Source organism: Photinus pyralis, unplaced genomic scaffold (assembly GCF_008802855.1).
Source record: "Photinus pyralis isolate 1611_PpyrPB1 unplaced genomic scaffold, Ppyr1.3 Ppyr1.4_unclustered_Scaffold1534, whole genome shotgun sequence".
In the NCBI taxonomy this organism is placed as follows: domain Eukaryota; kingdom Metazoa; phylum Arthropoda; class Insecta; order Coleoptera; family Lampyridae; genus Photinus; species Photinus pyralis.
In genome coordinates, this window is record NW_022171035.1 from 134,459 (window position 1) to 248,379 (window position 113,921).

Sequence of the window (113,921 nt, forward strand, 5' to 3'; positions counted from 1 at the left end):
GATACAATTCCAAATAATAATCTTCATGTTCGATTATTCGCTTCGAACAAAGTCTATTTAGTTTTTTTTGTAGAAATTAATGTTACACATCCATTCGTACTATTGATATCCATTTTCCAAATTTTGAAACTACGTAAACAGAATTTAAATATGACGTTATGAGAAAAAAATCGTGTCAGATCGAATGGACTTCAGCGCATTTTTGGGTGGTAGCATTGAGGTTTTTATTCAATGGTGGTAGACCAGTTTCTATTAGCCTGTTATATTGCAATATGAAAGTCGCAAAGTAACTTTTTCAAAAGGTAAGCGCGTGGTGATTTTTTAGTCTTCTTCTGCAGTTGTAGAAAGATGAGGAGTGTACTTGTAGCTACCAGGCCGCATGATTAACAATTCTTTAGGGACGGAACTACATGATGTGAGGTCGGCGACATCCGGGCGCCATCCTCGAGCGTGGTTTACTAACGTGGTGATTTTTTATTTTTTTCATATCTTCTTTTACAGGAAAAACACATCATGTAGCCCCGCCCCTAAAGAATTGTTAATTATGCGGCTCGGTAGGTACAAGTACACTCCTCATCTTTCTACAAGTGATCTTCTACGGGGTCTCATTTGCTGCCAGCTAGCTAGTCCGCCGGCCAAAGTGAGACTAAAAGCCACCGTTTTACAAATAAATTTGCGGCGCTTCAACATTTTTTTTTCAAAAATCCGGCCCATTATTTTTCTGTTCCGTATGACTAGTATATGTTGTCTGTGGTATGTCTAATATACATATCCAAAGTTTGAACAAAATTCGTCGAGCCGTTTTCTCGGAAAATTACTAACATAAGTAGGTACGTACGTACATACAGACGGAAAAAAATTTATTCTATAAAAGTTGCTTAAAATGATAAAACGTCGACATTTGATAAAATTTTGACATGTCCAAAAAACGGCTATCGCAATAGCTACCTAGCTCGCGCAAGGAAGCTAAAAATACACAAATAAAACGGGGGATATTTGCAAAAGGTGTCCGGTATCTATAAATATGTGGACCAGTGCTCTTTGCAATGAAAGAAATATGTGAAAAATTTGTACACATTCTATAATCAGTTCGTAAATATTGCAATATTTTTAATCTTAATCATTAGAAGTAATTAGAATGAAATTAATTCGCTGTTTGATTTCAACGGTAGTGCCGTATGTTATACTATACATGCGGTGTTACATGACCGTATGTAAAAAAAAATTATCAAGGTCCTCGTGTGAGATCGAAGGGACTTCAGCGCATTTTTGTGTGGCAGATCAGTATTCTATTAGCCACTTTTGACTCAACCATCAATAAAAGATCTTGTCGAAGGCTACTACATTCACTTTATCGGTACCCGCTTCCCACTCTCCGCGTGCACCCGCAATTCGCGTTTAAAGTTTTGACTCCACCATCAGTAAAGTCTTGTCGGGGGCTACCACATTCCCTTTGACGGTACCCACTTCCGACGCCCCGTTCCCCCCAAATTCGCGTTTGAAGTTTTCACTCCACCATCAGTTAGATCTTGTCGGAGACTTAGAGGCTACCACATTTCCTTTTTCGGTGCATCCTTATATTACACCCACATTTTGGTGGATGTCGCTAAAAACGTTCCATTTTCGTTGTCCGGCCAAGAATTGTAGTGGAACTTTTTTTTCAATTTTCACAAACTAAAAACCTCAAGATACAAAATTTCGTCGAAATCAGAATTTTTTTCACATCCCCAAACTCGGATAGGACATACTCGAAAACAGGTTCGAAAACATATTCAAAGACGTGCCACCAATCTTTGTAACTCATGGTTGCTGAGAAAAAAGTTAAAGAAGAAATCCAATTTTCACTTCTTTGGGGGTGGCTTCCAAACGAAACACGTTTTGGAAAAATTGCTCGTATTGTTCCCCTCTATCACTTTTTTTACATACAGTCATATGTAACACCCTATATAGTTCATACGCGTCGCGGTTCTAGGTATGTGAAAAGCTCCGGGGTTCTAATGTGAAGCTCAATATATAGCCACAGATATACGTAAAGAACGTATGTCTGTGCTCTGTGATATCTAATTTTTTGGACAGGAAAGATCGAAAAACAACTTTATTTGGTCTCCACGCTTACCAATCAGTTATACCTAGTTGTTTTTGTTTAATAAATACCAGCTGTATTGATGAAAATCCTCCCGTGGAATAAGAAACCACAACAAATACATTTAATATTATATATCTATATTTCACAATTTTAAATATATCTATAATCACATATACATACATTTTATATCTTAATATGTAACAGGAAAACTTTATTGTAAAAACATCATAGAAAATATCCCACAGAATAACCTATATGGCGTCCGTTACAAATGTGGCGATACATCAACTGAAATTTTTTTTTACAATAAGGTTTATTGACCTTACAAAGCGGATAGACGAAAAACCTAAACGTCGATTCGCCTTGTTCAGTTACATTTTTATGGAAAATATAATTACAAACATAGCACATTAAGTAAGATAATAGCTAAATTAAGGTTGTCATTCCTCCAGTTCGCAATCTGTCGAAGATACTGATTCATTATGTGTTAAGTCCCAGAAAACTACACGCAATGAACTGAGCCCCGTGCACCAACGGCAGATTAACGATAGTGTTATGAGAGTCCTCTTTCTGGTTAGGGAAACCAAACACTAACTGCTATTGGTATCCACCTTCTATAAATTGCTTCCACTACAGGGAGGGGTGACTAGATTTTGCGTTATCTAAATTCCACTCTGTGGTTATCGTATCGACCATTCCTGGAATGTTGTCCTGGAATAACTAGCTTCTTGTGCATTCTAGCTGGCATAATCGTTGCATTTGGCGCTTCCACAAATTCAATCTCGTTTAGGTATAACATCATTCATGTACGTCTCATAAAGACCTCAAACCGTAACATCTAGGTACATCTATCCAGAGTGATGGTCGATCTTGTCAAATTTGAGTGTGTGTAATACATAGTGATACACTTTCCCATTTGATGTCTTTCGATTGAAATTAATTAATGTCATTTGCAGTAAAAAGTAATTCAATTCATATTCAGAACAATCTATATTAGTATTTCCACTCTAATTACTTGGTATTGGTCGAATTGTGTGCGAATCGTGTGCGTTAAAAATTGCACTTCAATAACAAAACATTCTGCATTAACGCACAAAGTGAATCATAACAATAAAATGTTTTTGAAGGTAAACTAAACACACATTTAAAACGTCTGTGTTCGTACCTATTTGAACAAATATTTTAAACAAATAAATTATATTCCTAAACTCTGGCAATAACAACCTGTCATAATGTGGTTCCAGCATTGTTTTGGTAAAATACCATACTATAACAGTTTAACATTGGCTTAGACTATTCGTTCGTCACTATACTTAATGAAGATATAGTAAATTATCGTGTTAAAACATCACTAACAAGTTCGTCCTATTCACGAAAAAAATAATTAACAATATATATGCAGTAAGGTAGAGTCCATAACCTTCAGAAAGTGACGTTGTTAGGATCTGTTGGCGAATCTCCTTCATTGGTGGGCAGTGGCGCTAGTTGTGTCCCAGGTGAAACAAGCATAGTGGGTTCAGTGTTGCGTCTTTTCATCTTTCCTTTCATCTTTTTCAGCATGGTAGCCTGGGGAGGGTTGCGCACATACACTCTCATTAGGTAAAAGAAATTGAGACACAAACTTAACTTATTTCTTAAGAAATGCAATTTATATCACTGTTCTATTATAAAAATAAAAAAAAAGAATTACAAAAAGCTAATAGTTTCCTTATGAAAATAAGCTAGCAAAATGCATGCCACAGTTTTCATGTAAGTATATATAAATATATGTTATAAAAAATGTATACTAAATATGCAAATAATGGAACAAGGACTGAATGGTTACAAGGGGTTCGTTTTAATCATCGCTGCTCTTGCCCCCCTCCCCATTGGCAGGTAGTATGCTCGGTTCAGTAGGCCGACGCTTGAATTTATTTTTCTTCAGCATAGTTGCCTGTACCAAGTAATGTATGTAATCGTTATTTCATGTAGCATGTTATAGTGGATATATATAAAAAGTATATATGCACTAAACAGAATTGTTGCTTACCACAAATTATTGACAGTGTATATGCAGGTTGATATCTATGTACAGAGTGTGAAAAAGCGATGTGAAAAATAAAATTAATAGGGTACAACTATATAGAAATAATTAAAAAGAATTGGTTGGTAGTACTGCAAATGCTCATAATGTGTAAGACAACAAAACATAAATTAAAACATTGACCAAACAACAACGATATGCACACTGAACAGTGTGTCCTAATATATATCCTACCCATTATTCTCGTTTCAAAATTAGCGGAAGAAATACTCAAAACCTTTCTGGTTTCTGGTTTAATAATTCAACGCTCAAGATAAAATAATAACAAAAAATCTACCTACACCTAGTATCCAAAAGATACCTAATCTTATCTTTCTCTACATGTGAAATGTCTCTGCAGTCGAGAATTAGGTAGGTACTGAACTACGTACAAGTTTATAATGAGACATACTTGAACACGGTAGTAGGTATTTTAACAGTACGAATAGAGACTATCCTGTTTACTAAATCCTACGAATTTTGCGAAAAAGTAAAATTGGTGGCGCATCACCGTATTATCGATAGAACAAAAAATAAATATGGAAAACATATGATGAAAAATTAAATTAAATTATAGCCTAACAGCATACAAAAATATACCTGGCGCTATGTCAATAAAAGACCCTTTTTAATGTACTTTGACAAAAGTGAAATCAATAAAATGGTTTATCGTCAATTTCTTGAAGTGTTACCCATCTCTGGATTTTGAAGGGTATTTTTAGTGATTTTTGCACGAAAATCTAGGCAAACTAAACCTAGTGCGCTTAAAAAATTTCCAGAACTATAAACAATACATGGTTTGGGCAGCACAACGACAACGCTTTATTTTTAGAATTTAGATGCTGCCCATATAAGCTTTTGTGGATTCGAGCTTATTTGAATTTCACTACCGACTAGTTTTACAAAATAATACAAATTATTATTATGGAATTTGCTAACAGTAAAGTATAAAAATAGTTCTGGATACTTTCTTAGCGTACTGTATTTAGGTAGTTATTGTGGAGTATATTTCTTCCTCATATGTTATCTTATAATGAATGAATAATTAATTTCCATTGTTGATCAAATACACATTATCACTATGGGGAGGACATTTAAAACGGTCATAGGGCGATAGGGTTAACAGACGGCATAGCAGGGGATTGTGGACATAGTTGCGACTATTAGTAATAACATGCAGGTTTGAATTATAGTGGTCATATGAGCGGTTAAATCATCTATTCTAGTGTAACAAGCATAGAAATACATAAATGGCTACTATGACATGCACATTTCAAGCAAAAATCAACCTACCTTCAGTGCGGATTTTAGCACCACTACATCACAAGGACTCTGGACCCACGGTTCTCCATCTACCTGCACGGGAATGTCTGAGTGAAGATGTATTTTAATATGACCACCCTGAAAAAAACACTTACTCTCAGTTTTCAGCTTAACTAAACGATTATATCCTTAATTAAATATTGTCGAAGTATGAAGGTTCAAACTATTCAGATTCGCGCATAAATAGAAAAACAAGTTTAAGCATACGTGCACGAACTGGTAAGAGCGGTTGAATGAAAGGTTGTCAACCAGTACCTAACAAAGCTAATACACCGGTTGGTTGATCTAGCTGTTGAGACTTTCCTCCCCGAAATATGTTTAAATAGGCGAAATTGAATCAGAGAACTACTAGATATTAATAAATATAAGAACCTGAGCTATCCTCATTGCCGATCTTAAACCCGATTGAATTTGTCCCAGATGCACAACACCTGTCACACCAACAACTTCCAGCATACCATCCCAATGGTTAGGCTTCGAAAACTGATCTTCTTTTTCTGGACCCCAAGGGTTAGCACCAGAACCCCAACTAGAAAGTAATACACAGTTAATCAAAATAAATAACCAAATTAACGTAAATACCTTAAAATATTTAAAATGATAATGCCTTCAACTTGTGGTAACTCTACCAACTTCCCGTCCACTTCCAAACGCACCTCCTTATGCAGATCCTTGCACATTTTTGGACCGACCATTTTACGCAAACCCATTTTTACGTACACACTTTTATTATGCAATCGACTGTTGAATTTGTTAGGGTTTTCTTCGCGAGCGTTGTGAAAGTCTAGACATAGGTCCGCATCGATTCCAATCCCAAAGTAGTTGTTCATAACGAATATTTGCGAATTATCTTCACTTGTTGATGCTCCTACAACTGTTAGCATGGAAAGTAACTTTTATTTATTTTTTTGGATCTCTTTACTGCATACTACAAAACTAAATTTTCTATTTATACAAAGTTATTTATAATTGAAGGGTCTAGAATGCAGCACTAAAGAGTAGGTGGGCGTTCCAGAAACTCGGCTACTGCAAGGATCACAATTGGGGATTGTGTTTTAATATATTGTGTTTTAATATATACTTAACTGCATAAGTACTATCTTTTTCAACATTGACAGTTCTTTTGTATATTTTGCTTTGCTGAAACTACTACTAGCTATCATTTGTTGTTTGTGAAAAACGCCAAGTTAAACTTTGAAATCTGAATTTTTTGAAATTCTAAGTCTAAGTACAATTTTCATTGTTTTGCTTTTTGTCCCCCGGTACGCATTTATGTTTTCTTCATGTTCGTAACAACTAGTTAATCCAACGCAGCAGAATTTCAAGTGCGCTCTTTTGTTTGAATACCTACTGTACATAAAAATTTTGCAATCTTTTTCTAAGAATAAGAGAGCTGATAATTCACGATAGAAAAATAATTTAGTTGACGCCTTCAGTTATAAATCCACCTGTCTAAATTTTATTTAGATAAAATGTTATTAAATAATGACAACATTATATATGTTATAGTATTGTGTTATAATAGATTTATATTCTAAAATTGATACTGTTTATTCGGTAAATACCAAAAACGTTAATATCAAAGGTTTTAGACCTTTGGTGGTAACATCGTGACAATTTAATAGTCACTTAATGTACATAACAAATGGTACGTATCTTGTCCAATACAAGGTGGATAATAATATTTATTTGCCACGTCGTTTTTTCGGCTTTCGTTACATACAGTTAAGCTACATATTGGTAGGGTATATAGGCCCACAGCAAAGAGATCTCTCTTTTTTTATTAGCAATCAAGTTGGGTGCGCTATTGCAGCCACTTTTTCTGTCCGTCCGCCCGTCCGTCTCTTCGTTCGTCCGTTTGTCTGTCCGCCCGATGCATTAACTACTCCTACAGTTTTCAATAAATTTAGTTCGTTCTTTTTGAGTTCGGTATAGTTTATCGCTCTGGCAACCGAGCCAAGAAAAATCTTGACGATTAATGTGCGCATGCGCAGGATGCGCAATATCAACTTTCTTATTTATCAAGATATCTTTTTGGAATTTTAATCTCCCGGCTACTTCTGTTAAAGGCAGACATATCCCATAATGTAGACTTAGATATGCGCAAGCACAGTCTATGCGCGCTATGCGCAGTGCTAACTTCCTTATTTATGAAGATATTTCTTTAAAATTCTAACCATAGATGCCGCTAGTAAGGCAAAACATAGCGCAAATAGCTATGGCCTTTTGAGACGTACTGATCAATGCAATGGAAAATGCGCTGAAGTTACTCGCCTTAGGGGGAAAATTTTTTTACTTATTTTGTGGGCTTATACACCGTACCGACATTTAGCTTAATAATATTTATTATTTCAATATAGTAATTATATTGCAATAGGTACGTAATCGTAATCCATACAATAATTTATGTTGTAGATATAGGTACAAAAATTTCGCTCCACAGTTGTATAATGTGTCGGGTTTTTGTTCGGTAAGATAGACACGAATTTGGTCAGTTCCGATAAAACAATACCATGAAATTGAGCACTAAACAACTGAAATCATTGCTACCTACTTTTTAAGAAAGCTGTGTTAATATGTGTAAAATGTTAGACTCTTTCGTTTAGAATTAATTTTATCTTCCTTTTTTTTTCTTATGATAATGTTGTTTTGCCGTAAACTATCAAACATTTGCAAAAAAATATACAACATGCACATGCGGGTTAATACACTCTACAAACACAACACGTTTACGAACTAATAATATATTCATATTTCATTGGTGGTCTATAATAGCTGACTCGAACAGCAATTTTTAATCAAGCAGCAGCCATTCTGTCTAGGAAAGTAAGTACAAATATTACGGATGATAGAGTGTATGTGTATCGTGTGTGTTATAAAAAGGTCGAAACTCAGTGTCTGTTTTCACGGGACATTGTCAGGGTAAACTTATTTTAGCGAATTTTCTGTAATAAGTTTCTCTGCGTCTTTTTTGGACGACTATTGAATATTCTAATTAGTAAAGGAATGTAGATATTTTTGTTTTGGGGGGAGTACATACTGAGGGAAACTTTTTAGCGCATTTTTTTCAAAGTGAAAAATCGATATTTGCTGCACTTTATCGTCGGTCCGTCCGTCACGCGTACTCCTTCTAGACCATTGCATCGATTTGGGCTCATTTGAAAAGGCTTGGTCCAAGGATTCCGTGCATACCGATATTTTTTAATTTTGCGCGCGCGCAGTGTTAAAAATTTGGTGTAACACATCTGTGATGCTAACTTTTTTATTTATGAAGATATTTAAATGATATTTATATGTAAAGACGACCAATATAAGTAAAATTAACAACGTTTTCAAAATGTTGTTTTGCGCATGCGCAATGGATTCATCCCGCCTTCATTTTTTATTTCTGATCCACAAAGTACATTAAAAATAAAAAGACCCGTGTGTCCTCAATTTTTATTTGCGAGTAAAATAAACCCAAAATAAATTATTGAAAAGCTGTGTTTTTAGTCCGAATTTGAAACGCTTCAGACTAAATACGTCACAAACCTACAACCAATCACGTAGAAGTGAGCTGGCAACCTTACGCGAGGGTCTGACGTTTGTCACATTTGATGTTTTGAGAGGGATGTTTAACTGCATCTAGCACGAAAGTGACAAGTGCCTGTGACAGATGACGCAAGTTATAAATGCCATTCTCCTGCAATATTGCCAAGTCGTTATGTCATCTGAATGGTTCTAGGAGCTGATTGGTCGGGCTTATTACGTCACAGAGCCCGCCACAATCATGTCGTTTTGAATAAACCTTTAAAACCGCACATGTTCATTATTTTTTTGCTAATCAGCCTCTATTTTTAAATAAACTTTTACTGTCCAAAAAAATGTTTTATGGTTTCAGGTACACGCTTATTAAATTAGAACTGCGGAATTCAACTATACTGTAAACCCCCATTCCAACTTTCTTATTTATGAAAGGATTTCAATGAAATTTTGTATATAGGCATTTGGAATAAAGACAAATCTAACGTCAGATGCAAAATTTGGTTTTACGCATGCGCAATGCCAACTTTCTTATTTATGAAAGCAGTTACATGAAATATCATATGTAGGCACATTGAAAGAAAGTAAAACTAATGCATTCGACGATATGCGATTGAAAGAGAATGGGGTAAGGACTAGGGTAAGGATCTCGTGCCTACCGGTATTTTTTCCCGGTTATTAGGAGCAAAATACGGCTCTCGTCATTTATGTTTGCATAATGACTTTCTAACTTTCTAACGTTATAATTTTATTGCGTGATTTAGTCGCCGTATTTTGCATGAGAACCGCCATTGCAGCATTAGGTAGAACAACGCGATTGAAGTAATTCTGAATCAACGAAAAATGATCGGGAAATAGAGCGATTTCGTGTGCATTGTGGGTGTAGTTAAAGAACACGATCAGCACTCTGGCACATCTTTAAATATAGACGGCGACTAAAAATTTCCCATTGAAAGATCCGTAAAATATTGTAATTAGTGAAAATAGTGAATTCGGGTGGACTTTGGAGGTAATTAAAGAAAATATGGGAGATTCGCGTTTGATCCACAGTTAGCAAAGCACACTTAACGCCTTAACGGGGGGGTAATTTGGAATAAAACTTGACGTGTTGGATGCGCGTATAACGGAAAAATATCCGGAAGTTCAGAATATTACGGGGCGAAACTTTTGGGAGCGAATATATTCCGAGGGTTACAATTACAAAAAGAATTTTAGGTGAGATGAACCATTTTCCAAAAAAAAGTTCATCTGTGAACGAATATTCGGAAGCGAATTTTCCCAGTAGGCATCTTTAAACTTTAAGCACATGTTTGTAACACATTTTGGCGCACGCTAAATATTCATGACATCCATTTGAAGTCCAAACAGTACTTTTTAAATAGCACAGGCAATTTAGGTTAACAAATAGACAAAATTGGTAACTATAGCTGATTTTTGGTGAGATGTTAGGTATGATAAGATAAGTATTTTCTGAAAGTTCCCCTTACTTTCTCCTGTTTGCTTCACCGCGATATAAAGGGCCTAAAGTGTAATTTACACGGGATAGTAAAACTCTCACAAGTTTGTGTCAGAGAGCACTTCCCAATAACTCTCATAGTGTAAACCTTAGACAAGGAAAGAATCCTAATCTAAGGTGTAAACAGTGATAGAGAGCTCTCTCCCAGCAAGTCGAAAACTTGCCGGCAAGTAATTGCTGCAATAAAATGTTGCACGTCTAAACAAGTTTTGACAGGACGTTGACATTTATTTCAATCTTGTTGAAAGTGCTGTGTTACATGGAGGGAAAACGGGTGTGGTCAGAAGAATACCTACACGTCTTCTTTAATTAACACTTTTGAAGAAGTTGTGGCAAATCAAATCAAAAATCTACTGTGTATACGCACATTCACATTCAAACACTTGCTGAAAACAAGTGTCTGAGCTGAGAGTACTTATGCTGAGAGAAATTGCTTTTTACAACTTGCTTATATGGAAACGCTAGCGCAAGTGACTCTCAGAAGTACTATCGCAATTAACTATCCCGTATAAACTACCCTTAAGACGCGAAAACAATAAAATCGCTATTGTGCTCCTTGTGTTGCATCGATTTTGGTAGTTGTGGTCTTAAATTATTCAGAATTCCAGAATAATTATGTTAAACAATAACCATTGCAATAATTCATAGCATTTTAAGACTAGAGGATTACAAGGAAGCCATACCAAAATCGGTACCATAGATAAAATGGAATAGCGATTTCATAGTTTTCGCGTCACTTAAGCACTTTCAGAAAATGCTTATTTTATCATACAGTCATCACTTTCTCTTAATTTAAATACATGATAAACAATTTTATGATTAACTATGTTATAAACAAGTATAAATATAATATAGGTCAAAGGCAAATAATTAAACGTGATCGCTATTTTTGGGTAATTCCAAGGCATATCTGATTTATTAAAATGAACCTTTTTATTTTGCCGATTTGTACGGTTTTGAAAAACGGAAAATTATAAGTAATAGTAGCTGCAGTATTTTTTTCTGTAAAAAAAACGTATTCTGCTCTAAAATAATTAGGGGAGCTAGTAATTGACTATAAAGAAATTACCATTGAAATCCCTATGCTGCGTTGCGCTAGGCATCACCCTGTATACCTACTAGGTACTATGCGACCAAAAAAGAGTTGCTGTCGAGTCACCTTTGGCATTTTTGTTTACATGGGAAATTTAGCTTGAACTTCCAAAGGCGACTCGATGTCAATCCTTTTTTTATCGCCCGCTATTATACACCTCACCTCAACAAAAACCAGTTAATTTTGTCAGTGGACATTATAGTGAATTTAGGGCATTTTTTTTGTCTAAAGTGCCTGGTTTAAAAATGATGGAAGGTTTTAAGGGAGTAAAGCTAACGGTTTTCGAGATATTTGTTGTTTGCTCCCGACGAGGACGAACATTTCGACGGCGGCGATTTTTATTTGAGTCATGAAACAGAGTATTCGAAGATGACATGACACTATGAGTGCCGAAAAAGATTACTATTGCTTTTTTACTTGCATTGTCCCTTTCTGTATTTAAATGTGCGTGCCATTGTTGGTTTTTCATTGGCTGCTTTATTTTTTCTTCGTTTTGTTGACCTTTATTCGTGGTAGTATTCTTTGGTGGTATGGTATATGTATATATCCGGGCGGCAAATTTACACAATATACCATGTAGAGATGCTTGGGGTGTGTAAGTCCCGCCCAAATTTCTGATGATAAACCCGCTTGTTATTAACGCAGTATAAAATGCATTTCGAACAGGCACCAAATGCGGTATAGTATGTAGTCGGGTTCTTATAGAAGTGAACCCCGGCGGACGTTAAGTATTAATCTCGATAATCTCGTTCATTTACTTCGCGATCAAAGTACGTTAAGATCTGCAACCACAGAAACACAAAAAAACAAGTTTATGAAAGTACAACCAACAGCCTTGTCCAGAGGGGCTCATGGTGCGTGCTCCCAAAAAGGAAGGCAATCAGGAATAAATGTTAATTTTTTTATTATTTTTAATGTTTTTAACTTCATAATTAAACATAAATAATCATTATTTATACATATACTTATGTAGATATATAAATGTTTGTTATTGATCGATACAATATCGTTATTAAATTATCCGACATGCTGGTCTACAACGCATACAGTGTGTTTCAAAATTCGCGCACACGGACTGTGGGATCGTGTTATACAACGAAAACTGAATAAACAGTTCCTCTGCCAGTTTTCAGACCGGCACTTTTTTTTTCAACATGCTGAAGCTTGTTTAGTAGCAGACGGCAGACATTTTGAACAACTGTTGTAATTTGTACTCGTCATAATTATAGTTTATTTTGAACCTTCTTTTGTTTTTAAAAATGTATTATTATTAAGTTTAACCAGTGGCGCAGCGTAGGGGGGGCGGAGATTTTTAAAACCGCGGTAGCTCGAAAAATAGCGGTCTGATGGAAAACTGGTAGAGGAACTTTTTGTTCCTTTGTTTGTTTTGGTCGTATAACACCATCCCATAGTCCGTGTGCGCGAATTTCGAAACACCCTGTATATGTACTACTATATCAAATTATACCCCTTTTGACGCATTGTCTGAGTACATTCTGTACCGCATTACAGAGATTTTCACTGCTGAGTTAGATTTGAGGGTGGCGCTTACCTATAGACCCAAATCTCCTCTACATGGTGTAGGTACTATTTCCTCTATGGTACTATGTAAATTCGCATCCAGGATACCTTCGCCAATGACGTTCATCTGTTGCTAATACTTTAGCCGTTATCGTTTTCTAGTGGGATACTTTTCCCAACTTTTTCTAAAGGTCTCAGGTATATCATTCTGTTAGCACCTACCCAATATCAATTTCTGAACGCTACATCAGGCAGGAGAGATATTAGACTGATGAATCCTGACAATCTATTAAATTATTATAAATGAGTCTTCATTAATGCCAAACCTGGTAGGTACGTACCTCTATTAGGTACTCATTTGTAAATTATAATAGAAAATTTTAAAATACCTTGGGGATTTACAACCAATACATTCAATAAAAATGAACACAAAATGCTAGTAGATAAATAAGATTTGGTTATCTACATAGGTTAAGGTACCTATGTAGAAAAATGAAACTTCATTCATAAATCCTTTCATATAGCTACTTGTGTATTAAAAGGTTTTTTGAGCGATTAAAACTATATCAATCATTTAATATGCTATACCTATTTGGACTTTTAAGTTCATATTGAGTTTATTGAGGGGTTACCTATGAGAATTGGAAACTTCACTCTCTGTTTAATTATGATATAGTCGATTGATGGATACTGTAATTAACAAGACTACCCATATACGTACATAGGTTGTTACACTGTGGAGACTCGTGTCTCCATTAAAAGTTGTTTCCCTTCTGATATTTCCGTTTGCGCGTTACATTTGCAAATATCATCATCATCAGTTCCACGTTTGAATATTTTATATTCAAATGTAGGTAACACTCTCAATGCTACTAATACTCAATACCCCATTTTTCGAGTGGTCGTATGGCTAGCCGTTTTTGGAATACAATAATATCAGTTTGGATGGAGCACCCTGCTTGTGTAACTGTATAAATAGAAAGATGGTTGAATGTTAAACAAAAACATTTATAACATACAAATGAAACCTCAGATCAGATAGGTTATTAATAAGCATGAAGAGTGATTATGAGTTATTATACGGGTAGGTAAATATAAAAAGACTGCTTTCAAAAAAAGTAGGTTAGAATGGCAGTCACAGTTTGGCAAAAAAAATAACTTAGCATACGAATCTCAAACAAGCAATATGTCATTTTTATAGATCTAGATTACAGCAAAACAACATCAAAACACACACTGGATTGACCTTGTTTTTTAATTTGCTCATTGGTCAGTTTCAGTTTGGACAGTTTTTGCCTCTTCTTACCGGAGGAATTGACCTGCTTGTTGCCATCATCGGGCTTATCCTCAGGATGAAATACTACCGTCCATCTATCTAACCGTATCTCTTCTGCGTCAATGACGTCCCTCAGTAGATTTAATGGATCTTCACCGCCCGTATAGCCAGGTCCCCATCGCAGTACCCTAGCCAGATCGTTGCCTATAACAGAGAGGCATTAGTTCAGGATTGAGTTGTTAAAAGATAACAAACCTGTGCCCAGCGGTACTATAGCGCAAGCGGGCGAAGAGCATTGTGAATCTTGCCCTACGTTGTCCAGACATTGCAGTACCCACCCAATAGTACCATCTCCTCCACAAACTAAGATTCTATAATTTTGAATATTTCTAAATACATATAAACCCGGCAGTGGTCCTCCGTTATCCAAATCAAAAACCTGGTAGGGATTGAGTAACTTTCGAAAACTTGAAATTAATTCAAGACCTTGGCAACCACCAGACTTAACGTTAACAAAAATTAATAGCGGTTGAACACCATGAGGGATCATTGAAGGTTCTAAATTGGGTAAAAGCATAACTGAAATGAGAGTAAGTAGCGTCGGTTTATTCCTTCATTTAACTTGTTACCTAGTAAGTGTTTATCTTCATATCGTGATTCCCTGAGAATGTAGAATGCTCTCACTGCCTTTTCAGAATCTTCATAGGTAATTACCATTGATCCGTATTCATAGTATATCGGGCCAATATTTGAAAATTTGTTTTCTAAAGATTACATTCATTACGTTACAGTTTGAGTATATCTACAGCCATAGGTATGTACAGCTTACCTTTCCCGAGTAACTCCGTTAATATATTTTCATAATTCCTTTCGGAAAGGTTGGGTGGTAAATTTCCAACAAAAAGTGCTACGTTAGGCCCGTGAGGGTCTTGTTTTAACTGAAGATAAAAACGCATAAGTTCCATTTGACGTATACTGTCCCTTCCCAACTGCTTCATTATTTCCCAAGGTCTTTCGTTCCAAGATAGAACCCTTTCGGTGACTGTAAGAACAATCGCTGAGTTATTGAAGCACAGACAGCTACAAACCTCCTCTATCCAGTAGAATTTCGCTACATCGAAAATCTTCACATCCATACTCATGAAAGCCAAAAAATTTTAATGATTCTCGAATTAGATCGGCAACGGTTGTGCTGGAATCCACGGGCACGGTGCAGAATGCCTGAGATACCTGCAGCTTACCAGGAAACACACGTACTTCGCCCTTGTCATTATCACGATCTCTGAGATTGTGCAAAAAGTAAATTACCTAATCTATAAAGTTTCAAATGGGGGTATACCTAAACCGAAGAAATACGGCCGGCCTTTTGCCTTCTTTGTGGTGCAAATTAGGCACAGGCGTTGGATCCTGCAACTGCGTTTCATCTGGAGAGTAAAGGTCGGTGAGATAAAAATTATTTGGATCTTTCGTAATATGGTGCGCCCTTAACGCTAATATAAGAACGTGTCTTAGTTGACTTTGCCTTTGCACCACGATTGTTCGAAAAATTCTTCTTCTCAATGAGTTATTTCCATCGTACACTTTTATCACCTCTAAAAGTCTAAATTAAAACGCGCTGGTAAATGGTTCAAGTACCTTCGTCACGATCGTCTCTTTCCTTATTTTGTTTATCTCGATCTCGACCTCCGGCATGCGCTTGAGCGAATTCTTCGTCTTTATAACGGCCTGTATCTCCACTGCTAAATTCCTCCGAAATACTTCTCGCTGCAAAACAATTACCAACGTTACCTTTAATCATAAATAATGCGCACTAACAAAATTTGGAGCCAACCAAATCTCGATAAGCGAAACTGTGTAGGTAATCAGTGAACGGTGTAATGCATAAAAAATTATAAAAATGCGAACACTTACGGCATGAATACTCACGAGACAATGTTTCTTTGCGTCGCACCTGAACCCCAATAATTGCTTCCATTGGCACTTCAGTACGCGGTATACTTATAGCATGTGGTGGTAAGTATATGGGTTCCAAAATCCCAAACGTGCACTCCGGTGGTATGTTCATATGGCAAGATGCATGGCACTAAAGGAAATTTGTCAGTATCTATTCATAGGTTTCCAATGGTATGAATTACCGTCATCCCACACCACTCGCATCGATAACCTGACAAGCATTCAGATGTCCAGCAAGTCTTTTTACAAAGCGCACACTTTGAATTGCTGGGTAGGTTACCCTCTCGCCAATGGTGTTCATGTCGTACGCATGCAAGGTTCTTTCCTGGCAGATACGTTGCGTTCTCTCGGCAGTCTGCCACTGCAAAGTCCTGACATTCTGTGTGCACGAAGTAGTCGCATACTGGAACATACAAAATTTATTGTAACTACACTGCAAGATACTACTACGGACTACTTAATTATCCTCTCAAAGAATTTAATAATCAATATTTTCTAAACGTAATCAAGAACGGTTTTCAAAATTTTTATTTTATTTGCACTATCCAATCAACCTTTATAATCCACTAAGAATTTTCGTGTGTCTGTCTGTCTCTGCCAAATAAAGTTTTGCCCCTGACTTTGACTTCGGATTCGTAGGTTTTGCGTTCTAGTAATGCAGCGCAACCCATCTTCCCAAAGGCAAGTGGTGAAAAATGCGGTCCGAATGCATGAGCAAAGAAATTTTCTAGAAGTATACTAAGCAGAAAACGTTAAATTAATAGTCATATTATGTTTACCATTAATAGTAGGTATGAATACAATGTTAAAAACCCAAGTGAGTTACCAGGACTGTTAAAGTTTTGCCGCCCATCGAATATTGTTTATTGGGGTCCTCTAATCAAATTTCGCATTTTCGCTAATTCGGAAAAACGCTTTTATCTCAGTAACCACTTGTCTGATTTTCATGATCTCGGGCTCATTGGAAAGATATTAAAATAAGACAGAACTTTTATGAGAAGTGCAAATCGCGTTCCGCGAACGGTTTTCGAAAAATTTGCTAAAATTTGAAAAATTCACGAATTATTTTTTTTCTTTGTGACACAGATAAAACGTTATTAAAACTTGTAACTTACGAATAAACATTTATTTCTATTTCCGTGTCACAATGATGATTTTGTACAACTGTTTTCGACCGAAAACAGTTGTACAAAGACAGTGATTATAGTCGTTTTTTTTTGGTAACTCATCTGCATCTCTTAAGTTGGCAGTTACTAGTTAGTACAAGTAGGTACAATACTTCCAATGAATAAAGAATACCTGAATACTTCCATGTTTGACTGATTGAAAACTGATTAAAATACAAATGTCCATCAAAGTTGCGCGGGTACACTTCTTGAGCATTGATATAAAGCGTCTGGACGTTCTTCCAGAGAAATGGATAAATAAAAAGCTAGCAGCAATGTGCTAATGTGCAGATTGCCAACTGCCATTTAAAACAAGAAAGCTGCTATAGTCCATCCGGTATTACTATTCCGATATGTAATTAAACCCCACTAAATACAGCGTTAACTTTTTTTCTATTTCGGTGTCACAATGATGATTTTGTACAACTGTTTTCGGCCGAAAACAGTTGTACAAAGACAGTGATTATAGTCGTTTTTTTGATAACTCATCTTTTAAGTTGGCAGTTACTAGTTAGTACAAGTAGGTACTTCGTTGGGTACTTCCATGTTTGAACTTCAAAATGCAAGTCTTACTACGCTGCCAACCTAAAACTTAACGGCATAAAAAGTGTTCCCAACATAAAACATGTTAGTTCTAATGTTCCCTATAGTTTCTGATAATGATTTTTTTAATTAAATTAAAGCACCGAAATAGAAAAAATAGTATGAAAAACGCGTGTTACAATGCTTGATTGTAATACTCCTATCTTGTGGCACGAGTGGCGACGCGAAGCGACAATAGGTCGCATTGTAACACTTGTCTTTCAATATACTATTACTTCACTTAATATAAATAATTCTCTCAAACAAACTGCACCGCGTAAGGTACCGTAACGATTAAGCGATTCTAGCTCGTATCGCTTACGTTAAAGAATGTTTATTGAAGTGAATTTCGCTTGCATGGCATGGCATCAAGTAGGCGTAAACAACATTGCTGTAAACAAAAACTGGATGCAAGCGAAATTCAGTTCAATTAATATATTATTTGACGTAAGCAATACGACCTAGAATCGATTAACCGTTTCGGAACCGTACTTTGTTCATTCTTATTCTGCACGTCAACAATAGCGCGTTGCAGTTTATTTGAGGGAATTATTTATATTAAGTGAAGTAAAAAAAAGTTAACGCTGCATTTAGTGTGGTTAATTACATATCGGAACAGTAATAACAAATGGACTATAGTTACTTCCGGTATTCCCAAGTGTCATCGTTTAAAAACAATTACATCGACTCAACTTTCAATATAACACCGAAGTTCAAATTTTCATAATGGAATGTATAAAACTTTCGCAAAAATGACTAATTAAATTTTGCCAAAAAAACCGTTATGTAGGTATAGCTATAGGTTACCAGACGGCTTTGAAATAAAGTTAAAATTTCGAAAGCATATGCGCTAATTTAAATCTGGTTACAGTTTCTATCAAGTAGGGAAAAATTTAGCCTCCAGGATTTAAAGTAAGTCTAGAAGCTATTAAAGGATAATTTATCAAGGCGACGCAAAAGTTTTTACTCAATAAGAACAAATTTCCACGTAACTCGAAACAGTTTTTTATTTCTTTTCATTTCAAAATATTTTAAAAAATACATCCACAATATTGCAAAAACTGTAGGGATTTTGACGATATTGGGTGTGTCTATTCCCGTGACTTGTAAACTAGAGGGAGGTGCACCTAAGTGAGTTCGGCCAATAGAAAACGAAAACTGAGGACAGAAAGATAGGTATTTATTTGTTTATTAACGAGCTCCTAGCGAGTTTATAATTTTGCGGTGTCTGTCCGTCTGTCCGTCCGTTAGCACGATATCTCGATAACGAATGGACCGATTACGATAAAATTTAGTAGATGGATTCTTTATCAAATTTGTAAATCTGAGTTCGTGAATTGGCAATGTAGCCCAAAAACTAAGGAAGGCCCTTTTGACAGCTCTGTGAGTTACGAACCGAATTGCATGAAATTCAATATGCGTATAGCTTTAGCTATATAAAACGAAATTCCAAAAATTGAGCCTAATCGATCAACATTCACAGTGCCCTTTTCGCATCTCGACCATTTATAAACCGAACTGCAAACTTTTTTATTTATGAAGGTATTTAAATGAAATTTGATACATAACCACTTGGAATAAAAGCAAATTTAAGGCCAGTTTCAAAATTTGGTTTTGCGCATGCGCAGTGCCAACTTTCTTATTTATGGAAGCAATTAAATGAAATTTCATACATATACACTTTAAATAAAAGCAAAACTAACATCAGGTTTAAAATTTGGTTTTGCCCATGCTATAGCTATACCCAGGAGCTCGTTTTCTATATTTGTTTAGTTTATTTATTTATTTAATATTACGGAAGAGACCCCAAAAAATCACATAATACAATACTGTCGGCTTTTGTGTTAGATTGTGACTTGTATGCAAATAGGGCGCACTTCTAGAAAAGATGGAAGTTCATATCGGAAAAAAAGCTATAAAGCTCATTGTAAGAGGTAAGTGCAGACAACTTTATCGAATGGATATGAACTACTATAACCTAAAAGTTAGCCACTAAAGATTGACTTCGCCCTTTTACAACACAGCACTGTCAGACTGTCACTAAATTATTAAGAATCAATCATCAGATTCTTATACTCGTACTTGTCCGTCCGCCCGTCTGCGTGCGCTATAACTCTTTTGAAAGTGGCCGATCGTATTTGAAATTGGCGTACAGGTACTTTGGACATTAAAGAAGGACGCTACTGATTTTCAGAAAGCAGGCTCAACCATGGGCGCCGCTACTAAAGGGCAAGGAGGGGCCCGGGCCCCTCCCTGGGATTTGAGAAATCACTTAATCCATTTTAGAAAATGTTGAAAGCTCACAATAAAACCAGAACACAGCCACCTTTTTCTGTCCCATCGCTGTTCGGTGACAAAGCAAAAGTAGGTAAACCTTTTGTAACCCTATTGACTATTGAGTTACCTCAATGTCCATAAAGTTGCCATATTGTATAAACTAGAGAGATTAAATTAACCGAAGACCGCAGGGTGGCTGTTTGTTTTGGAAAAACATCAATGACAATACTGTCATGTCACATACATATTTCGGTTCGGCACTTTTTAGCGCATTTTCCAAAAGGAAAATGAACGCTATTGTCCGCACTTGGCCGTCTTTACCATTACTAGTCCTCCACTTTAGGCTTTTTCGTTGTGGTTTCTTTCTTATACGGTGTAGCACAGCCTCGAGACCAGAACGACAAAAGACTTTTTGGAGTAGTCACTTCCTTCCAGAGCTATTACTGATTCTGTGTGGGGAAAATGCGGTTTCGTCGGTCGCGAGTGACCACGTTTTTAACTTGTTATGGAATAGATGCACATAAAGTGATGAATATACGAAGAATCGCATACGATTCAGTAGGGGAATTTTTTGTTACTCAGCTCGTATTTGGAAACCAGACTTTTAATCCGGCTCATATTCAATAGCACTGATCCTTGAACTCGTAGAAATGGATTGGCGAAGGTTTGACATCGCTGTGTCTTTTCGTTTTCGAGTTACACGAGGAACAGACGGGCAGGCAGACGTACAAAACCATCACGTAAGAGGAATTTCGAAATAATTAAATTGCTTTACCCTACTCTACATTCAACATTGTAATCAATAACATTATGGTTGGTAATTTGTTATAGTTTTGAGTAGAAAAATTATGCAAAAACAGTTTAATGTTAATTTGCCCTCGAATTTGCCTTACGCACTGTAATTTTTATCACCCGTACGTTAGTAAGGGAAGTATTGCATTGGGGTAAAAAATGACCCCCCACTTTTTAGGGAAATACACGTTTTGAAACACCAGGATTCCGAATCCAACAAAATTTTGATGATGTCGGTCTATCTGTACTGTTATTGTAACCAAATTTGGTACCTACACATATTCTTAGATATAAAAGGAAGAGCTGAAAAGCTTTCGGGGAGAATCGCGCATGCGCAAAGTGTTAAACTCTCATTAATAGTGCTATTAATTTCATTTTTTTTTTCAGTAGACTACTGTGTTTTGGTCATTGAGATAATGCTCTTGGTCTTTTTCCCAACGATCTTGGTGCATAAATAACGATTTTCACATGTTTTGATCAAAATCCACGTGGTCGCCAAAAATGTATTGGTCATTGAGATAATGCTCTTGGTTTTTTCCTAATGATCTTGGTGCATAAATAACGATTTTGACATGATTTGATCAAAATCCACTTGGTCGCCAAAAATGCATCAGATTCATGTCTTGGGCATTGAGATAATGCCCCTAGTCTTTTTCGCAACAATTTTTGTGCATAAATAACGATTTTGACATATTTTGGTCAAAATCCATGTGGCCTCAGAAAAATAATTTAACATCTTTGAATCACACACATGCGGTTATCAAATGTGGACGTGATGTACTCTTTCCGTAGCAAGATAATGCGTTGGAAAGCTTTTACAACTCCAAATTTATGTGTAAAGAATAATTCTGGGTACATTTTGCTCTAAAACTTTTGAGTTATGTTGAATTATTACACATCTAAGAGTCATAGGGAATAATCTAGCGAAAGTCCGAACTTGATACATGACCTAGGGAATGAAATATGTTGATATCTATTATATTGAGCCCGCAGTTTTTCCTGTTCCTGATTCACTCGAAGCCCTATAACTTTTGTTCCTGTTGAACCAGCTTCCTGAAAATCAATAGCGTCCGTCCTTAATGTCCAAAGTACCGGTACACCAAATTGCAACACAATCTGCCACTTTTAAAAAGAGTTAGAGCGCACACGGACGGACGGACGGACGGACGGACAACAATACAAAACTATAAAGGATCTGAGGATCCTTAATAATTACAATGGGGCCTATAATGTAATTACAAATGTTTTAATCGTAATTACTCACTTTCACAGTGGATGGAAACATTATCATCTAGCCGCTTCCGACATACGTTGCAAAATTTCCTTTTGTGATGAAATGGTTCTGACCAACAATGAGCAACCGGATTCTGCAAAAGAAACAGAAATCAAAATATGGACACCATAGTTCATTATTCTGTATACCAACCTTGATCAGACTGGCGGCGATGCTGGAACACGGGGACACCACGGTTTTAAAGCAGCGATCATGCACTACGAAGTTGCAAACTGTAACAAATAAGTACAGGTAAATGTTGTGGTCCTTCAGTAGCATAATACGTAAAATGAAATTGTCTTTGAGAAAGTGTTAGAATCTTTTCAATATTCATATTTCTTAATCTATTTTTTAGTTCCCAACACTTTTTCAACGAAAATTTAACTTATTCATTCGAAAGTTACACAAAACTTCATGTGACTGAATCCCCTAAAATTATTTTTCTTGCGTAGGCATATGCTGTCAATACATAAACAGCATATTTTAATTAGTTTACCAGGAACGTAGGAAAGTTTAGAAATTTAGTTTGGTCTCGGTAACTGGTGTAGGTATGTGGTCTTTACCTGACATAAAAACTTCCTTCATATTGGTTAAATTGATCTCATTATTCTAAAGTGCAAATTAGTGCAACATCAGTCGACTATAAAGGACATTCAAAGTATCGTTTATAGATTTAATAGGTTGTGTCAGTAGGTACTTTAGCATCGATATCGACAAACCAGAAAGTTTTCGTCCCTACACTGCAGGCCCGTAGCTCGAATGAAGTAGCAGGGGTGGCTGGTATTTTTTTAGGTGGAGCTTAAAAAGTTTTGTTAGAGACTTCCCTTAAAATTTTTGTAAAAGAACCATCAACCGTAATTTCCAGAGGGGGAAAGGCCACGTTCTAGGTGGAGCTCAACTACGGGCCTGCTACACTGCCTAAATTCTATGAAATTCACATAAGTAGAGGACAGAATGGTTGTAGGTCTTTATAAAAACTGGTAAATTTCGATGCGAATGACAAAATTCTCGAACATTTAAAAAGCCATTCCTCGCCATTTATTTTCAGACGTACATAGACTAAAAAAACCCTTAGTTAGTCCATGAGACGTATTATTGCAACGGATTTCTCTACAATTTCAAATGTCCGATTTCAAAATTCAAGCTGCAAATACCGTTTTTCTACAATCGATATCCAAAGTAGGCATTTGCGCTCGTATTTGACAACGCAAACGTCATCTTTTTCGAGGAATGTCACTTTGTCGCTTATAAGCGACAAAATAGAAAAAACGCTCGCTCTCCCAATTATTAACTATAAATCAAATATACATTGCTCAGGGTATCCAATGACAACGAGTAAATGACATCTTTCATTTGGGCATAAGATTAAAATGATTTGTGTGAAAAATTTAAATTTCTGGAAATATGTGAACTGCTCGATTGTAGAAAAAATCTTGTGTGTAATTCGAGCGCAAATTGATTGTCGATTTCAAGAGATTGCCGCGCTCCTTCGTCGCGCGTCAACTTTCTCTTTCAATCGACAATATATCATTTTGCGCTCTTAATACACAAATAGCTATGGCGTCAATATAGACACCACGTTATCGTTTAAAAATACGTTAACCTTTAACGAGAATGCAGTGATTTTGCGACAATAGAACAATTTTTATTCATATGCTGATATGCAACGTTTTAACAATAAGCCAGTCTTGCAATGGTATTGCATTTGCACCTTGTAGGACATGCAGGTTGATTATAAATGCAGCGTCAATGTCATTTTTGCCATCAGCTGTACACTTCTGTTTTGTACAGGGTGTTTTTTTGGGAGCTTTAGTTAAAAGTTTCTGGGAAAGTAAAATAGGTAGGTTTTTGAAAATTTGTACTTAGGAGTTACTCTGAAGGCTGAATCGATGTAAAATATTTTCAAAATGGCCGCACTTCCGGAAACACCGGAAGTAGATAGTAACTTCGTTATTTTAAATGGCAACCCCTATTATTGCTTTTTTGGATTCTACGTGAAATTTCACTTCTTTTGATACCCATATGTCGATATCTACCATTTATGGTTTTTAAGTTATTTTGACTTTAAGAAAAAAAATGGCGGATGCAGATGGTACCTTGATAATTGATTACTTGCAAACGGTTGTAGTCATGGCAACCTATTTTTATCAGTGCATAGAGAATGAATAGGGCTTTCTTTTAGTGCACTTAAAAAAAAGTTAAGTTGCGTACGACCGCCCCTATGGATATCCAAATTTATGAAACTTCAAAGACTAAAAACTCAGTTTTTTTTAATGGAATGACCATGTTCTTACTATTCCATGAGATAGAGAATCGAAATGGGCATATTTTGACAATACATGTTCCTATAGCTATCTTTAACAGTTTCTGACTTATTCCCATTTTATTGAATTGACACTATTTTTTTAGGATTTTCTTTTTTAGTAGTCGGCCATGATTCTATAACAATTGAATTTTAAACAAATCTAGTGACACTAATCCATCACCCACTGTTATAGGTTAACATAAGTTTTTCAAAAATCGAAAAATGACTCGCAGTGGTTTCACCTATTTTGGAATTTAATTGTTATTTATGGTGAAATGGGCAGAATCGCGGCGCGTGCTTTCCGTATATTCATTCGAAAACTAGAACGAAATTGTATGAATTTTTGAAATTTTGTACCCCTAATGCACTACAAACCGTTGAAGCACAAGTTATACAAAGCTCTACAAGAGAATATTTAAGAAAATGAATTGAATTGCAAATGCAAGATTAACAAAATAAATTCAATGCAAAATATAAAAAACTTTGTTGAAACATTTTTGGTATGGAATTTTTGCTAGAACAGATATCGCATTACCTCTCTTAATTTCCAGACTTATACGTTGTTTAAGAAATTCAGTTGAACGACTCTGTTTAGATTTTTCAAAAATTTTCTGTCCTATATCCTTATTAAATGAGTTATTTATTAATGAATTATTTAGACTAGAACTAGAATCAGTGGTATTAAAGAATCCATTCCTTGATTTGTTTAAAATTCGATTGTTATAAAATCATGGCCAACTACTAAAAAGAAAATGCGAAAAAAAAATGGCATCAATTCCGAGATCAATTCAATGAAATGGGAATAAATCAGAAACTGTTAAAGATAGCTATAGGAACATGTAATATCAAAATATGCCAATTTCGATTCTCTATCTCATGCAATATTAAGAACATGGTCATTCCATTTAAAAAAACTGAGTTTATAGACTTTGAAGTTTCTTAAATTTGGATCTCCATAGGTGCGGTTGTACGCAACTTAACTTTGTTTTAAGTACAGTAAAAGAAAGCCCTATTCATTCTCTATGCACTGATAAAAATGGGTTGCCATGACTATAACCTTTTTCAAGTAATCAATTATCAAGGTACCATCTGCATCCGCCATTTTTTTTCTTAAAGTCAAAATAACTTAAAAACCATAAATGGCAGATATGACATATGGGTATCAAAAGAACTGAAATTTCACGTAGAATCCAAAAATGCAATAAAAAATAGGGGTTGCCATTTAAAATAACGAAGTTACTATCTACTTCCGGTGTTTCCGGAAGTGCGGCCATTTTGAAAATATTTTACATCGATTCGGCCTTCAGAGTAACTCCTAAGTACAAATTTTCAAAATCCTACCTATTTTACTTTCCCAGAAACTTTTAACTAAAGCTCCCAAAAAAACACCCTGTATAATTATACAAATTTCGATTGGACAGTGTACTTTGTGCTGTAACAAAAGGTAATGTACTTAATTTTAATTATTCAGTATATTGTTACCAGGATTGTTACTGAGCGGTAGGTAGGTAACCCTTCATGTTTCACTGTAAATTTTCTGACCATTGATTTGTTTTGTAAATTGCCATTTGTTAATTTCCATTTAGATCGATTAGCGACTTCAATTCTTTGGTGTATGAATCTGCCTTTTTTGAATGTAACTAACTTTTCTACCATACAGTGCAGACGTAGGTAAATGTCAAAGTTATAAAAAGTTACTTAACAGGATTCATTTCGAACCACAACATTAGTTTAAGAGCGGCCGTATCCAGGGCCTTAGATACCTTCTGGATTGGAGGAGGTCCGACTAATTAACGATGTATTTTTATGTAACAAACTGCGAGATGTTTCACAACTTACAAGTGGGAAAGGATGTTGAGTTGCTTTTAGATCTATTTGCGCCACTTTCAAACTTATCAAATTTTGTATTATAGATCAACGTCTGGTAAAAGTTACTCCTCAGATTGGTGATTTTTGCATATTGTAGATATGATATTGAATGTGTATTTAACGTTGTCCTACAGTTACGTACCTCTCTTTCCCCCCATTTTTATTATCTGTGAACAAACGATTCGGAGTTTTCTGCAGCTCGATTTATCCTCCGAAGTGTTCTAGGTTGGTATTACTAATTTACTACATTGGTGTTCGTAGTTTCCCGCTCATTGCTGGAGCGAAAGCTTTTGACTTAGTTCTGTCACACCAGTGACACCCTGTATATCGCTACGGCGGAAGGGGTATCTAGGCATTTTGAGTTCCAACTTTGCTACAGGCCCGTGGCTTTAATTCAGAGGCTCCATTACAACAAGACAAAGACACATGTAACACGTCAACCCCTCCATTGAAGCAACGCTGATTTCAAGTAGAAGTAAAATTAACTTGTCACCACGCAGTTCAGACTAGAGCCCTTTGTACTATTCCTTATGGGGACACAATAAATAAAAGGTTATGCAATAAACCAAGAAGATTGATGGAATGATAGGAGAAATATTACAGCACACATATCATCGGTAACTCAAGCTTTATATCATGAGGCACTAGAAAATCTTCACTCAAGCTCAGCTACCAGGGAAGCAATAGAAGACGATGAAAAATAATTGTTGCGTAAGAGAGTATTAAATGCACTTATCCTTTCCGAACATCGTGTATGACCACGAGATAAGTCATTGCACAAATCACATGCTACAGATCACAATGAAAAAGTTACCGGTTGTGTGAATATAAGGTGTAGCGGGAGAGCGCGCTGCTGGACGTTTATTTGATTCGCATTCAAATGTTAAGCAAGTCAGCCACGACCCTAGCGCTACAGTTTTAGAAGGCGAACGGTGTTTGTGGATTGATATGATTTTGATTTCTATTTTTTTCAATTATGACATTTCTTAATTGTGATTTTTGGGGATATTAGTCTTACCATGGATTAAATTAAATTTAAATATATGGTCTTACACATGGCGAACTCGAGAACTACTTTCCAGCTTTGAAACCGTGCTATAAGGGGACTAGGGCACTGGCGATGTTTAAAAGGGATTTTGAGTAGTAAGGTTGGCTGTGTATTTGCGTGTGAAAGCTTGAGGCGCCAGGAAATAGTGGGAGAAAACGAACTAGCTAGAAATACAGAACGGTTTTGCGAACGTCAGATCCGTGATTATTGAGCCTGATAAGCAGCGTACTTTGTGCGTGTTTGTGGAAATTCCACTCCACGCGAAGCAGAATTATGCGTGCCAAAGGATCTAGCTGGTTGGTAAAAATGAGTTGGATATGGTAGAGATTGGAGAAGGTGGCACGTGGGAATTGTTTTGTTGGTGGTAAGCGGCGAGAAATGCGCGTTAAACCAAGATCGTATTCGCGGTGAGCGGTTAAAAAGTTTAGGTCATTAACCCATAGTTTGGGCTGGGCGATTCGCTTCAAGAGCCGTTACAGCGGTTGCGTCGAACCGCGACCAATTAGATTTTGTGAAGGAATATTTGTCTTAGAAGAATTCGCGTTGAGCCCCGCCCGATAAACTCAGTTTGGTGGCTTTTAATCCAAGAGATAACTTGGGACAGTACATGTAAAATCATAATGTGTATACCGCGAATTTCAAAGAGCTACAATGCAAAGAATATTTTGTGGTTTAGAAATCAACGTCATAAATACGAACAAGAGTAAAAATTTTAACCCATAAGGATATCAAAGTCTTGACCTTAAATAAAGTTAATTTGGAGAAATTAAAAACTATTGCGTTGCGGTAAATGCGAACAATAGAGTAAATTTTTTACGCGCGAAAATAAAATAGTAAAATTGTAAAGGTGTATCGACAAAAAAAACTACATGTTGTAATTATCGCCGTCTGCAGTAGTCGATTTGTGTGCTGATGAAACCTTTTATTATAATTATTATAATTGCAAATACACGTGTTTTAGAGAGCTGAAAGATTGTCTTGAGAAATTTATAATCAAGATTACTTAATTGAGCTAGTTGGACAGGTGTTTTGTGGGTGACTTAATCCCGCTTGCATTGTCCACCTATACAACTCAAGACACAACTTGAGCTTACAGTTCCAGAGAAAAAACTAAAAAAGTGCAAATTTTGGAACTTTTTGTGGTGTATCTCGCTTCTACTTGGTTTCTATACTTATCTAATGCGTCATAGAGTTTCTGAAAATGATCCCTCCCCAAATGATATCGAGGGAGGGCAGAGGTCAGTGTACTTCTTTATTCGTTAAATCTGCTGTCTTACTGTCTATGACGACGTATACCAAAGTATTTCTGTTTCTGTACAGGTGACACGTCTTTTTTTTGAAAAATGAGATGCCTTGGGCAGAGGAGAATTAATTAAGTTGGTACTTCACAGTGTACGTAATCTACATACCACAGTTCTTCAACATATTTTCAGGGCAGAATTTGAAAGTTACTTAGTTGCATTGCAGTTGCCGAGTCAAAATCAATGGGAAAGCGCAAATTATGGGACTTTAGAAGGGGTAGCTCTCAAACGAAAATATTTCGTCTTTCTCGTTCCAAAAACACGAATTTTTCGTACATAGAAAACAAATAATTATTTTAGTGTATATAAACCATGCAAAAATAGAATCTACACTTTTTTTATCATAGGGGTAGGTGTAATGAACAGCTTTCAAGCTCCGTTTGTAATTGACTATTTATATCAAATGCCGCAAACGAAGACGAAAACTTAATAATCTGTTATTATTAATTGCTATATTAAGCAAACTTTCGTTAAGAATACTTTTTCGTTGATGAAAAGTTTCCCCAGTAGATAAAGTATCATTCATCTATTGGCACTTAATTTGTCCATTCATTCGAAGTTCGCGCATGATACCTACTTTTACTACGTCTCTACGTGTACATCTACTACTGACTACATTAAAATCTATATCCACAATGACATAGGAACTATGAAATTGTTGAATAAAAGAGGAGAAGTGGCAAGTGGGAGAGTGAAATTAAAGTTATCCATGGAAAGAGTGCGCACCTCTGTTCGATACATGTTATGTAGAACCCTCCGTCTCTCTTACGGTGCGATGCAGCGTCCGGATCAATAATACAGTTGCTTCTTTCCTCTACTGCTCCAGTTTTTATCATTTAATATTAGATAAGTATACGGTGTAAATACCTTCTCTTCTTTATTGGCGCTATTCTTTATTTATCGTTTACCGAATAGGCGTTAAACTACAAAATAAAGGTGTTACCTACTAATGGATGAAAAGCCATAACATCACTTTGCGAAACTGTATTAAAAACCGACGACCAAATGCTGTAAAAAATAAAATTACTTCTCACGTTTTACAAGATTTCATATTCCAGTAGACTTTAAAATATTTGGTAATGTAATTTACCCTCGGCTTGGTTTGCCTGTCACAGTGATAGTATAGTAATGCAAAAACTTGTTGGTTAGTGATACAAAAAGCCACCTAATAAGTACCTACCTACTCATCATGGACTGTTTTAGAACAAAAATGCGCCAACCAGTATGGAGTATTAATTAGTCCGAGAGCTGGTAGACATTTTTGGGTAGGTATTTGATGTGTCCAATACTTCTCCAATAATACCCAAACACAGAATTGCAGACCTGGCTGAGTAGTAGCGGAGCTAACACTTTACCAGGCGCCTATGACTCTGCGTCATTGATTTGTGAATCAATTTCAGACATATGCAGACATACGCTAAAACTATCAAGTGTGCGAAATCGATTCACAAATCAATGACGCAGGGCCAAGTGACTCCTGATTTGAAGTGTATACTGGCCGCAATAAATACATGAACACCTACTAAAAAGTACTTTGACCACTTTTGACGACAGTTTCAGGAGAATTGTCTTTATTTCGGCATAAGAAACGATGAAAATTTCAACATGATACAATTACAAATAATTCAGACGACACTAATAAAGTGTAGATCATCCACTACCTATTTCTTACGCATTGGGATACTTGACTGGGCATACCTTATTAACGATCCTCGAGATCGTTTATAATTTTGTATTGCTGTCTGCGTGTCTGTCCGTCTGTCTGTCAGTCTGTTTGTTTGGCCGTCCATACGTCTGTCCGTCCGTCTGTTCGTCTGTCTGTTCGCCTGTCTGTCCATCTGCCTGTTCGTCTGCCTGTCCCTTTGTCTCTCTGTCCGTTCATCTGTCTGTCCGTCCCTTCGTCCGTCCGTCTGTCTGTCCGTGTTCACGATAACTTTGTGTAGAAACGTACGATCGCTTTGAAAATTGATACACATGTTCTTCAGGATATAAGAAAGGTCGCTATTGCTTTTCGGCTATGTAGACTAACGGGCCAAAAAGTTACAGCCCAAAAATGCCCAAACCTCCAAAAAAAGGGTTTCTTTTATAACACCGGTCAACAAAAAAATAATTTTTTTTCACATGGGATTTACATAATATATTTTGACTAAGCAAAAATAAATAAAAAGTGCGATTAGAATATTTGCTTTTACAAAAGTTATTAGCGATTTGATTGAAAGCTTTCAGGGGCGAAAATTAAAGCTGGAATCTTTGTTTTCCCTCAAATAAAAAGAAAAATGGAGGGTGATATTTTCCCGCGGTTGCTTAGCAAAGAGGAAAAAAATCCTGGAATAGTTTTAGCGCAATAGTCCATGGTTTCCCGTTCAGTGTTCCCTGGGAAACCATAGAGCTGAAAATTATGACGAGCTGACAGGATTTGGTTTTGCATCATCGGGTATAGAATGTCTTTAAAGATGCACAGGTACATTCTCACTTAGATTAATTTAAGGATAGTATGGGAGCTTATTCGGAATAACAAGGACAACACTTTCATAAAGACATAATGGAATTTAGACACCAAGGCCAGTACGCTGGAAACATGATGGAAGATCATATTAGGGGGGGTTGATGAGAAAAACTTCAGTTGAACGACAAAAACAGCAAAACTGTTCCATTTTTAAACATTTAGACTCTAAGATAAACAAATTATAAATGTAGGAACGTTACCTTTTAATAAATTATGCCTATGTAGGTAAGTAAGATTTTATAGGTATTTTTATTTTTTGGTTTTTTGCATTTTTTTTCACACAAAAACAAATACATAACCTTTTTTGTTCTAATTCTTATAAGGTCCCATGCGCAAAAATGCTGTACACCGTGTAATTCTTGTTACAAAGAACATATGCATGTCCGGTTTTCTGTGTTAGTAAATATTCCTTAAACCTCAAGCAACTATATAGACGAATAAAAAGAAATTGCGCATGCGCAACCCAGCTTTTGTATTTGTGCAATCCCAATTTTTTTATCTGTTAAGATAGTTAAATGAAATTTTGTACGTTGGAACCTCAAATATGAGTAAAACTAATGGCGAATTAAAAAATTTGTTTTGCGCATGCGCAAACTTAATTTTTTATTTGCTATACAGGGTGGTGACTTACGTAACGCATCATAGCGATTTCCCCAAATTATTTTAGAGCAAAAATGTATTAAGGTTTTTTGTAGAAAAAATTTTTTTACGTCAATCAACCGTATTAGTTTTCAATTTTTTGCATAATAAAGACGGAAAATTGGAAAAATAAAACCCCCATCTTTTTCAATAATCTGTGATGACATGGCATTTTATAATACAAAACCTACACCAATATCTGTCATGCCATGGAATGTCTGCTATAAAACAAATCAAATTCTATTAAAAAGTACGGTGTGACTAGCCTCCCGGCTCCGGTATTCATACGAATCCCGGTTGCACTATGACATCACGCTAGTGACGTCAGCGACAACCGGGATTATTATAAATCCCGGCTGACAACTTGGTGCGAAGTTTGTGATTGTTTACACGTGGGTTTTACGTTTAATATTTCAGTAACTTTTTCTCTGGTGCTGCTTGGCAAGTTGTCCAAAATTTAATCATTGAGAAAAGGGAGCAAAACGAATGGCTGTGTGTGTTATGCAATTCAGAAATTATCAGAAATCAACCTGATTGCATTATGTGTGCTTCATATGCCTCCTGTGGAAGCACATTAAATGTACAACCAAAGAAAATACCAAAATGTTCAAATAAATCGATTTGTTTGGAATGTAAGACGTGAACAATAATAATTAATATCTACGAGTAACTCACTATTAATATAATTCGTATATACAGTGTGTAAAGCGATGGGGTATATAAGAGGGAATTTTTTTTTAAATATTGATTTATGAAAAAAATTTATTCTTCATGATATTTTTTGCTTGCTTTGAAAGTACCAATAACGTTTCGATAATCTCAAATTTATTTATAGAAATCTGGAAAAATATTAAAATTAATTTTTTTAATTGAAAGTTATCATTCTATATTATAATCAAGATAGCGTATTGCTATCAAACCACAAACAATCGAAACGTTATTGGTACTTTCAAAGCAAGCAAAAAATATCCTTGAAGAATAAATTTTTTTCAAAAATCAATATTAAAAAAAAATTCTCTCTTGTATACCCCATCGCTTTACACACTGTACATATATAAGTGTTCATATTATATTTTTCTAGTTGTAGGTACGATTAAAATATTTACCAATTTTGAATAAACATTATACTCCTATAAAGTACCTACGTATTTAAGTGTATAATGCTATCAATTCTATCTTGAATGTTTAAATAACTTACCCCGCCGGGATTTATAATAATCCCGGTCATCGCTGACGTCACCAGCGTGATGTCATAGTAAAACCGGGATTCGTATGAATACCGGAGCCGGGAGGCTAGTCACACCGTAAAAAGTATTATATTTAGAACAGCGGGTTCAACATAAAGAAAGACCAAATTACTAAAAACGGTTTCCTAATATAACAATTTACAATAAATGTTCGACTAAGTCACCATTAACTGTAATACAGTAACCAAGTCGATTATAAAATCCCTTTCGAACTGCTGCTAATTGATAACTGGATATCTTTTTGTTTTGGAAAATTCCATGGCATCGCAGATTATTGAAAAAGATACGGGTTTTATTTTTCCAATTTTCCGTTTTTATATGAACAAAATTGAAAACTAATACGGTTGATTGGCGTAAAAAAATTTTTTCTACAAAAAACTTGAAATTTTTTGCTCTAAAATAATTTGGGGAGTTAATAATCACATGTTATGAATTTTACATTGAAATCCCTATGATGCGTTACGCAAGTCACCACCCTGTATATTTAAATGTATTTAATATGTAGGAACCTTGAATAGACCTGAAAGTAATAAAAGTAAAAGTAATGCCGAACAAATTGTACACACCTCGAATCAAAGTAAAACTAATGGCGATTAAAATAGTATATTGAAAGACAAGTGTTACAATGCGAGCTATTGTAATACGACTATCTTGTGGCACGAGTGGCGACGCGAAGCGTAGCCACGAGTGTCCGCAAGATAGGAGTATTACAATAAAGCATTGTAACACGCGTTTTTCATACTATTTTTTCTATTTCGGTGCTTTAATTTAATTAAAAAAATCATTATCAGAAACTATAGGGAACATTAGAACTAACATGTTTTATGTTGGGAACACTTTTTATGCCGTTAAGTTTTAGGTTGGCAGCGTAGTAAGACTGACATTTTGAAGTTCAAACATGGAAGTACCCAAGGAAGTACCTACTTGTACTAACTAGTAACTGCCAACTTAAGAGATGAGTTACCAAAAAAAACGACTATAATCACTGTCTTTGTACAACTGTTTTCGGCCGAAAACAGTTGTACAAAATCATCATTGTGACACCGAAATAGAAAAAATTTGTTTTACAAGCTATGGCGATCAGGTAGGACTGAATCAATCCTGTACAAATGATGTATGTGATGTGCGAAGATCTCGAGGATCGTTTGGTATTCAGTTGTATGGGATTTTTGATGCAGAAATTGATTTTAACGTGCACGTTACGGACACGATCGGACGTTTCTACCCAAAGTTATCGTGCACACGGACAGACAGACGGACAGGCAGGCAGCAATACAAAATTATAAACGATCTCGAGGATCGTTAATAATGTCTATCCATAGCTACCTTGAAATATTAAATGACCTCAACTCAAAGTAGAATTCACCAATTCCAGTTTCTTGTCTATCTCATTTTATAGGAAATCTGGGCTCAGCTTAGATGAAAAAAGAATTGATTAATATAAATTCAAAAAAGGCAATGAGTCTAATCCAGTTTGCATTTGCTGAGTTATTACTTATTATTTATAATCCTTTTCCAGGAAATAAATAATTTGAAAAGTGTGCTGTTATTATTGTTTCACGGTGTCTTTACTTGTTCAAGTAACATTTAACTAATTAAAAAATTAACAAGGTTGCACTGGAATTATTTCATTGCATATTAAGATTTAAATAAATTTGACAAGCTGCGACATTTGACGTTTTGGAGCTGACAAAACATACGAAATAAATGCACGGCGATTAACATGTGCTGGCACTGCTCCGATTTCTTTGTAGCATCAGGCAGGCGCAATAACGTATGTTGAACGCTAACTTCAAATACAATTTCAAAGGCCTCGTGGATCCTTCGCGAAAAATTAAATTGCCGTTTGAACATGGCGAGTTCTAATTGGAACACACGGTATATACCACCTGTTCATTAATAAAAAATTATCGAGCATCCCAAATGTGTATCGAAAGGATACCAAATTCATTTTCAATAAATTAAACAAATATAGCAAACGAGCTCCTGGGTATGGCTATAATATGTGCAAAACCAAATTTTAAATCTGATGTTAGTTTTGCTTTTATTTAAAGTGTATGGTATAAAATTTCATTTGAATGCTTCCATAAATAAAAAAGTTGCCACTGCGCATGCGCAAAACCAAATGGCGTTAAATTTTCTTTTATTCCTAGTGGCTATGTATCAAATTTCATTTAAATACCTTCATAAATAAGAAAGTTTGCAATTCGGTCTGTAAATTGTCGAGATGCGCAAAGGGCACTGTGAATGCTGATCGATTAGGCTCAACTTTTGGAATTGTGTTTTATATGGCTAAAGCTATGCACATATAGAATTTCATGCAATTCGGTTCATAACTAACGGAGATGTCAAAAGGGCCTACTTTATTTTTTGGGCTACATTGCCAATTCACGAACTCCGATCTACAAATTTGATAAAGAATCCACCTGCAAAATTTCATCGTAATCGGTCCGTTCGTTTATGAGTTATCGTACTAACGGACGGACGGACGGACACCACAAAATTATAAACTCGCTAGGAGCTCGTTAATAATGCAACAGTTGAAAGTGCCTAAGGATAAATTTGGTTCCTCTTGGATTAAATTTGGCGTATTCGAATAGCATCTTTGTTAATTCATCGGAAACTGATTTATGAGACAGTGCAAATTTATAAATTGTGCGTAATGTAACCTACCTCCAATTTATGGGAAATAATTATATCTACTTAAACTGGACACGTAATGGAAATTTTGCGCCTTATTTAATTCTAATCTAATAGTGTATAAACCACAGGAAATGGAAGATTAAATACGCTATCTAATTTCCGTAGCAGATTAAAACTATTTTTTAAAATTAAGATAGGTACAACTAATATATCGTCTTAACATTATTCCATGGTCTTAGGTAAAAATAGAAGATAATATACATATACGGTGTATGCCTCGGTGTATATGCCCCATAGAACTAATTTCTTTATAACGACATATTTTCTCCCCTAATTAATTTCGAGTAAACTTATATAAATAGGTTTCTTGTAGCTTGAAAAATTCTGCGTCTGCTCATGTCCGCATTTATTATTTTTCAAATCGGGAAACCGAATAAATAAATTACAATTTAGCATTCGTAAAAATCACGCATGGATGAAATTTTGTTTCAATAATTTCAAGGCACGAGTGATTTTTACTAAAATGCTAATTTATAATTTCATTAATTTCTCACAACAAAAAATTACAAATGAGCACATGAATAGACGCAGAATTTCAAAATCTCCAAAAAAATTATTTAAAACTTTGCTGTTAAACTATTTAACGGAGAAAATAGTTTAATATGAAGAAATTACCATTGAAATCCCTATGGTGCGTAAACGTACAGTCGTACACCCTGTAGAAGCAATAGTATGCACATGACTGTCATTTTAAATAAATTGGTTAAAAATAAATTTACTAATGATTTCAGTGATTTTGGACATTAACACTATCTCACATTTACTGTTTAGAGCTCATCCAGCTAGATATTAACAATCGTCATAATCTATATACAATGTTGAAAAAAAGGTGGCAACTGGCATGCATGACATGACAGAAACAGAAAACCATTAGGACTTTTTTTGAACATGTATAACTATTTACTAAAGAAAAAGACAATGAATTTGTTCAGCAGCGTCTGTCTGTCTATCAGTGTAAAGAAAATAAAATGCAGAAGGATTTAACTAAATATGCGTTTACAAATTTATCGCGATATATCTCTGTTCTCACAGTACAATTAAGTGCGAAAGAAAATTGCGTGGTAGAAGAAACTAAAACAGACATCTTTTCCTTCATTTTTAAAGTGTCAAAATAAAATTTTAATAAAGGTGACTCATTTGTTTTGGTTTTTTTTAGAAAAAACCATTTCAAATGCGAATTATCTCCGAAACGAATCAATAGAATTTAAAAAGCAAAGCAGATTAGTAATCACGATTAAATTGGCTTTCAAATAATGTGCCATTTGCCATAGAATTCCATTTAAAATTTTAGGGGTTAAGCTCCCTACGTAGAGGGGCGAAGACTTGGGTTCGTGATTTGTATTCCACCCTCGAATACAAAATTGACGTGTTCGAGGATTTTTCGAAATTTCTAAATTTAATATCCTAAAAGCCCTCTGTATACTTCTCGTTGGGCCACTCTGTATATACAGTGATATTTATTAAGAAGTAGACATAGGGATTTACTTGTGTTATTTCTCCCTATGTCTACTTTTTAATGAACAGCAACAATATTCAAATTAAATAATATAACCGCCAGATCTTTATTTGTTTGAAGAAGTTATTTTGTATGCATAAAATTAGGCGCCCTTCAGAAGAAATTTTGTCATTTAATAGTAGAGATAGGAAAAAACAATACACGTGAATCCCTACCCTATGTCTACTTCTTAATAAATTTCACTGTATATTGATGATAGACAATAACAATATACATACTGAAAGTTCCATCATTACAGCAACGGCACTGTAAGTACCTAAAAAAGGCAAGCAAGCAGTGGCGCCTATTTCTGCCTGTTCCCGAAGGCTATAGTGCCACTGTCCACAACAACTAATTGCTCGACTAATTGACGGTAAAAATCTGCAAATTTAGCGTATCTTTCTATTGAGATATGATACTGATTACCATCTTGGTAGTGTCCGAGTCTTAGCGAGACATGGGTTTTCAAAAAAATAAAGGCGCGGCAAAAACTTAGTTCCACAACTAGTTGACGGCAAAAAAACCGGTAAATTACTAATGTAGTTGCCACTTATTCTCTTGAAGTTGCCTTCGATAAGGTGATGCTTCACAAAATGAGCCCTGTTAATTAATAGCCTGACCTGTTACAGGTATTTCAGTCGAAATGTACCTATATAATACCTACCCAATTCGAATAGTGCATGATATAGTCCCTAGGGGTGCATTTTGGTTAAAGTAAGATTAGAGGTAGCGTTTTCTTTGCGACAATTTGTATCAAATTGATTGCAATTGATAGATAGATAAGACTAAGATCGAGACTAAGATGCTTGTTTTTGAAGGTACCTATTTGTAAAAAAGCTTCTAATGTATGGGGCTATCTAGCATTATTAGTAGATATACCTACCTATGGTCATGTTTACGTGTTTGTAAATTTGTAAGTATAATATTATTTATGAACAATGTGAACACATCTACAACAAAATGCCATCAAGAAACTGTACATATTGAGTTTTCAAAACCGCACAAGTAACGTAAATAGTACCTATCTATAGATATATCTAATTAATTTTTAGAAATAAGGAATTCCTTTGAATATTGACTAGGTACTACGGTAGTACTATTGAGTATTGCTTGATGACAGCTCTAGTTATATACAGATTCATAATTCGTATTTTCTTAGGTTGGATAGATACATGAATCTTAGCGTTTTCGAATGGCAAAACTCGTGCTGCACGAGTGCAATTTTTACGTTCTATTGGTAATTTTAGGGCAATTTTTTGTGTTCCATTGGCAAATAATGTGATGCAACAATTACGCACTCAGTGCAAATTACGACGCACGAGGTCCGAGAGCTCGTGGAGCTGCTAGTTAACAAATTTTCAAAACAAACGTGCGACAATTTGAATTTGTTTCTTGCGTTGGGAGAGTTTTTTGTCGTCATCTAGCGATAGCGAAGATGATGAACTAGCCATAACTTCTATTTTACAAAAAGTTGAACTTACTCATTAAACTGAACGCCAAAAATTGGCCCTTTACAGGAATTTCAAATTTATATTTGATATTGATATTCGTTTATCATAAATAATACTGAAATCGTTTGTCATTTTTTAGAATAGAGATTTGTCGATTACCTAAATCTAAAATGAGGTTATGGACAAATGAAAACAAATATTTACGAATATTTATGTTCCATTGAGAGCAATTTTCACATGGATTTCTTCAGTTTCTCGTGCAACACTCGTGCAGTAGGTACGAGTTTTGCCAATCGAAAACGCTTTTAATGTTGTCTTTGATTCAGTAGACACTGCTCCACTGCAACGCTCCAATTTAATTTGTCGATCACCAACAACAGTTTATGACGCGTTTGTTGCCTATTTTAGAGCACCCAAGTCATAGATTTATAAATTCTTTGAGCTAAAGGGCGCACGTTACATGAGTGGTACAATTAGTTATGCGAGTATAAAATCAAAATTCAACAAATTGACATGAAAATGGGAAAGAAAAGAAGTTCATCTAATCTAAATGCATTCATAAATAAACTTCGTATACGTACAAATTGTGGGGTAATTCAGATTTTTCTAATAATCAACAGGTCTAATAACGATTATTGTCTATAATTCATTAACTAAATATAAACTCATAAGCTGTATTCACATTCTAGGAGATTTAGCAGTAACATGAATTTAACATTTTCATGCATTCGGTTTGTTCCGAGACTTCTTGCGGTCCAGAAGATCGATGCGCAGAGATGAGCGCAACGATGTATATAATTGGGACGCGTTACGCAGTTTAATTCGAAAGAAAAAAAAATAATGATTGAAAAATAAACATAAATATAGGAATACAAAAAACACGCCCGGAAAATGTCAAGGGTTCACAAGTCAATACCCCGAAAAACTGTATTTCACGCTTCAATTGTTTTAGGGATGCCTATTTATTCCCTCTAATTTGAAGTGAAAGAAGCTTTTGGGTCCTTATGAGCGATCATTATTCTTATTCCCCAAGTGGCTCGATTGTGTTATTGCAGTCGGTGGTTATATGAATCTAGGATTCAGAATAGCTAATGCATAAACCCCAATAAAGCAACAATTGATTCTTGGAGGAGTTATACTAACAATTTTAAGAATCGTGACCTATATATTAAAAAATCGTCCTGGCGCCGACCTAACACATTCATCGGCAAAAGAGCAGCAGATTGGGGTGTGGGAGGTGTTAGAAATGCAAATCTCACCTTCGCAGATGAAGCCTTGCTGGATAAGGCCCCATAGCATGTCACCGCAGTGGTGGCAGTACGTGGGCTTGTGGAAGGTCTTCTTACCGAAGCTGTGCCCGTGAGCGGCGGTCGGATCGGTCGGACCCGCCACCGACGCCATGACTCCGACCTACCCGTTCACGCCAGATTTTCACCGTGAAATAACACTAGGCACACACATATTACATGTCTATGTGATCTCGAAACCGTACGCGAACATTTTGCGGCCGTGGGGTATCTCTGCGAGTCAGAGTTACATGCCTAAGGCACATTTCTCGAGACCCTCTCACATACACAGCTGACCATTACTGCCAATATTTGTATGCGCATTCGCGAGACGTCTAGACGCGTCGAGATGCTCACTGCTGCGTCGCGGCGCTGTTATGATCGGCCCACCCATCTAAAATTGGCGACGCGTACGACATCTAACCGTTTTATTTCAGACGATAGCGGTTCATTATGTAACGGAATTTTCCGCACTTTTTCCCAAAAAAATGGAATATGGTTTGATATCCGACTTTACAACAGCGTGAACGTCTTTTCAGACATATTTGAACCCCCTAAAATGTACGCCAAATTCCATTAAATTCGATGGAATTATCTCCAGATTTTGTTGCAGGATTTGGAGGTGACGAACAGTTTGAGTACCCTATCGCACCCTACCACTATGACATTTCTTTAATTTCTCATACAAACTTTCGCCGCTTTTATAAACCATATGAAATGTAAATGCAGCTCGAGACCAAGGTATAAAAGTGCTTTCCACATGGAAAAACTCACCCTGCTCTGTGTATTATTGCGGTACGTATCTAGCAATTTTTACTGGTCAACACTGCGCGGAGGAACATATTTTGCAAAAAGGATATCGGCGAAAAAACTACGTAGTTTAAAACGAGGTGTAAAATGCGCACTTAGTATTCCACGCAACGAAATTTTTTACTACTTATTTCAGTAAACATTTACAAAGGGCAAATTAAATTGATCGGTTTCCGATTATGCATTCATTTCCAACAAAAACTTTTGTTTTGTTTTGCTTACCTGGTGAGATTAATAATACTGTAGGTGATGTTTCCGCGAGAGCTATATCACTTGTCACGACCATAAAATATCGTAGATACATAATTTGACAACACCAGTTGGCTAACAAGCGGACCCAAACTGTAGAAGAAGATAGAAAAAAACTGAAAAATCATCACGTTCGTAAACCACGCTCGGGGATGGCGCCAAAATGTCGCCAACCCCACATCATGTAACCCCGCTCAGTAAAGTTGTTAATTACACAGCTTGGTAGGTAGTCTAGCGTTGGGCAACAAAATCGATTAATCGATTATAATCAAACGATAATCGATAATCGGGTTTGATTATTCTATTAAATTAATCGATTAATCGATTATTTGATTAATCGATTGTTTGATTAATCGATTATTTGATTAATCGGTTATTTGATTAATCGATTGTTTGATTAATCAATTATTAAGTAAATTTTAATTTATTATTATTAGCTGGATCATCAGTTTACGCAAAATGGAGCACTCACAGCTCACAAGTATTATTTTATTTTATAGCAGATGTTAAAACGTCACTTTAAGCAGCTAAAATGAATTAAGATTGTAGGTATCATCAAAACTAAAGCACACCTCATCTGAGAGTAAGCTGCCTAATCATTTATTTTTATTTATTTATTTTTATTTTTGACCTTCATTTTCAAATGGGCAGGGTTTCAGCCAAGGCTGTTCTACCAACCAACCAACCCACTATGCATTTGCAAATATCCATGCCCGAACCCGGATTCGAACCAGGGACACTTTGTTGATTATTGATTAATCGATCTGCCTAATAATGAACGATTTGATGAAAAGAGTAATGGAATTATTTTTTATTTTTATTATTAAATAATTAACGTATTAATGCATACAGATATTTATCACTCCTTGTATGTGACAATCGACTTTTGATTAAACGATTAGGTGATTAATCGATTATTTGATTAATCGATGATTTGATTAATCGATTATTTGAGTAAACGATTATTTGATTAAACGATTATTTGATTAATCGATTATTTGATTAATCGATTATTTGATTAATCGATTAATCAGTGTAATCGATTATTTTTCATAATCGATTATCGATTATTCAAATCCGTAATCGCCCAGCCCTAGTAGGTACACGTACCCGGTACACTCCTCGCCTTTCTACAAGCGATCTTTTACGTCCCCTCGGTTGCTGATAGTCGGCTAAAGTGAAATTCAGTCCAATTCTGTAACTTAAAATAACCTTAACAACTTGCTAATAGTGAAGGTAATTGCTAGATGAGCAATATTTGTTAAAAGTTTTTCTAGTGTAAGAGATGTTTGTTGGCAACAACGCTTTGTTTAATTTCATGTAAAAGTGACAACACTGTTTTTGTAAATGTTATGAAGTTAAGTTCAGTCGAATGAATAATAAGATGGCGTCTATGACATTGTTCGAAAAAGATGTAATGTTCTGAATGGTTTCATTTAATAAAGAAGTTAGGTATTTTGTGAGTGTTTGTTAGAGGAGAGATAACAGTTATCAGAAGTGGGATAAAGAAGATACTGAAGATATGATTGGTGACGATCGTGAAGCAGATGTCGGGAGCGGAATGGCTGCTGGAAGTGCGAGCGAGGCACTAGGGTTGGCTTCCGCAGGACATAACATCACGGTAGAAGATTTAATTTCAATCGTAGTCTCCACGTTAAATAGGAGAGAGGAAGTAAATCGAAAACTATCCAATGCCGAGATAGCTGCGTTGATTCCAGAGTTCCATGGCGGCGATGAAGATGATGCCGACACATGGTTTAAGAGAGTGGAAACCGTTAAAACCACGTACGAGGTGACTGACCGCGTTGCTGTAGTTCTTTTGGCGGGAAAATTAAAAGGCAGCGCGTCCAAATGGTACAACTCCAAGCCTGAATATGCAGCGTTGCAATACAATGATCTCAAAAAGGAAATGGTGGCCATGTTTAGCAGGCGGGAAAGTCGCATCATGCTCATGCGCAAATTCGATAACCGGAAGTGGAGGAAAAACGAAACTTTCTCCAATTATTATCATGAGAAGTTAATGATGGGTAACAAGTTGGATTTAGCGGAACAGGATTTAATTGCCTACATGATTGACGGATTGGATAACCCAGTGTTGCAGGCACAGGCAAGGTTGAGTCGCTTCAAAACTTTGGTTGAATTGTTGGATACGTTGAATACACTTACTGCAAGCGAACGTAGTGGGTATGTGTCAAGACCAGGCGGCAGTGGACTCAGGGCCGAGAGTAGAAGCATACCCACACAGGCAAAAGAAGAAACGAAGAGAATTACATGCTTCAGGTGTTCAAAGGACGGTCACTACGCCTCAGCATGCACGGAGGTAAAGGCGTCGGTCTGTTACTCTTGCAAGCAGTCCGGGCACCTACGCAGAGATTGTCCGCAGAAGGGTAGTGGTTCGACTACAGTGCAACAGCCAGACAGCACGTCAACGTTGTTGGTAGCGGAACAAAGCTCAATCCCGAGTGTATATTCTGTAGAAGTTGACTTTCCATTTGGAGACGAGGGTGTAGTGTTGAAGGCTATCTTGGATTCAGGTAGTGGAATTTCGTTAGTTAAGTCAAAGCATGTACCCATGAACGTTAGAGAAGCTTATGTATCGAATAATACCTTTACAGGGATAAATAACTCTAAGTTGCAGATTTTAGGCATTTATTGCAATGACGTCAAGGTAAATGATATCCATATACCGATCAAATTTCATGTAGTGAATGACGACATAATGGAATGTGATTGCTTGCTAGGTCGTGATTTTATTTCACATGAACAAATTACTGTCACGTTTAGGGCCAATGGTGTCATTATAACAGAAAACAACTTGCCCGAAAGTCAATTAATGCTAATCGATGTAGGGAACAATGCTGACTTTAAATTGGATATTGGTGAAGTTGATTGTCAAGGTAAGATAGAGTTAGAAAAAGTATTTCAAGAAAAATACGTAAATGCAGTTAGGCCAGATACCCCTAAGGTTGATTTTGTGGCAGACATTAGGTTGGAAGATAATCACTCCCAAGTTTTATTACAAGCCACGTAGGTTGGCTTATAGTGATAAATTAGAGGTGCAAAAACTGATTGCAGATTTGTTGAGTCGCAACATAATTAGGCAAAGTTCATCACCATATTCATCACCGATTGTATTAGTTAACAAGAAAAATGGATCTAAGAGGTTGTGTGTTGATTTTAGAGATTTAAATAAAATTACTGTTAAAGATAGGTTTCCTTTACCACTGATCGAGGATCAATTAGATAGTTTAAGTGGAAAAAGTTGTTTTAGCAAGTTAGATCTTAAAGATGCATTTTTTAATATTAAGTTAGATGCAGATGCTTCGAAATTTACTTCTTTTGTGACATCACAGGGACAGTATGAATTCCTGAGGTTACCTTTTGGGTTTTGCAATAGCCCTTCGATTTTTGCAAGATTTATAGCTGAAGTTTTTCGTAGTTTGATTGATTCAGGTAAAGTTTTGGTTTACCTGGATGATTTAATGGTAGCTACTGAAACTGTAAAAGAAAATATTGAAATTTTAGAAGAAGTATTTACTGTATTAGTAGATAATTTGTTAGAATTGAGGATACAAAAGTGTAGTTTTTTGAAAAGTGAGTTAGAGTATCTAGGGTATGTGATAAATGGAAAAGGCATCCAACCCAATGTCGAAAATGTGAAAGCCGTAATTAACTTTCCCATACCACAGAACGTGAAGCAGGTGCAAAGCTTTATAGGGCTGACTAGTTATTTTAGACGGTTTGTTGCCAATTTCTCAATCATTGCTAAACCATTGTATGATTTAACAAAAAAAGAAGCTGTTTTTAAGTTTGGGAAGGAGGAAATTGATGTAATGGATGTGCTAAAGCAATCGTTGATTAGTGCTCCTGTTTTAGCTATATATTCGCCTGGTAGGGAAACAGAATTACATTGTGATGCTTGCACGCAGGGTTTTGGGGCTGTTTTAATGCAGAGACAACCGGACAATCTTTTTCATCCTGTTAGCTTTTTTAGCAAAAGAACAACGAATTGTGAGTCACGTTATCATAGCTATGAGCTAGAGTGCCTAGCGATTGTTTATGCCGTTAAAAGATTTGAAATTTATTTAAAGGGTGCGAAATTTAAAATAGTTACAGATTGTAATAGTATTAAACTTACATTCGCGAAGAAGGAGGTTGTGCCACGCATTATGCGATGGGTACTTCTTTTGGAGAACTTCGATTATCAATTAGAACATAGAGCAGGGACTCGTATGAAACATGTCGATGCTCTCAGTCGTGTTTATTCTGTTTTAGTGATTGAGGATAATACGTTAGAGCAAAATTTAGCCTATAAGCAAAATGGCGATTTGGAAATTCGGGAAATTGTAGCGAAGTTGGAAAAGCAAGAAAGTCAATTTTATGAATTAAAGAATGGGTTAGTGTACCGCAAGTTGGGTGATAAATTGTTGTTTTATGTACCACGAGTGATGCAATATCAAATCTTGTTTAAGTACCATGATGAAATGGGTCACCAGGGGGTAGAAAAAACAGCTGATTTAATATTAATGACTTACTGGTTCCCAAAACTCAGGGAAAAGGTTAGGGAGCATATAAGTAATTGCTTAAAGTGTATAGTTTACAATCCTGTTAGTGGGAAGAAAGAGGGGGAACTTCACCCAATACCTAAAGGTAATGTTCCATTTGATACTGTGCATGTGGACCACATTGGCCCACTTGAGAAAACTAGTAAAGGCAAAAAACATATTTTAGTTGTAATTGATGGTTTCACTAAATTTACTAAACTGTATCCGTGCAAATCAGTAGATGCAAATGAGACTCTGAAGCATTTGGAAAATTATTTTCATAGTTATAGTTTTCCGAAGAGGTTAATTTCTGATAGGGGTGCCGCATTCACGTCGTTAGCTTTTAATGAGTACATTGAAAGTGTTCATGTTCAACATATTAAGATAGCTGCAGGTATGCCGCGTGCTAATGGGCAGGTAGAACGGGTTAATAGAGTATTAGCACCGCTGTTGGCAAAACTTTGTAACGATTCAGATCGTTGGGATGAGGTAGTGAATGTTGCGGAATATGCATTAAATAATACTGTGCATAAGAGTACTGGCAATACGCCTAGCAAATTGTTATTTGGTATAAATCAGAGAGGGCCAGCAATTGATTTAGTAAGAGATTTTTTAGAAAATGAAGGTGAACGGAATTTAGATGATGATCGGCTAAAGGCCGCAGAAAGAATTGTTAAATTTCAGGAGTATAGTCAAAATTATTTTAATGGGACTCATAAGTCACCATGGAAATATTCGGTAGGTGATTACGTAGTGATTACTAACACGGTAACCACGCCTGGGTATAATAAGAAACTTCTGCCAAAATTTAAGGGACCCTATATTGTATCAAAGCTGTTAGATAATGATAGGTATGTTGTAAAAGATGTCGACGGATTCCAGTTAACTCAAATCCCATTTGAGGGCATCGTAGAATCATCTCGAATGAAACCTTGGTCCGAAAACAATCCTTCCACATCTTAAATAAGTAGTGTTTTAGTCCTAAGTTTTTCTTGTATTATTTTTAGTTATGATCGAGGCGATCATATTTCAGGAATGGCCGAGTTGTAAGAGATGTTTGTTGGCAACAACGCTTTGTTTAATTTCATGTAAAAGTGACAACACTGTTTTTGTAAATGTTATGAAGTTAAGTTCAGTCGAATGAATAATAAGATGGCGTCTATGACATTGTTCGAAAAAGATGTAATGTTCTGAATGGTTTCATTTAATAAAGAAGTTAGGTATTTTGTGAGTGTTTGTTAGAGGAGAGATAACACTGTGATATTTGTATTGCCACATGCCCATAGTATTGTTAGGTTAGCTCTCAAATTGTTCTCTGTTTATGTTTATGATAGATTGAAGAGGTTATATTATTTTTGTTATCCACGCGTGTTTTACGATAGTAGCATTATTCGGCTGTAAATCACTTTTAATTCGATAAAAATGTCTAGTTGTGTGAACCATACACACTCAATTTTGTTTTGGTTAGTTAATACCAACCATGCTTTATCAGCAGTGTTGTGATGTATCTAGATATAGTATCTAGATACTTTAGATATTTGAAAAGTATCTAGATATTAAGATCTTTTTCAAAATTTGTATCTGTATCTACAATTCAGATACTTTTTTTTGTATCTAAGATTTTAGGTACATTTTCTATTTTCTTTATTGTCCAATTCCAATTCAAGTACTTGTCCAAAAATCAAAGTCGCACAAATTAGAAATTTTATTTGTATATAATATCATGAAAATAACTCATGTTGCGCATCAAAAACTGCAGCAACTAAATTCTGCATAAAATTGCATAAGTGTGAATGTCACATTATTAGGAGAGAAAGAAGCCGCCTCAAATCAGAAATTGCTTGATACACCCCTGTATTGTTGAGTTATTTCGCATTCTCTAGTAGACTGTATTCTTTGGTAAAAATTTTAAGGTTATGTTCGTAAGATTTAGAAGATATATTAAAAATTTACCAAGAAAATGATTCGACACATTTCACGAATCTCATCACAATTTAGCAAACCATTTACAGTAATTATTGAAGGTAATATAGGCAGTGGAAAGAGTACATTCCTGCAACACTTTGAAAACCATAAGGATGTTTGTGTATTATCGGAACCAGTAGAAATGTGGCGCAATTGTGCAGGTCACAATTTGCTTGCAAATCACTACGAAAATCCAGTTAAATGGTCGTTCACGTTCCAATCGTACATTCAACTTACAATGCTGCAGCGTCATACTTTTGTAACCAGTAAACCAATTAAATTGCTAGAACGTTCCATTTTTAGTGCACGATACTGCTTTATTGAACAATTATTTAGACGTGGAACGCTCGAAGCACCATCTGTTTCTGTGCTTAATGAGTGGTTCAAATATGTAATAACCAAATTTGACGTATCTGTTGATCTGATTGTGTATTTGCGTACATCGCCGGAAGTAGTTTATGAACGTGTTTTAACAAGAAATCGAAAAGAAGAACAATCTGTATCGTTACAATATTTAAAAGACTTACATGACTTGCATGAGAACTGGCTATTTCACAAGACTGCTTTTTCTCGTCCCGCACATGTCTTGACCCTGAATGCAGACTTGGGTCGATTGGCAATACGGGAAGAATATCAAAAATGTGAAGACCACTTGCTTAGTGTTACTGGTTAAAGATTTGCATTTATATATTAAATCTTAATGTCATATGTACAAGTTATTTATTTGAAAATTGGAAGAATATAAGTGCCACAGTCAGTAGACAATCACTCTTTCCTCTTAAGTCATATGAGTACTTTTCAGTACATCAGTTACCGTCTAGACTCACAGTTTCTTAGTATAACAGTACCAGGATAATTGATCTTTTCATAAAGGAAAGTTTCACATCAAAAAGCAATTCTCTAAGGTATTTAACATGTTATACCATGCTTACAAAAATGTCACCTTGTTGCAGGAGGTAGGTATCACAAAAAACATGTAGGAAGTCAGTTTTTAATGGTGATTAAACTAATAGGGACCAAACATACTAATTACAAAATCATCAGTCTGTAAAAAAAATCAGCTTCGTTCATCCAACCCAACCATGATACCTATAATAACCCAACTGTAACCTATATATCTGTAGAAAGTTCGTGAAAAACCGACGAATTGTTTTTTACGGAGTTATCAAATGTTCGCGATTTTTTAAAATAGTTTTTTAAGAGCTAGGTATTATCGACGTTTTCGTTAGGTGTATAACTTATTTTCTCGAAAAATTACCTTTTAGAATTTGTACCGCAAGTTGTACTCGCAGCGTCTTAAGTCATATGACCTGAGGCGGCAGATGGTCGATTTTAGCATCCTCGCGATAGGGCAAAATGGATTGGTTAACATTTATTGATCATTCTCGTTCAGTGGATTTCGAGCTAGCTCCGCTCCTCTTATCATGTGGATCCAGCCTAAGGGTAGATAAAGTGAAACAGACGAGTGTAAATTCTAATGACATCTGTCATTCTTATTTCAAATGCACGATATAAAATGACGTTGAGAACTATGACAATTCTGTTTCTATGGAAACGATCGCGACAGTAGAACCTTAGCGTAAGCTTGCTATTTTTGGCGTCTCTAAACTAAATTCAGAATTGTCAGAAGCGTGAATGGTGGATGCACAAAAATGTCACGTTTTTGAATGTGCAATCATTTTGTATGACGCTCAGATTTCTGTTGACGACAGAAATTTTGTGCGCGCATACAAAAAGTTTCAACGTGTGGATGCAAATTGTGCGTCGCACATCAGTAGCGGCGTAAGTGATCAGGTAAGCTGCCGCGTTTTTATTCGTTAGGTATTATATTATACAGGGTGTGTTAGTAAATTCGATGTAGGTTTGATTGAGGATGCAAATACAAGCATTTTGACATGAGGAACCCATGTCCGGAAACGCAATCATTCAGCGCTACGCGTCCTTAAAGTTGCGCGCTTTTGCGCCTGAGATTTAGCGCCCCTGGATTTTTTCGTAAATCGTATGGGGTCACATGAAAAACAAGGTAAACGAAACAATCTGCCCGCACCCTCCGGACCATTCCAGGAGTTTTCGAAAAAATGAGACAGTCCATCGCTCGTCGCTACTCCGCTGCACAGCGTGCATTCATGTGGGGGATGAAATTTTGAGAAATTCTTGTAAGGCCTGCTATTAAATGCTTCATTGTTTCGTTTCTTTGAAAAAATGTCATTGCTGATCATTGCTCGGGTGACCGACGGGTGCACATTGAGTGGGCTACCCCGCACGCGCAACTTTAAGGACGCGTAGCGCTGAATGATTGCGTTTCCGGACATGGGTTCCTCATGTCAAAATGCTTGTATTTGCACCCTCAATCACACCTCAAAATATCTACATCGAATTCACTAACACCAGTAGGTATATTAATTTGACTTTTGAGTTTGCTTATGTCCTTTGTTTTATAAATGTCTGATTGTAGAATACTGTCCCGCGAATTCCTGCGGGAATTTATTGAATTATTTTGTAGTAGTGCACGTGCACGAACGCATAAAAAATCGTCCGTCTGTAGTAGCCCATTATAATTACAGAATTTCAAAATTTAAAATTCCATTATAATTACAAGAAACCCGATCGTGGATGCTGAAATGTAACTCAGGATTTCCTAATTCATGTAAGTATTCCAATCGTCTTGCAACCGGCCGTAAGATTCATAAACTCACAGAGTTTAAACCTTATACTTGCTCAGTCTTATAAAAAGAGGGCTCACAACCGCCTTGAATAAAAGCCTCATCTTGCTACCCTGATTCTTTGACATTTGCCGTTATTTACATATACCCGGCACACGTACGACATCTCCTCACTAGCAGTTGCAGAAGAAAATGAAGGGGGTCCCAAACGCAAAAGGGAATTAAGTTATGAAGGCACAGAATGAAGAGTACTTACTCATTTTTCCTTACTCTGTGATGAAGGTAATTTAAGACTCCAATTGGAAGTTGATGGTCAGGGTTGTTAAGAAGCAAGATGATATAATGTAAATTATATCAGTTTCTCTCTACCAATTTGTTTTTTTCTTACATATCCACATTTGCTTTTTATGAGTTTCACACTTTCATTACATATACTGCAATCAAAGGTTTCTCATAAAAATAGGTCATTTCTATTAATTCCCCCAATCCTAAAAAAACTGTTATACCCGAAAACAAAACTTACCAAACAAAAGCAATTGACAAAATTGGATTCGAATAACTTTTAGCTTTTATTATTTTACATTTATCACACAATACATCAACATATAACAGCCTTATTAAGAATCGTCGAAGGTCATTCTACCTACGCCATGATTTTTTATGTACCTGCGGTACTGCTTGTACCTGGAATTTTCTGCCAACTGTTTTTTCATAGTTTCTTCTTTCTCTTTTTGCCACACTTTATAATTTTGCTTAATCCACAGTTGATTTTTTAGATACTCGGCTTTTTCGTGATCTTCGATCGAATCAAACTGATGCTGCCCCATGTTCATGTACTTTCGTATAATGTAAAGCTTCTCGTCTTCGGTGTAAGGTTTCCTAAGAATGGAATGGTTCCACACCCACGACAAGTACCAATAAATGTACTTTACCAACGTGTACGGTGATAAAATTAATTGTATCCAAAGGATATCGAAAAACGTAGGTTTTGCATATGCCCCTTTTATATCCATTTTCTCTTCAATAACCATTCGTATGATCGATTCTTGTTCTTCTTTCTGTTCCGACTTACTTTTTCCACGTTTTTTATGACCTGCATCTGTTCCTAGAAATCCTTGTTGTTGGGCAATTTCCAATGCTCGATTTCTATACTTGGGTACTGTCATGAAATATTTAATGGCAGTTTCATATCGTTGCCACGCGCTGTAGTACTGTATAATCGAAATGATGGATATTGTAACAAAAATTACAATTCGTACATCTACCTTTGGCGCTACACGTCTTCTATAGTATCGATAATAGTGAGCATAATATTCATCCGGATTGTCTAACATATAATCATAATCAGTTCTTGACTCTTCATCTTTTAAAATTTCGTAAGCATTAGCGACTATTTTAAATTTTTCTTCCGCTTCTGCTTTGGCTTTGAGATCTCGATGCAAATCTGGATGGTATTTCTTTGCTAGCTGTCGATAACTTCTCGCAATTTCATTCTTGCTGGATGCCCTTGTAACACCAAGTACGTCATAGCAATTTTCTTTTCCACAATACAAGCCTTCCAGCAACTGGGCTTGTGATAAGTGGGATATCGCGACGACACTGATTAATAATATGTAAATTCGATCGAGCATTCTTGACTGCAGAATTAGTTCGTATGTTCATTCATGCCATTCATAATAACGGCATTACAAAATCACCGCTGCTATGTAAAGCCACGTTTAAATTTCTTCATGATTGCAAATACGTACCAGTCTAGAAAAAAGTGACAAAGGTTAAGGTGAATGGCAATCATCGAATACATACAGGGTTAGTCAGTTTAACATAGCAAGTGGCGCGATTCGGCCATTTTTGGTAGCCATTTTAGTATACTGTGGCTCATAGAGTAGTGTTTTTCTTAAAACTGTTATTCGTATGTTTTTTCACTATATTAGCGTCATAGTGTAAGAATAGTCTTACACTATGCTAAAATGTCTCAATAAAGCGCTGTTAGCATTCAGGTTGTTTGCTTGTTTTGTAGAATTGATTATTTTATTTTTGCATGGCAGATAATACATTATACTATGCGATCAACAATCAGTTCCTGTCGAGTCACCTTTGGAATTTTTGTTTACATGGGAAATCGTATTCAACTTGAACTTCCAAAGGCAACTCGACAGCAACTCATTTTTGATCGCCCGTTATACAGTGTGTAAAGCGATGGGGTATACAAGAGGGAATTTTTTTTAAATATTGATTTATGAAAAAAATTTATTCTTCATGATATTTTTTGCTTGCTTTGAAAGTGACAATAACTTTTCGATAATCTAAAATTCATTTATAGAAATCTGGAAAAATAATAAAATTAATTTTTTTAATTGAAAGTTATCATTCTACATTATAATCAAGATAGCGTATTGCTATCAAACCACAAACAATCGAAACGTTATTTATTGGTACTTTCAAACCAAACAAAAAATATCATGAAGAATAAATTTTTTTCATAAATCAATTACACACTGTATATACCAAGATAGAGAAGTCTAGTATTATTGCAATAATGTTTTTTTACTACTGATGCGTCTGATGATTATTAACCTTTTTTCCACTTATAAAGTAAGTTTTCTCGGCAGTCGTTCAAAGTGAGTTAATAATGTGGTCATTATTAACTAGTAGTCAAATGACAATGAGAACTGTCATGCACATTAATTTAATTTGCAACCGTCAAAATTTTACCGCGGTTAAAAATGTGTCAAAATTTTCACGGTTCTGATTGTATTAGTTTCAAATATCAAATCCATACTAAGTATATAGCTGTTGCTTATGATACGAAACTGTCACTCCGAACAAGTCTAGCTAATGTGCTAATTTCGAATGCACTTATGACTTATCTCTTGATGCGATGTCCAGTTTTGGTGCAAATTCTTTCGCAAATCTTGAAACCGCTGTGAATATTAATTCAGGAAATAAACATGCCGAATATCCCGAGTGCTTAAAAATAGCCTGATTAAATTTTGTCGTTTTTCGCCAAATTGTTTTGCTAAGAAGATGTACTTCTCGTTAATTTTCCACCCAAAAATTTTGTTACGTGGCAAGTTGACTCGACGTACTTCTAAGCAAACCATTTGACGAAAACGTCAAAATTTAATCGGCTGTTTTTATGCACTTGGGATATTACTGTTGATTAGGTATACCAATTAATAAGATGATTACTCATTCCACCATTAAATCTTCGTCGACAAGCATTTGAGCAGATCTTCTTGTTTAAATTATTAAATGGAGAAGTTCATGCTAGTGAACTACTACACAGTCTAAATTTTGTGGCACCCATCAAAAGAACTACCAGCAAGAAATTATTTTACATTAATAATATGCATAGAACTAATTACGCCATGTTTACACCAGTTGATAAGATTTGCTCAGATGCAAACGGACTTAATATTAACATGTTTAGTGTACCATTTTCGAAGTTCCGGAGAGAACTGGAACATAAATTGTAGGTATGGTTAAGTTATTTGTAATTTTTATAATGGATACTGTCCATCAAAAAAAAAAATATATATTATTATTATTGTCGGTGTTTCCGAGCGAGTGGGTTGTGATAACGTGGTGTGTTTATGTGAAGAAGGAGTTTTGTGTTTTATTATTTATTATTATTATTATTATTATTATTATTATTATCAATGATTATACATAATCAATGGTATTCTGTTTTGCACGAGGAGACTTCTTCATTAGGGACATTAGGCCGAAAAAAAGACGTTTAAGCTAAATAAAGTTCAATCCTCCTTACAATGCGCATGCGAAACAAAGAAACGTCAAAGTTGCAAATTGTTGTTAAGTAAAATGGTAGGTAAGGTAATTGTGAAAAATGCAATAAATTGTTTTCATCACAGGCTATTACATATAATGAATAAACATATTCGTAATGTACATTTAAACTCGCAGACTTTGAGGTTGTCGTTTTTCTGACGAAATTTGTAAATAATTGAAGATTTTTTTCCAAGATCTTAGTCTTGACTTAACCAAAGAACATAAAATTTTAGTTCTTATCTTATTTTATTCCCTCTAATTGCACATATGACGAGTCTGGCCGGAGCATTTTTTTTAAATTTATGCTGTGGTCTAACTTGTGCTATATACCGGGTGAATACTTTCAAACCGAACATAGGGAATTAACATGGGAAAACAGTTTTTGGCAGCTTGTTGCTCCCTAAATTAACTTAGAGGGTTCATAATGGCACCACTGGAAAGCAGAAGAAGATTTTTTTCTCATCTAACTAAATGCGAATTAGTTTAGTTTTATTTGTATTTTCTCATTATTTTATCAAAAATTCGCAAAATAAAATGAAGACAGAAAATCATGTAGCCATGACCCGTGGATTGAAGCATTCGAAATTGCCAAATTGAAAAACTATCTGTCGAATTGTCGATATTGACGGAATAGAGGTTTGATTAAATTACACGGAAAATAAATCTCGCACTCTGCGATAACTATTACCGCCGTAAACGTTTTTTAAAATAAACATTTTTCCTCATTGGAATACATCGTAAGTTTTGTAGTAAGTACAAATTAAAATTAGGTATTGACAGTTATCGTACCTTGTTTTCATGACTACCGTGATTTTTTAAACCAAGTACACATTTTGACTACCTAATTTCACAATAGTATATTGAAAGACAAGTGTTACAATGCGACCTATTGTAATACGACTATCTTGTGGCACGACTGGCGACGCGAAGCGTAGCCACGAGTGTCCGCAAGATAGGAGTATTACAATAAAGCATTGTAACACGCGTTTTTCATACTATTTTTTTCTATTTCGGTGCTTTAATTTAATTAAAAAAATCATTATCAGAAACTATAGGGAACATTAGAACTAACATGTTTTATGTTGGGAACACTTTTTATGTCGTTAAGTTTTAGGTTGGCAGCGTAGTAAGACCATATATATACAGTGAATTTTTTTTAATGCGAACATAGGAGTTTGTATGCAATGTAATTTCCCTATGTTCGATTTAAAAAAAAACACATCAATCTATTGAGTAGTTCAAATGAGTAGTAGATAAAATTGACAGCTGTCACATTTTTAAAATACCGCCGTCCAATTTAATTACGAAATCGGTTAGGTTATTGCTTAGAATGTCAAGGAGGACACTTCGAACATTTATTGTAATTGTTTTCGTTATTTATTTTCTTAATTTATGTATTGAATAGATCAAATTAGTAGAATATCAGGTGCACATGACCTACAAATAATTGAAGGTTGGTTCACAATGAATTGTGATGTCAGCGCGTGCCATGTGAAGTCAAGTTATCGTAAGTTTAAAAAAAATGTATCCTAAAGTTGCTATGGCCTCACATGGCTTATTTAAAAAAATCTGACCGAGTGCTCTTCATCATAAAGATTATGAGTTGAGTTGCTGTTCATAGTCACACAAGTTGCGCGTTTTGGGAATGTGAACCGCGCACACCTCATAGATTGATGTGTTTTTTTTTAAATCGAACATAGGGAAATTACATTGCATGCAAACTCCTATGCTCGCATTTAAAAAAAATTCACTGTATAAGCATATATATAAGAGAAGTATATGGATAAACGAGTGGACACGCCTATCGCCAACGTTAGTGGATGGAAATATACTTCTGTCATTAGTTGGGAACTAGGCGCTAATGCGCTTGCCTGTTATTATGTAGTGTTATTTTATTATTTACCAAGCATTTACTCCAGTTTGACATAACGGATTGAGGTTAAATTGTTTGTTTTGTTTATGAGTTATTGAACTTTTGTTTAATTTTAATAGTAAAGAAGCCTTTCGTAGTTATATAAATCAGTATATGTAAGTGATACACAATAATTGTAAAGAAATACCTAATGTTTGGCAATTTTAGTGTGTTCATTACTTAGAACGCCGTGACTCGGGGCCGGAATTTTTTGACGAACGAGGCACGTTTGACGTTTGCAATCAGCTGATTTCTCTGCTTGAGATTTGTCGAAGTTTAAATACGTACATAGTTATGTAGCTAATTGTTGATTATCAAAATGCGAGCGTTTCTTGGAGCAAATAACTAATAAAAGTTACTAAAATTCAGATATTTGTACTAGTAGTGTAGTTGTAGTAGTTCTGTTCATTAACGGAAAATGTTCTAAAGTGAAGTATTGAAATTTAATACTAAAACATATCTACACTTTCCAAGTACTAGAATCCAGTGCTAAAAGTTATAATGTGCCAATAAATGTATTCATAACTTTATTATTTATACAACCTAGTAGTGTGGATAAATGTTTTATAGCAATCCGTTCATGGCCCTATAATCTAAACATTTACCTTATATTGTTTTAGCAGATCTGATGTAAAAAATTTGAATACAATATTGTAGAAGACAATGAATCCTATCATTTGATATCCGTACTATCCCTAAGAACTGATTGTTAAAAAACGTAAAATCAGTATAAATAGAAATAGTAACTATTTTCGGAAGTACCTAAGTACACATTTCCTTATTTCCTTTTCGGATTCATCATTTTCATTGATACAGCAGCATCAGGCAATCGATCATAATGCACATGTGCATTTATTTAACTATGAAAAGAAATATTAAGAACAAAGCAAAATTCTGATTGTTAGTGACTAATTAGTAATTACTAAATAATGATAATTAGTTGTTAACCCACCATATGAAATGAGAACTTATTCAGATAACGAAAGGGAGCTTGATGGTTAGGTTAGGTTTTATTTTAAAATGATCAGCTGTTCAATGTTTTTATTTGTATGAACGCGCGCATTTAACGTGCCCCGTTTGTCGAAAAATTCCGGCACGTTATCGTGCCTCGAGTCACGGCGTACTTAGAAATAAAGAAATGCAGGTACTTGTGGGAAAGTGGATTCTTCGGTTTCATGGCACAAGTAAGTTACAATGCAATTATCTGTAATCAATTCATTTATGCCATACTTGTTATTAGATTCCCAAGTGAAAAAAGCAACAAGAATTGGTGACTGCAAGCATGTGAACTATCGGAATTCGATGATGTAAAAACAAGGTTGTGTTCTCGTCATTTTAACCGCTATGACTGCATTGATTTGGATGCACGCAAGCATGATGGGGGCACGAAGTTATATGGGGGTCACTTAACACCTAAAAGATTTCCAACTCGACAATGTTAATTTTATTTTAAAATCAGTAAATGTCTTTAATTTAATTGTGTTTCTTTGAACATTGGTAATGTATCACTTTATATTATAGCTGATGCGAACTTATCCAATTTCATGTTATATTCAAGATATAATCCCTATAGGTATATTATTTCAATTGCAATTTAAGTTTCTAAATCGTTACAAAGTTTGCCTTCGAAGTTGAAGGGTGTAACCGTAAACAAACTCCGCTGAGGAAGCTCGAAAGTTCTCCGTGAAAATGCTACAGTTTCCAAGCAGAACGATACGGAGTACCTTGAACCAGAACGCACTGGGTGGCATGTGAGCGCTGATTTGAGTTGGCAGTGAAATCATTCAAGTAGGCCATTGACTGCAGGTCCCGAATCCTTGTGTGCCGAAAACAATGTCGAGGGCACAAAAAAGGGAAGATTCAAATTGTCGTCGCTGATCGGTGAAGATGCTAGTAGGGGAATCGAAGCGATATAGTCAACAGGTAAGAAACGCTTCGGCGGCGATTGGTCTTGGAAGGGTGGGCCTCGGCCAGCTAGTATACTTATCTAAAGACATCACAGGATCAGACAATAGTGATAGGAGTCGGCAGGTGGAATGGGGCCAATGTGGTGAATATGAACCTGCATGAAGCGAATAGAAGTCTGGGTGAAGTTTCCGAATGGTGCGTGGTTGTGTTTACATATGGTAATTGCACACAATAATGGTTTAATAAAATTTTAACCCTATTTTCGAGTTATAGGTTATGAAATTTGAAATTGGCGCTACTTAAAAGTAGGCGGAGAGAAGTAAATATTTACTTGGGGAGTTTGCGCATAAATGCAGAGTTGAGGACTAAGGAATAGCATTAGGGCAGCTCTCTTTTATGGCGAACGATTTGCACATTGCAATCATAGGCGGTTATCCATATACTTCTCTTATATATATATGCTTGTACTAACTAGTAACTGCCAACTTAAGAGATGAGTTACCAAAAAAAAAAACGACTATAATCACTGTCTTTGTACAACTGTTTTCGGCCGAAAACAGTTGTACAAAATCATCATTGTAACACCGAAATAGAAATAATAATAATTAAACGTGCAACTAAGTAGACCTCAATAATTTGCATATCATAAAACGCGGAAAAAAATCTTCTTTCCAATGGTGGCATTATGAACTCTCTAAGTTAATTTGGAGAGCAACAATCTGCGAAAAACTGTTTTCCCATGTTAATTCCCTATGTTCGGTTTGAAAGTATTCACCCGGTATAATAGGCATTTCACACCGTTCCTTTGAATTTCGTTGCTTATTTGAGATTTTGATTAAAGAACAAATTGTTTTATAGAAGGTAACGAAAATAATGTTGCGACGTGTCGACTGCTTACATAAAACAGTATTTTTTTTACATAGGCTAAATATGGTTATTTTTTTGCATATGCATTTGCATAGGGATAATAAAAAAGTATGTACTTTCTAAAATCACCTACGCTAACACTATTGTCAATCAATGAATGTCGAACGCAAAATAATAACATTCCACTAATCCACTCGGGCTCGCAATGCACATGTAAAATCCAGAGACTTGTTATAACTAGACCGCGCGTAACGTAGATTTTACTATAAACGCCTGTTGTCAAGATAGGATAGGCAACCAACTGTTCTTCGCGGGGCAGACGTACGTTCTGTAGCTTGGCTTTAGCCATGTTTATTCTAAATTTTTGTAGCAAAAAAAGATAACATATAGCTGTTAACTGTATTAATCGAATTTATTGGTATTTTATTTGAACTAAATTGGTATATAACTGCCTTACTCTAGTCCTAATTTGATTTATATGTGCATTTTGGTGGTGAACACGTATGGGAAAATATACTCTTAAAACTGAAGATGTAAGTAGTAAGATATGCTTATTTAGCGGATTTTGATTCAATATATGCCTATCCAAAAACCCAAATGGGCTGTAATTGTTATTTATTTTTCTTAGACTGCAGATAACCATTTTGTTTACAACGCGGTGTGGTGTGGATTGAATGAAAAACCTGAACACATTTTCAGCAATTTGGTAAATTTTTAATGCATCGCGTGATACGTGCAACAATCCTCCACGATTTTTTCTAGTTAAAAGCTTTGAATGACTCTGTGATGCGAATATCGCATCTGCACATATGGAACATTTAACAGACTTAGCTATTTTTCTTGTAACAAAACCTGAAATATACTTAGTTACGTCTATACCTAATAGGCAAATAGGTATTGCCGTTGTCTTGCTGGTAAAGGATGTCGTTCTACGTTATTTTAAGTGAATGGGAAAGTCGAAAACGCTGGGTATTGCATTATTGTTTAACACCTTCGTCGGTACCTTTCTAAAATCGGCTTCATTCCCCGCAAATGCACTATGGTGGGAGTAAATTTTTCTCTTCGAATGGCTCTGATCCATTGGCCCTTTAAACTTTTATCCGTTGAAAATCAGCATATTATTTAAAAATTTATCGACAGAGTACATGTTGATAGGCACAAGTTAACCTAAGTTAATTGGTTTATTCTCAACAGAAATTTATCTGTTCACTAATTCGAGCTAATCACGAGAATGATTAATGACGGAACATTTAAAATAACAGCTTATTTCATTAAATTGCATATCATCTCAGCGATTTTTGCCCCGCGGTGCATTGTGTGTTGCATACTGTGTCGACAACACCTTAGATACGTTAGGCGCAGTCTAGTTATAGCAAGTCTCTGGTAAAATCAAAGCTGACCGACTGATGTCGTTCGACATCATGTACTCTACCGTCAATATCAACATATGTGGGACACACCGTATATAAAAGTTTACACGCAATATGTAATTTAGACACAGCATACTTGTGATTGTGGATGTGATTCATTTGTACAAATAAAATAGGTTATTAAACAAGGTCGTTTACTTACAGTGAGCTAAACATGTTATTCATCCTTATTTTAAATAGCAATGTCTGGTTTTATTTATTAGAAGTTTTTATATTACAAGACACGATAATTATTTCCCATAATTGCGTATGATCAATGAAACTTCACTGTGTAAATATAGCCTAAATGTTTTGTGGGCAACCTTCTAATATCCACATGAAGAATTCCTTTACATTTCTCTTTTATTATTCAATGTTAGCTACTTAAAATGTGAACCTATTGTCGGTTCGAAGAATGTTGATTATTGTGTGTTCAGTATGCAGTATATTTATGTCTATTACTGCTACGATGTTGTGCCTTTGTTGGAGGAAAAAAACAGAGAAGTAAGAGTTTTCATTAACAATGCGATCGTTCTTGCACGTGTTTATGTTGCTGTTGTTTAGAAATGACTTGTTGGGGCTTGATGGCTTGGTCACTCAAATGAATCCCGATGAGAATGTAAATCACTTGCCTGCTACTGTTTCTAATGTTGTTCCCGACGATAGCGCGAATGCCATCTTTGATGTTATTGACGCCAAAAGGTTTTTTGTTTTTTTTTAACGCTTTGCATGCTGTTTGAAGTTTGTAGTTTTATGAGCAAATCCCATTTGACTTACATATTTCTTACTAGGTCTGTAACGTTAAATAACAGTAGGAGAAGCTTACCTGATATTCCTTTGGATGGCTTACAAAGTGTTAGTACGACAGTGAATTATGAACGTAATGGAGATAATTCCTCAGATCTTTATGCTACTGTTGAACCGTACAACACAGGTATTCGTCGAGGCTACAAATTATAAGAGAACGTAAAATGTTTTGTTATAGCCAAACGACACACGCTTCCTAATGGTATAGATTCTCGTCCTAGTATCTCACAGCATAGTTCCATAAGCCAAGCAGATGATTCGTTATCTCCATATGCACGTGTAAAGGATCATCCATACGCAAAGTTAAAGACGGAACATCCTTATGCTCACGTGCAACCAAGTAATAGTAAATCTCAAGAAGAGTGTGGGTTTCAAACCAACGACAGTCCTTCTACAGCTCGGTAAGCTTTATGTTTTCCTTTACCATTAGTTGCGAGATTAGTTGACAGTACTACCACTGCCACTGATGAATGCCATAGTTAATAGGTACTGGCGATAGTACAGTTTGTTAGAAAAATGTAGCCATGTTATCAAGATGCATTAGGAAGAAGAGAAATAGTATATTGAAAGACAAGTGTTACAATGCGACCTATTGTAATACGACTATCTTGTGGCACGACTGGCGACGCGAAGCGTAGCCACGAGTGTCCGCAAGATAGGAGTATTACAATAAAGCATTGTAACACGCGTTTTTCATACTATTTTTTCTATTTCGGTGCTTTAATTTAATTAAAAAAATCATTATCAGAAACTATAGGGAACATTAGAACTAACATGTTTTATGTTGGGAACACTTTTTATGCCGTTAAGTTTTAGGTTGGCAGCGTAGTAAGACCATATATATAAGAGAAGTATATGGATAACCGCCTATGATTGCAATGTGCAAATTGTTCGCCATAAAAGAGAGCTGCCCTATTCCTTAGTCCTGAACTCTGTATTTATGCGCAAACTCCCCAAGTAAATATTTACTTCTCTCCGCCTACTTTTAAGTAGCGCCAATTTCAAATTTCATAACCTATAACTCGAAAATAGGGTTAAAATTTTATTAAACCATTATTGTGTGCAATTACCATATGTAAACACAACCACGCACCATTCGGAAACTTCACCCAGACTTCTATTCGCTTCATGCAGGTTCATATTCACCACATTGGCCCCATTCCACCTGCCGACTCCTATCACTATTGTCTGATCCTGTGATGTCTTTAGATAAGTATACTAGCTGGCCGAGGCCCACCCTCCCAAGACCAATCGCCGCCGAAGCGTTTCTTACCTGTTGACTATATCGCTTCGATTCCCCTACTAGCATCTTCACCGATCAGCGACGACAATTTGAATCTTCCCTTTTTTGTGCCCTCAACATTGTTTTCGGCACACAAGGATTCGGGACCTGCAGTCAATGGCCTACTTGAATGATTTCACTGCCAACTCAAATCAGCGCTCACGTGCCACCCAGTGCGTTCTGGTTCAAGGTACTCCGTATCGTTCTGCTTGGAAACTGTAGCATTTTCACGGAGAACTTTCGAGCTTCCTCAGCGGAGTTTGTTTACGGTTACACCCTTCAACTTCGAAGGCAAACTTTGTAACGATTTAGAAACTTAAATTGCAATTGAAATAATATACCTATAGGGATTATATCTTGAATATAACTTGAAATTGGATAAGTTCGCATCAGCTATAATATAAAGTGATACATTACCAATGTTCAAAGAAACACAATTAAATTAAAGACATTTACTGATTTTAAAATAAAATTAACATTGTCGAGTTGGAAATCTTTTAGGTGTTAAGTGACCCCCATATAACTTCGTGCCCCCATCATGCTTGCGTGCATCCAAATCAATGCAGTCATAGCGGTTAAAATGACGAGAACACAACCTTGTTTTTACATCATCGAATTCCGATAGTTCACATGCTTGCAGTCACCGATTCTTGTTGCTTTTTTCACTTGGGAATCTAATAACAAGTATGGCATAAATGAATTGATTGCAGATAATTGCATTGTAACTTACTTGTGCCATGAAACCGAAGAATCCACTTTCCCACAAGTACCTGCATTTCTTTATTTCTAAGTAATGAACACACTAAAATTGCCAAACATTAGGTATTCCTTTACAATTATTGTGTATCACTTACGTATACTGATTTATATAACTACGAAAGGCTTCTTTACTATTAAAATTAAACAAAAGTTCAATAACTCATAAACAAAACAAACAATTTAACCTCAATCCGTTATGTCAAACTGGAGTAAATGCTTGGTAAATAACACTACATAATAACAGGCAAGCGCATTAGCGCCTAGTTCCCAACTAATGACAGAAGTATATTTCCATCCACTAACGTTGGCGATAGGCGTGTCCACTCGTTTATCCATATACTTCTCTTATATATATGCTTGTACTAACTAGTAACTGCCAACTTAAGAGATTAGTTACCAAAAAAAACGACTATAATCACTGTCTTTGTACAACTGTTTTCGGCCGAAAACAGTTGTACAAAATCATCATTGTGACACCGAAATAGAAAAAATCTATTATCTTTATTGTGAATCCGACTCAAAAAATGAATGAAACCTTTTTGTACAGCTTATCAAGGTACATCTTTTTTGTATTTAACATTTTTCGCTATGATGCTTACTTTTCGCTCTCTCTGGACACGAAACAAATGAACATCTACCGCCCATATTTGGAGAAAATAGTATTGCGATTTTACAAATTAAAAAAATGTTCTTACTCTGCTGTGGTTCGTAAAGTATTCTTTCGATTAAAAAAATAAATACAAAAGTTATAGGAAATTTTGTGCTCTATAACTTTCGTAATAGCTACTTTTAAGGGAGTTGGCACTGGAACGAAGAAATTATCGAAAAACCACAGAGTTGTATATAAGTAAATAGAGAGGCAGTACATACGACCTGCGCGTGGAAAAATAACTCCAACTACAGTGGCCGACTTTTAATGGCGGAGCCGTTGGGACTCATGCGCAGTGCGTGAAAGGGAATCAGCACGATTTTTGGGTGCATTCAGTTACATAATCACAAAACAAAACAGCAATAACTTTTCAGGTGCAAGGTGCTTCAGCTTCATTTGTAAATAAACAGACGCTTTGGAGCAATAATTTAAGTATGCCCATTACATTATACTCTTTACCGCCATTTCAATGTTTAGTAGGCGACGATCTGTACATAAATAAAGGTTATTTTAAAATGCTCCTAGAAAAGTGCAAGAAAAGATCAAATATACGGGTGGAAGGAAAACTCTTCGCAAGCAATTGTTGAAACTTGGTTTTCGATACAAGAAGTGTCGGGACAAACGTAGGTTGGTAATGGAAAGAAGTGACATTGTAGTATGGCAAAGATTAAAAGAAAATGAACAACCTAGTGTGACAAGAAACCCGCTATATACTTGGACGAAACCTATATTCACCCATCGTACGGAGTGAGTAAATGCTAACAATCAGATAAAGTATCGGAAGTTTATAATAGGGCTGGTCAGAGGTACATCGTAGTATGCTGGTAGTCGTTCTGGTTTTGTAGAGGATGTCGCACAGTAAATCGGGGGATTATTACGATGATATGAATCATACCAACTTTATGCAGTGGTTAGATTAGCAGCTTATACCAAATTTACCAGCAAACTCACGCACCTCGTCAGTGTTCAAATAAATAAGCCGCCAACAATGAATAATCGTAAGGAAGTGATACGTTCTTGGTTAGAAGCAAATAACATTCCTACGAGAAATGAATTTATTGACAATCTACAATTTATTGTGAACACCGGCAGTTCCGATGATGATTAGTGGTCAAGTGACGATAATGAATGAAAAAAGTTAAAGGTTGTGTGTTAATTTAGTCAATGTGAGTGTTATTAATTTCAATGTGATTGTTTCAATAACTGTCCATATTTACATCGGAATTGTAAATTGTGTTGAACATGAACATCTAACAATCTTAAATATGTTCACGTTTTGTAGAAATAAAATTATTAATTTTACTGTTTCCCCTAGAAGTAATGCAACTCATATCGCGTGGCCCACTTATTTATATTTAGTAGAGTCAAATTTTGCATGAGAATGTACAGTCTAAATTTCCAACGTCCTCGGACACGCCCTGTCAGGAACCTTCCGAGCGTGGTGCCACTGTACATACCCTCTGCCGATGCTCCATTTTTGAGATATTTGAGTTATTGGCATTTGAAGTTTGTCGACTTTGTGGCTACCCGTATTTAAACTGTGTTTTCGGCATTGCACACCTGAAATTTTGTCCCGCACCAAAATAAAATTTCAATTTATTTTATTCTTTCATTGCTTATTTTTATACTCACTGAGTGCATAAATAGATCTTTAAACTCGATCGCACGACAAATATACGATTTCCTTTATACCAGAATCTCAAAAAATCTTTTCTCGATTCTGATGTAAGCCCCTTACCAGCTTTGTATTGTAGTCTACTGTATTAAAAGTTCTTAACGATTGTAACATTTCTTATTTATTCAAGACACAGTGTTAACAACATCATTCACCACACATTGAATTTCTTTTCAATTTTTGTTGCAATGAAACCATATTATTCTCAAGCCGAACCTGCATTAAGGATCATTTAATTTGAAGCCGGTTCTGTTGTCGATTACTGCGCACACTCACCAACGGCCTGCGCAAGGTTCAATTGGAGTCAATTTTTCGCTACAAGACTGTCTCTCTATTTACTTATATACAACTCTGTGCGAAAAACTGAATTTTCATACCGTTTTTCCAAGATGGCAGCGCGAGCGGCGGCGGTCGCTCAAGGTCGCAAATGCAGGGCATAATTCAGGACCCCAAAATATAGTAATCTACCGAGTTTCCAAACTCCTTGACCTTTTGCAAGCTGAAATCTTACGTTGACTGGACTATAACGTTAGTTTCAAAATTGAGGTTTGCGCATGCGCAGTGCCAACTTTCTTATTTATGAAAGCATTCAAATAAAATTCTTATAAAATGAAATTGAAGTAGCACGTCAAAAATGGATTGCACCGAGGCCGCTGAAACCGAGCTTATGTCAGATCCGGGAGCGGGGCATTGATTGATAGGCGGTACGAAGTTACGGGTCCGCTAGTTTTAAATAAAATACCTCAGATTGCACCTATGCAACACTATCTTTCATATTTGTGGTCGGATTTTTACGATTTTAACAAAAGTTGCATCTTACAAATGGGAAGTAAATGCAAGTGGAAATGCGCTTTTTGTAAATCGTTTACGATTACTTTTTTAACTTGTTTAATAAGCGAATAAACGCGTCTGGCATTTCTTGCTATAATTTACGTGTAAATGCCTAAAAATAGATAACAAGTTAAAAAGTAATTGTAAACGATTTATAAAAAGCGCATTTCCACTTGCATTAATTTCCCATTTGTAACATGCAACTTCTATTAAAATTTCGTAAAAATCCGACCACAAATAAGAAAGATTTGCATATGTGCAATCCATTTGTGACTTGCTGCATCCATTTCAGTTTCTAAGAAGAATCCTACCCTAAAATTTCAGAAGAATTGGTTCACAAATAACGAATGTGGGTCTGGGCATGCGCAACAATTGTTTTGCGTGTTTTAGTCGCATCGAATTGCGCATGCGCAAAACAAATGTTTTGATTCGGCATTAGTTTCAGTTTATTTAAGCTACCTAAGTACATACAAAATTTCATTTAAATAATCTTAACAAAGGAAAATTGGATTGCGTAAATACAAAAGTTAATTTTTTTATAAGCGGCACAGAAAAAATTCCTTCCTTGGTGCAAGCCTCGACACCATAATGAACCAAATAACGAAGAAAGTAGAACAATAGCTCTTAAGATAAAGAACTAGTAGCGTGTCAACGAACGAGCGGACGGACGGACGGACGGACAACGTGGCCACAATAGCGCTTTTTTTTTAATTTTTGTGGAAATGCGCTAAAAATATATTTTTATTCTTTCTTTTTCATCCGTCAATCGAAACTGTAGATATTTAATTTTGAAGTTCTGTTATGGGTTAAGTGGAAGAACACCTGGTGGCGATGCTGCCTCTAAGTGAACTTCGCCCTTTGGATTAATATCTAATAAATACATCATTATTCTTATTATTATTAAAAGTGTCTAACATTCAAATCTACATTCATTTCTGGCATTAGAAATAGTAGTTGCAATTTGAAAAACTGAAGTTTTTGACATTCTTCGATTGCTAACTTTGCACATTGCAGCAGCCCTGGAAACTTTTTTAAAACTTTCGGCGGTCACTCAAAAAATTCTTTAGGCTTTTAGAATTTGATTATTATAAAACAGAGCACTCACTTATATTGAACAGTTTAAGGGATGAATTATTGAATGAACCCTTGCATCTTCAAACTTTTAGAGAAATCAAATGGACGCCAAATTACCTAATTTTAGAGAAAAATTGACATATGTCAATAACTATGACAGATAAAATAACGCATTTAGAAAAAAATTGAAAATGGTATATTTCTATTTAAAAAAAACCAACATGGCATCACTTCCGGTATTTATGGAAGCGGCGCTATCTTGAAATTATTGTACCCAAAATCGTCCTGAATCATTTATTTTCATGCCTACTTTCTGTCCGGAAATTTTAGTTTCCATGACAGAGGCAGAGCAGACTTGTTTCCTGCCGCTTGTCACTTTCCTGGCCGCACCGTCATTTTACTGGCCGCATCTGTGACATTTCCAAATGTCTATAATGACGCATGTCATCACTGACAGATTGACATTAATCAAAAGTTCTATATAAAAATTGAAATTTCATGATAAAATAGGATTTTGGGTAAAATTTAATATAAAATTTGTCAGTAAAGTGATATTACCTGACTCGGAAATTAAAGTACTCGGCCCCATTCAATATTTCCTCGCCATCAATGTGTCATTTTCCGGACTTTTATGTAAATAACTATTATTTCATACTGTCATAAATTGCATCCATTTTAGTGCGTTAAAGTTGATTTCTCGGCTCGGATCCTGTAAAGATCTCAAAACGGAACGTTTTGTTGTCATAAGAATTAATGTTAATAAAACGTCAAAACTGAGGTCATTATATTACCTGTCTTATTGTACCATGATATTACCATGGAGCCCATATCACCTTTGTGACACAGTTTTCCTTTGGTTTTTTTCACATCATGATATTTTTGGTAAATATATCAAATCAGAGCCAGTATGAAATAAAATATTTAACGCCATATGCCCGTTACAAATCCCAACAATACTCGATTAGAACTTCTGGAAGTATCTATGTTGTATCGTTACAATTCATTTACCAGACTTATAACGTTAATTATATTTGTCAGCTGTTATTTTGTTGCCCAAAAGATGTTGAAATTGTCATTTCTCCACTAATTTTGTAACTGAGGCCAAGAAAACACACACTAAAGCCCCATTCACATAGGTGATAGTGCAGTGCTGTTGCGGTGCGGTGCCTTTGTATAAAAGTTTGAAATACGCATACCCATATGACAATTCACAATGACATGTGCAGTGCAGACGAATTGCAGCCGCGTGCCGAAAGTATGTAAACTTCAAACTTTCTGCACTGCACCGCACACTACGGTAGCAAGCACCAATAGGAACGCATCATGTTTGTCATGGCCATCTGTCACAGCTAATTACATAAGCTCTTCATAGTGTTTGCGCGGGTGTGCATTTAATTTAATTGTTTGATTAATGGATTTTAACGATTTGCTGATGTTATTGTTGTTTGTTGTTCATAATTTTGTAGAATAAAATAATCCGCACGCGCACCGATTTTGCTGTGATTGTGAATGCCGCTGTCAAAATGACAGCACCGACCCACACCCGCACCGCACACCAAGACTACGGCACCGCACTACCACCTATCTGAATGGGGCTTTATTGTTCACTGTCTAATCTTGATAGACCAAAGTTTGAAGTAGTGGTTCTGTGAAAATTATAAAGGCATATTCAACTTTAGAATTGAATACAAACTATAATTTGCAAAAACAACGAATTTACCTAGTTCCTTAAAATAATGTTTTATTTTTTGTAGAGGTGAAAGACTATCAACATCACAGTCCCTGGTTGAACCTGTTGCATCAAGATCACCAAGAACTTCCGAGTCGATTGGAATAGACATACCTGCAGCCTCAGCTGTTGCTGGTGGTATTGCGGCGAGTCAGGAATTGCCATACATGACTCCTCCAATTGTTCAACAGAATTTTAGTGGCGATTCGCAGGATTCGTCTAGTATGCGCAATGCTTACTGTAAGAGGAATTAATAGCGATTGTATTGTAGAGGGCTATACCAGTATTAGTGTTCGGGAACCGCTAGCAAACATTAGGGCGCAAACCCAAGGACTGGATAAAGTGCAACGAGACCTTGACCCCCATTATTCTACTGTATCAGATGATTCTGGTAAGTTTCATGGTTTCATTTATTTTAAATAACATAGTTTTGAATGCTTTTTTTCAAATTATTTTTAGATGATGTATATACAACGATTCAAGACCCAAATAATGTAATTTATACAAGTGAAAGTGAAACATATGCTCAAATACAGCCACCTTCATTGCTTGCTCCTGTAGATGGAAACGCAAACGCGACGGATTCATCTCAACGAGAAGTAGAAGTGAATGATCAGTTTGATGGTGTACTCCGCCCAGTCCACATGGAGAGTAGGAAAAATGGCATAAACACTCATTCACGACAAGGTTCGTTTTACTGTAGGGTAATTGTTTCAACTCCAAATTACTGCTCTCATATTTTTGAGGTAGAGGTTCGGCTTTGTATGTTTAGATGTTGGATATTTTATATTTTGGTTTTTTTTACCCTGCTTTAAATAAACTCTTTTGTACTTATCTCATTTCCATACGCTCTGTAATTTTCTGTTTTTGTTATAGTGTAGTATAGTATAGAAGATATCGTCCATTTCCCCAGCACCTCTCATTGCTTTTTGAAAAAACCATTGGAATCTATTGTGCTGTGTTTGTACTACTATCCTTTCCAAAGAAACGGTGGGCAGGGTCAAGGAAAGGCGATCCCCACCCAATCTTGCTATTTTCGAAACTATTAAATCGTTCATGCTTGTTTGTGCCACAATTATTTTCGTTTTTGCTACACTGCTTCGTAGAAAAACAATCAACGCGCATTCAGAAACACGACTTAATCCGGCCATATTCGATAATCAGTGCTCTATCAAAATGGATAGGTGTTACGAACATATCAACGAGTTGATTTTTTGAAGGAATTTATTTATTCTCCCTCTTGTTCTGGACCCTCAACAGGCTTTTGCTCAGTTATAGAGTGATCCGCATAATGAACAGAGCATAATCACAAGTAAATAATAATTTATTTGGACGTATGAGGTGTGGGTCTTGCGTCATGGGATGGGGATTTAACTGAAACGCTAGCCGTAGTATATTTAGACATAATGGGGATTTACGATAATTCCTCCGTTTTAACCGGGTTGGTAGAAATCACCATAGAAACAATTGTCTCAACAGATGTAACCATAGCAAAATCTATCAACCCGGTTAAATCGGTTGAATTATCGTAAATCCCCAATAAAAAACATGTGTTACCTATTCCAATTTGTACCCCAATAGAGAATAGGTAGGATCTGTGCAATAGTACAGATAGTAATTACGCGTCCGGGTTATTGCACTATGCGCTTAAAGCACATCTATCATACCTACCATGATATCGTGGATCGAGCGTTAAGCCAAAAGCTTACCCTTTCAAATTCAAATTGTCTGATAGCCAATGGAATTTATTTATTGACTAAAAAGACATCATGTTCTTTAAGTCATTACGGCGCGGTCGGGGGGTCCCCCTCATAATTGCGCCTGGGGCATTGTGCACTCCTCTGCTCCCCTCCCCTTCACTACGTCACTGATTAGGTACCACCCCAAATATATAAGCCGCAACAAAAACACGTCAACTTCATATTTAAGGGGGCCAATTTATAGGCTGGTCATACATGCAATTGGATAAACCCTCTATATTGGGAAGCAACCCTTAAAATTTAAATAGGGAAGAAAGGTTGAGCGACACCTCATATTAAAGGTCATTCGAATACCTGTTCAAAAATATTAATACTGGTTGTTTCTTTTAAGAAAAATCAAGCAAAAACCGTAAATAATTTAAAATATAGCAAATGAACTGGTAGAAAGCAATGTCAAAGACAAAACAAAACAGTGATTTGTTTTTGTTTTATTTAGAACATTCGATAAAGTGAGGGTAAGATTTGGATCACACTTTGGTAATGTATTGAAAAGAAGGAAGTATGTGATATTTTTGAAAAGACATTTTAATGTATCTCAAAATGAAGTGTCACTCAACCTTTATTCCCTATTTAACACGTTGGCTGCGGTAGCTTAAAACAAGAACTTGCCGTTGATGCGTTACATATCGCCGGGGTATTGTAATGCAACTTTACCATAGTGCTATACATACCGCGGGGGATATGTAGACAACTGGTCAAGTAAGTCCCATCTAGTTTCCTTGTGCGTAATTTTTTGAGTTCCGCAGCGTGGGGACCTGTAAGCTAACACTATTATTTATTTAATTCTGGAACCGTACATATCTCCGGCGACTGGTACCGCAAGAAAGTGAAGAAGACTGTATAACCCTAAAATTATGCAATCAACTCAAATAAAAAACGAACACTATTTTCTGAAAATTGAGGGATATTTATTTATTCCATATTAATATTATTATTTGTGATTAGTATTGAAACATGGAAGATAGCACCCAGGTTGGCCTCGACAAACATTACAATAACTAGACCGAAACTAGACTCGTTAAAACTAACTAAATGTTTACGGAATACAAAGATGATGCAACTTGCGCAATTCTGTCATGCAGTATGAATGTATGATGCAATAACCGTAGAAGTAGCTGCAAAACTGTACATATCTCCGGGGGCATGTGCCGCACACAATTAAATTTGTATTAGTCCTGTGCGTTACATGTCCCCGGAGATATGTACCAAAAAATTCAGTGGACTTGACTATGCAAAGCACGACCATAAAAAAGCTATATGTAAAACTTATATACGTTAAAAATCAAGGAAGATATGGCTTTCGCACACAACGAATGTTTGGCAAAAGTTCGCTTCGTCACCACGGAAAGAAACCCACATATCCCCGAGGATATGTAACGCAGTCAATGTGTTAAATTTTAAGGGTTGCTTCTACGTCTATTAGACGGTTGATCCAATTTCATGTATGACCACACTATAAAATGTCTCCCCTTAAGTAAATATCGAGGTAAATATGAAGTTCACGTGTTTTTGTTTTGCCATAGGTTCCTTGTTGCGACTCATATATTTGGGGCGGTACATTTTCAAATTGATTTGATTTGATTTATTATTATTTACCACGTTACATAGCTGATAGATGTGTTTGTGGCACGTCAAGCATAACATATAAAGTAACATATAACATAAATATACATTATACGATACAATGATTTTACATTTAACATGTACATAAATAATATTTTAGGTAGGTACATACATGTAAGCGTACAAAGTTTATAATATGTCTGTCGGTGATATTTGTTTGCTTAAAAATTCATTGACTGAATATAACGCTTTACTGGTAAGGAAACGCTTAACTTTGATTTTAAATTGTCTATTGTCGAGTGCTTTGACATTATCAGGTAGGTGGTTGTAGAGTTTCAAGTTCACTCCATTCATATCAGACATCTTGATGCAATGTCGGGGTAGTCGCAAGGTCCCTTTGGCTCTGGTGTTGTAGTCGTGAATGTCAGAATTTAGCTCGTAGGATTCAACAGTTGAATGAATGTCCACCAAAGAAGTCAGAATATATAGAGAAGGCAATCACAGCACTGATAATGAAATAAACAATGGACGGCAGTGCGCTCTACACGGTTTGCGAGCTATAATGAAAAAAATTGATACACGGTATATGATTTTTGTACCGGGTGACCCAGTAAGACTGTTACTCTGCCATATCTCGAGAACCGTTCGTCATATGACTTAGGAGTAAAAAAAATTATTGGGTAAATCGGTCATGAAGAATCGCTGGAAAATATTTTCAAGTTATAAAAATGACCAACAGAGGGCGTACCTGCCATCTTAAATTTTAAAATTGCATTTTCTTTTAAATTCCCATAATAAACTAAACAATTTTTTTCAAATTTTTAAAGAAAACCAGGTTTATCGTATCATTTTCGTAAAAACAAAAACTCAGTCATTTCAAAAACAAAGATGGCGTAGGGCGTTCAATTGTTTTTGCAATAACTTGCTTTAACTAAACGAACGGTTCCCGAGATATGGCCGAGGAACAGTCCGCTTGGGTCACCTGGTACATTTGTTAGTCCTTGTGCAATAAATAGGTTACAGTATTCCCAGACTTTTTGTACTCAGTGTATTAGATAAAACAGTCACTGCCAATACTATCTACCGCTTATGACTTGTTTCTGACAACGACTGTATACATTTGTTTGACATTTCAAGTAAGTAATCAAATACAAAATTATACAAACACTGCTTCTGGCCAGCTCTGGACTAATTAAATAATTTTAGGTTAAAGTACTTTCCTTATTAACATAAGGAAAGTACTTTAACCTAAAATTATTTAATTAGTCCAGAGCTGGGCAGAATACTTTCAAAAAGCATTTGAATAACAAAAATGGTAAATACTTTAGACAAATCAAAAGTATTTGAATACTGAATACTTTTACGTCTAGCACAAGCAAATACTAAATACAGATACTTTGAAAAGTATTTGAATACTTTCAAAAGTATTCGAATACTAAATATTTGCGAAAGTATTTGAGTTACGAGTACAAATACTGCTTCCATAAAAGTATTTAACTACAAAGTATTTGAATACTAAAAAGTATTTACAAAATCGAATACTGCCCAGCTCTGAATTAGTTAAACCGAATGGATTACCGAAACTAACAACTACATCAGAATGTTAATATTACATAATATTGACGACCTTATACCATTATTTGACAATACAAAATCATTTACCAAAGAACACATTACGTTTTTGTAATTCCATGCATGTACAAACAGTGATCTTAAAGTTGAAGATGAGTTAAACGCACATTAATTCCAAAGAGCTTTTTTATTGAATCTCCCCTCCAACATACCTTTAGTTTTGTACGAACATATTGTCTTCCATTCATAAGAGTGATTTCAAGTAAGTACATCGAACTAGTTTTTATTAACCGGCAAACAGTTTTTTTGCTCAGGTGCCAGAGCTATAAGCTACTGAATACAAGAAGAATGAAACTAAATACCATGAGCACTGTAGGAGTAGTTAAGGCCTCGGATGAACGGCCATGCAGCAAAAGTGGCTGCACAGGCAATTCTTACTTTTCTTTAGAAAAATTGGTCGGGGGTGCATTTCCTTGGCTCGCCTACCATATCTCTAGGAGGGATACCTAGTTACACAAATGAAAATAATAGAAGCACAAATGATTCCAATAGCTTTTTGTCAAAAATAGTAAGATTGGGTGGAGGTCACATATATTTGACGCCGCCCACTGTTTTTTTGCGAAGGAGAATAGCACAAACGATAATAATTGCAGCACAAACGAAGTACAAACGATTACAACAGATTTTTTGAAAATAGTAAGTTTGGGTCGGGATCGCATTTCTTGTCCCCGCCCACCGTTTCTCTGGAGAGTAGCACAAACGAAAAAAATTTCACACACGCGACACACGATTCCAGTGGTTTTTTTTAAATAGCAGCAATGGGTGGTGCTGTGAAAATCGACCTTAGAAGATATGTTTAAATATATTGAACGGACCAAAGAAAATGATCATGTATAATTAAATTGGGTTTATATGTTTAGCGTCATCGTCAAGTTCAATAACTAATGTGGGATCACCAAAACCAGAAAAAAGGCAGGCTAATTCTCCACTTCCACCCCCTCCCTCCAGTTCGAGTAACTCCGATGTCGGTAGTGAAAATTTGGCACTACTCAAAACCTTGGATGACATGTACGCTAAGGTGCACAAAGGTAAAAAACGAACCGATGAAGAATCTAATCAGAAAGATGTAGAATGTAAAGAAACAGAAAACGTTGCGCCAGGTAAACAAACTGACAGTGACGTTGATTTGTATTCTGACCATAACTATGAAACGCTTCGTAAAACGAGTAACCCTAAGTATGAAAAGTTAAAACCTAAGGATGGTGAGGCCAAATGTGACTTAGGTTATGATGTCATTAATGCACACGAAAGTGTTTTAAACTCGGATCCTGGTTATGAAGCAGTTAAGCACGGCAGTGAGGCGTCATCAGAAGAGGACCCCAACTATGAGGAATTAAGACACAGAACTTCCAGTTTTGCAGACAGTGCAGGCTATAGTACAATTGGGAATAAGTCCGGCAGTAATCCTGATGGATATTCTGTTATTCACAAGAATTCTGAGGATGCCAACTTCAAACAGTTAAGTGTCTACGATAGTGATCTAAGTGACCTCAATACAGACGAACCAAACTATGAGAGCATGCCAAATGAAACTTTACCTAATCACAACTACACATTACTGAACATGGAGGATACAGAATCTGACCCAAACTATGAAAGCGTCAGTTCTAATGATCCAAATTACGAAAGTGTAAAATTTTTTGACGAATCTACGCAAGATGAGCCACCTTATGAACGGTTACATGATGAAGACTCCAGCAAAACAGATTCACAGCGATCTAGTTGTGACAGGCTTCAAAGTACTCAGTGCGTTTGCGAGAAAGATCTGCAGCAGTGTACGAACGCACAGTGCCTAAATAACGGTTATAAAAGAACAGTAAAGCAAAACCCTGATACGAACTCCAATGTTAACGTACAAAACGAAAATGATTTTGACGGTATTGTACAAGTGTAGTTGTTTATTAAGAAAGTTCTGTGATGAGGTGCTATCTCTTGATATTTTTATTAGTAGAAGTTAAAATTGTCAAAAATACGTATTAACAATAATATTCGTTTATTTTTATATGAAATGTGAATTAATATATTTGAAAAATGTATAAAATTGACGTTAGTAAGTGAAATAATAAATTATTTTATATGTTCTTTAATCATATTGTAAATGATTAAATGTTGACATTGTATAAACCACACTTACACATTGTATCTTATAGCGAAACGTTATTTTAAGTTTATCCTTATATGTTAGGAGTTTGTTAGTATGTTTAAATAGTTATTTTAAAGACCCAAGTATTAATTTTGTTGTATTATCTACTTTGTAAATCTGTAAAGTTACGTTGTACAAAATGTAATTTATTTATTACCTACTCATTTTCTATATTTTGTTATTTTAATATATTCTTTATTAGATGGGACGGTTTGATTTTCAATGTGAATGGTCTATTGACAGTGAAAGGTAGATGACCTACATTCTGTACCAAGATGTTTTATTGTTCCTTCTATCAACGGTTTTATGATCTTGCACTCCATTAGTAATTTTTTTCTTAAATTTTTTTCAAGTTGAGTGATATGCAATGGAACACTACTTTGATCCTCTATATTACTGCTGAGTATTTATCATGGTCAAATGTGTATCTCATCTCTTTCAGTCGCCACTAACTTTAAAAGTAGCCATTTTAAGGAAATGTAATATGCGTTATACTCGTAGATCTGTTAGGTATTGATATTGCCATATTAGCAACGGAAAGGGAACTGAGAACTTCGGCTCTATCTATCTTTCAAATTAAGTTTCATTAATAGCATCATTATTCTGGTGTACCTAAAAGATCTGCATCTCCACACCATAAGCAGTTACAAAATAAACAATCACAAGTTCAATCTTTTTATTACACAAAACATTATCAATGCAGGCTGTCGGAGACAAATAAGTATAGACAATGATCTTTGTGACCATGAAACGGGTCTGTTAGTGTTATTACATTGGCCAAAATTTATTCGCCGCATCTGTTGGGTAAACACGATTGACAAAGTTAAAAATATGACAGTTAGGGTACAAACGTACGCGTGCTGACTGACTGAACAGCAAATGAAAAACTAGATCAGCCGATGACCGGAAAATTCATATGAAAATTTATACACAACAGAAATAACTGTAGTTACTTAACGCTGTATGTCAATGACCCGAAATACTGCCTCGTTCGTTTGGTGTGTCAACTTTTTCATGTGTTTGGTACCGTTAACTTTTTGTTTGAAATCGCGTTCATTTTTATAATTTCAATGACACCGCCAACACACCTTGTTTAGCGTTTGTTTATATTTTCAAAATGGTAAAATTAACCGCGAAATAACGAATCAATACAGCGCATGTCTGATCCCATACATGGCCTAGAGTATGGTCTGCTATTCCCGTGAACGAAATCTCGCACAAGTCGCGCATGACGTCACGCGGTTGTGCACACTGAAATATTGTACACGCGCATATGAATAAATATGTGCTAATATTTCGATATTCCATTGCATATGTGATAAATACGATTATATAGCTATATTACTTTATTACAATGGTCCATTGTGTGGTGTCTGGTTGCAATAATAACAATAGAAAAACTAAATACAAGTTAGTATAGATTTCCAAAACATGTTGCTTTTCAGCGGGGTATAATTGTATCGGCATCGACGGCATCTGATTGATGGCTACACCTTCACTCAACGATCTAACCGATCGTTAATAGATTTGTATAACGACCTAATAAATAGGTAGATAGGTACGATACGGAATATGTTTTGACACCAAGATTTGTTGGTAAATATACCTTCCAAAGGGCCGGCGAATGCTGCTTTGCTCAGCCATTAGAAAACTTGACGGAAATTATAATACTTGTTTAACGGGCCAACATTGCAAGAAGGTATTGCTGAAATACCTACCTTCATTTTGCTCAAGAAACAACGAACATTCATAAAGAAGGTTCGCTTTATATGACTGCTTACGTTGCATACAAATTAAAAACGAAATACCGATTCTTAGGCGAAATCGCCGAATTTGAAATAGGCGATAATTGGATTATTTTATATCTGAACGGGATTTAAAAAAGCCAACAAATTATTTTGCTGTTATTGAAAGTAATAAACTTAATGCATCATGTGATAAGACATTGATACCTAACGACGCTTTCGACCACTTAGTTAAAGCAAAGAGCATATAATATAACGATACTCTTTGAACTTTGGAGTAAGGACGTATATAAGAATTCGGAAACGAAATAAAAAAAATGAGAAACTGCGGGACTTCTGCAGAAAGACGAACAATTAGTAACCAATGAAAAACCTCATGTTTTAAACAGTCTGAATTGATGTTTTGTACATATTTTACATTAAAACCTAATGATTTTCTACTTTGTTTTTGTAATACAACACAGTTTGTTACGTAGATATATGCAGATAAGCTCTAATTAGGTGTAAGCACTTTATGAATGAAAACTTTTCACCGTAATTGTTAGGCTTTCTTACTTATTCTTATGGGAGTCTTGCCGGCACCAGTTCGTTTCACAACCGCGTGATGTCACATCAAAGCCAGCCGACTAATGCACTATGCGCAATAGCAGACCATACTCTTATTAGGCCATGGTCCCATACAAAGTAGCGGTCGTGTCTTAAAACCCACAACCGTTCCCGGTTTGCTACTGTAGCGAACCAGTAACCGTCGAGTCTTATGAACGCGCCTAATTTCAATTGTAGCGTGAGTACTTTGGTTTTATATTTTTATAGCTACCCTGTATATGGCGACTCACAAGTTCCCTTCACGGTTATGTTAATTTTTAGGTTAAGTTGTGATCCAACGTTTAAAAAATGGATATACACGAAGGCTTCCTATTAAATTTGTATAATTACCTGCTAGGAGTAGAAGACATCAATAATAATATTATTAAAAAACATATACGAAAACTGGACCAATTGGGAGAGTTTAGTGTGAACGCCAGTGTACTTGCACGATTAAATCATTGCACTGACTCTGATGTGAGCCATATTTTTGAAAGTATTACAACTGCTAGCCGTAATTGGATATTACCTATCGCAAAATGTGCCACTATTAGGGATACATATCATTTATATGTGGATCGACCATTTACGTATAAGCTGGTAGTCTCTTGTGTAATAAAGAATGGTCGAGGCTACGGTACATGTAATCTAAGCTTGAAACAACCTTTGTCTGTGTGTACTGATCTTATCAATGAAAACGTATCAACTATGTCCCTTAGTGAGTTACGAGCAATATTAATTAAAAGTGTTATTGATCGACTGTTAAGTTTTTCCCATAGTTCTGCTAGTAATTCAAATACTGTTGATATTAACATAACATGCAAAGCAAAAAAAGGCACACCAAAAGGGATTGTTTGTGCTCCCGTTTTAAGTAGAGAATCAAATGAACTAAAAGCTGTAGATTTGTACAAGTAAGTCATAATATGCTTTAATTCCTTTATAAGTCCTATTCCTATTATAGCAAGCGAACAATTGATATGAGACTAATGGCAGAACATAAATATGGTCTAAGAGTCACTTCCAACTCAGGTTGGCGTGACATATTTAGGAAATTGGGGGAAGCCGCCGTTACAATAGAAATATTACAAATCAAACCTAATCGCCCCGTTATTTGCAATTTTAATGATTTCTCATCTTCTTGTAGTAAAGGTAATGAGTGAGTTTTAATGCATATCTATGTCTTATTGTAGGAGCATCATTTATTCTTTACAACTGTGCAAGGCTTGCGACACTTTTAAAAGAATTTCAACGTAAAGTGGAATTGAAAAGTTATCCTGAATTGCCAGACCTTGACAAAATCGACTTCTCGGTCTTAACGCAACCTGTAATGATTCTTTTATTTCTTCGAGGGTTACTTAATACAAATTAATCCTACAGGAAGAATGGGAGTTAGCTTATGGGTATCTATTGCAGTTTCCTACCATCATCAATAATTGTATAAAAGATATTTGGGAATGTAGCATTAGAATTCATAACTTATGCCAGCATCTGTCAGCGATGTGTTCCGTTTTCAGTGTTTATTACCAACGTGTTCGAATATTAACTGTAAGTGGGATATAGTTTCATAGTTTTTTTAACTAATGCATTGTTTGAAGGAACCTCGAAATCATCTCTTCCCTTTCCTTCATGCAAGGATTTATTTAATAAGGTGTATTGAAACTGTTTTACATAATGGATTATATATTTTGGGTATAGAGCCTGTAAGCCAAATGTAAAAAACTTTCATAAATTATATTTAATTTCTCTATTAATTTTTATCAGTATCTGTAGATTTAAAAAGTTTTAGATCATAAATTACTATTACTTCTATTGGACTTGTAAGTGCGCTTACTTAAACCGATCGTACGATTCACACTGATGGAAATATGCTCGGAAATATGTTTCAGAGCCTCGATCAAATGACAAATTTTGTTTCATTCGAAAGTACTACTGAAAAAATTTCATATTGTCGTTTTGCAAAAGGTAGGATACCTATTCGCCATAATTCAGTCTCTTCTTGTAAAATCATGTATTCACATTTTTAGCGCATTTTTTAAAAATAAAAAAAAATGTGCTATTGTTTGCGTTTTGTCTGTCCGTCCGTCTGGACCCACTTTTGCGGTTTTGAACTACTTCTAGGGGAATGGTCATAGAATCCTGGAATTTTTTGCAGTAGGTATAGCCTATACCTTGAAGGTGTGCCAGACGGCCATTAAATTTCGCTGTCTAAAAGGGGGACTATATCGTCCAATTAGGAAAATTAAAAGGAGTCCACCTCGCTTAGCGCCCAAAATCATATCATTGAGATGTTAAAAATTAATTTTATCTCTCATTGTATTCTAATTAAAGGTCTCAACAAAAGGAACCGTTTTTGACCAACTACTGCCCTTCTTTCTGTCCTATTATCAAAGTACGGGGTGGAGGGAGAGGGGAGGTGGAACTAGTTTTATCCCTCATGGTACTTTAATGAAAGGTCTCAACAAAAAGGAATTAATTTCTACCAACCATAGCCCTCTTCCTCCACCTCGTATCGTGATCGGGTATATTCCCTTATACCTCAAGAACGGATTGTCGGAAGAGGGTACTCACAAAGAGCGATTGAGACGTCTGGAAGAAATATATTCATTGGTGATGTCAAAACCAAAGCTATTTCGGTAAAAAGAATGTGCTTTTATCTGCACAAGAGTTGTGCACAATTTATATTTGTTTCCTCTTTTTTGCTTCTCCTGCACTTCGTCAATTAGAAAGCAACTAATTACAATGGCTTCAGATTCACTGTTGCTCATTTGGACCCTTGTTTGAATGAGAGTAGTGATCTAGTGAAGTGATTTAAGTGAATGCACTTGCTCCAATAACAGTCTTGACCTTAATACTCTTTGCTAAATAGGAAACTTGACATTGTGCACATTAATCGCCTAGATGTTTCTTGGCCAGATGCTATGGGTGCTACAGTTATAAGATACCGAATACAAAAAGAACAAACTAAATTAAATATACTTATTGAAAACTGTAGGAACCTCGGACTGACAACGAAAGTGGCTGCAATAGCGCACCGAACTTCTTTGGAACATAGCAATTGGTCTTTCAATATAATTTTTAAAAAAATCTCAACGGCAAAAAGCGGTTCCGTTTATTACAGAACCGAGTTTTGTACAAGATGAGTCAACGATTGCGCGGAGTAACTTAATGGAAAATAATATTTTTCAATAGAGTGCTTTTGGATAATGATATGGTTGCATATTCTCCACATTTTAAAAACGTTTGGAATTATACAGGATGCGCTCATAAAGTAGGGCGCTAAAAATTGTATTTAAATACAACGGTTAAAGTTATATCATTGTTTAAATACTTTTTTAAACAATGGTTATATGTACAAATGATCTTTATCTCCCTGTATACGATTTGTTTGAAAATAAATGTATTAAAATTATTCTTTAGTTATCGAGTGACATCTCTGAGCATTTTATTAAACCACAATTTACTAAACTCTACAAAAGTAATATATTATAGGTTCCTAAGGGTAAATTAAACGAAGGTGTAATAGAGGGCAACTTAATGATTTATCAACAGAAGCGCCTCCCGCAACATTGGTGTTCAGATTCAGTAGCATTGTAGATTAAGAAGGTCAACAACACTGCTTATCAAATGAAGACATTTTTTCTCGTTATTTTGTGGTAATTATTAGTTTTTTGTTAATAACTTTGCATTATTAAGTGAGGCGGATTCAAGTTTTAAATAAGTACGGCAATTGAGTACCGAAATGTAGATCATAAATCGGGAAACATTCGTTTTCATGAACAACCTACATATTTAAGACAACCACATAACATCATCAAAAATAAAGAAAATTATAAGTAGTTCAACCATAATTTGTGTATACAAAATCATTTCGTGGCATTAACAATTATCGCTACTCCTATTAAAATTTTTCCTTTATTATTGTTTTCTTTTGTTTATGTATCAATTTGGAAAATTAGCGCCAAATTTAAATGATAAAATTACAGTTACTGCTACTGAATGCATGTACTGTTTATTTGTCTCTATTTCTCATCCCTAATTAATGTGTTTTTTGCAGTTGACAATGCCATTATTAATATCTGGTCTTCAAACGATGTTTCTTCCAACATAACGGGTGACCTGCCTACCATACCCGTCTGGATTATCTTGAAAAAATGTAATAAACAACTGGCCCTTTACGATTCTGTATAATGGCTGACACCACCGTTACGGAAAATGAAAGTAACGCCGTGATTAAAACTAGTAATAGTTACGAACTTTTATCTCATACTTCATCTGATTTTCAAATGAGCAACTATAACTATTTGGATACAAATAAGTTAGTATATGGCAATTGTGATATTTTACCAAATAACAATGTTTGTACGAGTAAAGGATTGTCGCATTGTTATGATGATGTGGATTGCAGTAGTTCGATTCAACAGAATGATATGACAACATATGGATCTGATCTGTTTTTGGGGAGTTCATTTGGAGATACCTCACAAAATTGTGAGACTCTTTTGTTCCAACCAGCAGGTAATTCATAGTAATAAGTACCAATGTTGAATCACTGGCCAATTTGATTTTCATAATACTCACATACATGATTTGCTTTGCTGTACTGTGCAGTACTGCACGAGTTTTCCCGAGAAACATCGGACTACTACTTCTGGGAATCAGCCTTGGTTGAAAACTAATTTGTGAGAAATTTTAGTTTCGAAAAATAAAGGGTCTTGAAATTTTCAAAAACGTTTATTTTTTAACTGAATTTTTTGAGGAACTTCTAAAAGATGATCGAAAAAATTTACTTAAAAAACTGTTTAAAATAGAATGTAACGATCATATAGCTAGTGGTCTTTTTAATTCAGAGCAAGTTGATATTTAAATCCTCAATTTACCCATATTAAATATTCTAAATGAAATATCGATGTGGTTCTATCGGCAAATTTGCTATATGGTCATTACATTCTCTTTTGAACAGTTTTTTATGTAACATTTCTTGGGATGACCTAAAAAATCCAGTTAAAAAACGAACACAAAAAAATCAATGTTAGCCTAGAACTTTGAGATTTTGCACGTTTACTCAGTTCTTCATTCTGAACAACTCTTCTTAATCACATTTGTGCGTGTCTCGTCTCTAAAGAGCACACTTTACTGGAATGCAATAAACATTTCTTGAAAATTCAAAGGCACCTTTGATTTTTGGAAACTAAATCTGTCACAAAGTAGTTTTGCAACTAAGCAGGGCTGATTCCCAGAAGCTTAGAATTCAATTCGAAATTTGTAAATAGAAACTACTATCGGAGTAAAATGTAGAGTCCGCTGGCTTTAAACGGTTATAAAAAAAAAACTACCCAACCGATTTTTATCAAATAAAGCGTAATATAATCGTCAACTATTTCTACGTATCCGTACGTAATGTCATATTTCTTGTTAAATTTGGGAAAATGTGATAGTGAAATATGTACGGGAAAGCGCGCTTTTTCAATGAAAGTATACGAACTCAGAACTTTAGGATTTAATTACAAAAAAAGTATTCACTCAAATGGGATAATGTTTACGTATGTGATAGAATACACCTTTAACTATACGTCGATACATTTTTATGCATTTCTGTATAATTACGCAAACGTTACAGCGATAAAATGACAGACGCGTTTATTCGCTTATTATAAGATACACTTTAAAAAGTTTTGTTCATATCGATAAAGGACAATTACAAATGATATGATCACGGAATAGAATCAATGACAAAAAAATGTGAAGGGCTGCAGGAATTAATATATTTTGAGCGAAAAAGATAAACGCAACACCTCGAGCGGAGTTGGGGGGAAGGTCATTTAATCGCAAAGTTGTACCTTGCAGCAACGTTTCGTATAAAGCGGCACACACGCTAAGTACATGGTTAAGTAATATATGCATGGAATTGTTATTATGTTTACCGCACATCACACATGAAAACCGCAGGTTATTATTCATCTTGTTTCGTACGTAGAGTATTGGCTAATTTACACAAAAACAAACATCCACAAGTTGTTTTCAGACAATATGTACGCATTTATGGCGTTTGCTATTTTATTCATCTTATAAAAAAAGAATGAAGTCGTTTCCTTCAATAATAGCTGCGTTGCAATGTTTTTGCTTTTCCGCTAATTACGCAAAAAGGGAACAAGATATTTCCATAATTTTTTCTACAATAGCTACAGTAAGAATTGGGTTATGTAATACCCGAAATGTATGAATTTTCGTGGAAAAATAAACTATTTATGGACCTTTTTTTTTTTTTTTTTGAGTTGGATCCATCGTTCCTCGAAATGGGGAAGGTTTAGAGATTTTTGATAACATAATATATTTATGGACCTGTACAGTTGAGCATCGCGACAAATCACGCATTTTAGAGTACTTTTTTGTGAGGAAAATTCGATAACGTAAAAAGTCCTGGCAGCAAAAATTTACAATTTACGTATGTTAACAACAACTTACCAATTGATACGTTCCAAAAATTTCATTAATATCGGCTCCAGCGATTTTGAGATTTGAGCCTTCAAAGTGAGCGGACTCTACATTTTACTCCGATAGTAGTCATAACAAAATAATACCATAAATAATACATTTTACATGCACCTGAAACCTGTATCTAGGTACCACATAACCTCTCTTTTTTAACAACATTCTTAATAGTTCTTTCCTGTCTAACAACATTACATCAACACCAATATTCATTAATTCACTGACTGACACTCGGCCAAAGATGACCTTTAGTGGTCGAAATCGATAGCCTTAGCAAACAAATTTTAATAAACGTGTCAAAAAATAACGTCTACTTCCTTCATCAATCCACACGTTTCCAAAAGAGATGGAAAATGACATCCAACAAGAATAATACCAGCTCTCTAAGTATAGAAAATATTGGAAATTATGATTTGGGCCGTTTGACATAAATATTAAAATAAGTCAAAAATGGGCAAGTTTAGTATGGTATTTCCTGTAGAGATTCTAAATGAATCTATATTGTTGTGTGTAGGTAGTGGTATGCGGTCAATACATCACCCAACAGACACCTACCTAGCTAGTTCAAATTACACCATTATTTTCTTTTTTAAATATCTCAGGACATGACTGAGTTCAGACACAAAGAAAAATACTAACATTTACTTTAAACACTTTGAAATTTGAAAGGTTCGAAGGTCCCAATCAAATTCCTTAAATTGCAACGTCATAACGCTACTTGAATTTTGAAATAGATCAGAAATACCTCGAGAAATACCATTCGGGTAAAAAAAACTTAAAAGAAAAATCTGACAGAAAAATAAAATTCAACTTGGATTTTAAAGTGGGATTCAAATTGACACGTCATAATTAATTTATAAACAAAGATTACAAAAATTTATTCTAACACATTAGACAGAAAATCAAATACACGACAATGCCTTTTTTTAACAGCACACCCAGTTTGCAAAACGTACAAATCAAATAGAACAATTTAAGAGATCTCAAGAAAGTTACTACCCACAATTCAGTTACATATCCATTGGCCTGGACATTGGAACGCGATAACGAACCAAACACTTTACACAAAGCTGACAGCTTTTGAAACTCACATTTTGTTTAACACGTAATCCAATAAGTTATTTGATGAAGTTAACAAATAATCTCGCAAATAATAATTATAATGGGTGATCGAGTGATACAACACTTTCACTAAATTGGGCGACTTAACTGTGGAACCGCTTGTGTAACAACTTTAGGTACAAGACCTTAAACTTCTTTATCTGGCGAAAACTGCTCGCAACAATGGCATACGCTTTTACAATCGACCCGAAAACAGCCCAGTTTATTGCATCGTTTTCTTATTTAAAGGTGAAACCACCTCCATTCATAAGTTCCATATCGTTGTTCCCCGCCGTCGCTCGGTATTCCCATCGCCAACGCCCGAACTCCAAACACCTGCATTCGTTATCTTGCACGTAGCGGTGTTAGTAAGCAAGGTCAATTAATTTGTCCGATAACGCCTTTTTGCAAAACATCTGACCATATAAAACTTTTAAATTACGATTAAATGTTCTCTTATTTATGCGTTTTAAAATGTATGAAGCTCACTAAGTTCAGCAACATTAAATGACTTAAACAAATGACTAAATTTGCAATAAAAACTAACATTAAAATGACAATTTGACAAATTTATTTTAAAGAAATTCCCCCACGTCCTATGAAATAAATGAAACATTTTACATGCAGGATGTCCCCTTTGCTATTTCCGAGGCTATTTCCAATGGGTAAAGCGGAATTTTTTTTCACTGCAGGGTGGCTCGCTCTTATTTTCGTCACTGTTTCAACCTAGAAAAACGACGCTGTCGCTATATACGTTATATGACAGAATATCCTTGCCCATTTATGCCGTCATCTGTACATTTTGACTGAAATAGTATGGTACTTTAGCTTTCCAGCCTTTCCCTTCTAGTATGTTAACCACTTAAACCCGCTATGTTAATAGCTTTGTTAAAAGACAAAATCATTCCAAGTAGCCGAGTAAGACGCATTTTATTGATAACTTTGTGGAACTTCACTACCGTTAAGCCAAGAAGAAACATCTTAATATTGACTTACAATTTTTCAATTTGAGAGACCTTGTGGCCTCAATCAATTTCAATTCAATTCCAAAGAATCTATTACACAACCATTGATTAACACCTGAAATAAATATCAGAAACGAATAGATAAATCTTGACATGAATACTATGTGGGTCGCACAAAGGATTCGAATCAACACACAATTACTTGATTGACAATGATAAAAATTTCCCGCACAAGTCGGCCCATAATAAAAAAATAAAAAAATTTAATTAAGTGCGGGACGTTTAGTATTAGTCGATTAGGGTGATCGATTTTAGTTGCAGTGATTGGTTGACTTCTTCTGTTTATTTACGCATTGTGTTTGAAGTCCAGTTTCATCGGGGGCATGGCAAATCAAAATGTATATTTTAAATGGAACACCATGTATATTAATCAATATTTCATTGCTCTGAATTTTAACCAAAATTTCTAAGAAACATAATGTACCCAAATTCAATTATTTCTGGGTTATAGAGTTTTGAAAATAAACGCTATAGTTTTGAAACGAGTTTTTAAAATTTATTGGATGATTGTATGAATACCAATGATTATTAATTCCAAATAATCATAACAAACATCACAATCGGTTCCTTTCAGAAGAATGTTTTCAAAAGAAATTCGTAATTTCTTTAATTATTGTTCTTCATTCAATAAATTTTCAAACAATACCGTTTATTTTCAAAACTCGATAACCTGGAAACGATTGAATTTAGATATATTATGCTTCTTACAAATTTTGCTTAAAATTGAGAGCAGAATTGAAATATCAAATAATATACAGGATGTTTCATTAAAAAAATGCAATATTGGTGTGCTTTTATAACCAACCCTGTATAATTACAGTTATTACTGCCTAGTAGACATTGAAGAACCCCAAAACTTTTGTATAACACTTTTTTTGATATTTTGTATATTTTCCCTGATAATCAATCGTTTCTAAACTTATCCGAGTTTATTGTCAAAATTCGATAACTCTGAAAAGATTGAATCTGGGTACAGTGTGCTTCTTACAAATTTTGCTTCAAATTGAGAGAAAAATTGAAATATCAAATAATATGGTGTTCCATTAAAAAAAAAATATTGGTGTGCCACGCTTTTATGATTAACCCTGTATAATTAGAATTATTATTGCCTAGTAGACATTAAAATACCTTAAAATGTTTGTATAAAATTTTTTTTGATATCTTGTGTATTTTTCCCAAAAATCGATTGTTTCCAGACTTACTAGCGACTGTATACTTCGAGGTATACTTAAAAAAATAGATAAATAGATTTGTTCTATTTAGATTTACTATTTATAATTAGCTCCCAAGATAAGATCCATAATATACCAAAATATTTTCAAAAAATATCACCAATTTTCTTATTTGTGGTAATTTTTTCCTGAAATTTTAACCATGTACTTTTCATTACATTATTTTCTAATGTTCCAGATACCACGGCGGGGAGTGAATTTATGGCAGAATCTCAGTACAGCTCCCACTTTAATCACAGCCAGCAACATAATCAAACCGAAGATAAATTAGTAGAGTACAACTCAATAGCAGTTAATAAAAGTGAGAACTATCGAACAAACAAAACTAACCATTTAAAAAAACTAAGTGCAAATTCTGATAAGTCGAACTGTCGTGGACGGCGGCGTAAGGCATTTGTTGCAATGTATCATAGTCAAATTAGTGGTGATAAAAACGCCATCAAAATCAGAATTAAAAAAAGTGATTTATCAACGCAAGTAAGTTTACTTTAACTTTGGTAGTTGGTTCATTTACATTATGATTGTTAATTAGTTGCCTCCCACCAAAAAGAAGAGCGGTAGGCGAAAAAAACACAAAATCAATTCTGACACAGATACTTCAGATCACGAAAGTAGAAGAAAAAGGAGTAAACCTACAGTTATTGCAGAAAGTGTACCTGTTGTCACAAGTACGGAAAATATTACTGAAGAAAGTAAATGGGCAAACATGACTCCTGATATTCTGCATAGGATATTTCAGACATTGTGCATGCAAGAGGGTTGCTTACCTACAGTTGTCAGGTTGGTGTAGTGTGAAAAATGTGGCATTCAATTTTTTGCTTTTAGGTTGTGCAAGGTATGCAAGAACTGGAGAAACGTCGCTTTATCTCCTCTTTTATGGCGCAGTGTAGATCTGAATTGGGTTCAGGAAAAACTGCGTACTGACCTTAAACTGCATTGGCTAATTCAAAACCGTCTCATGGCATGCCAAGAACTAAACTTAGGTAATTTTATAGGCGCACACAGCTAATTCTCATATATTGTGTGCTTATAGCGGAATGGAAGGTTCATAACATACAATTGGCCTTAGAAGCATTAAGTGAACATTGTCCCGAATTACGTGGACTTAATTTAGGCGGTTGGAAAGGGTTAAATGCGGAGCATTTGAAATACTTGACCACAGAGTTTTCTTTGCTGGAACGATTAGATCTTTCTTCTATAAATGTAAAGTGTAACATGTTCATGTACATGTAGTAAATATCTATTCATTTTTAGAATACCTCTGCTATAAATGCACAACCATTAGTAAGTTTAGCACAAATGATGGGCAGTAGGTTAACACATCTCGTTTTGGCCCATAACAAAATAGCTGGATTTACTCAAGTGATTACGTCTATTGCAGTAAGTATTTAATGACTGAATAATTGAATGACCTTGTAAGTGAAGTTCATTTGAAATTATGTGCCATTTAGAAGATTTTTTTGTGGGTGACGTAGTGCTAAGGAGGCATGGTTTATGCTTTGAAATTATAGCGATACAAAGGGTGCCACCTGTTTTAGGTCATTCCTTATTATCATAAAGTGGTTCTTACTGTCAATTTTTGAATGGGTTCTTGTTGGCATAACACAATTTCATTTGAACTTCACATACAAGATGATTCAACTATATATTTATGTATACATAGTGCCAATTTTAAGGACATTTGGTAATATGTGAGTCAAATGAGCTTTCATTTCATTTTAATATGAAACCAAAAATAAAACATTCAGACAGAGAACACCAAATAAAATATTTGTCTACTCATATCAAATAACGGATACGCTCTTACTGTGTAAAGTAAGGGTATTGATTACATTGTTGGTTAACACCAGTGAGTGATCATTTCTCATGGGCGTTTCTTGAAAAAATTACTCGAAAAATTACTCCCGACAGCCAATAAGAAATTTTTATCTATTCACCCAACACATGAAGTTATGCAACTTCTGCTAAATTTTTGCCAATGTTGGAAGAGTCCCGTTTCACATCCACAAAATTATAAAAATCGGGAAATTTAAAATGCATGAATCATTATCTCCTCACTCAAACACTCGCCAAATACTTACATACTTTATTAAAACAAACCATTTTTATCCTTATAGTCAGGGAGACATTTCTGAAAAGTGCATGTCTAACGGCATTTTGTGCTACAAACTGGCAACAGGCAGTTCTAGACTAATTGGCCCCCGCTGAAAACGATGCGCCCTGGTGCCAGACCCGATTTTGGCATTTAAGCCCTTAAATCCAAGACGGCGGGCGAAATTACCGTTTTTCGGTTATTACGAGCCCACAAGGCACGCCCTGAACGTTTTGGGTAGTTTAAGGGTAGAATATCACCTAGTACACACGTCGACACCGTTTAGGCACCCTTTCGTATTCATATTAGGGGCCTAAATGCCAAAACTCCGTTTAAAAACGTCAAAAATGCAGAAATTCGTCATTTTTTTTTCTGGCCGGTTGTCGGCGTCCAATATGTATTCATATGGTAAAGTTAACATTTAAGTATGTGGGGACCTCCAGCAGCGCTATATGCCTGGGACCTAAATATCAAGATGGCGCCTGGAAAGTCCAAAAAACAGTGAAAAAGTTGTTCTTTTTGCCGTATTTTTACTACACTGGCCACACATTCCCTATTTCGATGGCCTGGAGCAATAATATGCGAATTGCGAGTATCATTCTGGATGTTACACAACTGAAGGGCTTAACTGTGGAAGTGGGGACTCGTCTCCTATAAACTTTAACTATGGAACCAAGAGGCAGAAGTTGGTTTGGCGGCATAATTTGAGGGCAAATATATTAAAACATGCTTCCCAAGTTTTCTTTGTTTTTTTTAAATTAATCAAAAACGTAACACTTGGCAGTCGAAACTGTTTAGAATAATGAGCACTAACACTATGAAGAAGGTATTATGCAAGAATAAGAACGTTACAGAGTTAAACGTTGTCTCTTGAAGCACTGACGTTTTCTCTCTGGATTGTTTTTGGCATATTACACATAGACTACTGTTAAAATCACCACCAGAGGGTAATTCATGCTGCATGGCCTAGGGAAAACTGAAACAGTCAAATGGAAGTCATCACCGCGAAAGAAAACATGAGCACCATTCTACGATCAATAGAGATGTGGCCTAACATTTGAATAGAGCAGTGGCGGCTCGTAAGCTGCGTAGAAGGTAGTGCCAAATTGTGTCCCCCTCCCCATTATTTTAATTGTTACAAATTTTTGTTTTCATATTATTCCAGTTATTTAGATTTTGAGTATAATTCGAATATTTATAATGCAAGTGACGGAAACAAATCTAGCCCCTTTAGTTTCTTTGGAGACTTGTTTCATAAGTATAATTCAAGTATGCATTCAAGTAATTCATTTTGTGTTGTTTTAGATGAGAATTAGCGGATTTTTTTTTGACAAAAAATCGTATGGAAAGTGTTACTTTTTTCACGATTTGTACTATCCGTTTCCATGGCGTTTAGTCCGATCTATAAACAATAACAACATTTTATTTGCAGTTTTATTAATGAGGCCGAAGTATCATTTTCAACAATAGTTGTACTACAAATAACTATTCAAATCTTTATCTAAACAAGTACTGAAATTTATTAATTCTCTGAATACCTACTCCTTTATTTTCGGATTTATTGCTATTGTCGTGTCCTCTTAAAGAAGATTCAGACACATTTCGTTTTCTAACAATATTTAAGTCCGGTAACGGCCTGCTTAATTGCTTTATTTAAAATCTATCTTCCAGAGAATGCATGGAAAAAGATTTATTTAAATGATTTTTTAATTTGTGTATTTTACGTAACAATAACAATTAATCCGGGAAGTGTAATCTTACACAGAAGTAAAAAAAATTGTTTGACTTATCAAGACTGAAACAAGGAAAACGGCGCAAAGTATAGTAACACCGACAATACCGTACACATTATACAATTGTGCTTATGAGCCAAACTTCTGATGGCTCAAGTTGTACGTATAAAACGCTACTTCGGTTTCGCTCCTCCCACCCCTCTACTCCCCGCGGAAGTCCACACTTATAGGAAAATACGAGCCAGTTTCAGCTTGGCACGCTCGACCGTATTCGAAGTCCACGGATAAACAAATGAATTCTTCTTGGTACCAAATTTATCAAATCATTTACTTTTTTTGTTCTAAGTTTTAAAACACAATTATGTACTCTAGTGAGCACAATTAATAATAGTTAATTATATTTTAAGAATTGATAATTAGCAGGTTCCTTGAGGTGGTGCCATGGCTCCTTGGCTCTTTATAGAGAGCCGCCCCTGGAATAGAGCATCTTCATGCGTTAGAATGTAATGTGATATCATGTTAAATTAGTATGAACGAGCTTAATGTTAATGTAAATGTTAGAATGAGTCGTTAAATCCCAAAAAGACACAAAACCTTCCCCATACTATTTTAATAGACAAATTGTAAAAGCCGCGACTAGTTTCGACGAACGGTCATCTTCTGGCTTCAGGAAATTACAGAATAAAACTTGTTAAAATATTTTAGAAGTACACAATGCAAAAGTTGAAAGGCAGCATGGGGAACAAACGATGACAATTAAACAATAACATTAAAAAACATCTTCATTGAATGTAATCTTAGTTACATGATGTAAATTTAATTGAGTTTTAATATTAAATGAAATATCGGGCGTAGATGGAAGACGGCATCGAAGCGATACAGACGAACTTCAGGAGCGGCGCCGACGAAGATGCACAACAACACGCGAGTGGACTGATTGATAGTTTCGCGAATCCGTTCGGTTGGAGATGATAATTCCACCCCCTCTCGTGGGGGTGTATTACGTCCGTGGTGGCAGTCGCAATTACTCATAATAATGTTCCAGAACACCAAAATGAATAGCGAACGTAAAGAGTGGCCAGTGTAGTAAAAATACGACAAAAAGAACGACTTTTTCACTGTTTTAGTACTTTCCAGGCGCCATCTTGATATTTAGGCCCTAGGCATATGGCGCTGCTGGAGGTCCCCACATACTTAATTGTTAACTTGACCATATGAATGCATATTGGACGCCGACAACCGGTCAGAAAGAAAAAAAAATGATGAATTTTTGCATTTTTGACGTTTTTAAGCGGAGTTTAGGCATTTACGCCCTTAATATGAATACGAAAGTGTGTCTAAACGGTGTCGTCGTGTATACTAGATGCTATTTTACCCTTAAACTACCCAAACCAATCAGTGCCTGCCTTGTGGGCTTGAAATAACCAAAAAAACGACAATTTTGGCCGCCATCTTGGATTTAAGGGCTTAAATGTTAAAATCGGGTCTGGCAACAGGGCGCATCGTTTTCAGCGGGGGCAAATTAGACTAGAACCGCCTGTTGCCAGTTTGTAGCACAAAACGCCGTTAGACATGATTTAGAGAGCAGAAATGTCTCCCTGACTATTAGACTATACAGTACATGGACTGCTAATTGCAAATAGAATATGGTCAAGGACATCCCCTAGGTATGTGAGTTTCAGGGTACACGAGTTTGTTCCAAGTTGTCCGATGAGACACGATTTGAGATTGTCAACCATTCAAAATTATTCAACTTCCTAGAAATCCTAAAAGAAAGAGCAACCTTATTCTTAGTTGTGGATGTATAAACGTTTAAAGCTTCTCGTATTGTGCGGTTGTTATAGAAGTGGCTCTTTACACGATCCGAGTGGATGTTAACCCGACTTAAGTTTACCCTGAGATTCACATAGCCACGACTACAATGCCCTCTATCCGTGACCACCCATTTTGTATAGAAAGTATAGGGCTAATAGCAGTTCATGTATAATATGCCAATCAACTTCTCTTATAAAATTCGCGTTTCCAATTAAAAATGAGACTTCTAGCGGCAATAAAAAGAACTTCAAAGTGTACAAATTTCTGAAACGTTTAGCTTTAGATAGGCACTTATAAAGTTTTTGTAAATAAATAATGTCAAGAGTACCTTGTTTTTTCCACCCCCAGAAGAAATTCAGATCTAACTTTTCACACCCTCTCCCAAATAAAACAAAGGTAAGGTAAATGATAAGGTTAAGATGGAAAATAAGTTTGGTGAATTTGAACTTGCTGCTAGCTGTACCAATCGCTCTCCGTTTGTGTTTTTATTTTCTCCTATGATCCTTATAGGAAAGTCCTTTGGGCTAAAAGCAATGTATAGACTTAAAAGGTTACCAACCTTAGGTAAGTATTTAATGATGTCGTTGATGGCCACTTCGGATTTTGGAATTGGAATATTCATGCCAATTGGAATGTACTTGGAAATAAGAGTAGGTACAAATAACTTAACAAGTGCGCAAGTGCGTTTATGAAGTTAAGACTGGCCACATTTTAATTCCATGCATGGAAGGCTTGTGTATTTACAGGTTACTCTCTAAAGCGAATCTTCTGTAAGTTTTGTAATCACACTGAGCACATTTAAAATTTGCAGGCTTATTTTGTTTTACCTGGTGGGTGTTTAGACTAGATTTGAAAATGGGCTACATAATCACACTGTTTACATTTAAAATCCTTTGTAGCATTAACACTTCGACATGTACAAGGACATTGTGCAAATAACTTTATTAGGGCTAATTAGTCAAGGCTATTTTGCCTTGAGCTACTTTGTGCTGGGGCTATTTCGTCCAAGGTTAGTATATTACAGGTTGCCTCGTAACTGCAATAATGGGGATCAAGTCGTCTGCTCGTGACGTCACTGGTAGCCACTCAAATTTCGTTATCTTGTCATTACCGCTTATGTCACAGATGTGACATACGCGTAAGGTTATAAATATTGAACCTCCTGTAATACCTGTGCATTCAGAACCTAGAAATATTATTAAAAGGGTCGTGGAATTCTTTGACACAGAACAGAAAACTGCCAGTATGTGGACATTTCCTTTGGAAAAGGCTACAGAGCTAGCTGCTGCTGTGACGGTAAATCAATAAAACTCATAACTAAATTAGGTAATGTTAATTTCAATGATGTTCTTTTGAAATAAATACTTATTGTTATTCTGTAGAAGCGAAGCCAAACTTACCGAGGATAGGACATTGAAATCTCCTTCAAAGAAACAGCAAAATGGGGGTTCCAACAAAATAACATTGGATAATTCTGATTTAGGCGTCTTGAAGGGTGAAATTTATATGATCGGTAAAAAAGTCCCTACGATCATTAGTTTAGTTAATAAAATGAAGGGAAAAATTGGCCTACATTGGGAAACACCAAGATATTTATTAAAAATTGGCTTTAAATACAAAAAAAATGCCAAAAGAAACGACAATTATTGATGGAACGTGGCGACATTGTTGATTGGCGGTTACGATATTTACGGAGAATGAAAGAAAATGATGCTTTAGGGAAAAATAAGACACCGGTCAAATTTTTTGACGGAACCATCTTATTTAGTGCTTGCCGGCGGGCAGAAGATGAACGTGTTTAAAACTGACCAAAGCAGGAGGATCATATGGTCTCGTTGATACCGCCTATCTCATCTACAAATCGAAAAGTAAGTGTAGAGACTGTATAAACTACGTTAAGAGAATTGGAAGAAAAATGTGACCACGCGATGGATTGTTAGATGAAGCTGTTTATCTTTCACGGTAAACACTGGTACGTCAGATGAAGATTGACTGTATTATACGACGATTTATAATTACTAAATTTATAATATAAAACTGAATATTTGTGTTTCATTAGTTAAACGATTCAAACATCATGAAAGAACTGTAAACAATAGCTACGCATCAAACCGTATCAAATTTTCTAGCTGTGTGGCTGCATGCATTTATTACTTCGTTTAAATCGTGGGATACCAGTGACGTATTCGCGCCTCGATTGCTATTGGTCGATAGTTACGAGGCAACTTGTAATATACCAACCTTGTATTTCGTCGGGTGCTCTTTTGTCTAGAGGCTATATAGAGTGTTTTAAATAAAGTAGGATAATGTGGCTATCTTTGTTATTATTATACTTACAGATTCGGTTAAATTGACAAAGTTCTGTAGTTTATGATGCTAATGGATATTCCGATGCGATATTTTGAAATAAGTCGTTTAGTAGATAATTAAAAAAAAGTGAATATCGCCATTTTGAATATTATCGCTGATGTGTGTTATATTTTTGTATGCTATCTTTTTAGATGAAAATATATAGGGTGTCTTATTAAAAAAAATGAGGTTAGGTCAAACAACTTCTTTACCCGATCCTGTACACTTATTTAGAAAATGACAGGTTATTCAACATTCATTATAAAGAAGATGACGCTTATATTACTTTTTTGACAAACACACAAACAACTATGGAGATATCCTATAAGTATCGAAAATGGGACACTTCTAAGTAAAATGGTCGCTTATAGGGTATATACAAATCACCATATTTACATCTCTAATGCCAGTTTGCACCGACAAATTTAAGCGAAGCTTAGCTTAAGCGTAGCTTAGCTTAAGCGTAGATTGAAATCTATGGCAACCATTGTCTCAATAATCGTTGCCATGGGTTTTAAGCTACGCTTAAGCTAAGCTCCACTTAAATCTGTCGGTGCAAACGGCCATTAGGCAAATAAAAAGATAGGATTAGTAATGGGCGTCCTGATGCTATGATTGGCATATACAATTTTATACCATATAAGCTCTTGGTGTTGTAACAGAAAAAAATTACATAAGTATAGCATTTGTATTTTTATTTCAGTCCCACTGTCCCAATCTGCAATTGTTAGATTTATCTAATATAAGGACCTTTGCTCAAAACACTGCCCTATTACATGTAGAAAAATTACAAGTCGGCTGTCCGAAGCTGAGGGTTTTACGAATTACTAACAGCCAAATATGGCTCGCGTCTGCAAGCTTGTCACATCAGGTAAGCTTTTATCCACATGCATGGAGAGATAATTGTATTAATTCTTTTAATTCTACTAGGTTGCTTCACCGGGTTTTCCGATGCTAGAAGAACTTTCGTTGGCGGGCGCTGAGGGATGCCAACTTACTGCTCGTTCGATAGATGACGAAGGTATCGAACGAATTTTAAAGACCAGTACCAAGTTGAGATTGTTGGATGTTCGTGGCTGTGCTCGCCTTACTGACTCAGGACTAGTCAGAGTGCCTGCCTGGGATCTGGAACATCTTTTTTTAAGTGGTATGTCCCCTAAAGTTTTCTTTGTCCACCCTATACAGTGTTGCAGGTTTATTTGTATAAATTCTCTTTCATACTTACGTATGTAGATAATACAGGTTTAAGGTTTATCTGGCCTTGCTAACGCTGGAGGAAGCACTGACCACGGGTTACCTTGGCAGCCTGGGTGGTGATGCAGTTGCCCTTGTAGCAGCTGCTGGTGTTGTTGTGGTGGTTGTACTGAGGTACTCTCCACCTCAGGTTCGGCAGGGTTACTAACCCTCATCTTTAGTGAGGAAAACTCATAACTGAGCCTTTCCCCCCTGCCTGGTCTTTTTCCTCAATGCCGAAAACTATCAGCCTCCCTTGAGGTTGATCCTTCACGACTGTGTGGAACAAACACCAGGTAAGGAATGCTGCACCTCCAAGGGCTGCTCAACTGCCACCAGGTCGTCAGGTTCCCCGGGACCCAGATGGCAGCCTTGTGGGGAGCTAATGGTATCTATGATTGCCGAACAAGGGGACGTTTATCCAGAGGGCAGAGCTACTAGAAGAATATAGCTTCTAAAGCAGTGGGTTCCAACCCATCTAACAAAAATTTCCAATCTTGGCACCCTTATCTGTTTTACGTAACAAGATTTTTTTAATTTCTAGGAGTCATAAATATCTGAATGAAATATCAAATTTATCACCTATTTTTAGCGTATTTTTACAAATTTATTTGTGAAAATGTCACTATGACTGGCAGGTTGGTTGTCTGGCTGGCAGCAAATGAGGGCGCGTAAAAGAACGCTTGTAGAAAGATGAGGGATGTACGAGTACCTACCGGGGCGGTGTAATTAACAACCTAGGGGATGGGGCTACATGACCTCGGCGCCATCACAGAGCGTGGTTTTAATAATGTGATTTTTCAGTTTGTTTCTGATCTTCTACAGTTTTGGCGCAATTGTTTTCAAATTGGCGTCGTCAGAAAGATCTTGAAAACGCGCACAAATTCTGCGTGACCGAATTTTATTTTTTCCTGGGGGCAAAATCACTTTTGCAAGGCGCGCGTCTTCGAGGGGTAGCGGATTTCTGGCGCCCAAAAGTTCGAATCGCGGTCTTTCTGTCTCGTGTCTCAAGCTATGACAATTGCCCCAAAATTTGAGTACTATGTTATGGAGGGGACGTCGTAAGTGGTTACAGACAAAGGGAATATGGTAGGCCCTGACAAGAGTTTTTGATGGTGTAGTCAAAACTGACTAATAGAATACTGATCTGCCACACAAAAAGGCCCTGAAGTCCTTTCGATTTCACATGAGGACTTTGACCATTTTTTTTTATTAATGTCTTATACAATGGTGAATCGCCCATTAGGGTCCATTCAATATTTGCTGGCGACCCATAGTTTGGGAAGTACTGCTCTAAAGAATAGCAGAAAACTGACCCGACGACAGCTGATTGATCATGGTTGGTTAGCCATGACCTCCCGGCTTAAGTGAAGTTCTGGCCAAAGTAAGGTGTTATTGCCAGTTCATGGCACAAACATGAGGCTGTTGTCTTTTTAGTCTGGATTCTCACTTGCGGCCGTCATACGCCGGGTCAAGTCTGGTGTTATACTCCCCCTTGATTACTAAACCACTCAAGCCTCACGACCACGACAAGGCCCCACACTGAGGGGGGCACAAAGACAAACTGTAGTAAAGTTTACTTCCATTCAAAAGAGAACGAGCGCTATTTTGAATACTGAGGCGAAAAATGAAGTGCTAATTTCAAATGACAGTATAAATGGTCTACAGTTGTGGAAACTTGTATCACATGATACAATGAAAACGCTTGTGTCATACTTTGCTGTATTTGTTCCACTATGTTTTGTTTTGTTTTCAGGAGAATTAACTTTACTTATTTATTTGTGTTGATTTAGAAGTGGGTGGGGTTTTAGCTATGGCTCTTCTACTAAACTCGCTCACTATACACCTTTCTTAGAAACCTCCATGCTCGAATTTGGATGCGAACGAGGGAGGAGTAGGTATTAATGGTGTCGTTTTTCCAGCTTGTTACGTAACACGGCTTCAAAACTCCGGATTAGAGCTAATATTACAAAAATGGAGCCACAGTTTACTTGAGGTGGACTTAGCATGGTCTACAGCGACATCGTCGTTAGATGCTGCAGTGCTAGCGCTTGCTGAAAAAGGAGTAGATTCTCCCTTACGGTTGGTAATTACGTAATTGTGTCGCAATTTAATAAAAATCACATTTCAGCACTTTAAATTTATGCGGATCTTCAGTTAGTTTAGAACCTGTTAAAGCTGTACTTATAAAGTGTCCCAAACTGCACTCTATTAATTTACAATCGTGTCGAGCGTTACCAAGAGGTATGAAGCGGCTCTATATTGGTGAAGCTATCAGCGATTTAAGGCAAAGTCTTTAAGTTGTACCAAAATGTGAAAGTGATGATGTGGTTACAGAACGAACATCTGTATGTGAGTAATGGTCCGTTGTTACTGTGTTATATTTGAAAAAAATTTTGATGTAATGAGCAATTGAAATTGTTTTTACGTTTTTAAAATACCAAGATGAGCGTTTCTTTTAAAAGTGACACAAAGAACCTAAGTGCAAGATATTGTCGAGTACCTGTAACTGTACGTACTATGTATAGTGTGTTTACACAAAGTTTAGGGATGAGATTTTTATTGGTTTAATTAACGTTATTGAGAATTAAAATGGAGTGCATGTTAAAGTTTGATTATTGTTTTTAGTTATGCATATTTTTATGTAAATATTATTTCAGTGTGACTGTTTATGTTGTCAAAACTTTGCTTAATATAGTCTAAATATACTAAAGCTGTAGAACAGATAAAGGACATTATTTATAAATATTGTTTCTCAATTAGAAAAGAATACTTGTTAATGTGGCAATGAAATGGCTCGACCTTAATTGAAATTATAGTGAACTCTTTCATGGACCTAATCATGAGAAGTGGTCTCATAATTTAATTTTATGAAAACAAAATACTACATTGAGACTACAAAAATTTGCATTAAATGCCAATCATTTAAAATTGAAAGGATAAGATGTAGAGAACATTGCAATAAAATTGTTCTTTACAGTTTTCCCTTAGATGACTGGTGCATTGACCTAATAGTACTTACAGGGTACAGAGTGATCCTAAATAAAATCTCAAAAATGATACTACAAATCTAGAGATAAAAATAAGACAGTTTCACCAAAATGTATCTTAGTTCAAGTCATACTCTTTTGTAGATATGTGTTTTTTGAAGGACATTTTATAAAGGTATGTCCAGCATTTTGAAGCGTAGTACTCCACTTTTAATTCATTGAACCGAAGAACGTCATGTATACACTAGTACAACAACAGTCAACTCATGGATCACGGTGAACCTAGATCTGTAACCTTTATCGAGTTTGCGAAGGAGTTCGTTGCACTGGTGAGGCGCGGTTCGCGACGGGACAATGTTGCAAATGTGGACATGCCAACTGTTTATTTTTTAAAAAACTGCCTACGTTTCAACCCACATCATTAAAATTTGAAAATTAGACAATAACCAAATGCAGGCATATGTTATGTCAAAGTACAGTTTAAATTGGAGAGTTGAAATGTTATCTATTTAGCAGTATTCAAATTTTGTTTAGATGCAGTTAGTGTGGAGTTCACTATGAAAATTGGTGTTAATGAATAATAACTACGGAAATGGGCTGTAGCCACTTTTCTTATGTACCCACTCTATTCACTCTATTATAAGTACATACTTTGATTTAATTGCAAACTAAAGCAATAAACATATTTTTTGCATTGCACTTTGTCTGTTCTATGAGCTGTTGACTCTATCAGACATTCGCCTACTATTATAGTATTTTTTATAAACAAAATAATACTGTAATTACTCAAATCAAAATAAGGCTATTCATAATTTTATTGTTACCATTTGTAAATAGCGTATAACTTAGGTAATTAACTACAAGAGGGGGTCCAGCTTTACACGTATCCTATAGGGTATATTTTCGCACCATGTGTTTAATTTTGCATGTTTCGCAGCATATAAATCTATAACTGTAAATTAAATGTTACCGCAAATAATTTTTGGATAAATACTCTCACTGCGTTCAATTTTGATCCGAGTAATTACAAGCAAAGATCTAGTGCACTTTTAAAGAAGATTTTCCAGTTTTAGCGAACTTACACAATTAGTAAATAGTCAAATTATACAATATAAAAGTTTGTAGTTTATATAGAAGAAAAAGATAAACTTATTTATAATTTGTTTTTTATCTATTTAATGTATTGTAGATAGTTTAAATTATATTGGAAATACTTATGTAATGTTATCGGCCAATGTTTAATTGTAAAAAGGATTATCTTTTTGAAAGTTTGAAAATATGGCCTTATTTTAAGGTTTACAGTTGTACTGTATGAACTTATATAAAACATAGTACATACTAACACTTATAAATAGAATTGTAAATTTTTATAGGGAACTATAACAGGAACAACAATTTGTACATAAAATAATGTCTATTAATTTAATAAACTTGTCTTTTCTTTCAAAACAGAGTATTTGATTTTTAACCTAATTTTAACTGTTAAAAAGAAGCCATTGTAATAATAAAAACATGACAACGGTGTAACAAAATTACTAATAATTCATAGTAGCTAACTTTGAATTTTGGTAGCATCCAAGTGTCACCAAAAAGTATCCATAATAAGAGATACAGCGCAATGGTATAAACGCGTGTTGGCTATAAGAACTCGCTCGCTAAGACTCCAAAAGCGGGCCCTCGCGTAGAGATGGCCAGAACTAACCGCCTCTTTAAATATTGGCGCGTATTGAAAATTTACAGAATTCTTTATAGAATTTCGGTTTAAAATATTTGCGCGGTTGTCACATTTAATTTTCTTTCTTATTAACTGTAGTATAAAATGTGGACATGATATAATTAGAAAACATTACTTAAGTAGGTATAAAAGAAATCAGCAAGGATTCAATACCTATTGTTAATTACATTGGTATTTTCCTGTTTAGTTGGCGTCTATTGAATAGACAGTACCTAATTACTATTTAATTGAATAACCAATAACAGGTGCAATTGTAAAAATGTAAATTAAATTTGTTATTATCCATCCTTTTTAGATCGTCTCCTACAATCAAATTAAAGTGGACAATATATTTCATAAAATGCACTAGCAAATTGGATTTTATGATGAGCATAGCGATTATTTTACAGGAAATTTTGTTTGCTTTAATTTTGTATAGATGCCTACATACGCTGAGTTGTTTAATCATTAACAATCAATCATTACAATGCAATAATCCTTATGTCCTCAGAAAAAAAAACATCAGTCTAATCCAATAATATCAGTCAAAATATATAGTGCAGTTAAATAATAAATTAATAAATCTGCACCCGTCGAATAAATTTAAACAATTTAATTAAAAAAATACTCACGACCCGCATTTAAGCTGCAGCACTAGCGCGCATCGGTCTCCTAGCAACTAAGCTTCGTACACATGTTTTTCAGTCACCATTGGCTAGCGGAAAAAACACAAGTATATGTATTTAAATTTGCCGCTCAACTTAAGCCACCGCGCATTCTGCTATAGTGATTCATCCATCTAAACGATTGATAATGCAGTGTATGTTCTTATTTTTGAAAACAACATTTTCTTCCACTCCAAATAGTATAGGGTTTCTGGAGCGTTTAAATATCTCCGGAATGCGTGGGTCGATCGGAGTGAAATGTAATGAGATTAAAGGGGACATTAGTCACATCGACTGGTAAATATGGTCCAAATCGGCCAAGTAGTTTTTCAGTTATCGCAAAGAAACCATTTTAAAAGAAGTGGGGTTGCGTTGGTCCACAGATCTCATTTTTAACTGATTTTGAACCATTCGATCACAACTATAATCCAATATGGAGGCAGTTTATTTTGTTTTTATTACATTGTTTGGCCGGCAAAAATTAAAAAGTGAAACATTTTTTCCGGGAATCTTTCATTCTCTTATTATTTGTACAATAAATACTATAAAACGTCTATTGGCCTATTTTTTTTTTCAAAAAATTTTCGTTTATTTCCTCGAAAGTCGGAAGTAAATATCGTTCATTAGACCACTTCCTCTAACTAAACGATCTAGTTCGGTCGACTTTTCCACACGTCCGTCGACGGTAGGACGACGGACAGTGTGTACAAAGGGCAGAGACGTAATCAACGCGAGCTCGCGCTTACTGGTATACACAGTAAAAAATCTATTATTTACCGCTCAAAAAATGGCTTATTGTTACACGAAGAACATAGGTATCTTCGCACCTATGAATCAAACCAACAAGCGTTCGGCCATAATTGTAGAATGGAATTACATATCTTTAAACATCATACATTTCAAGGAATAATAGATACCTAAATAAGTGCAAGCAAACACTAAAAATTTGGCAACGCTGGGATTTCTGCAATGATATTTATAAACTTCTAAACAAGTAGTTGCCTTGAAATAGCCCCAAATATAAATATAAAAAAAATAGCGTAAAAGCCGTAGTACACCATCATAAATTACATGAATTATTCATGAATTTTGATGAAAAATGCTAATTACATCGTGTATTGTCACCGTGAATTTTTAGATTCAATTTTACATCATAAATTGAAGAAATAGGTTTTGTTCTATTTCTGAAGGTCATTGTCATGAATTTTTAGTTCGCTGTAGTACAGTTTATTTACTTGTGGTTGGCAAAACGCAAGTATTGGTACAAGTGTAAAAACAAACTTGTAACCTCAATTCTTTCCCGTACTTTATTTATTTATTTAAAAATGTGGAACCAAGACCACACAAAAACACTCATACAATTGTATGCACAACATGAATGTTTATATTTAATTAGCAGTGTGCACTATAAAAACAAAACAAAGCGCAGAATGGCCCTGGAAGAAATTACTACAAATTTCAATAATTTGTGTAATACAGACGTGACATGGGATGTAATACAAAAAAAAATAAATGGGCTACGAACAACTTACACCAGTGAACTTAATAAGTTAAAAAAAAGCGAACATTCAGGTGCAGGATTAGACGATGTGTATGTATCGACATGGTGGTGTTTCGAATTATTGAATTTCTTACACCATCGGCAAGCACCTCACAATGCCACGAAAAATGTTTCATCAATCAATGTAAGTTTTATTTTATGTTACTTGTTGTACGAAGAAAAAAATTTGTAGCATGCGGCACAAGGGCAAGCTGTAGAAGTTTACCAAGGAGATGTCGACTCTGAAAAGGACGAATTAATTTACGAGGGCACAATAGATGACATGGGGAATTTTAATGTTGGTACACCGCATGACGATTTAAATAGTCAATCTCCAATTACTGTAACACCCATTTCTCAAAAGGTAATTTCTTTATGGAGATAGTATAATGATTTTTAATTGTAATTTTATAGTCAACAAAAAAACGCAAAAGAGAATCTGCAACAGGAGATATACAATATGAATTATTAAAAGCTTCCACGTCGGCATTAACTAATATTAGTGGGGCTGTAAGTAAATCCGAGAATGATCCAACCAAAAACTTTTGTAAAAATATTGAATCAGAAATACGGATGATAACGGATCGTAACATCCTAAGAGAAGTAAAGAGACAGATAATGATGCTCATTTACGATGCGCAAGAAAAGGAAAATTGAAGAAAACATTTTTATATTTATATTTTATAAAATAAAACACTAGAAAACATTTTTTATATGCTAAACTCATTCTTTACACTGAAATGAACAAAACTTATTTGAAAACTATATTTAAATCATATTATTTTGCCATTCTACTGCTCCAATTCCATTAAAGTAACGGTTAAATTCTTCACGAATTTGCATTGCAGTATTGCTTGGACGATTACCAATTTGCTGACCAATTCCTCCTAGTTGATCGTTAGTGGTTGTGGGGGTATGCTCAACCGATTGTACATACAGATTACTTTCAGCAATTAAAAAATTATGAAGAGCACAACACGCTAACGTAATATCTCGAGTTTTATCAGCTCCCAAATTAATTTTTCCCAACAAAATGCGGAATCTATTGGCCAAAATACCGAAAGCATTTTCGACAACTCTACGTCCACGGCTTAACCTATAATTAGTATAATTAAATATCGCCTGTTCTTCAGTGAGGCCTCGAAATGGGTATGCTTTCAATATATTTTTTTTTAAAGGGAATGCAGCATCCGCTAGAATTACATACGGTACTGCACGTTGCATACCAGGCAGCGGTTTATCAAGTGGTATGTTGAGAGAATTATTTTCCAATGCTCTATACAGATCACTTTGACTAAACACACCTCCATCAGACACTCTACCATTCACACCAACGTCTATATATGTAAATCGATATTTAGCATCTGTAAGAGCCAGTAGTACAATACTATGGAATCCCTTATAATTATAATAAGTGGATCCTGATGCTAATGGTGCACAAAACGCAATATGCTTGCCATCTAAGGCTCCAAGCACATTTGGAATTTGCCATTCGTTATAAAAACCTGTAGCTATTTCTTCCCACTGAGAACAAGTTTCGGGCAACTGTAAAAAGTTATATTACTATTGGTTTCATATATAGGTACATAAGTTAACAAATGTACTTTGATGTAGTCCTTAACTAGCACAGAATAAATTGCTCGACACACAACAGGGACAAACTGTGCAATGGTTGATTCATGCACTCTTGTAGAGAACATAAGATTTCTAAATGTTTCTCCAGTCGCCAAATAACACAATGCAATAATTAGTTTATGCTTATTGCTGGTATTGCCTGACGCATAACAGTGTCCTGTTTGCTAATGAGATTTTCCACTTTTCCCAACAGTTTCAATAGGGACGTGTTGGACATCCTTAAATAATTTTTGAATGCCAATGGGTCTTCTGTTAATAATTCATTAGTCACAAGGTTCATGATTCCTTTGCTATCTCTTCTTCCAACCCAAGAACGCACCCATATTCTTCGATTCCGTTTTTTCTTTTCTTTTGATTGCAATTTTAACACAGTCGTTGACGCTGCACTTATTGCTATCACGGCGGCACTTAATAATAAATTCTTATCCAAGTCCATTATATTTCAAAATTTACCTAACCTAACTTTGAGTTTAATTGAACATGAAGGTAGGTGCCAATAATCCGAAGTTATCAATTTTCCCAGAAATTCAAAATATTGCAAACGAAAAATGTTAACGTGTATTGTCACATATTTTTACATCAATGTTTACATGCATTTTTCGTGTATTTTACATGTAAAAATTGAATCGTGTATTGCGGGTTTAAGCCAATAAAATTGAGAAAAAGCACTAAAATTGGTTAGGCAACACACAATACATATGAAACACTATTCTCCTCTATACCGTTGGATCTCTTATTATAGTTACTCTTTGGTGTCACTAATAAAACATGATAGCAGAGGACTGTGGTTGTTGTCTTAGAGAAGGAAACTGAGGAGTGATAATAACACAGAGTTGTATATAAGTAAATAGAGAGACAGTCTTGTAGCGAAAAATTGACTCCAATTGAACCTTGCGCAGGCCGTTGGTGAGTGTGCGCAGTAATCGACAACAGAACCGGCTTCAAATTAAATGATCCTTAAAGCAGGTTCGGCTTGAGAATAATATGGTGTCTCATTGCAACAAAAATTGAAAAGAAATTCAATGTGTGGTGAATGATGTTGTTAACACTGTGTCTTGAATAAATAAGAAACATTACAATCGTTAAGAACTTTTAATACAGTAGACTACAATACAAAGCTGGTAAGGGGCTTACAACATCAGAATCGAGAGTTGAGATTCTGGTATAAAGGAAATCGTATATTTGTCGTGCGATCGAGTTTAAAGATCTATTTATGCTCAGTGAGTATAAAAATAAGCAATGAAAGAATAAAATAAGTTGAAATTTTATTTTGGTGCGGGACAAAATTTCAGGTGTGCAATGCCGAAAACACAGTTTGAATACGGGTAGCCACAAAGTCGACAAACCTCAAATGCCAATAACTCAAATATCTCAAAAATGGAGCATCGGCAGAAGGTATGTACAGTGGCACCACGCTCAGAAGGTTCCTGACAGGGCGTGTCCGAGGACGTTGGAAATTTAGACTGTACATTCTCATGCAATATTTGACTCTACTAAATATAAATAAGTGGGCCACGCGATATGAGTTGCATTACTTCAAGGGGAAACAGTAAAATTAATAATTTTATTTCTACAAAACGTAAACACATTTAAGATTGTTAGATGTTCATGTTCAACACAATTTACAATTCTGATGCACTTCTGCTGTGTAAATATGGACAGTTATTGAAACAATCACATTGAAATTAATAACACTCACATTGACTAAATTAACACACAACCTTTAACTTTTTTCATTCATTATCGTCACTTGACCACTAATCATCATTGGAACTGCCGGTGTTCACAATAAATTGTACATTGTCAATAAATTCATTTCTCGTAGGAATGTTATTTGCTTCTAACCAAGAACGTATCACTTCCTTACGATTATTCATTGTTGGTGGCTTATTTATTTGAACACTGATAAGGTGCGTGAGTTTGCTGGTAAATTTGGTATAAGCTGCTTCTCTAACCACTGCATAAAGTTGGTATGATTCATATCATCGTAATAATCCCCCGATTTACTGTGCGACATCCTCTACAAAACCAGAACAACTACCAGCATACTACGATGTACCTCTGACCAGCCCTATTATAAACTTCCGATACTTCATCTGATTGTTAGCATTTACTCACTTCGTACGATGGGTGAATATAGGTTTCGTCCAAGTATATAACGGGTTTCTTGTCACATTCAGGTTGTTCATTTTCTTTTAATCTTCTTAAATAACGAGATGCCATACTACAATGTCACTTCTTTCCATTACCAACCTACGTTTGTCCCGACACTTCTTGTATCGAAAACCAAGTTTCAACAATTGCTTGCGAAGAGTTTTCCTTCCACCCATATTGTTGTGTTATTTTGTTTTAGTTGTAACTTGAAAGAAATTATAGAGCGTCTGGATGTGACAATTTTGTTTAGTTCATTTAATTAACCGGGGGGGTTATTAATAATTTGAGACACAGGATTGCGTAAATTTCATGTTATAGTTTTGGTTCAATTTCTTAGAAGTGTTCTGTTTTTATTTTATTCCTAGAATTTTTTTCGATGTAAATTTCTTTTTAAATTTTATTTGCCGTTAACGAGGTATAGCGCGAAGTAGAGATAAGGTTGTCTTCGCAGAATTGCCGGGCGTACGTGCCGTTTAGCAAGAAGTTGAAAAATCGACGCTTCGCGTGATTGGCGGGCGGGATGTTGAAGAAAGGAGAAGGGCTTTTGGCTTAAATAGGAAATTTTTGAAGAGAGCGGGGCTTTTTGGTCGTTAAAAAGCCAACCGGCGCTTCTTCGGTTACGTTATTTTTTGAATTTTGTGGAAGTTTCTTGCGTAGTGGATCCAGGTTTAATTAGAATTTTGTGTCTGCCGTTTTAAGAAGAATTTTTGAGAAGTTTAAGAAGTTTGTCGTCGTCCTGTTTTTTTTTTTTTTGCGGAAACACGGAAGTTTTGAATTTGTGGGTACCCGAAGAGAGAAGACGTCGGTGTTTGAGTGGTTGGTTTACGTGATTGTGTACGGATACCTCTTTTTATCGGAATACGTTTTTCGGACTAATTTTAAAAGTAAGTAGTAGTTAGTGGTTTGTTTTGTCTTGTTTTTTTTGTAATGTTTGAGTAATTTGTTTTTTTTTTTGTGTGTGTTATTTATTTGTTTAAAATTGTAACAATTTGTAAAACAGAAATTTACGCAATTTTTTGTTTGAAATTAAACCAGTCATTGCAATCCAGGTTTTGTTTATTAGAGTCAAGGAGAGGTAATTGTCGGCGTCTCTTACTTTGTTTCAAGTTGATTAAATCTGGGGGTAAAGTTTCATATTGGAATTTAAGGATTTGGTTAAGCCACCTATTTATGTCATTGTTGGAATGCTGTAGGGTGGCAGAATCCAGCTGGACCTTGAGATGCGGATAAAAATTTTGTTTTCATTTTAATTACAACTGAGCTAGTTAGAGGGAAATCGTGGGATTCCCAGAAGTGTAGGTTAGGTCTCACAACAATATATTTGATCTTTTCTTGCACTTTTCTAGGAGCATTTTAAAATATCCTTTATTTATGTACAGATCGTCGCCTACTAAACATTGAAATGGCGGTAAAGAGTATAATGTAATGGGCATGCTTAAATTATTACTCCAAAGCGTCTGTTTATTTACAAATGAATTGAATCTGAAGCATCTGAAAAGTTATTGCTGTTTTGTTTTGTGATTATGTAACTGAATGCACCCAAAAATTGTGCTGATTCCCTTTCACGCACTGCGCATGAGTCCCAACGGCTCCGCCATTAAAAGTTGGCCACTGTAGTTGGAGTTATTTTTCCACGCGCAGGTCGTATGTACTGCCCCTCTATTTACTTATATACAACTCTGTGGATAATAATGATCGTAAAGTGAAGCCCACATTTGTTTTGTTATTTCACCGAAAACTAACCTATAATTTATACCTGTGAAACGAAATATTTTCGTGTGTTTTTTGTCTATCACTTCCGTGCACTACAATGATTGTCCAATAATGTTTTTCATCGCACATTTCGAGACGTAAGGATCGCATAATCACGAAAATGAAAAATTAAACAAACTGGCTCCGAAAATATGGCCGCCCCAGGCTTCAACGCGCAGCATTGCCCTTGGTAGAATATTATCAGTCCCCTTTCTTTCATAGTCTAATCTTTGGTCTAAGGTTGTTGTAGATATGGTGAAAGTAAAACAAGTACAAAATAAAATAAAATTTATTTCAGAATTAAGGCCGATTTATAAACTTTGTCGTCTGCACTTGCGCTGGCAATTCATAGAATTGACCAATGGAAAAAGAGTACCCATTTGGCGTATCAAAGTCAAACTCTGGATACTCTTTTTCCATTGGTCAATTACACGAACTGCCAGCGCGAATGCGGGCGACAAAGTAAATAAATCGAACCGAACTCGACTGGACCATAAGCATTATGTATCTGCTGTCCGAAACTACCGATTGTGTAACACATGTGAAACCAAGTACATTTCGGATGACCAGCAGGAAGTCATGAATTATCTGAAGGCTTCTATTTCTTAAATTGTAAATAACACCCTTGTCGGTTAAAGAATAGACCCTTAATATTTAAACTGCTTGTTGGTCCAGAACGCAATTAGGTACAAGAAGTTAAAATGTTAAATCCTGACATTTCGTCCGCTACAGGACTATTCTTCAAACATTCGCTACCTTATTAGGCCCAGTGTTGGTTCAAAAGTCAAGACGGTGCCCTGCTTGTACAAATCAAGTAACGCGGGAAACTATACATCCTTTGTCTCTACATGTCGTAGTGCCTGACCTCGTGCCCAAAAAAGGATGGTTCCCGTGCGGTGACACCTGAACACATCAACAATGTAAGCTAGGTATCCACTCTCGCACATGCAAAATGTTTTGCACATCCTAGTGCAACACATTTTCTAAATTAGACCTTGTGCGCGCTTTCCATCACATACTTGTCAAGTCGACCGCAAACAGAAATAAGTGAAAAGGTTCTGGCCTTATGGCAAGTAGGTAACTTTAGGCGCATTTTTCACGCATTGATCAGTACTTCCCAAAAGGCCATAGCTATGTGCGCCGTGATTTTCTTTACTAGGGGCATGCATGATTAAAATTTCAAAGAAATATCTTGATAAAGTAGTTAGTAGGACTGCGCACATTTTTTACTAAGTGCGATATATTTGCCTTCACCAGTAGTATCTGTGGTTAAAATTTCAAGAAAATATATTAATAAATAAGGGCATTGCGCAATCTGCGCATACGCAGTTTAATTGTCAAGATTTCCTTGGCTCAGGTGCTAGAGCTATACCCCACCGAATGCAAAAATAACATATCTTGAAAACTGTTGTAGCATTGAATTTTAAGTTCAACTTTGTCATGTGTGCGAAATACTTTTCACTGTTGATGATTTCGAGCACGTTGCTGGGTACCGCTCACTAGAGCGAACCGCACTGCAGCACAGCGGAGCGCATTTCCGTGCCTAAGCAAATACAGCGCGCTGCACCGAAGCGATTATAAATTCAATGCACATGTAAACAAAACATAAACTTTGTTGCCCATAAAGATAAATAAACCCTACGCCACTGACTAATGTTTATTTTCGTCCTCTCAACGGTGAGATGTTGGTTCAAAGCAAAAGTTCACGTTGTTATAGCGTACGCGTACTCTATTTTATTTCTTACTCTGAGGGTATACCTAATTAACGCTTGCACCTCAGCGCGTTCCAGTAACGATTTTCCTCTTGGTCCTATCCATCGACGCATCGGAGCAATCTGAGCCACAGTCGAACCAGAGACTGGTATAACAAGTCTCTGCAGTCGAACAAGTCGCCGATTCCACTACACGCCCGGTACATTTTTTAGAAAGCAAAACGAAGCCGACATACGTCACATCTCGGGCAAAAATTACATAGTTGCGTCGCCGACGCTCTATCTACAGGGTGTTTGGTAAACATGCGGCAAAAATGAAAGAGGTTATTCCTTGGTCTATTCTAATGATATTTTATCCTTTGATGATTTTTGAAAAAACGCATTCGAATAATGAGCCATGATAGAGGATTTCACAAACAACCGTTTAAGTAATAAGGGCAGAAATTACACGCCAATAGCCAAACGTCAATAAATCTTGACAAACTCGAAACAAAAGATCATCAATGACAGATATCAGGGAATGTGATTAACGTTTTTTACTTGATAAGTTCAACTCTTCAAAAATCTATTTCGCCTTGTATCTTCGCAACGAAGCGTTTTTTCAAAAATCATCAAAGGATAAAATAACATTAGAATAGTCCAAGGAATAACCTCTTTAATTTTTGCCGCATGTTTACCAAACACCCTGTATAGTTATCAACGTATCTGCTGACCGTAAAGATCGGTGGCTGAAAATCAGCTTCAAAGACGGTGACTCCGTTCAAACGACAAATACCGTTGGCAGACACCGTTCGAAGGTATATTTGGACGTCAAGAATGGGGGTTACTGTCGATCAAAAATGAATTGCTGTCGCCTTTGGAAGTTTAAGCAAAGAGTATTATTTTAAGTTAAGGCTGGAGTATACCGGGTGATCGGAAAGTAGTGCGGACAGTTTGAATTTCCCACAAAACAAAACATTTATAAAGTTGGTAACATACCAAATGTAATTATTTAAAAGCAGTGGTGGATCAATTTAATGGATCACTAAACAATAATCACAATTAATTAATTAAAAAAAATTAATTTATCAAGCTCAGTTGAATGCTCGGGGTTCATGTATTCAAATATCTATTCCAACGTTGCCCGAGCAATAGTCATGCTCATTAAACCATCACCGTCAGGTCCATTTTATTTGCCTACATACAATAAGACGTGATACGTCTTCTCATAAATTAACGTCATCAACACTGGATGAAAACATTCGGATATCAATGTGTTAAATTTTGTGCCACAATTATGCGATAAGTCTGTAAAAATAACAAATAGGGATGTTATCGTTCACATTGTTATACCCACCAACTTCATTAGAGAATTTTCGGAAACCATTTCTTGGGGCTACGTTTTTTTTACACCTTCGACATCATGGTAAGTAGCACATTTATCGTTGAATTGCAGTAAGCACAACTGAGTCGAATATGAGCATCTTTTAAACATGTACCTACGTCGTGTACGCCTTTCAATTGTGCATCAAAAGATCCCCTTTAAAGCCTTTATGCCTAAAAAGTAAGCTTACATGATCCTTATAAAGTATGTTCTCTTAATTTACGTACCTTTACGAAATGAAGCACGTGCGAAGACCTTTTTAAAAAGAGCTGTTTGCTTTGAAACGCCTGGATCACAGTACGAAGATTAGAAAATAAAATTCACATAAAACGCTACGCCAATGGATGGCAATTAATGCATAAATCATATATATTCTCTTTATGGCATAAATAAACCAACTTCTAAACATGTTTGCCAATTCCTTAAGTAAAAAACATTAAAAATGTAAAGCGCCAAATTTAAATTGTCTGCAGTTTTTTTCGATCACCCGGTATAAGAATTAGCTTCTAGGCAAAACGGTAGCGGGGCAGGAGACGTAAAAATTGTTTCATTTTCAACCTTACGTACATAGAGTAAGTGCTGCCTCTGGTAAAAAATAGCGAAAACAATCTTAGCGTTTGGCCGTTACAAATTTGATGTCTCTTTTCATCTTATAAGTATTCGCAGTTTTTATGATTCCAAATTT

At 35.6% G+C, this 113,921-nt stretch overlaps 7 protein-coding genes and 2 long non-coding RNA genes across 17 annotated transcripts; 7 read left to right on the forward strand and 2 right to left on the reverse strand.

The window, feature by feature from the left end:
• Window positions 1–3,390: 3,390 nt before the first annotated feature.
• Window positions 3,391–40,642, reverse strand: LOC116181662 (diacylglycerol kinase theta). 7 transcript variants are annotated; one of them, XM_031502060.1, is made up of 16 exons: window positions 40,266–40,641; window positions 22,596–22,675; window positions 22,434–22,536; window positions 16,535–16,755; window positions 16,326–16,482; window positions 16,035–16,163; window positions 15,739–15,991; window positions 15,488–15,681; window positions 15,229–15,441; window positions 15,029–15,163; window positions 14,655–14,978; window positions 14,370–14,603; window positions 6,054–6,345; window positions 5,844–6,000; window positions 5,442–5,549; window positions 3,391–3,652 (listed from the first exon to the last, which is right to left on the reverse strand). In XM_031502060.1, the coding sequence occupies exons 1-16, from the start codon at window positions 40,405–40,407 to the stop codon at window positions 3,509–3,511; spliced, it is 2,886 nt and encodes a 961-aa protein (XP_031357920.1). In that variant the 5' UTR covers window positions 40,408–40,641; the 3' UTR covers window positions 3,391–3,508. The 7 variants fall into 7 exon arrangements, with proteins under 7 accessions (XP_031357920.1, XP_031357923.1, XP_031357922.1 ...); XM_031502063.1 differs by having other exon boundaries at window positions 6,054–6,339; window positions 14,430–14,603; window positions 16,311–16,482; XM_031502062.1 differs by having other exon boundaries at window positions 14,430–14,603; window positions 16,311–16,482.
• Window positions 40,643–47,791: 7,149 nt separating this feature from the next.
• LOC116181669 (deoxynucleoside kinase-like) lies at window positions 47,792–48,625 on the forward strand. Its single transcript, XM_031502077.1, has one exon. It carries the CDS (start codon window positions 47,856–47,858, stop codon window positions 48,531–48,533), a length of 678 nt encoding a protein of 225 aa, XP_031357937.1. The 5' UTR covers window positions 47,792–47,855; the 3' UTR covers window positions 48,534–48,625.
• A 2,443-nt stretch (window positions 48,626–51,068) lies between these two features.
• LOC116181668 (dnaJ homolog subfamily C member 25 homolog) lies at window positions 51,069–52,307 on the reverse strand. Its single transcript, XM_031502076.1, has one exon. It carries the CDS (start codon window positions 52,152–52,154, stop codon window positions 51,141–51,143), a length of 1,014 nt encoding a protein of 337 aa, XP_031357936.1. The 5' UTR covers window positions 52,155–52,307; the 3' UTR covers window positions 51,069–51,140.
• A 3,973-nt stretch (window positions 52,308–56,280) lies between these two features.
• Window positions 56,281–57,524, forward strand: LOC116181670. The gene is made up of 3 exons (XR_004147308.1): window positions 56,281–56,340; window positions 56,393–57,408; window positions 57,465–57,524. It is a non-coding gene; the product is annotated as an uncharacterized LOC116181670 (long non-coding RNA).
• A 3,006-nt stretch (window positions 57,525–60,530) lies between these two features.
• Window positions 60,531–76,515, forward strand: LOC116181665. 2 transcript variants are annotated; one of them, XM_031502071.1, is made up of 8 exons: window positions 60,531–60,912; window positions 60,973–61,110; window positions 61,200–61,342; window positions 61,394–61,616; window positions 69,240–69,436; window positions 69,486–69,605; window positions 69,674–69,901; window positions 75,030–76,515. In XM_031502071.1, exons 1-8 carry the CDS (start codon window positions 60,824–60,826, stop codon window positions 76,061–76,063), a joined length of 2,172 nt encoding a protein of 723 aa, XP_031357931.1. In that variant the 5' UTR covers window positions 60,531–60,823; the 3' UTR covers window positions 76,064–76,515. The 2 variants fall into 2 exon arrangements, with proteins under 2 accessions (XP_031357931.1, XP_031357932.1); XM_031502072.1 differs by lacking the exon at window positions 60,973–61,110.
• LOC116181671 lies at window positions 73,980–74,976 on the forward strand. Its single transcript, XR_004147309.1, has 2 exons — window positions 73,980–74,371; window positions 74,424–74,976. It is a non-coding gene; the product is annotated as an uncharacterized LOC116181671 (long non-coding RNA).
• Window positions 76,516–78,231: 1,716 nt separating the features above from the next.
• LOC116181667 (DALR anticodon-binding domain-containing protein 3) lies at window positions 78,232–80,385 on the forward strand. 2 transcript variants are annotated; one of them, XM_031502075.1, is made up of 6 exons: window positions 78,232–78,841; window positions 78,925–79,553; window positions 79,604–79,791; window positions 79,833–79,966; window positions 80,020–80,187; window positions 80,238–80,385. In XM_031502075.1, the coding sequence occupies exons 2-6, from the start codon at window positions 78,952–78,954 to the stop codon at window positions 80,355–80,357; spliced, it is 1,212 nt and encodes a 403-aa protein (XP_031357935.1). In that variant the 5' UTR covers window positions 78,232–78,841; window positions 78,925–78,951; the 3' UTR covers window positions 80,358–80,385. The 2 variants fall into 2 exon arrangements, with proteins under 2 accessions (XP_031357935.1, XP_031357934.1); XM_031502074.1 differs by lacking the exon at window positions 78,232–78,841 and having other exon boundaries at window positions 78,885–79,553.
• Window positions 80,386–82,157: 1,772 nt separating this feature from the next.
• On the forward strand, window positions 82,158–101,088 carry LOC116181666 (F-box/LRR-repeat protein 6). The gene is made up of 11 exons (XM_031502073.1): window positions 82,158–82,295; window positions 82,697–83,157; window positions 88,668–88,966; window positions 89,022–89,269; window positions 89,315–89,472; window positions 89,523–89,692; window positions 89,744–89,869; window positions 97,182–97,349; window positions 97,409–97,625; window positions 99,634–99,793; window positions 99,843–101,088. The coding sequence occupies exons 2-11, from the start codon at window positions 82,830–82,832 to the stop codon at window positions 100,009–100,011; spliced, it is 2,043 nt and encodes a 680-aa protein (XP_031357933.1). The 5' UTR covers window positions 82,158–82,295; window positions 82,697–82,829; the 3' UTR covers window positions 100,012–101,088.
• A 3,374-nt stretch (window positions 101,089–104,462) lies between these two features.
• LOC116181675 lies at window positions 104,463–105,346 on the forward strand. Its single transcript, XM_031502083.1, has 3 exons — window positions 104,463–104,765; window positions 104,814–104,984; window positions 105,035–105,346. The coding sequence occupies exons 1-3, from the start codon at window positions 104,511–104,513 to the stop codon at window positions 105,275–105,277; spliced, it is 669 nt and encodes a 222-aa protein (XP_031357943.1). The 5' UTR covers window positions 104,463–104,510; the 3' UTR covers window positions 105,278–105,346.
• Window positions 105,347–113,921: the final 8,575 nt, after the last annotated feature.

What these genes read in the sequence shown, in the direction of transcription:
- LOC116181665 (XM_031502071.1), top strand. Translation starts at nt 60,824, where the DNA reads ATGTTGATTATTGTGTGTTCAGTATGCAGTATATTTATGTCTATTACT. An exon ending in TGGAGGAAAAAAACAGAGAA is followed by an intron (nt 60,913 to 60,972) that starts GTAAGAGTTTTC and finishes GCTGTTGTTTAG; the next exon opens with AAATGACTTGTTGGGGCTTG. An exon ending in GACAGTCCTTCTACAGCTCG is followed by an intron (nt 61,617 to 69,239) that starts GTAAGCTTTATG and finishes TATTTTTTGTAG; the next exon opens with AGGTGAAAGACTATCAACAT.
- LOC116181668 (XM_031502076.1), bottom strand. Translation starts at nt 52,154, where the DNA reads ATGCTCGATCGAATTTACATATTATTAATCAGTGTCGTCGCGATATCC.
- LOC116181669 (XM_031502077.1), top strand. Translation starts at nt 47,856, where the DNA reads ATGATTCGACACATTTCACGAATCTCATCACAATTTAGCAAACCATTT.
- LOC116181667 (XM_031502075.1), top strand. Translation starts at nt 78,952, where the DNA reads ATGGATATACACGAAGGCTTCCTATTAAATTTGTATAATTACCTGCTA. An exon ending in AAAGCTGTAGATTTGTACAA is followed by an intron (nt 79,554 to 79,603) that starts GTAAGTCATAAT and finishes TTCCTATTATAG; the next exon opens with CAAGCGAACAATTGATATGA. An exon ending in CTCATCTTCTTGTAGTAAAG is followed by an intron (nt 79,792 to 79,832) that starts GTAATGAGTGAG and finishes GTCTTATTGTAG; the next exon opens with GAGCATCATTTATTCTTTAC.
- LOC116181675 (XM_031502083.1), top strand. Translation starts at nt 104,511, where the DNA reads ATGGCCCTGGAAGAAATTACTACAAATTTCAATAATTTGTGTAATACA. An exon ending in AAAATGTTTCATCAATCAAT is followed by an intron (nt 104,766 to 104,813) that starts GTAAGTTTTATT and finishes AAAAATTTGTAG; the next exon opens with CATGCGGCACAAGGGCAAGC. An exon ending in TAACACCCATTTCTCAAAAG is followed by an intron (nt 104,985 to 105,034) that starts GTAATTTCTTTA and finishes GTAATTTTATAG; the next exon opens with TCAACAAAAAAACGCAAAAG.
- LOC116181666 (XM_031502073.1), top strand. Translation starts at nt 82,830, where the DNA reads ATGGCTGACACCACCGTTACGGAAAATGAAAGTAACGCCGTGATTAAA. An exon ending in CTGCAAGCTTGTCACATCAG is followed by an intron (nt 97,350 to 97,408) that starts GTAAGCTTTTAT and finishes TAATTCTACTAG; the next exon opens with GTTGCTTCACCGGGTTTTCC. An exon ending in GGAACATCTTTTTTTAAGTG is followed by an intron (nt 97,626 to 99,633) that starts GTATGTCCCCTA and finishes TCGTTTTTCCAG; the next exon opens with CTTGTTACGTAACACGGCTT.
- LOC116181662 (XM_031502059.1), bottom strand. Translation starts at nt 40,407, where the DNA reads ATGGCGTCGGTGGCGGGTCCGACCGATCCGACCGCCGCTCACGGGCAC. An exon ending in TATAGTACCGCTGGGCACAG is followed by an intron (nt 14,604 to 14,654) that starts GTTTGTTATCTT and finishes TCTCTGTTATAG; the next exon opens with GCAACGATCTGGCTAGGGTA. An exon ending in TGCTAAAATCCGCACTGAAG is followed by an intron (nt 3,653 to 5,441) that starts GTAGGTTGATTT and finishes AACCCTCCCCAG; the next exon opens with GCTACCATGCTGAAAAAGAT.